This window comes from Melospiza georgiana, chromosome 19 (genome assembly GCF_028018845.1).
Source record: "Melospiza georgiana isolate bMelGeo1 chromosome 19, bMelGeo1.pri, whole genome shotgun sequence".
Lineage (NCBI taxonomy): Eukaryota > Metazoa > Chordata > Aves > Passeriformes > Passerellidae > Melospiza > Melospiza georgiana.
In genome coordinates this window covers 8,759,867-8,897,355 of record NC_080448.1, presented here as the reverse complement: position 1 = coordinate 8,897,355, position 137,489 = coordinate 8,759,867, and the positions used below count along the sequence as shown (strand labels likewise).

The 137,489-nt window shown below is 51.0% G+C and overlaps 8 protein-coding genes and 1 long non-coding RNA gene across 14 annotated transcripts in view; 3 read left to right on the top strand and 6 right to left on the bottom strand.

The window, feature by feature from the left end:
* The window catches only part of DPH1 (diphthamide biosynthesis 1), a 17,748-nt gene extending 16,104 nt beyond the window's left edge, over positions 1 to 1,644 (bottom strand). Inside the window, exons 1-2 of the mRNA XM_058037525.1 lie at positions 1,585 to 1,644; positions 743 to 889 (exon numbers count right to left, since the gene is read on the bottom strand). Coding sequence (XP_057893508.1) covers positions 743 to 889; positions 1,585 to 1,633 — 196 coding nt within the window. The 5' untranslated portion in view covers positions 1,634 to 1,644. The remainder of the gene's footprint in view (positions 1 to 742; positions 890 to 1,584) is intronic.
* A 1,664-nt stretch (positions 1,645 to 3,308) lies between these two features.
* Positions 3,309 to 32,600, top strand: RTN4RL1 (reticulon 4 receptor like 1). The gene is made up of 2 exons (XM_058037772.1): positions 3,309 to 3,387; positions 29,448 to 32,600. Exons 1-2 carry the CDS (start codon positions 3,375 to 3,377, stop codon positions 30,809 to 30,811), a joined length of 1,377 nt encoding a protein of 458 aa, XP_057893755.1. The 5' UTR covers positions 3,309 to 3,374; the 3' UTR covers positions 30,812 to 32,600.
* Positions 32,601 to 59,137: 26,537 nt separating this feature from the next.
* RPA1 (replication protein A1) lies at positions 59,138 to 82,047 on the bottom strand. The gene is made up of 17 exons (XM_058037689.1): positions 81,965 to 82,047; positions 81,605 to 81,652; positions 81,269 to 81,347; positions 80,642 to 80,750; positions 79,727 to 79,815; positions 75,066 to 75,149; positions 73,740 to 73,872; positions 72,668 to 72,770; positions 71,487 to 71,555; positions 71,154 to 71,346; positions 69,931 to 70,070; positions 68,180 to 68,328; positions 66,772 to 66,904; positions 65,324 to 65,500; positions 63,895 to 64,002; positions 60,525 to 60,611; positions 59,138 to 60,152 (listed from the first exon to the last, which is right to left on the bottom strand). Exons 1-17 carry the CDS (start codon positions 81,995 to 81,997, stop codon positions 59,955 to 59,957), a joined length of 1,932 nt encoding a protein of 643 aa, XP_057893672.1. The 5' UTR covers positions 81,998 to 82,047; the 3' UTR covers positions 59,138 to 59,954.
* Positions 82,048 to 82,231: 184 nt separating this feature from the next.
* Positions 82,232 to 89,296, top strand: SMYD4 (SET and MYND domain containing 4). 3 transcript variants are annotated; one of them, XM_058037575.1, is made up of 10 exons: positions 82,232 to 82,380; positions 83,069 to 83,219; positions 84,030 to 84,119; positions 84,408 to 84,627; positions 86,301 to 86,483; positions 86,771 to 86,937; positions 87,246 to 87,381; positions 87,809 to 87,925; positions 88,237 to 88,360; positions 88,976 to 89,296. In XM_058037575.1, the coding sequence occupies exons 1-10, from the start codon at positions 82,250 to 82,252 to the stop codon at positions 89,124 to 89,126; spliced, it is 1,470 nt and encodes a 489-aa protein (XP_057893558.1). In that variant the 5' UTR covers positions 82,232 to 82,249; the 3' UTR covers positions 89,127 to 89,296. The 3 variants fall into 3 exon arrangements, with proteins under 3 accessions (XP_057893558.1, XP_057893555.1, XP_057893556.1); XM_058037572.1 differs by having other exon boundaries at positions 84,408 to 85,548; XM_058037573.1 differs by lacking the exon at positions 84,030 to 84,119 and having other exon boundaries at positions 84,408 to 85,548.
* Positions 89,297 to 89,773: 477 nt separating this feature from the next.
* On the bottom strand, positions 89,774 to 97,526 carry SERPINF1 (serpin family F member 1). Of its 3 annotated transcripts, XM_058037578.1 has the most exons (8): positions 96,470 to 97,526; positions 94,049 to 94,134; positions 93,489 to 93,687; positions 93,255 to 93,410; positions 92,236 to 92,439; positions 91,333 to 91,475; positions 90,522 to 90,732; positions 89,774 to 90,169 (listed from the first exon to the last, which is right to left on the bottom strand). In XM_058037578.1, exons 2-8 carry the CDS (start codon positions 94,124 to 94,126, stop codon positions 89,910 to 89,912), a joined length of 1,251 nt encoding a protein of 416 aa, XP_057893561.1. In that variant the 5' UTR covers positions 94,127 to 94,134; positions 96,470 to 97,526; the 3' UTR covers positions 89,774 to 89,909. The 3 variants fall into 3 exon arrangements, with proteins under 3 accessions (XP_057893561.1, XP_057893559.1, XP_057893560.1); XM_058037576.1 differs by having other exon boundaries at positions 89,774 to 90,732; XM_058037577.1 differs by lacking the exon at positions 96,470 to 97,526 and having other exon boundaries at positions 89,774 to 90,732; positions 94,049 to 96,374.
* Positions 97,527 to 100,156: 2,630 nt separating this feature from the next.
* SERPINF2 (serpin family F member 2) lies at positions 100,157 to 106,797 on the bottom strand. The gene is made up of 8 exons (XM_058037418.1): positions 106,590 to 106,797; positions 105,732 to 105,788; positions 104,459 to 104,861; positions 104,037 to 104,180; positions 103,679 to 103,882; positions 102,684 to 102,826; positions 101,905 to 102,109; positions 100,157 to 101,208 (listed from the first exon to the last, which is right to left on the bottom strand). The coding sequence occupies exons 1-8, from the start codon at positions 106,641 to 106,643 to the stop codon at positions 100,883 to 100,885; spliced, it is 1,536 nt and encodes a 511-aa protein (XP_057893401.1). The 5' UTR covers positions 106,644 to 106,797; the 3' UTR covers positions 100,157 to 100,882.
* Positions 106,798 to 109,468: 2,671 nt separating this feature from the next.
* WDR81 (WD repeat domain 81) lies at positions 109,469 to 121,417 on the bottom strand. 2 transcript variants are annotated; one of them, XM_058037415.1, is made up of 11 exons: positions 121,370 to 121,417; positions 117,067 to 120,618; positions 116,736 to 116,843; positions 115,847 to 116,037; positions 113,908 to 114,098; positions 113,530 to 113,695; positions 113,236 to 113,401; positions 112,236 to 112,934; positions 111,936 to 112,081; positions 111,590 to 111,769; positions 109,469 to 110,367 (listed from the first exon to the last, which is right to left on the bottom strand). In XM_058037415.1, the coding sequence occupies exons 2-11, from the start codon at positions 120,608 to 120,610 to the stop codon at positions 110,041 to 110,043; spliced, it is 5,718 nt and encodes a 1,905-aa protein (XP_057893398.1). In that variant the 5' UTR covers positions 120,611 to 120,618; positions 121,370 to 121,417; the 3' UTR covers positions 109,469 to 110,040. The 2 variants fall into 2 exon arrangements, with proteins under 2 accessions (XP_057893398.1, XP_057893399.1); XM_058037416.1 differs by having other exon boundaries at positions 117,067 to 120,621; positions 121,370 to 121,399.
* A 1,540-nt stretch (positions 121,418 to 122,957) lies between these two features.
* LOC131091382 (uncharacterized) lies at positions 122,958 to 125,071 on the top strand. Its single transcript, XR_009115390.1, has 2 exons — positions 122,958 to 123,022; positions 124,721 to 125,071. It is a non-coding gene; the product is annotated as an uncharacterized LOC131091382 (long non-coding RNA).
* Positions 125,072 to 127,099: 2,028 nt separating this feature from the next.
* LOC131091583 (apoptosis-inducing factor 3-like) lies at positions 127,100 to 133,499 on the bottom strand. Its single transcript, XM_058037733.1, has 18 exons — positions 133,438 to 133,499; positions 133,262 to 133,371; positions 133,062 to 133,171; positions 132,631 to 132,675; positions 132,443 to 132,524; positions 132,214 to 132,326; positions 131,469 to 131,555; positions 131,207 to 131,298; positions 130,909 to 131,039; positions 130,262 to 130,377; positions 129,811 to 129,882; positions 129,400 to 129,463; positions 129,223 to 129,299; positions 129,022 to 129,139; positions 128,209 to 128,307; positions 127,768 to 127,843; positions 127,265 to 127,369; positions 127,100 to 127,142 (listed from the first exon to the last, which is right to left on the bottom strand). Exons 1-18 carry the CDS (start codon positions 133,497 to 133,499, stop codon positions 127,100 to 127,102), a joined length of 1,602 nt encoding a protein of 533 aa, XP_057893716.1.
* Positions 133,500 to 137,489: the final 3,990 nt, after the last annotated feature.

Below are 137,489 nucleotides of genomic sequence, written 5' to 3'. Positions count from 1 at the left end.
CCAGCACGGCCGGGCGGCCCCGCCGCGTCCTGCTGGGACACGCCCAGCCCCGACTGCCACCCCAGAGCCGGGATGGGCAGCGCAGCCCCGCACCCTGCGGCCCTCGGGCACGGCAGCGGCGAGCAGCTCGGCCTCCAGAACATCCTGCCAGCCATGGCAGCAGGCAGAGCCGTTCCCAGGTGGATACAAAGCGTTGCAAACCCGCACGAGCAGCCCCTGCGTGCAGGTGAAGGCAGGGTGGGGACGCTGGTGACACCCGGGGATGGAGGAGGAGGCTCCCAGCCCTGCTCCCCCGAGCTGAGCGCACACCTGAAGGCTCCACAATCATTCCCCTGCTCCTCCGAGGAAGGTTCAGAGCAGGCAGCAGCACGGCCCAGCTCCCTGCCAGCCCCACCCGGTGCCCGGTGTTGTGGGGGCTCCCCCTTGCCAGCGCCAGCAGCGCGTCAGGAAAGCGCAGGGAGAGAGGAGAGAGGCAAGAGGAGCACAGCAGGGACCTGGCCAGCATCCCAGACACATCTCCAGGCTGACAGGTCCACGCAGCTCAACCTGTCCTGTCCAATGTGATTATAATCCAGAGATACAGATCTATTAACCCCCCCGGAGAGGAGCAGAGCTCGCCAACACAGAGCTGAACACACCGAGGGCACAGCAGCAGCTCAGCCCCAGCCTCGCCTGCCCCACAGGAGGGGCTCAGCAGCACAAACCAGCCCCAAACCCGCTCATGCCCCGGGGCAGCGCTCACCCTTCCTGGCACCAGCCTGCCGGATGCGCCAGATGGTCTTGGGGATCTCGAAGTTGTAGTTGGGGGGCAGGGCCAGAGTCGCCTCCCGCAGCTCCGCGTTGCCCAGGATCTCCTCGGGGATCTGCTGGGCCACCAGCCGGGCTCGGGCTGCGGGACAAACGGGGAGAGACCGAAAGGAGCGGTCAGAGGGCACGGCACGGGTCACCGTGCTGTCCTTGGGTCACGGCTCACACCTCTGGGGACAGTGGGGAACAGGGCCGGGGCCTGCCCTGCACGCTGGGGGCAGAGTGCTCTCGCTTTCTGGGGGACAAGGCGGATTTTTTAGCCCAGAAAGCGCCGCAGTAACGATGTGAAACCCGGTGAGTGCAGCTGGCTGAACCCACAGCGAGGGCACAGCACGCACAGCCCCTCAAGGCTCATCACCAGCACCCCGCTGACACCGTAATGCACCCCGGTTTCCCCAGCAAGGGGATCCCGTTATCCCACCGGGAGGGAGCCGCCCGGTGCCGGCTGAGCCATCCCCGGGAGCCTCATCCCGAAGCCGCCCCCCGACAGCAGCCGCCCCCCTACATCTCGGCGATGCCAGAGTGCAGCGGGGGAGTGACAGCAGGGGGATTATTCACTATTTCCAGCCCAACACCGGCGCTCACGAGCCACCGAACCCTCCCCGCACGGCCCACGGCACAACCGACAAAGGGCCAGCTGGGCCGGGCCGGCGGCGGGGGTGGCCGCGACGGTGGGGGAGCCACCTCCCGCCACCGGCCGGGCCTCCCCCGTCGAGGCAAGCAGCACGGCGGCCGGTAGCGGCAGCAGAACCCCGCGCTGGAGCGGTCCCGGCGCACCTTTGGCCGGCACCGGGGCCGCGCTCCCGGCCCGCACGGGGGCCGCCATGGCTGTGCGCACGTGGGGGCGGAAGGCAGCACTAAGCGATCCCCGCGCAAGGCCGGAGCAGCCGCCGGCCGAGAGATCGAGCTCGGGAGCGCACCGGGCGGGCCCCGACGGGACGGGACGGGCGGCGCGGACAGGCGGGGACCGAGCGCTCTCGGCACGGTCCCGGCGGGACGCTGGGAGTGCAGTGGGGTGTGACAAGCGCTGCCATGGCAGGGCTGTCCGCCCTTCACGTCGGGGACGTGGTGCTGCCGCATCCCTCGCGGTGCTGAGTGTTTCAGGGTTAACCTGTCCTAACGTTAACACGGGGACGGCACCGGCACCGTGTGTGACCCCCTCATGCTCCTACGAAGCGTGGGGCAAGAGGGGCCTGAGGGTAATGGGGACCCCCTGGAGATAACGGGGATCCCGACAGTGCCGTGAGGACAGCGGTGCTCCCGGTGGAGTAACGGGACACTCTTGGGTCAGTGGGGATAACGGGAGTCGTGGTGGGACAGAGGGAAGGAGGCAAGAGGGACCCTCGAGAGGCAGCAGGGACAGTCTGGGGTCAGCGGGGACCTCCAGGGGACGACAGAACCCCGAGGAGGCAGCGGGGACCCCCCGATGAAAGCAGCGATCCCGACGGGGCGGGGGGGACAGCTGCGCTCCCGGGGGCATAACGGGGAGGGGGCGGGAGGGACTGTCCGGGGACAGCTCGGGGACACCGGGGTGTCGGGACCGCGGCGGAGAGCGCGGGGACAGCAGGGATCGGGACACAAAGGGGACAGCGGCCACCGGGAAGCAGAGGGGACAGCAGAGCCCCCCGGTGACCCCGGTGGGACGGCGGGGACGAGAAGGGGCGGAGGACACTGTAGGGAGCGGCGGGACCGTGCCGGGGCGGCGAGGACAGCGCGGACAGCGGAGACCCGATCGGACGGCGACATCTCGGCAGGACACGGCGGGCAGAGGGGACGATACGGGGCCGAGGGGACGGACGGTCCCCGGGGAGCGGCAGGGACGGCGCTGGGCAGGCGGGACAGCGGGGACAGCCGTGATCACGGCAGGCTCGGGGCGGCGCGGCGGAGCCTCGCTGCGATAACGGGGCACGGTGCGGAGGGCGACGGCAGAGGGGACAACGGTGTGCCGGGGGTGACAGCCGGTCCCGGGAGCACCGCAGAGCTGGCGGGGGGCGGCGCTGGGCCGTTCCCCCGGCGGGGCGGAGGGAGGGCGGCGGCGCGGGGAACGGGAGCAGCGGCACTTTCACGAACTGTCCACGGGAGGCGGGAGAGGCGGCGGCGGCGGCGGAAGGGGGGGCCCGGGGGGGGCTCGCCCAGCCCAGCCCAGCCCGGCCCAGCCCAGCCCTGCCCGCCCCGTCGCTGCCCCGCCCCGCCCTGCCCAGCCCTGCCCGCCGCTGCAGGCAGCGCGGCACCGGCACCGGGCACCCCTTTATAGGCTCTGCCCGAGGGGGTGGGGGGCGGCGGCGGCCCCAGCCCCGAGGGGGCGGCTCCCCCCTAAAAGCCGGCGGCGGGACGCGCGGCGGGCAGAGGCGCGGCCGGCGCTCCCCGGTGCTCCGGGGCCGCCGCTCCCCGGTGCCGCTGCGGCTCGGCCCGCCATGCCCCCGCGGGGGCCGCTCGCCCGGGCTCCGGCTCCTCGTTCCCGGTACAGCAGCAGCCGCCGCCGCCGCTACCGCTCGCCGCCGCCGCGCCCGAGGCTCTGAGCGCCGCCGCCGCCGCCGCCGGGAGACCGCGCCCGCCCCGGCTCCAAGATGCTCCGCCAAGGTGAGCAGCGCACCGGGAGGGCGGCGGGCGCCGCGGGCACCGGGGGCAGCGGGGCCGGCCCCGAAGTTTGTCTCCCCGCCGAAGTTGGGGCCGCGCCGCCGGGCGCCCCCCGCCGCCACCGCGTTACCGGCGCCGCCACCGAGGCTCGGGCACCCCCCGGGGAGCGGCACCGGCGGGAGCGCGGCGCGGCGGGGAGGCGGGAGACCGGGAGGAGCGACGGGAGGCAGGGCGGGCGCCGGGTCCCGCAGGACCGGGGACGCGGCGGGTCCCGCGGGTGCCGGGCTACGGCGGGTCCCGGAGGCAGCGGGCATGCGGCGGGAGCGGGGGGGGTCGGTGCTCGTTCCTCAAAGCGAGGGAACGGCAAACGGGGCTCGCCGGGGAGCGCGGGGGGCTCGGCGGGGAAGTTGGGGCTCGCCGTCCCGTTCGGCCCCCCCCGAGGAGAATCGCTCCGCTGTGACATCACGCGATTTCCATGGCAACCGCCTGGGACATCATCGGGGAGCGTTGTGACATCACGGCCGGGGCAGCCGCCGGCCCTCCCGGGGGGTCCGGGACGGTGGGGAGGGGGGGGCAGCACCCCCGGTCCCGCTGCACCGGGGCCGGTGCCGGGAGATGCTGGGGACAGCGGTGACATTGGGGGGGACCCGGCTGGACCCCCAGTGCTGTCCCGTGCCCCGGGGAGGGGGCGACAGCACAGCCCCAGGCCCGGCCCTCGCCAGCGGCAGCACATGCCCCTCTCTGCGACGAGGCTCGGGCAGAGGGGAAGGTACCAACACTCTGCGTGCAGCCCCTGGCACTGGGGTGCAGCCCCCCGGGCGGGGCAGAGCCCCCTGTGCCACCCCCGGGTGGCTTTTCCCGCTGGGGGAAATGTCACCTTGCGGCGGCGTGGCCTCGCACTCGGGTGCTCCTTCCTCCGGCTCAGCTTTGTTTGGTGTGTTAACCCAGCCCGGCGGATGAGTTGAGAACAATCCCCAAGCCTTTGGAGCTGTCCTGCTTTCCAGCCTCGATTCCCAGCCCTGCTGGAGGAAAAGCTTCATCCGGGCTGGGAAATGGGGAGCCTGAGGTGGAGGCAGGCGGCGAGGCTGCCGACAGGGCTGCATCCCACCAGGGGTAGCCTGTTAAGGTCAAGATCTACAGCTTTCATTTGTGGAGCTAGAAAAACAAAATGCAAATTGAAGAGCCTGTGGGCTAAAGCAAAACCTATTCTTAAAGTTTTTTGTCTTGTTAAGCAAGGAAATAGAGTGCCAAATAGGCTTTGTTAAGTGGCAGTCTAATTAATAATTTAAAATCTTGTAGCTGTCTTTCATTAGAATTTATCTGTACATCAACCACAAAATCAGTCAAACACACTCATTTATAAGTTAATACCGTTCCTGAATAATTCAACAGGCAGGCAGAGGAGGCCTCCATCCTGCCACAGGTTCTCCCCTCCCTGCCTCACCGTGGCCAGGTGTCCCTGGGCAGGGCATCCCTGTCCCCAGCATTTTCCCCAAGCAGGGTGTGGAGGGGACATCCAACACGTGGAGCAAGGGGACAAGGGGACAGCTGCTGCTGGGCCACTGGGGCTGGGCCAAACCCCTCTGTGGGGCTCTGGGGTGGCTGATTTTGTCAAGGATGGTGGCAGCGCGGGCTGATGGTGGCACTGCCACCACCTTCTATGTCCCACTGCCACGGACCAGGCTTGAGGCTGGGGCCATGGCAGGGCTTGAGGCAGCAGGAGCTGTGCATGGTTGTCACCTCCAAGGGAGGCAGCAGGAGCTGTGCATGGTTGATACCTCCAAGGGGACAGCTTCACAGGCCAGTGCCACACGGTGTGCAGCAGGATGGTGGCAGCGTGGCCGAGCGAGTGCTGCCATTCCTGAGGGCATTTTGGGCCTCTTGCACCCCGTGAGCTTCATCTGCGCAGTCACTGGTGGGGTTCAGGGCGGGTTCTGAGCGGTGGGATGTCACTGGTGTGTGGCAGTGGGTGACAGTGTGGGTGCAGCCCCATCCTGGCTGAGGGTGTCACGGCCTTGGCCGCAGGCAGCCGCAGGCAGGAGCGCAACGCTGGCGATGCAGGAGAAGATTTCCAGGTCAAGGATGACACCAAGGTCATGGGCAGCCACATCCCTGTCCCTTCCATCGCTCGTGCCATCAGTGGAGTGTCCAGCCTCCGTCCCTGCCTGCCAGGGCAGCAGCCAGTGGGCAGGGTGCAGGCGCAGGCTGGACTGCGGTTCTTGCGCCAGGGATCCAAGAGCCCAGAAACCTTTCTGCTTATAAAAGTTTAATTTCATAAAGAGCTGATAGGAAGCCACAAGCTCTCTGTGCCCGCTGAAGCAAGGGAGGGGGTCAGGATGTGGCCCAGGCTGTCCCTGTGGTGGTGCTGGGGGGAGCAAGGAGAGCTCAGCCTGCCTGGACCTGGAGTCAGATTCAGGATGTGGAGGAGCCGTGGCTGCTCAGTGACCTGCACTGGTGGAGCCTGGCAGGGTCAGAGCCATGGCCATGCTTGGCTGGATGTTATTCCCCCTTTTTGCCTAAAATGCCACACCCAGTGCCCTGCAGTCCCATCTGAGTGCTGGAAGCTGTGTGTGACACTCCAGGTGGCCTCGAAGCGCTGCCCTAAAAACATCAGTGAACCTGCTGGGGAGATGTGAAAAGATGCATTTTCCAGCGTGATTTCACACCCATCTTGCCCTGAAGCAGTGCTGGAGCCAGTGGCACAGGCCAGCAGCAGGGGCAGGGGGGCTCCACGGTGTGCAGCATGAGGCCATGAGTGGGATGTCATTGCCTTGGGGCCGGGCAGGAGCTTGGGCTGCTGGAAACTGCTGATGGGATTTGACAGCAAGAGCCAAAATCTTGTTTGAAGGCAAAAGCCAGGCAGGGGAGTGTGGGAGCCTGGAGGGACGTGGTGGTGGTGGCCAGGTGTGACCAGGGCTGTCTCCCACTGGGGTGTCCCCTGCTCCTGGCAAGGGAGTGTAGAGGCAAAGCCCCCCTCGCAGAGAGTGACCCAGGACACGGCCACCTCAGCCCCACGTCACCTGTCCCACACTGGGGCACCCCTGGGTGACACTGCCACTCACCCCCACCCCAGGGAGCCGCTCCAGTCTCCCCCAAACAGCCCAAAAACTCGGGCTTTGTTTGCCAAGTGCAATTCCAGGGTTCAGCCACGATCAATAGAGCCTTGGGTTATTAAGAGCAGATTATGTTTGCAGAGCACTTTGGTGGAGCAGCAGCAGCTCGGGCACCCACACCCCAGCAGTGGTGGATGCTGTTTGGTTCCCAGAAGGTTGGGATGGGTGAGGTGCTGCCCTCATTCAGAGGAGGCTGAAATCTGATTTAGGAGCAGCTGCAACAAGTGGGAGGCTGCAGGGAGAGCCACGGGGCCGGGAGCAAGGGGGATCCTGGTGGGAGCCAGCGAGGAGGAGCAGGGTGCAGGGCACGGCCTCAGCAGCACCGCTGGGATACAGGACCATCCCTGTCCTCCCCTGCGAGGCTGCTCTTCCCCTGCTATTTTGGGTGAGGCTGCTCGAGCCCAAGGTGGAAAGAGCTGGCTCAGCCTCAGGATCCTGTGCCAGCAGCAGGGCCGGCGCTGTCCTCGCTCCCGATGTCAGCACCACGTCCCATCTCCCGAAGGGAGGAAGCGCCGATCCCACCGATCCCCCCGTGCCATCCCTGCGGAGCAGCATCTCCATGGAAACCCACAGCCCGGCAATCGGAGGGGGGACACTTTTAGGAGTATTATTTTTACTGATGACAAATGGTGAAGGCTCGCTGCCGACAGAGGAGATGAGCCCATTCCTGGGCATCGCCTGCTTTCCCCAGGGCCGGTTTTGGTTTTTCTCCTGCTTTCCCTGATGTGCTGATGGGGGTGTTAAGTGCGGGCATGGCGAGCGGCAGATGCAGGACGGGGAGATGCGGGGGGCAATCTTCTTTGCACAGATTAGGATTTGGGGGTTATTAAGCGGAAAAAGCTCCATTTGGTGTAGAAAGCTCCTTTTCCTTTTGAACAGCATATGTGCCCGCTGGCTGCTTGCTTCCCGGCGGTGCTGGCACAGCGGCTCGGAGCCGGCACGGCAGCTTGGAGCCCGCCCAGCTTTGGTGAGCAGCTTTTAGCGATGCTCCTGCCTGGGCCGGCAGAGCCGTGACCGCCCTGCTGGCTCACAGTGCCCAAAAGCGGCCGGGGGGATTCGGCCCCTGGAGAGGTGATGGCACAGCAGGTCCGTGTAGATCCAGCACGTCCCAGCAGATCCTGTGTGTGGAGAGGGAGCGGTGCTGGGATCAGAGGGTGTCAGAGGCGCTCCACGTGCTCCCGAAGTCCCGACATCGCCATCCTCACCCGGGGAGGATGCAGCCGCTGTTTACTGGGAGGGAATTTGGCTGCTGCTGCTCTGGCAGGGCTCCTCTCCTCTTGGAGCAGCCCTGCAAGCGGAGGGGAGGTGCCAGCGGCTCCGCCAGCCCCGTGTGCCGCACTTGGGAACCGCTCTCTATTTTTTTTTTTATTTTTTTTTTCTCCTCCAGCTGCATTTGCACCAGCGTTTGCATCGCTTTGCTCGGGGAAACCCCATCCCGGTGAGCGCGGGGGCCCCCACGGTGCCACCCGAGGGGCGCACAGCCCGTCCTTGGGCACGGGGAATGTCACCCGAGAATGTCACCGGGCTGCTTTCGGCCCGAGGTGACCTGGGCGAGGGTCTTGTCCATGAGACCTTCACCCAGCCGGGCATCCGTGTGCGTTTGGTGCGTGCTGGCACCGGGCACATCTCTCCTGATGCCCGCGGGGGGAAGGCAGAGGGGCACAAACGCTGCCGGATGCATCCGCTCCTGCATCCCTGAGCATCTCTCCCTCCTTCCCCGCTGCCTGCAAATCCGGCATCCCATCGGGTGCTGGAGCCAGGCACCCTGCGGGAGGCACCCCCGAGCCGGCAGAGGGGCTTGGGATGATCCCCCCTCGGCAGGGATGTGCCGGGGTGTTTGTGCTAACAAGCCCCGGCGTATTATAATTTCAATGGAATTTAAAAAACAAAATAGTCCTCAGACAAACGACTCTGCAGTGCCTCTGCCAGGGCCTAAGATCTGCTGCTATCTATTTTTTAATAATTGAGGGTAATAAATATGTATTTCTTTCTCCTTTCTCTCCGTATGCCGCAGCTTGTCAGCTCCCTGCGTGTCTCCTCTGATCAGACCCCATCTTTGCCGAGCAGGAAAGGAAAAGAAAGGGGAAAAAAAAAAAAAAAAAAGAAAGAAAGAGAGGGGAGAGAGGGAAAAAAAAAAAAAAAAAAAAAAAAAAGATTCTTTAAGCAAAAAGGATTAAAGCCTTGAAAGTAGGTCTACCCGAGCTCCTCGGCTCTTCCTGCTCGCTGCCAGCCGCAGACAGGCTCAGGGACAAGAGGAGCATCCCCAGGTGGTGCAATCCGTGCCCGCGGGGTGCTTTTGGGTGCAGGGCAAATCCCCCGGGGCACGGGGCTGTGGCTGGGCAGAGCCGCTGCTCTGGGTAACTTGGCACAGCGCTGCTCAGAGCCGGCAGATATTCCCCGGCTCGTTATTCCCCCTGGTTTTCAGATGGAGATGTTGGCTCCGAGACGCGGAGGGGGTTTGGCAGTGGGGCTGAGCCCCGGCCGGGCTCCGGGACCCCCCCGGCCTGCTCGGGATGCTGGGGCGGAGGAGGCGCTGGTGTGAAGGAGGAGGCGGCTATTTATAGCTTCGCTCGGCTTTTGTTCCTTTTCCAGTAGAGCTCCTCTCGAAATAGAAACAGTGCCGACTGCGCGGCCGCTCCCGGGGCCCAGCCTGGGTGCGGGGGGCTCCTCCCGGCCCGGGCTGGGGGGATACCCCGAGCTAGGAGATGAATTTTTGCCTTGGGTATCCCCCCATCCTGCGTCCCTCGAGATGCTGGTGTGGGATGGGGAGTGGGAGCTGCCCCACTGCTCCTCATGCCGTGTGCTGGTGATGATCCTGACCCTGAAGGGGATGAATGGCTCTGAGGGGAGCATCTCTGCAGGGTGGCAGCGCTGGGCGTCCCTTGGGAGAGCAGGTGAATCCTGAATCCCTTGGGAACGCCCTGGTGCGCTCTGTCCCCGTTTTCCAGCTCAGTCCTTTCCTCTGCTTTTCCCTGCCGGCATCCAACAGCACCCCCTTGCTCCCCCCAGCCCCCCCTCCCCACTCCATCTCTGATCAATATAAGCTGGGAAAAACAAAACAAAACAAAGTAAATATTTAATACGATCCAGGGAGCCACAGCGAGCGCTCCCCCCGTCTGTCTCCTGCAGCAGCCGCTCGCAGCAGCTCCCCGGCCCTAATGAGCCTGAGTGCAACAGGGATCGATGGCAGAGGCAACCTCGGCACAGGGGTCAGCTCTGCCACATCCCCCGTGCTGCTCCGGGGCTCAGGCTTGGCCCCCTGCACCCCCCAGGGCTGCCCATCCTCCCCATCCTCTTCCTCACGCCCCGCTTTTCCTCTCCTGCGTTCCCTTTGTCATTCCCGGTGGTGGGAGGGATGGTTCTGCTGCTCCATCACAGCCACACGGGACGTGAGGTGTGGCAGGCATCAGCTGTGGGCTGGGGGCTTCCTTGGGGTGTGGGATGGGGTCTGTGTAGGGCTGGATCCCACATGGGATGAGTATGTCTCACCCCACACTCGGGGAGCAGATCCCTCAAGGATGGAGGTGGGAGCCTTTGGGAAGGCTTTGCCCATTGCTGACCTTGGAAACACACAGGAGAGGAGGATTTGGGGCTTGAGACAGAGCCCAAGAGGCTTTTACAAGGAGCTGACCTGGGGGCTGCAGCCCCCTCTGCCAAGTACCTTTGGAGCTGGAGCTGGCTTTTTAATCAGTGTTTGTGGTGGGATGAGGTCTTTCCCCCTCCTGCTCATCTTCTCACCCCCTCAGCTGCATCCCCTGCTGCCCTCCAGAGACCCCCATGTGCTGACAGAGTTTGGGAAGTGCAGGTAACTGGCAGGCTGCTCCTGGCAATGCCAGCACGGGACATACTTCATTGCCCTCTAGCTCTGCATGTTTTCTGAGTTTGGATGGTCCCTGGTGGAGCTGCCAGATTCCCTGTCACCCCGACCCAGCTGCCCTGCACTGCATGGCCCCTGTTGTGCCAAGGAGAGGGACCAAGCTCTGCCCCCAGCCAGGCATTGCCAAGCTGGACCCTTGCATCCCCATCCTGCCCTGGTGTCCCAGCAGGATGCAGAGGTGGCACACAGGAGGCAGAACCCAGGAGGAACACCAGGCCCTGCTCCTCTGCCACCACAAGGCTTTGCAAATTGCTTTTCCACAGAAAGCTCAGTCGTCCCTGGTAACACCTGGGATGAACCCAGAGCTGAATTCCATCCCTGGGATGCGATGAGAGGAATGCCCAGGCTGCCTGCTGCCCCTCATCCAGCACTGCAAACCCTCAGCCAGGCCGTGCCTGGGCACGGGAGCTGCATTTACAGCTGGAACACAACCCCCAGCGTGCATCTCCTGGGAATGTGCATCTCCTGCAGCCCAGGTGATGCTGCTGAGCCTCGTCCTGCAGCCCAGGGTGTCCCTGTGAGCAGGCTGCAGAGGTGCCAGGGCAGGGCAGGTGCAGCGGTGGCAGCAGGAGCCGGGACAGCGGCGCAGGTCCTGCGTCACAGATGCAGCTTGTGGCAAAGTGCCGAGGAAGTTTTGCAGCAGCATTAGAAAATGTTGACATGTTTTTTGAAACAATTTCAGATCTGATATCTGCGCCAGATTGAGTTTGTAACCAGCTTTATTGTTTAAGCCTGCTGGGATTTCATCAAAGGCGTCTGCTGTTTACCCAGAACCATTTCATTGGAGAAAACAGCAAACAGACCTGCATTTCTATCTGATTTCACTTTTTCCTTTTCCTCCTGAATTTAAGTGCTTGTGAAAAGCATGGCTGATAAGGCAGAGCGGTGTGGATAAATCCCGAGGACTGGCGGTGGATGCTCCACCAGCTGCTCCAGCTTTATTAATAGACTGAAGGCAGTTGCTGGACCAGCTGCTGGGTGCCAGCCTGGAGCCAGGCACCCGCCTTGGGGGCAGCTGGATGTCCCCAGATGGTTTTGGGATCTCCATCCCGGCAGGCTGAGCCGAGTCATGACTCCTCAGGATGCCCAAGGCTGGGAAGAGGATCCACGCAGAGCTGTTTCAGTGCTTTCAGTGTGAATTCAGATTTAAACTGTGAGGGAGCCAATGGCTGTCCCTCCCCAGGGAGTGACCCCAGCAGGCAATGTGCTCTGTCACTCCCTGACGAGCCGGGCCAAGGCAGTGCAGCCTCGGGAAGCAGAGGAGGATGAAGGAGAAACCAAACGAGAAAGGGGCTTGGTGTAAACTGCATCAATCCTTCCCTCACATCCCTGGGGAATCCTGTGGCTGGCTGTTTTGCCCATTGCTGACCTTGGAAACACACAGGAGAGGAGGATTTGGGGCTTGAGACAGAGCCCAAGAGGCTTTTACAAGGAGCTGACCTGCAGGCTGCAGCCTCCTCTGTCACTGCTTTGCTCCAGGCATCTTCCCATGGCTGCATCCTGGTCACCATCACCAGCATTGCATTCTCCAGGCATCTCCCTCACTTGGGGATGGCCTTGGTGGCTGTTCCCACTTTTCCTGGCTTTTGGGACAGAGGCACAACAGGCTGGGGTTGGTGGAGTACATCCCACTGCCTTTCCTGGAGTCCCTTTGGCATCTCCAGCTGTCCCAGGTGCCAGTGACACTCCCTGTACCAGTGGCACCTTGCTGGCACTCCCAGGGCTTGTCCTGCCCATCCATCACACCTGCACAGTGACAATGTAATTTTTATCTCCACTTGTTTATTTCTCAGACAGAACTACTTGTAAATTCTGAGAAGAATATATATCCCTGCCCATGACAGACCCAGCACATGGCGATTAATCTGCCCTCTTAAGACCTGAATACAAAAGTGTCCCAATGTCACTCCTAGATGGGGTGTCAAGCCCTGGGGCAGCACTTTGGGGATGTGCAGGGACCTGGTGGCAGAACGTGCCCAGGTCCTGGTGACGCTTCCCAAATACTTATTGCACCTTCTACCAGCTCCAGCGGTCCCTGACTGATATTCCAGCTCTCCAGACTCAGGCTCCAGCAGCTCTTCTTTTTTGGAAGGTTTATGCAAATAGACCTCCTTCTTTTTTTTTTTTTTTTCTTTTTCTTTTTTTTTTTTTTTTTTTTTTTTTAATTCCTCGCCGCTGCTGCTCTGCTGTGCCCCAGATAGCAGAAGTGCTGAGGACAGGTGTTTGCGTCAGGTCCTGCGGCACCCGAGTCCCGCCCGGCCGAGGGGAGGAGGCACCGAGGGGATGCCCCGAGGGGGAAAAGGGGCAGGGAGCAGCGGGCAGAGGGCAAGGATGGAGAGGGGAATCTCCTTTAATGCACTGCCTAGTGAGGATGGGCATTGATGGCAGTGTGGGTTTATCCGAGCCAAGGATGGAGAGGGGAATCTCCTTTAATGGCTGCGCTAGTGAGGATGGGCATTGATGCCAGTGCGGGTTTATCCGAGCCCCAAGCGTGGCTCTGTCCCCAGGATAGGCTTTGGGGTGTCAATTTGGGCTCTGCAGCATCCCCCAGCCCCAGTGGCAACACCCTCTGTGTGTGACAAAGCCTCTTATTTACAACGTCCTGCTCGGGAGCATCTGGGAAGCGAAGCGCGTCATTTCCAGGGAGAGCAAAAAATGCTGCATATTTCAGTGTCTTTTGAATTTTTTAGGTTTCCCTGAACTGTGCTAATGGGTTGGTGGTGGCGGGGGGGAGGTGAGGGCCCAGCCCAGCTCCCGGCCTGCCTTGCTGCCGCTCCGCCGTGCGCGGCCATCACTGCATTGCTGCTCTTAAAATATTCAGAGCTGTTGGCCACAATTTCACAGCGGGTCAAAGCACGCCGAGCCAGCAAGAAGGAGGGAAAGTGTGACAACGAGATTAACCCCGGCCCAGCAGGCCCCGGCCGTGCTCGGCAGGCTGAGCACGATGTGCTGCAGCCACCTCGTCCCAGGGGAGCGGCAGAGAGCCCGGAGGGGCCACAACACCCAAAACCCCTCTGGCTGCCCAGTCTTGGTGGCATCACCTCTGCCGAGTGGACATGGAGAGCATCCAGACTCTTGCAGGGAGCACTGAGCTCCTTCTCCCTCCTTCTCCAAGTTTTGGCGATGCAGTGGGATGGAGAGCTGAGGATCCCCCCCAATTCTTGGGGACATTTTTGAGAGCCCTCAGTGCTTTTCACCCCAAGATGTTGTGGTTCCCAGGCCTTGCACAACCATCAGTTGGAGCAGCAGATTTACAATGCATAAGAGCAGCTGCTTGAGCCCTGTTTGCTGACAGGGATTTAGTAATCCTGTCCTCAGCCCGCAGTTTGCTCTCGGAGTCCCTGGCTGTGCCTGCCAGGGAGAAAACTTCTGAGGCTGGGGGAAAGAGGTGGAGCAAGGCACATGGTCTGTGCCCACCGTGCAAGGGGGACAGTGGGTGGTGTCTGTGATTCTGTGTGGAGCCTGGGGTGGATGAGGGATGCTGCCGCAGGGAGAAGGTGTGTGCCAGGCTCAGTCCTGGGAGCCACATGTTGTTCAGAAGCTGGAGACCCCCAGGTACTGCCTCTTGCACACCCTTGGGATGGCATATCCTGCGTGGCCAGGTTGTCTGAGGCTTGCTCTTGTGTCTCCTGCACTTTTGCTTGCGTTCTTGGTGGCGTGCCACCAGCAGCACGGATGGCCGCGCACGCAGGCGTGGTGTCACCTGCAGCAAGTGCTGCAGCTGATGGATGCTCTCCTGGGCTTTTGAGGCCACTGTGGCTGATTTATCAGGGTATTACAGTCATGCCACAGGTCTCCATGGACAAGAGGTGTTGTTGGGTTGGGTGTTGTGGCAAGGATTGGCAGTGCTGTGACCATCCTGCTGTCCCAGGCAGCCACCTCCAACCCAAAGGAAACCAGCCCTGTGTGACACCTCTGTCACTGCCTCATTCCCAAAATCACACTTGCCAAGGGCGCAGGGGTGTGTTGGTGTCTCTGCCAGGCTTGTGGCTGCAGCAGCAGTGCCCTCCCTGAGCCAGCCCCGTGGTCACCCTCCTGCACCCTGTGCTGGTGGCTGGCCAAGCTCTTCTCCCTAATTCTCCTTCATCCCTGTTAATGTACCACCAGATGTTCTCATTATCCAGTTAAACATATAATCCTCCCCCGAATCCCACTAAGCTCCTGGCCTCCCCGATACCTCATGGCAGCGCTGCGTTCCACAGGTTAATTATGCATTTTTAATTAATCACCAAGCAGAGAGTGACCCATGAATAAGGGATATGAAGATCCTTCAACTGGGAATAGTTGGCAGATTGTCCCCAGGCGGGGCCATGCTGGTGTCATGGTCTCCTTGAATAGCAAGAGTAGCTCTAAAAATCCCTGGTTTGTGGATCTGACATGACTGGAGGTTGTGACAGAGCTGTGCCTGTGTGGATGGGACCCTTCCTGTGCTTTGTGTCCCCCTCCAAGTGGGGAGGAACCACATCCCCACCAGAGCTCTCTGTGTCCCACCTGGAAGTGATGGAGCAGGCGCAGGCAGGAGGAGGAGTGAGGCAGGGAGGGGAAAAAAAAAATCACATGTTGTTTTAAAAAGGCATTTTTGAGTGAATGCTGAATAGGGTTTGGGAAAATTGCCTTAAAGGCCTGTTCTCTGCAGGGACGGAGCTTTTCATGGAGCAGGAGTATTCTGAAACTTAATTGCACATTTGCACGGGCTAGTGTTTTTATTTCTCTCAGGTCTCCGAGGTGGTCTTTGAAGATTGCTGTCTCTCTGTAATGGTTTTCTTTATCTCAAACAAATTCCGCACACCTGCGAGGTGGAGCTGCTTGAAAGAAATTATGTCGGAATTGGCTCTCGATTTAATAAATCTGCAAATGGAGCTGGGATGCAGGGAGGCGAGGCGGTCGGCGGGGCTGGCTGCGCCTCCTCCCTGCTCCCCGGCCCTCCTCTCCCTTCCCATCTCCACCAGCCTGCTCTCAGCCTCCCCGTGGGCCAGGAGGAGTGTGGGGCTAAGCAAAGCGAGCCCAGACCCTGCCTCTTCCCCCTGCCAGCAGGAAAAAATGGACCCCTCTAATGCCCACCTGGCTGCATCCCCCAGGAACGTGCAACCCTGGCACGATCCCATCTGTGCTTCCAAAAGCTGCCATTAAGATCCCTAGATGTAAAGGTTGAGATGATGGAGATGATACTACCCAAGGGATATTCCCAAGGAATGTCCTCAGGACCCTCCTTCAAGGAAGTTTGGTGCTGTTATCATTCTGGCCTCAGTCTGGAGCTGTGGTTTGCCCCAGCAGCTCCTCCTGCAGCCGCCCATCGCACGCCGCCACCATTTCTCCTTCTCCAGGAATCAGTTCTGCCTCTCCCCGGTTCACCAGGGGATGCTCAGCCAGCTCTCCATTTTGGAAGCAGCTGAAAGCACTGGGGAGAAGCCTGAGGCAGGGCTGTGTGCTGCAGCAGCCGGGGCAGCCCTGGCTGTCAGGCGGAGAGGGATGGGCGGCCACGGGAGTACACAGACAGGTTAATGGCAGCCGTGCATGCTGCACAATTGGATTTCACCTCCCCGCTTCTCAAGGCATCAGCAGCTCTCCCCTGCTCACAAATCCGCCCGTCCCCCTCCTCGTGGGATGAGCTGTCACCCGTGGGGAGCTCACCAAGGGCCACCCCAAACCCTGCCTGCCCTTGCTGGGCTCCCCAGGCTGCCCGCAGAGGCCGTGCCACCTCCTGTGCTGCTCAGGCTGCAGGTGAACAAGGCGCCGGGAGGTTTTATTGCATTGCTGGGTTTTGTTCCACCCTGTTATTGGCCACGATTGGATTTGCTGCCGCGGAGGCAGAGCCGGCGCAGCCGGAGCTCCCTCGCTGCTCTGCTGGGACCGTGACCTTGTCTGGGTGCCTCCCTGAGGCCTCCTTGGGCTGGGGAATTGGGAGCTGGGCGTTGCTGTGCCTCCCACTGAGCATCCCTGCGTGGTCCCGCTCCCCTGCCTCAGCCAAACCCTCGCTCTGCTCCACTTTTGAGCGCTGACCTTGGAAATGCTTTCAGGGAAAGCATCTGCCTTCCCAGCTCTCTGCTCTCTTTCCTACCTGATTGTGTCCCTCTGTCCTCATCTCCCTGAGCAGCTGCTGAGGTTTCAGTGCCTCACCACAGTGCCTGAAGCCCTGTGCAAAGCATTCCCAAGTTTTAGTCACACTCGCTGGCTCATGGTGTCAGCTGGGAAACAGCATCTCACCTTCCTCCTGCCCTGCTCTTGCACTTACGTAAAAAACACCTCAGTTTTCCTGAAAATGTAGTTTCTTGGCTCGTTTTCTCTTTGCACAGAAAGCTGCGTGGCGGCAGAGCTGGCAACATCCCACATTTCAGTGCAGGTGGCCTTGGATCAGAGCAATGCTGTGTGGTGGCACCAGCACAGGACCAGACCCCAGCCCTTAACAGTGACACAGAGCCACTCCTGGCGCATTGGTAAATGCACCTGTGAGGGGTCAGTGGGCAGAGCCACCCAGGGAAGCTGTGGAAGCCTCATCCTCCCTGTGTTGACAGCGAGATCTCTTCTCCCCCACCAGCCGCACCATTGCTGTGCCCTGTGATTGAATTAGGGGGCTGTGCCCACCCCCCTCCCCTGGCAGCCCCGTCCCCGCCGCGCCGGGCTCAGGCTGAACTCGAGAGCCGTAATTGAATAAGGCTCAGGCAGACAGTGCTCCCATAGCCCTCGGGATCTCCCGCCTCTTCCCTGCCCAGCCGAGCGCTGATTGATGCTCCCAGGTGGTGCCTGGGATTCTGCCTGGGATTTGTGGCCTTTTCCCAGAGCGGGAAGCTTGTGGGGTGAGCTGGGAGCAGGAATGGGGTCAGGCAGGCTGGGGTGAGCGTGGTGCTCATGCTTCACTAGGCTGACCCTGTCTAAAGAGAGATGGGGGACAGAGGCACCCCATTCCTGCCAGCAGCTGCTGCTCTCAGGCTACCTGGGCACAAGGAGTTAAGAGCTGCAATTAGTGAAGTGCTGACGGTGGGAAGGTGGGGTGGAAGCAAGCGGCACTAAATGAATCCTGAAAGGTTATTCCAATAAGCAGCAGCAGAGTTTCCAGCTGCGCTCCCTTCCCTGGGAGCCGGGGGACGAGGGAAGGGATCCAGGATCAGAGACACCAGGTGGGATGGAGGGATGTTGCTGGAGGATGCTCAGGTGCCAGCAATGCCTGCTGGAGTGGAAAATACAGCAGGGGAGTTAAGGCAGGAGGGGGAGAGGCCACCACATCCCAGAGACGCTCACCCAGGGGTGTGGTGGGTGAGTCCTGCCCGTCCTGTGCCCACAGTGGCTTTTCCACCTTGTCCAAACCCTGTCAGAGGGTGCACAGAGAGGTTTGGGAGTGGTGTGAGCCACATTGCTGGGGCAGGGAATCCTTGGGGTGTGCGGAGAGGTCTGTGGGCCTCAGGAGGGGCTGCAGGGAGGAGCAGCCCGGGGAAAGGCGTTGTTGTTCTTCCAGCTGAGCACACAGGAGCCAGCAGTGGCCTCTCCCTGCCAGACGAGGCTGTTCCAGCTCTCTGCTGGTGCAACACCACCAGCTATTATTAGACTCCAATTTTCTGTGGGTAGCTCTGAACTCCCCAGTGCCTCCAGCAGCCCGGCAGATGCCAGGATCTGCTGGCACTGCTGGGGACAATGGTCCCTGGTGAGCTCAGTGGCACTGAGGGGTGGCAGAGCCCCCCAGCACAGCTACATGGAGAGCTGAGCACCACAGCCTGGTCTGGAGCTGCAGAGCAAAAGGCAATGAGCTGTCTAATGAGAGGTTTGGCTGATGAGGAGGGCACAGAACCCCTGGAAACACTCCTTGGGTCAGTGGGAGTTGGCAGAGATGCTGCCCTAACAGAGGTGTGGTGTACAGGGCTCTGCATCTCCAAGCACATCTGGATTTCACAGCATCACTCCAAAATGGAGCCACGGCATCCCCATCACTGCCATCCTTGGCAGGAGGCACATGGGAGCACAAAAGGGTTGCGGCACACCCTTTTGTGTGTGCCACAACCATGCCAGAGGAGGGCTGGGGCTGGGCTGACACGGCATCTCCTTGCTCCCACCCTCTGCCAGCCTGGTTTCCAAGCAGGAGTGTTTAAATGCCTTTTATGTTGTGACTCAAATGATGAAAGGCCCGAAAATGGGACTAACAAAGACGAGTTGTACTTCAGAATAAAAAAACCCATGAAAGCAGCAGATGCTGTCATAGGAATAAATTGTATCAACAGCGATCAGATGGGAAGTGAAAAGTCAGAATGGAGTTGTTCTGTCTTTCACGCTTCCAGGGAAAATTTCTGGGTCCATGAATTTACCCAGAATCAGGTAGGATGAAAGACTTTGTCTTGCAAGGCATTTCAAAGGATCTGGGAACCTCCAGAGATGTGGCCACTTGGACAGGGAAGTGGGGCCCCTCAGTTTTAATGAGCATTTCAGTTGCCTTCCTTTATCCTTCTGCCAAGATCTCATTTTTGTTTTCTTTACTTTTCCCTTAAAACCGCTGATTTCCACTCCTTGCGATTTGTTTTAACTTTGCAAAACGTGCATTCGAGCCACACAACACGAGGAGGAGGAGGGCAGAACATCCCCATCACTCCATCCAGCCCAACCTGTTGCTTCTCACCATACAAAACCAAACATCTGCGGCCAGCCCAGATGTTTCGGCACCACCAACCTTCAGCATCTTCCCGGCCCTGCAATGATTTCCCATCTCCCCTTTCCGCCGTGACAGGATCCTACACAGGCTGTAATTAATAGAAATTAGTCTGCCAGGACCTTGCAGCCCCATCCCATAATTACTTGGCCTTGCTGTGTTGGAGGCACAGGCTCGGCGGCGGGCTCGAGAGCCGCCGCTGATGGGAACACATCCCGTTATCAAGCTATTTTTATTAAGCTTTTAATGCAGGCATTTGCGTGGTGCTGGGGGATGTGCAGCATCTCCACAAAGTCCACTCCCAGAGGGATGTTCAGGGGGATATTTTGGGATGGAATACCGGCACTGGAGCTAGACAAAGCAGGATATTAGCAGAGCGCCGTGTCCTGACCGCGTTCGTCGCTTGCGCATTAATTCCCAGCACCCAACTGCTCCAAACATTCAGTTTGCAGGGGGTGAAAAAGACTTGCTGCTCAGTGCTCAGGTCCCCCACATCCCCACACACCCCAAGAGCTGTGTGGGAGAGCGACAATGCCCAATATCCAACTGGGCACATGGCATTTCCTCGCGGCTCATTAAGCCATCCAGGGCCGGCCGGCACAGCTCAGCTCTTCACACTGCTCTGCTTTTATCGCTGCCTTTTTCATGAGCTGGTAAAAAGTTCAGTGCAAAGCACAGGAGAGGTCTCTGAAAGGCAGCCGTGCTCATGACCCAGCATGCTGGCTCCAGTGGGGATGGGGTTTTGCTGGAATCTGCAGGGATTTTCACTTGGAGGGCTCGTGGCATGGCCCTGAGAGGAGACCAAGGGCACAGGGGAAGGTGCTGCTGCCCTTTTTGGGTGTGGGAGAGAGGCCTGAGGTTGCAGGCTGGGCTTCAAATGACGCCAACACTTCTTTTTTGGTTGGGGGGGAAGAAAATGTGACAGAGCCGGCGGCTTTGATGCCTGCCCGTCCGTCTCCTTCCCCCCTGCTGCAGGCAGAATGATGTGCTGCTGAATGAGGGAGAAGGTACACGACAGGCTCCAATTTGCCCTCTTCCCCACCAAACACAAGGACATCCAGTAAATCTCAAATGCAGAAAGGCTGAAGAGGGATGATGAAAGGGAGCCCGTGTGGCACGGCGCAGAATCGGCCTGTGGATCTCGGTGGCACAGGACACTGCTGGGGTCGGGACCTCAGCAGGATCACAAGTTTATAGGACTAATCTCCTCCCTATTAGCCATGCCTGCATGAAACTATCTTTGCCTCCGTGTTGGGTTGCTGTCCACTCCCAGCTCCAGCCAGGTAAAGATCCACCCAGCACATCCCTGCTTTTCCAGAGCCTCCAGTTTTTCCATCTCCTGTGGATGTGCGCTGGATGGGGCAGCCAAGCGTGCGCTGAGAGCCCAGGCAGCTGTCACTTTGCTCTTCCATCTCATATTTGCTCAGTTTTGGCTGCATTTCTGATCCTAAAGAAACCCTCCTGTAGCTCCTGGCCAGCTGCTGGCAGGGAAAGGGGCTGGTGAATCTGCTTTCCCTGCACATGAGCTTGTTCAGCGTTTGATACCGATCTGGCTGGTGCTCAGCCGGGGTGGGTTTTGTCATTTCATCTGCAATTGTTTTGCTGTGAAGCACCTCGAAGGGCTCACTCCCCGGCTGTTTGTTACAAAGGACACCGTTCTTATTACCGCTGTGAATGAACTGCTTTGCATTTCTGTGAATGGGAAGGAAAACTTGTCACCTCAGGACAAAAAGGGAGTGGAAGTATCTGATGATCCCCTGAGACACCTCAGACAATCCACTAAGCTCAAGTCATCCTCCTGTATTTCTTTCCTCGGGGGCAATTGGAATTATTAGTCCCTTCTCAAGGACCTCGAGATCTCCCTGTCCTTTGCCAAATTCCATCCCGGCCTCACTGCAGGATGCTGGCAAGTCCTGCCAGAGCCCTGTCCTGTGCTGGGGACCAGCCTGGTGCCTGCTGGGAGTCAGGACAGCAGTGCCAGGAGCTGGTGAAATCCTTATCCATGCCTGGAATCCTGCTCAGGGTGTTCCCTGGTCCATGCTGTTCTCTCGTGGAGCATCCTGGTGTGCACTGGCACCTCCGGCCTCAGCAGGACCCAGGGATTTGACTCATCCATGCCCAGGGAGATGTGCCTTTCCCTCCAGCATTTCTGCACTCCTAAAAGGCCCCAGAGGCTTTGGAGATGCTGATTGATTGGGGTGAGACACAGGGGCACACTAAACCCTGCAGCAGACCCAGGGAAAGAGGATGGTCTGTCTCCCCTGATGCCCAGGGACAGGACATGTGGGAATGGTTGCACCAAGGGAGGATTAGACTGGAATTAGGAAGCATTTCTTCACTGAGAGGGTGATCACACACTGGAACAGGTTTCCTGGAGAGGTGGCTGATGCCCCAAGCCTGTCAGTGTTCCAGAGGCATTTGGACAGTGCCCTTAATAACAAGCTTTAGCTTTCTGGCAGATGGAGCAGATGATAATTGTAGCCCCTTCCAAGAGAAATATTCCATCCCATCCCATCCCATCCCATCCCATCCCATCCCATCCCATCCCATCCCATCCCATCCCATCCCATCCCATCCCATCCCAATGATCCCATCCCAAAGATCTGTCTCCAGCTGCAGCAAGCAGCAGCCCAGCCTCTGATTTAAACTCTTTTCTCCCAAATCTGAGCTACTGGGGTTGTTCCCTGTGCCTGCAGCCACAGGACCAGCAGCATCCCACTGCAGTGTTCCACCAAGGGCATCCCTGCCACGGAAGGTGTGCTCAGAGCTGGGGTTAAGCAGAGCAGATTATGCTGGGAAAACACACTCTACACTCCCTCTGCTTCTGCCTGTGTTAGTCCTGAAAGAAGCATTTAAATTAAACAAGTTTCTATAGCCAAGTTTCAATCCCACAGCCACTTCCACCATTGACCTCCTTTTTTCCCCCTTTTTCTTCAGCTTGAGAGCGGGAGGAGGAGATGCAGACAGAGAGGAGTGCTAATTAAACAGGGAGTTCCACATTAGGGTACAAATCCTCTGGACTAGCACAAACCCTGCCAATTTCTGCATTTATTTATTATTTTTTCAGTACAATTGTAATTTCCAATGGTGCCTCCAGCACCAGGAGAGAGTTCAGGGGCTGCTCTTGGAGAGGATTAGCACGCTGGAAGCATTATTACTTTCCTTCACTGTGAATTCAGGAGTGATTCCCTGACGGCTGCACTCTATATAGAAGTGAATCGGTGCTAATTTGTTTTTGAGGATCACACATCCACCAACATGTGAAAGACAATCCTGCTTCTCGATGTATATTTTGAGCCAGTGCTACAGCAAACAACAGAAAATAAGCAAGCAGAGCAAGCCAGACCTCCCTCGCCCGGAAAGCCAGGGCTGGAAAAGAGCGGACTTCCATTAATTTTTGTCTGTCTGAGTTGGTTCTGCATCTTTCCAGAATTATTTTGGGGTTTTGGCCCTGCTGCCCGTGGCAATGGAGAGCAGGGCTTTGGCCAGCTCTCACATGGAAAGCCTCAGGGACGCCGTGTTGGACGGGATGTCAGAGAGACTGAGCCTAAAAGGCTCCTTGCTTTTTCCTGTTCAATCATGCTCGAGTTTAACTGCAAGAGAGGAATAAATGAGCTAATTGAATCTGTAGCTATGGAGGGCACCTGGCAGGGGAGCAGCAGCCCCACCACCCATGGCTCCTCTCTCTCTGTTTGTGTGATTCAGAGGGACGTGGTCTGTGGGGAGATATCAGAGCCGGCTGAAATGGAAGACAAAGCTATTGTTTCAAACAGAGTTATTGATTTTTACATTATTACACTATGAAATTTATGGTCTGGTTTCAAACTGCAATAGGAGTTAATGACCACCATCCAGAAACTTCCAGGTGACCTTGGCCTTGACTTTGGTGGGGGAAGGTGAGCAGCTCCAGTTACCAGGTCAGCAAATGTAAATTGAAGTTGCAGCACCCTAAAGGACTGGATTTTGGGGTGCTGCTGGCTCTGGGTCTCCGCCCTGAGCTTGAGCTCACAGCAAACCCCAATCTGGTTGACAGCCATGATGGAGTGAGGAAATTGGACCTTGGGAATTGGACCTTCTCAGCTCCAAACAAAAGTTGTTCCTGCTGTTAAGCCACGTTTTCCCCCCAGCCAGGAACACCTGGATGTCCCCAGAGCTCCTGAGCACGGTTCTCCACCCGCAGCTGGCCTCCTAGCACAGCCTGGCTGCCCAAGGGTTTGCTCCTTCCAGTCACAGCTGGAGAAATGCAAACCAAGGGGCTCAGGGATGGGTGAGGAGCACCCAGGGAGAGGAGAAACCCTGTGAGAGGGGAGAGCAAAGGGCAGTGCCCAGAGCAAGCAGCTGCCTGCAAAGGCCACTGCCCATTCCTGGTTCTAGCTCTCCCATCTCAGTCACAGGATTTGCCCTCAGAGTGATAAGAGGATGTTTGTGCCAGTTAACACATGAGGTACTGGTGGCACAGAAGGGTTTGCAAAGGCACTCCCCAGTCTACAGCCTTTTCCTGGCTTTTCTGTGAAAGGTACCTCCTGATGCATCTTTTGGCACCAGGCTCTTCCCAAAGCTTTCCTTTAGCACTATTCCTTCCAAATTTCCTTATATGCTTCTTCCTATGGGAACTGTGTTTCCAACTTGCCAGCCAAGGAAGGCAATTTCCAGCTGCTGGAGAAGGTTTTTTTCCCTTGTAGTGCCATCTCCCTGGAACATCCCTGATGCTGCACCCCGAGCTAAAGTCGTGTGAAGCCAGTAGCCTCCAAGCTCATCTTCTGCCTCGGAGGTCATAATTGCCATTAAATCACAGCTTGCCTAACCAAATTATGCAAAACCGAAATTATCTCCAATGATTTTTATGTTGCTGAAATGTTCCAGAACTGCCGGGGTGATGACTGGGGGATTGGGAGCAGCTGTCACTCCATCAGAAACCATAACTCCAAACAGCTGGGATCTGTCAGTTATTTATGACACCGGTCGCAAAAAAAAAAAAAAAAAAAAAAAATAAAATAAAATAAAATAAAATGATGAAGGTGGATGGGTGGCTGCCACTCTCTGGCTGAAAAGCAGCTCGTGCAGAAAAGCAGAGCCTCGTGTGCCGGTGCTGGGAGCTGCAGCTGATGTTTGGGGAGCAATCCCAGTGAGGATGCTCCTGCTGCAGGGCCGTGGGGCAGCACCTGAGGGGCTTTGCACAGAGGCTGAAAGGGAGCTGCTGCTCGCTGGGGAATTTAGGCTTTGTGACAGGCAGCATGGGCATGTTTATTTTATCCTCTGTGTTGCAAAGAAAAAAAAAAAAAAAGAAGAAGAAGAGGAAATAAACCCTGCAGCTGCTAAGCAGGGTCTGACACTGCTTTGTCGAACCGTCCCAGATCCTGAGTTTGGCTCTTGGCTCGTGCCCAGTTGCTTTTGCTACTCTGTCCTTGCCTTTCATCGTCCTTCACTTAGCTGATGAAATTGTGAGCGTTTGAGGCTGCTTTTTCTCCCTAAACAACAGTTTCTCTCTATGTGAACATCCAATTCTGAGGTCGTTCCCAAGTTTCAAAGTGTGCTTTCCCCCCCGGGGGTTGCAGTCATGTCTTTGTGCACCAGCTTGTTAGGGGTGGATTTTGAAAAATCCTTTGATAGATGCAGGGTGGGAACAGGAGAGGAAAATCTCTCTGTAGAGCTCAGTGAGGTGCTGGTGTTAGAGCAGGTGTGAGTTTGGCCTCAAAAGAGGGTGAGTGGTGAGGAAGCTTCTCCCTTTTTGATAATCCCGCCTGTGAGCAGATGCTTTGTCCCCACTTGTAGCGCACTCTGGTTAAGTATTATTATTTATATTATGTAGTAGCTATACATAGTGTTTTATGGCAGCAAAGATACATAAATCAGCCACCAGAAGACGAGGGCTTTGCTCTAAAGAGCTTATAAATCTAACAGCTTGAGCAGCCCTGGTAATGGACACAGTAAGCAGGCAGTCAAGTTGCATGTAGACACGAGCTAAGATGGGTCTCCCAAAGCAGATGGTGGGTTTAGGAGAGATTTGGAAGAGAAGCAACCTGCTCCATCCTCGAGAGCGGATTCTCCTGCTGGAGAATTAGGCAGGCTCTGACCCACATAAGCTTGTCCGGGTGGAGAGGTGAAAATATCCATCAGGGAGAAGCAGCCCACCAAGAGGGAGTGCTGGGGTTTGTGCCAGGGCTGCCTTTTGGGGTCGTCCTGCAGGACAAGATTCCCACCATCCTTGTCCTAAGTGATATCTTGGCCACGAGTCTGAGCCTCCTAATGAAAGTAAGTGGCATCGTGTTCTAAAGAAACCGAGTCCCTGCCTGGCTCAGAGGCACAGCAAAGTGTTCTAAACCTTAAAAAGCAAGAAAACTGCCGGGGCAGGTACACCTGGCTCTCTGGAGCAAGTGGCACTGCAGAGTCAAGAGTCCCTGCCGTGGTGGCAGAGAAGTGCTGCAACCCTTCAAACCATCTGTCTTTGATCCTGGGTATCAAACCAGGGTTTTTTTGTTGGGGTTTTTTTTTTTTTTTTCAAATTTCTTCCTGTGCTGGCACCGGCCTGGGAGGAACCTGGTCTGGGCTGGAGAGAGATGTGCAGTGTCTGGCTCCGGGTGTCTGCATTCTTCTGGCTGCCTTCAGCTCCTGCACAAATTGAGGCTTCACGCTAAATGCATTACACTGTATAACAATTAATCCCGTGCTACATATAGAAAGTCCTTACTCATCAATAATGCATGTGGGAGGAGTGATTTTCACTCTCAGTAATAAGGCTAAGACAATGGAAACAAGCAGGTAATGGAGAACATTTATAAAGATGTTAATCTAATAATGAGTCTAATGCTGTTAAAAGTAAGACTGCAAACTGGACGCATCCAAAGATAAATTATTTCAAGCATTCATTAACTGATGCCTAATTAATGCCCAATTAGAGGGATGTTACATGGGAAATGGTTTGGACAGTCAGACGAATTCATTCCAATCACTGAAACCTCAGTCAGAGGCAGGAGGCAGCAGAAGGACTCGGCGAGCAGAGGCCGGGGTGACACAGCACGTCAGTGGGAGAGAGGCAGGAGATAAACACCCCTTTGCTGGTTTTATCCGTGTCAGCAGGGATTTGGGTTTACTCACTCCACCAGCAGGTTCCTGGAGGATTTTTCTGTGCTGCTTTTGAAGCTCTCCCTCCCCGGCGAGCTCCGACATGGGCTGGTGACCCTCCGTGTGCCTCACAACATTTACAAGATGAAGTTGAAAGGGCTGAGTCAGGAATAACAAGTTAGACAGGGTCAAACTCTCAGGAGAGCTGGGCTGGGGCCTCTCAGGGGGCTCCCATGGTGTTTTCCAGTCTGGGAAGCCCAGTGAGACCCAAGAGCTCCTGGCTGCCATGCCTCAGTGGGGTTTGGCTGCTGGATATCCCAGTGCTGGGGTTACAGCCTCAGGAGCTTCATGGCTTCATAACCTTTTTGCTTTTTGGGGATCTCATTCCCGGATCTGAACTGGGAGCAGTGCCAGAGCAAGCCATGAGCAGCTTTTCACAGCACTAAGCAGGCAGCAGGTTTTACAGGCTTGGAAGGGATGAGACCACAGGCCTTGTGTGCATCCACTGGGGAGTCCAGACCTTCATGGAATTACTTTGGGTTGGAAGGGACCTCAAAGAACGTCTAGGGCAGAGATACCTTCCACTAGGACCAAGCTGCTCCATACAACTGGCCTTGGACACATTCAGGGATGGGGCAGCCACAGTTTTTCTGGGCAGCTTGTGCCAGGGCCTCACCACCCTGGCAAGGAAAATTCCTTCATTATACCTAATGTAAACCTACTCTCTATCCAAATCCTGTTCACCCTTTTTTCCTAAGTATCCATCCTTCTGTTTCCCCATTCTCCTCTCTCCCAAGCTGCAATAGGAGGAAAGACATCCCTGTCTTTTCTTCCCCCCATCCTATTCTCAGGAAGCTGAGAGCCAGTAACAACCCCAGCCTATCCTCACTGCCATCCCTGGCTGCAGGAATCCCATCTCTCTCTCCATAGGAGCTCCAGCCATTAACTCAGAGCCGCCTGTTAATTAAAGAGATGAACTCAGTTCCCTCTGACCTTTACCTCCGGAGTTATCCCCGCAGGCAGCGAGCTGTTAAACGCCGCGTTCCCTTTCTGCAGGAACCTCCACCTTGGCCGTGCTCCAGGGAGGCCTGGGCTGCCTTGGTCCATCACCATGCATTGCTAACAGCCTCCTGTCATCACCATCCCTACACGTGAAATCCTGTGTGCTCCCAGATCCCTGCCCAGCTCCACCTCCCGTCAGTAATCCCGTTAGCCTGGCAACTGTCGTGTCACGGAAGAGCGCATAAAACTGTTGTTTGGAAGCAATATGTAATCTTCCAACCTGCTGCGTGTAGCTGGGAGATGGTTTATTGATTCAGACCCTTGTGATTTGGTATTTGCAATAACAGGCTCTGCATGTGGGAGATCGTCACAGCACTTGTGCCTGGCAGGGTTTTGCTAATAAACATCAGACCTACAGAAGGCGCCGTGCTCTGGTGTCACCGAGGTAAGACGGGGGACATGGAGTTGTCCCACCTTGGTGGAGCACATCCTCGAGTTGAAAAACCCAGCAGAACATATCTGCAAACACTGCTTTATCCCTCCCGTCGGAGGATAATCACAATATCCTCAGGACACCGCTGTTTCCCGGGCTGTGAGTGGCAGCCAGGGCTCCCGTTCTGGCAGGGAGCTCTGGGTAGTCAGCACGACGCTCCCACCAGCGCAGCCCCTCGCTCATCGTGCAGAGGCACGACAGCAAAGCCAAAATGCTACGGCAGTGACTTGGAGAATGTTCCTTTTCCTACACAGCCGTAGGAGTTGTCGCGAATTCAGCGTTCCCGACTCACCAGCCCTTTTTGGCAGTGGCGCAGGGATGAGACATCCCTCCTGGTAGCCCGTGCTTCGTTTCTGAAGGGCAGTGCCTGGAAGTCATCCCCCTCATTCCCATCCCCAGGCAAGGCTCCATCCCATGCTTTGGGCAGCGATGCTATTTTTTCCCCTATTAACCGCCCAGTCAGCGATGACTGGCTCTTACTGGTGATTTATGGAGAGTCTGAATAACTCAGTTTACCTAAAATATGTGGCAACTTTGCCTTGAAAGGATAGGGTTAGATGGAGGGGTCACCTGCTGTTAACTAAACAGCAATAGATCTCCATACCAGGGAAAAGGCAACAGCAACCACACAGTTATATTTCAAATACAATTAATAAGAAAACAGTGAGGTTTTTGTGCCTCCAACTCGTATCAGGCTGTAGGCACTGAAAAGAAGGACTGTAAAAGCCCAAGGGGTCCTGGCTCTTGGACTAGCTGGTGATAACGACGTGGAGTAATTAGAGATGAACTCCACTTCCACTCTCGTTTTTCAGATTAGTACAAGCTGAGCAGGACTCGTGGGCAGGATGGCACCGGCAGCTGTGCGCTGCTCCGCTGTTACTCCTTTTCCCTGCAAAGTCCAGAGGCAGAATTCATTAGACATGAGCAAATTTTGCGTGTAAGAGGAAAAAGCCAAATCTAGGAGGAAAATCTGAATGAGAAATGACAAGTCTGGTGCAACGAGTCTGAAAAGCCGCTCGGCGCAGAAGGAATAGCCTGAAAGCAAGCCTGGTGCGAGGAGTGGGAGCGAGACAAGAGCGAGTGGGGCGGCGGAACCCGAGCTCTGAGGAGCTGAGCAGAGGGAGGGCACGGTTCTGCCTCATTCTCTGCTTCTCTGCTGCTAGAAAAACCCCAGTCACAGGCACATTCTGTAGCATTAGAGGATGCAATATGCTTTGCCACAGGACATCCATTTAAAAATATGTCTGAGCATCCCACTTCCAAACGGAGTTTTCGGCTCAGCCTTTTCCACCAACTGCTGACAACATGTTTCCCTGTAAAGCGCTCGGGTTTCGGGGTGGATGGTGGTGTCTAACAACTGTAGTGAAAGGAGACAGTGGGGATAGGTCTGTGCCTTTGGGGGGAGTGGGATGCACCGCACACGTGTGATTTTAGGTGCTTCGCTGGGAATTGCTGAATCTCTGCAGCTTTTCCTTTCCAATATGTGCAGGCGATTTAACAGATGCATTTCAAGAGGAGTGGGGGCACCTGCGAGGGTTTGAATTGCCCCTGTTTGCTCTCACACCGCGGCATTTCCTTGCCTGCAGGCAAAGGGGCTCTGCTGCCTGAATTCTCACCGAGAAAGTTTCTCCTGCCTGTTCCGGGCTGGGAACACAACCAGGGGCCTGTTGCAGGCAGGGAGAGGAGGCAGGGAGTACTCCATACATCACGTTTCAGCTGCCGTGGGTGATGAGCCTACTCATCACAGCCGCGTGGGTAATTCATGAGCAGAGAGGAGGGCTGAGCTAATTGGGGGCGTTTTTCACCCGGAATAGTCTCCGGAGCAGCGATGGGTGGGCGGGAGGTGCCCGGTTCCCGCTGACGCCGCTCTCCCCTCTCTCCGCACAGGGGGGTTTGCGGAGCTGCTGCTGGTGCTGCTGGGGCTGAAGGTGCCCGGTGCCCTGGGCTGCCCCACCGACTGCGTGTGCTACCCCTCGCCCATGACCGTCAGCTGCCAGGCTCACAACTTCGTCACCATCCCCGAGGGCATCCCTGAGGACAGCGAGAGGATCTTCCTCCAGAACAACCAGATCACCTTGCTGCTGCGGGGCCACTTCAGCCCTTCCATGGTCACCCTCTGGATCTACTCCAACAACATCACCTTCATCGACCCCAACACCTTCGACGGGTTCATCAACCTGGAAGAGCTGGACCTGGGGGACAACCGCTACCTAAGGGCTTTGGCTGCAGACACTTTCCAAGGGCTGGTGAAACTCCACGCCTTGTATCTGTACAAGTGCGGGCTGAGCTCTCTCCCCAGCGGGATTTTCGGTGGCCTCCACAACCTGCAATACCTTTACCTGCAAGACAACCACATTGAGTTCCTTCAGGACGATATTTTTGTTGACTTGGTTAACCTCAGCCATCTTTTTCTCCATGGAAACAAGCTCTGGAGCCTCCATCAGAACACGTTCAGGGGACTAATAAACCTGGATCGGCTGCTCATCCATCAAAATCAGCTGCAGTGGATTCATAGGCGGGCTTTTCATGACCTCCGAAGATTGACCACCCTTTTCCTGTTCAATAACAGCCTCTCGGAGCTGCAAGGGGACTGCCTGGCCCACCTGGGAGCCCTGGAGTTCCTCAGGCTGAATGGGAACCCGTGGAGCTGCGACTGCAAAGCCCGTTCCCTCTGGGAATGGCTGCACAGGTTCAGAGGCTCCAGCTCCAGCGTCATCTGCGAGTCCCCCGAGCAGATGCACGGCAAGGACCTCAAGGTGCTAAGAGCAGAAGACTTTAGGAACTGTTCAGGGTCCGAGTCGCTCCACCAGATGAAAACACACACCTTCTCCACGGCGGACAGAGGAGCCTCCAAATCCCACCACCCCCACCACTCCTCCAAGGAGAAGGGGAAGGAGCGAGGGGCTGAGAACAGTTTGCACAGCAACCAGCCCGCCGGCCCGCCGGGCTCCCGGCCGGGCTACCGCAAACCCGGCAAGAACTGCACCAGCCACAAGAGCCGCAACCGAACCTCCAAACCGGTGTCCTTGGGGCCGCGCAAAAACGGGCAGGAGTTCCCGGACTATGTGCCTGACTATCAGCACAAATACAGCTTCGGGGCCGTGCCCACGCTGTCGCCCAGGCGCAAGGGTAAGTGCACCCGGCGGACGCCCATCCGCCCGCCCAGCGGGGTCCAGCAGGCGGCCGGCTGCCCGGGGCTCAGGGCGTCGCTCCTGCTTTTCCTGGTGGTGTTGGCGGCCGTCATCCGCTGAGCCCCGCCGGCCCCGGCCGCGGACGGAGCGGAGCTTGTACTGCCACCAATCTACAAAGGACCAGAGTTTCTTTTCTTCTTGTTTTTTTGTACGTGGCTCAGCGTTGGCCTGGCGAAGGGAAGAACGTTGTCTCGGCTTCCTGCGAGGGTTGTCTGCGTGCCCGGCCGGACTGTGCCGAGCGCAGCGGGAGCAGATTAAAAGGCATTATCACACCTTGTCACAAACAGCCTAACCGAGCACCTACGACAATAACAACAAAAAAAGCCAACCTTACAAAAAGCAGATAACGGGGGTGGTAACCAATTCGTCGGTGACAGCACCCAGACAAATGGACTGTATCCATGCTCTTGTGAAATCCCGTTCGTTTGAGAGCGCTCCGAACGACCCCTCCAATTACCGAAAGGAACATAATTGCTGTAAAAACCATCACCGATTAAGCCTACACTGTTTCTCTCTGAAAGTGAGTGCAAGGACACTGATGCCGATGTAATAAGGACATTTGGTTCTCCCACGTTTTAGCCCTTTTGGCTCCAAACCCAGAGGCCAAAGTTGGCTGGGAATCTCTTAGAAGACAATCTCAAAACCCCTGAATATCTCAGGCATTACAGCAGAACAGGGCTTGCCTGCTGGGCTTGGAGTAGCCGACAACCAAAGGAAAGACTGATTAGAGGTGGAATTAAACAAAAACAAAAAACAAAAAACCAAACCCCAACAAACCCAACACATAAAGAAATGAGGTACCTGCAGGAGGTGTGTTTTTTGTAACCATGTTCACACATCTGAGAAAAACACCCCAACAATTGCACAGGCTCCCCCTCTTCCCCTCAATTATCCATATGTATGTCTTACAATGTTTATAAACGATATGGAAACTGTATCTTCAGAACTAAGGATTGTATTATTGAATTTATAGCAGACCAGTATATGATTTTTTTTTTTTTCCTTGAGAAAACAAACCGGCAGCAGTGCCTACAGATGCTGAAAGCCATCGGGCGGGCTCAGTACACGCGGGGGAACCACAACGGACCAATGTTCTCAGCAATTCAGAACACTAAACTTTGGGAGGGGTTGGGGGGTGGCGGTGTGCGATGCAGCAAAGTCCATACCCAGAGAGCCAAAATTCACCCTTACATCCTAATTTGCAACTGGCAGGGGGTAGAGAGAGAGAGAGAGAGAGATTAATTAGCCCAAATAAATAGAGCCATAGAGCTCTGTCTCCGGAGAGCACTCGAGGCCCCGGGGAGGACAGGGGCTGGTTTTGGGGCTGGAGGCAGAGAGAGGCTTCCCAGCCGTGGCAGTGGCGTGAGGACCTTTATAGCTGGACTAAGGTTTTCACTGGGGCAGCAAGGAGCAGCTCCCAGGCTGCAGACAGACCTGACAGAGTCAGGAGGGGTTTTGTTTCTTAAAAGGAACAGATTCTGGAAGAGTCAGAGCAGGGGGAAGCGACAGCTTGCAGAGGACCGGCGAGAAGCGCGGTGCCCGAGGTTCCTGGTCCATGGCAGGAGAGGGAAATCCGTGGTCCAAGAGAGCTGTACAAAGGGGGTGGTGGGGAGGTGGAGGAGAGGGAGCAGGGCATCCTGTTCCTTTCTTCTTGGGTTAAACCATGCGCTGGAGGGATGTGTTTGCTGGTCGGGGGCATGGCAGAGCCGGCAGCTCCACCGTGGGCTCGGGGAGGTGCTGCCCAGATTCTGCATTTGGTGTGAATTCCCTGTCAGCGTGGATGTGTGAGACCAAACAGACACTGAAGTTAATGAAACAAGGGAAATAAAAGTGATCTTGGACAAGAAAAGGCTTCTGTTCTTTCCATAACCACATTTCAGCGGTGGTGTTTGTGGCTCAGGTGGGGGGGCTGGAAATGCTGAAAAAAAACCAGCTGCAGTTTTCCATCAAACACACAATTAATTCCAGGAAGGACGGGCCAGCTGGGGAAATGCTCTCCCAACCACTGTGGGGAAGGGGAGAGGGTATTTACACAGTGGCAGATCCCTTGGAGGTATCTGGAAATGGAAAGGGAAACTCCCACTGAAAAGAGAAGCAGAAAATTCCCTGATGCACTTGTGTTTACGAGCAGCTGGATGCTGAGAGTGGGAAGCTGGAGGGGCACGGCCTCCTCTGTCCATCTTGCGAGCAAGGAAAGCCAGAGGCTTGGATGCTTCTCTTTTAAACACCCTTCTTGGGGAATAGCAAGAGTGATTCTGGGAGGAGGAAGGAAGAGGTTACTTCATCAAGCCCTCTGCCTTCCAGCTCCTACCCAAACTTTTCTGTCTACAGGGCTCTAAAGCTCCACTAAAGGGATGTCCAATGCAGCCAGAACAAATAATCCGTGGTCTGAAATAGCTCCCTCATGTCCTACTCTCTATAACCAATAGCAACTGAATGAGCCTGGCACTGTCCCTCAGAAGTGGAGCATGTTGTTATGTTGGTTATTTCGTTTCATACTCTGGAAATCAAAGCTCTCAGTGGGAGAATGAAGAAGAGAAGCACTTTATTAATTTTTTTTTAAGTCTGTGTGTAACTCCTGTAATATAGGAGTGAAATGTCAGCGCAGGAGATGCTAATGTTTTATAAATGATTTGGGTGCAGCAGGCACGGTGGATAGTCTTTGAGATGAATTATATTAGAACAGACTACGCCTGGCTCAAAACCGTAATTGTATTTTTAGTATCTTTTCCTTTAACATGTAGGAAAAATAAAGGCAACTCCACGGTGTATTACAAGCCTTGTCAATCAAGTGCTCTAACTCCTAGTGATAAAGGCAACTGTTTAAAAACCAGAAGGGAGACATGATACACTGCTAAATAGGAGATGTCTCTTGACATGGCGTTGTGGTTTAACCTGGCAGGCAGCTGAGCACCACAGGGCCATGCTGGAATGGGGGAGAGGATTGGGAAAAATACAAGTGACATTCATGGCTTGAGATAAGGCTGGTTTAATAGGACAGAAATGAGAGAAACAATAATAGCAACAATAGAATTGGCATATGCAAACCAAGTGATGCACAACGCTGTTGCTCACCACCTGCTGATGCCCAGCCAGTCCCTCAGCAGAGGCCCTCAGTTTATGTACTGACCATGATTCTATTTGGTTTAGGATTTCCCTTTGGCCAACTGGGATCAGCTGTCCCTTCCCAGTTTATTGTGCCCCACAGCATCCTCAGAGGAGCAGAAAAGTCCTTGACTCACACCAAACACTGCTGAGCAACAACAAAAAATCCATGTGTTATCAACATTATTCTCATCCCAAACCACAGCTCCTAGAAGGAAAATCAACCAACCCAGCCCAAACCAGGACACACAGGTTCCTGCTATTCCTCCTGTCTCCTCCTCAGCTGCCATCCCTCCCCATCCCCATCCTTCTTCCACGACCACAGCTCTTTGAGGATAAACTAAATTTTTGTGGCATGCTCTGACACTCGGGCTCGATAATGAACTTCCCAGCTGCGTGGTTCAGCTCACCACGGCCCTGGGTTCACATTCGTGTGCCTTCTCCCCAGCTCCTTCCCTACAGCATGTCTTCATGCATTTTGAATGCTGCTCTGAGGCCTGGCAGAAATCCCCTCAGCTCTGCTGCAGCTCTCCAGAGGAGCAGGCTCAGGTATAACCCTGCCTGCCAGAGATTGTCTGACTGATAAGCTGGGGAAACTTGGGATCTCCTTGGAGTTGCTCCCAGGTGCCCAAGGGGTCTGGGAGGGGGAAAGAGATGATCCCCAAAGTGGTGGGAAGCCCCTTGGAGGTGATGTTGGCCTGGAAGGATGGGGTGAGGCCAGTGGGATGAGGTTCAACAAGGCCACGAGGCAGGTGCTGCACAACCCCTACAGGCCTGGAGCAGTGTCTAGAAAGGTGCCCAGTGGGAAAGGACCTGGAGGTGCTGAACACAAGCCCAAATGGGCAAGAAGGCCAAGGGCAGCTGGCCTGGGGTCCCCATCCCTGGAGGGATTTAGCAGACCTGTGGATGTGGCACTTGGGGACGTGATTTACTGGTGGCCTTGGCTGTGCTGTGGGTTAAATGTTGGACTTTATCACCACAGAGGTCTTTTCCAACCTAAATGATTCCATGATTCTATAAATTCTGAACCTTTCCGTGCTCCTATCACAAGCTCATCCTTTGGATGTGCCCTGATCCCCTCTCAGGGTGGGGACAGACAGGCCCTGTTGCCTGGGCAGACACTGCCAGTAGCTCCCCACAGCTCAGCTGTGATCTCCACACACCCCCCTGGGAAAAACATCACCTGAGCCTCTATTTGCTCATCAATTTGCCTTTCCTTGAGTGTTCTCCAGCCTGTGCTGCTCTGGAAGATGAGATCAGTGCCTGCTTTCCCCTTCCTCCCATCAGTGAGCTTTAACACTCTGACTTTGGGCTGCTCATGCAAATCCTTTCCATTAAAAAAAATAAACACCAGAGAACCCAGAAGAGACCCCAGACTGTGCCTCTGGGAACTCACTCCCAGCGGCAGAATCCCGTTTCCTGAGCCAGAGCCAATTTTCTCTCCTTTGTAGCACTTTTCCACAGTTTCATCCCATAATTGCTAATATGGAGCTTTTCGTACATGCTTTGAAATCAGAAACCACGCAACACTGCATCTCTTTTATCCTCCCAGGCAGGATGAAAAACCAAACACCTCTTGGATACTGAGAATAAATTTTGAGTTTATCAGCCTAAACCAACACCACGAGACCACAGCTTCTCCTGTGCTCCCCATCCCTTCCCAGACCACGCTCGTGCCCCCCCTGCACCAATCCCAAACTCTTTCCTTTGTCTCAGAAAGTTGCTTTGTGACATACTCCCCTTCAGAGGGACACAGCAGAACAAAAGCACCACTTCACATTCCTCCCAGCTAAATAACACTTTTTTTTTTTTTTGCAGCCCTTCAAGTTTATCCTTCCCTAAATCCCCTGCCTGTGTATTCTTTCCCTGTCTTAGCTTCAACCACTCCCCCAGGAGCACTTCCCAAGAGCCCATTTCCCATTACCAAGATTATTTCCTTTTTTATCATTATCTCCTTGAGGTCCTGCTGGTGGGCACCAGCCCCCTGTGCCCCCAGGCCCCTCTTAGCACATCCAGCATCCCCTGAGCTCATCCCTGCTTTGGAGAAACGTGAGATACTGACACCAGCGCTGGTGGGAACAGCGATTCCAGGGATGCTGTTGTGTTCCTGACTGCGTTGGAGTTTGTGGGTTACAGATGGAAGCAAAAGCCGCTCAGAAAGCAGGACACGGGTGCTCACACCCTGCAATGTGTGTTTTTGGGGAAGGTGTCACGCTGACGAGCCACAAACATCTCTGCCCAGGAGCAGCACCCCTCCAGGGTCCCCATCCATCTCTGTCCTCCCCTTTCCCAGAGAAGCAGCCCTCAGCAGGGAGAGGGATGTGTCAGCTCAGTGGCCACCTCTCTGGTCCCCACTCAAAGGCAGCAAAATTGGCGAACAACACAAGTCCCTCGTTACCCAGCTCCCTGCTGGAAATTGCTGCTCAGTAAATCCAATTTTTCCCCCCACCCTGTGAACACGGGTGAAATTCTCCCCACTCTGCAGATGCAGCTTTATCTCTCTGCAGGCTCATCCCCACCCTCATCTCACAGCCCGAGTCCTTTCTGGAGCTGCCCCTGCATCCTCTTCCTCCTTTGTGAAAACAGAATCAAAATAACTGTTTAACAAATCAGCCATTACCTTCTCTCATGTCACCAATTCCCCGCTATCATTTCGTAATTGGCCAATTTTCTCTTTTACCTTCTCTCTGCTCTGAATACGTCTCGGGGAGCTCTGATTGTGTGTTAAAATATCCTCCCTAATTCACTGCTCAATATCTCTTTCTGCTCTTCTAATTGCCCTTTTAACTTCCTTCTAATTTTTTTATAAATCTCCTAATCCTCCTCCTGCACAGGTTGTTTACATGCACCGGAGAATGTATATGTATTAGCAGATGTTCCTGGGTAAATAATGCACAAAAGAATATTACTGCTTCACGCAAGCTGCAATTACTGCTTCCTTCAGAATAAGCCCTGTTTAACCCTCCTATTTAGGGCACACGCCCCTGCTCTTGCTGCACATCTCCAGGCTATTTCACTCCTGCTGCAGAGCATTAACACCACCAGCTCCACCACGGCTCCCTTGTTATCTTCTGGGGGGAAAAAGAAAATAATCCAGAAAAAAGAAAGAGAGAAAGAATCTAAGGATAAAGGGAATAATGATATAGTTACGCTCCAAAATGTTTTCTTTTTTTGGGTGGGATGCAGCTAAAAGGAACTAAACAAAATAGCCACATGAGTCAAACACAGCAAGTAATACCCCACAAATTGCATAGTCTTGGTGCTTTTGATTTATGGAGAGCTTCCTGCACTCCCTGTCACAGCCCTGGTGCTGCAGACAGGCACGGGGTCAGGCAGGCCTTGTTTGCCATCTGCTTTGTAAAACACTTCCTAACATTACTCAACATTTCCTTCCTCTTCTCCATTTCTCCTCTCCATTTGTTTGTGGTCTCCTCTTTGCCAACACGCTGCAGCACCCGCCAGATGCTCTGGATCCTGTGTTTTCCACCCAAAAGGGGGATGCTTAATCATGGGTTTAAGGTTACGGGTCTTGTTTGGATGAAAAGAGTCAAATTCTCCTCTCTGGGGATGCAGGCAGAAATCAGTGATTTGCAACCCAACCCTTGATCTTGTTGAGGGACAAAAGGCATTGCTGGAAGCTTCAGGAGTTTGGGTTATTTTGTACTTACAGAGTCTCAAAATCCAAGTATCAAATTGTGATTTGCAATAATGTCCTGGCCAACAGAACGTCTCTGGTGTCTTACACCTCCATCCTGCCAAAACTACATCCTGCTACACCCTGCGAGGCTCCAGCACCCACACTGAGCACCTCACCTGCCCAAACCTGCCTGGGGGACAGGAGATTTAAACAAATGGAGCTGGAGGGAACCCAAAATCTGATGGAAACAGTGAAAACTCTGCTGCTTTTCAGGGGCTGCTCTGCCACACACGGTGGAAAGCAAAACACTTCTATTAAAATACAGAATTGTTCATATGACAGGCTGAGGATTGCTGAGGCTGTTATGGAATAATGAAATTCTTGGCTATTTGCTGACTAGCCCAGGAAGATTTCAATTTCTCCCCCACAAACACACACTTTGTTCCCCAGAGAAGCAGATCCTGCTCCCATCAAGGGTTGCCACCATCCCTGGAGATGGATTTTGTTTGCCTCAATCTGAGCTGCACCAGGTGATCCCTGTCCACCTGGGCAGGTACCACAGCACCCCCAGGACAGGACTTGTCTGCACCTTCCCCATCTCTCAGACGAGATTTAACACCTCCACTTTGAGCCTACCAGCATGACTTGGTTTTTTCTTTTTTTTTCCTGCAGACCTCGCGAAACTTCTCTCAGGCCTGATTTCTCGATAGTGCATACAAATTGCTCTCCTTGGAAAAGGTTTTCATCATGATTCCCCCAGTCAATCCTTCCACAGCTAAAATATCCCGTAATCAAAGGTGTTGGCTCCTCACACATCTTCTCTGAGGAAGCTTCTCTGCGTGTTCTGGCTCGTGAAGAGCCTTGCATGCCCTTGTGTCCTCAGAAAAAGCCCTCCTGGAGCCCCTCCTGGGAATCACAGGCTATCTGTGTGATTTTGAACTCATTCCTTCACCTCCCTCTGAAATATAAAAATGTAAAAGATAATAATTTAAGGGGAAAAGCAGCGACCATTTTGGCACCAGAGGTTCCTGGGGAGGACCCAATGTGCAGAATCCGCTGGCGCACGGCGTTGGCTGCATGCAGGGTCCTGTTCCACAGCCCTGTGTGCCCTGCTCCCAGAGAAATCACGCCCATCACCGCTTTTTCAGGGGATCCCTGACTGAAGGAACCCCTGGGACACTTGTTCCTCTCCAGCTCCTCAAGGCACAGCTTGGGGAAGCAGCCCAGCCGAGGAGAGCAGAGCGCAGAGCGGCGAAACCTCACCCTCGCTTCCCCACTCCTCCCTGCATCTACTTAGCACGTAGAAAGCAAAAGGAAACAGGAGAACACACACATATGGGGCCCCTGTTAAACCTGAACTAAATATACCACGGGATGCTAACAGCCTGCCTCAGCTCCCTGGCACTCCAGCTGGCACGGCAGCGCCCCGGCCACCGCCCGCCCGCCCGCCTTGGGGAGCTGGGAGGGTTTTCTCTGGAGCAGAGATGGGAAACCTCCAAAATCCCCCCTCCACATGTGCAGCATGCTGACACAGCACTGCCCTGAAACGCTGGAGCAGAGAGGCTCAGAGCAGCCCTGCCTGGCAGCATCTCCTCCTGGGAGGCTCCATCTCCTCGCGTGGATCCCCTTCCTGCAGGGCTGGGACCAGCCAAGGACATCTGCATGAGGGAGCTGCACGGCACAGCTGATGCCCAAGCCATCAGTGAGGGGATCTCAGGGAAGGAAGATGGGAATTGTCGAGATTGGAGCTCGGGAGAGGCAGGAGCAGCAGGAAGGAGGGCAGACGTGCTGGCTGGCTGGCTGGAGTGGGTGTGTGCAGCCCTGCCAGGGGAAAGGTGGACATATTTGCCTTGAGAGCTGAGAAATTATTAGAGCCAATTATGTGAACAGAGAATGTGAAAAGTAATCCCAGCTGCAGGGAGCTGGGGGCGGGGGGGGAAAGGAAAATCATGATGTGATTCAAGGGGGCCCAGGAGAGAAAGCACAAGAGCAGAGATGACCTGGTTTGCAGATGGATCCATTTCTATTTCTGCTCAGATGCTGAAGCTGAGCCTCACCCAGAGCTCTCAGCTCTCCCATGGCTTGCGTGACTCCTTCCCTGCCTGGTGCAAGTGTCAGGCACATGCATGTACCACAGGGCATCTGGGAATCATATTTGCCTTCAGAGCCTGCACAAATGTAAGGGCAAACAAGAATTCACTGTTAACAGGAGCTCTTCCTCTTCCAGCAGAACAATGTTTTTTAGTCCAATACAATGCTCTGTTCCCAGGTGTCAATATTTAGGACATAGGCTGCTCACTTTATTTCTATTTTCTGTCTTTTTACAGCTTTGGAAATAAAAGCTAATTCATTGTGCAGATTCTGGTAATTCTTAGTTGTGCACTAAATACAGCATTTCTCAAGCAGATTTTTTTTCCCTTTTCCCCCACTTTGTAACTTCCCCCAAGTAACACTGTACACAGAGAAACCAACACCAGGGAAAGAAAACAAAAAGCAGCTCCTACATCAAGGCAGATCCCAGCTCCTCAGGCTTCCAGCACATCTCAACCCAGAACTAGAGCAAAAGGGCAGATTATTTAAAGCCATTGCATGTAGGCCAATTTTCACTGCAGTTCCTTTTGGCTCTGATTTTCAGGCCCCAGTGGAGTGGTGAAGTCATGAATAAATGCAAGTAAACTGAGCTTATCCACTCTTATTTTGAGCAGTGGAGTTTACTCACCTCATGCTGCTTCAGATGGAACACCAAAGGGTAAGTTTAAAGGGAAAAAAAAAAAAAATGCAGGGGGGAGCGGGGGATAATCTACTGCTGCCCTCACCCACTGGCTCAGTGAGTCCAGCACGGAGCAGAGGCAGGGCTGGGGAGCTGCAGAGCCACAGAGATCCCTGCTCTGGATATTGAACACACACAGAATCATCTCCTGGTGCTCTGGAAGGGCTGGAGTTGGTCCCTGCTGTGTGATGGGCAGGGGGAGATCCCCGTGCCCCTCCAAGTGGGAAATCATCCCCGCCTCAGCCACTGCACACAGGAAGCTCCAGGAGGAGGAGGAGACTCCCTCAGCTGATGTTCCCCGTCAGAAAGGCAGTGTCTGGAGGAGGAGGGCTGGATTTTGACTGGAAACGTGACAGCCTTCCAAACTGAAAATAATTAGGGCAAATATTTGGGGGTTGAAGAGAATATCACCAGTCTTGGAGCACATCACCTGCCCAGTGGTGTCCAGCAATCAAATGCTGCTCACCTGGGATGCTCCCCAGGGACAGGGCAAGCTGGAGACACTCTCAGAGCTGGCCAACAGCAGCACTGCAAAGGTTGTGTCATGAATTAAATACATTAAACACCTCATTCTGCTCCTTGGAGCCAGCACCACACTCACCTGGTTTGTACAGACCTTCCCCTGAGCTCTGCCTAGGAGTGGCACAGCCTGACTCTGCCATAGACAGGATCTGAAATCTCCAGAGATAAATCCATTATGGTGATCACATTAAGTTCAAATGAAAAAAAAAAAAAAAAAAAAAAAAGGAAGGAGACCCACCCTGCAATTTTATCTCCCTGCAAGCATCCCTTCCACTCAGCTCTGACCATAGCCCAGAGATGGCCACACTTGTTTCCTTGTGGTCTGAGCAGCAGAGAGAGCCAGCTTCTTCAAAGTTAAAAGAAAATAGTAATAATGGAGTCCCCACATTCCTGCTGTGTTTATAAAGAGATGTTTTCTTCCTGAGCTCTACAGCATGGCGGGCTTAATCTGAAATTTCTTTTTAATCATAGCGGGAGTCCCAATTAACGTGTCGGGTAATCGCTCAAGTAGAACTGGAGGTTCATGGCTGCAGCAAGGCAAGGAGAGGCTCAGCATCAGAGCAGGGGCAGGGACCAGGAGCACAGCCAGGTGCCTCACCCCCTCCCCAAACCAGGGGGAATGAGGGCAGATCCCCCCAAATTTAGTGCACAAATGGGTCCCTGGGCTCCCCGAACACCGGGAATGCAGCAGCTCCATGGAAAACCTTGTCACAGACAGGTTTTATGAAAAATCCTCTCCTGAAAAGCTGAGAGGCCTCAGGAACAAAATGTAAACAATGGTTATCTGCTGCTGTGGAATGCAACAGGTGCATCTGGGATTGGTCTCATGTGGTTGTTTCTAATTAATGGCCAATCACAATCCAGCTGTCTGGGCTGTCTCGGTCAGCCACAAACCTTAGTTATTCATTCTTTTTCTATTCTTAGCTAGCCTTCTGATTAAATCCTTTCTTCTCTTCTTTTAGTATAGTTTTAATATAACATATATCACAAAATAATAAATCAAGCCTTCTGAAACATGGAGTCAACATTCTCATCTCTTCCCTCATCCTCAGACCCGTGCGAACACCATCACACACAAAACCTCACGGTGGGAACAGCAGCGCTGCTCTGCTCTCACAGGCACCTTCCCGAAGGAGAAGCACCCATCACACTCACTCCTGCCTCAATCTGCAGGCGTGTAATCCAACACATGTGCTCCCAGCGCAGGCAAGGGAGGGGGACCTGCCTCTGACCTACTTTCTTTTGTTGCTGGAAGTGCTGATGTCGATGCAGAATTCCGCGGGCAGGCAGGAGCTGTCATTGGGCTCTGCCTTCACCTCTGCCTTGCGCTGCTCCTTACATCACCGCAGCCGCCCGTTCCAGCCCGGCTCATCCCCAGTTTTCACCGGGGCCAGGACGCTCTGACCTCGTCCTGCCTGCGAGCACAGAAAATTCTCTGCGAACACAGAAAATTGCTGCCTGTCACACAGCGGATTTTGGCCAGGCAAGGGTGTTACCTGCAGCCTCGCAGCACATCCAGACCGCAGCAGCACACACAAGGCCTTACTCTGTATTTTGGTTTTTTTATTGTTTTTCATTCACAAGGAAGCTGAGCCTGAGTTAGGCACCGTGCTGACCTGGAAAGCAAAGCTCTTAAAATTCAAATGTGTACACCCAGGGCACAGAAAGTGCTCTGTGAACACAGAAAACGCTCTACGAACACATAAAATTGCCGCCTGTCACACAGCAGATTTTGGCCAGGTTACATCCTGGGATGGACACTGGGCTGACCCAGAGGAGAACACTGCAGGCAGCACACCCAGACCACAGCAGCACACACAACGCCTCACTCTGTATTTTTTTATTATTATTTTTCATTCACAAGGAAAGCTGGGCCTGAGTTAGGCACCGTGCTGACCTGGAAAGAAAAGCTCTTAAAATTCAAATGCGTACACCCAGGGCGGATCTCATCAGGAGGTATTATGGAAAACACACTCTTAAAACAAGCTCTTAAACACACAGGCTTCCATCTCGATGTATAAAAAACCTGGTGTTGAGTGTGACTCTCCTCCAGCTCTCCTCTGGCGCCTCAATATCTCCTTTTAGGATGTTGAGCCACAGCCCTGAGGTTTGGGAGTTCCAGGCTCTCTGCAGTCACTGGGGCTTGTGTAAATTGGTCTTCAGAGAAAACCAGCTCAGCTGCCTTGTGCAAAACCCATCTTTAGTAACCTCCTAAAGAGCTTCCCCAGGATCTGCCTTGCCTGTGCTCCAGGTACCCGGGTGCAACGCAGCAGCGCCTTGATGCTGCAGATCTGGAGATAAAAGGCTGTTGTGTTAAACCCGCATCCTTCAGACCTTGCGAGGCAGTTACTAGAAACGAGCCTTCCCTCCTGCGATGGCTTAAGAACAGACCATTTTAATTGATTAGTTTGCCCATTATGGGTAAGCAGAAGAGCAGCCTTGCAATTGAACCTCAAGTCCTTGAAATGCAGAGAGACATCAGCCTGCAGTGCATTTGCAAACCTCAGAGGCTAATTTCTACCCTTTCTGCTGTTCCACTCCCTCAGTCTGGGATTTACCTAAGCACACAGGATGCATCTCTGCACCAGGCAGGGGGGGAATTGCTTTGCATTGACGTTCAGTCAACAGATTCTAACGATAAAACAATTTCAAATCCGCACTTTGATTAAAATCAGAGCCATGGAAAAATCATGCTAAGGTTCATCTAATGAATTTTTACTTTCCAAGATTTTAGCAGAAGCCTGCCAGGGACTAAATCCAAGGGGGTAAAGCTAAATTTGACAGCCTGATAGTTGTCTTCACCCCAACTCCTCATGCAGATTTAGCAGTATAAATAAATCTGGCGTGGCCACCAAGAAAATAATCCCATCTATTTAGCAGCAACAGTCTACTGGGGAGAGGATAAGAGGCATTTGAAGACAAGAACAACAATCTCAAACTGTATATATATGAAATTAAAGGACGTGGGTAATTAATTCTTTGATAAGATAAAATCTGCGCTAAGTTAGGGCCATGAGTCAGAGAAATGAGAGATAGAAAATATGTTCATCACTCAGTCCACCTCTTTACCAACACATATTTTCTAGCATTTGTCCAGTGTAGGCTTTGTTTTGTTTTTTTCAAGTCAATGAATCAACTTTCTTGATATTCAGCCCAACGCCAAACAGGAGCTAGTGGCATTTGCCGAGGATGAATAAATAACCAGCAGCGGCACAGTCTCGTGAGATGGTCCAGGAAAATCCTGGGCGAGGTTTCCCCAGGACAAGGCTGGCTCCATCACACTCCCCCTGCGCTTTCTAAAAGAGCAGAGGTACCTACATATGCACGGAGCTGTGTTGTTTCACCAACCACCGCCACCTCTCAGCGCTGCGTTTTTGCCTGCTGCTCCCATCTCCCCGAAATACCAAAGCGACTTGTTTGGAGCAAGCTGGTTTCTCCCGGCACCCTTACCTCACTCTTAGCAACCTTCTATTTAAAGTCACAATCTGTTGCAGCAAGCCAGCTTAGGAGTGTATAAACAAGCTGTTATGACCCCGCTGCAGGAAGGGGAGGAAATGGCCTATGCTTTAAAGTCAGCTGCCTTCAATAATTAGAAGCAAGTAGACAAACATGAAAGCAACGACACTTCAGTGTTCTGTTATTTAAAGGGTACAGTCCCTGTTACCACCCAGGTATGCAGTCCTGCTGCAATTAGTCAAGCAAAGAAGAGTGTCACCCGCCACAGGAGGGGGTCACAAACTCCTTCCCCGTCCCTGTTGCTGGGAGAAGTGCGTGGGGCTTTTTATTTTAATCAGCCTTTTTTTTTTTCTCTTAGCATGCAATGGCAGCTGCTTCTCACATCAGAAACCCTGAAAGGTTTTTATTAGTCCTAATGCTCCACAGAAGAATTAAGAGGTAACAGCACATATGTTCTGCCGTGCCCCGAAGAGTGGGAAAGGGAGGAAAATGAGCTCTTGTGCAGCAGCACAGCCCAGGGTGTGGGACTTGCTTATTGCCAGAATCAGCTGCTGATGGAGTGAACACATCCATGCACAAAGAATTCCCTTTGCAAAGGAGCATTCCTGGCCTGGGAGGGGGAAGGCAAAGGTCCCAGGGAGCAGCAGGGAGGTTCCTTGGAGCTGTCAGTAGAGAAGAGAGTCTCCTTGCGAAAGGCGACGCGGGATTTTTGCTTTATTCCATCTCCCAAATGGAAAGTGGGGAAAAAGGCAAAATCAGCACTAAGATCACACCTGGGAAGCTCACAGTGCTGCGTGGTTTAAACCTGAGCGGGGCTCATATCTCCCATTAGGCTGTCTTGACATTACACTCACAAATAACCCTCAAGTGCTTTTAGTGTAAAAGCCTGAAACTTGTTTGCTGAGGGACTCGTTCGCATCAGCATCCTGAGCAGGGAGCCGACTTCTTCAAAGCAGCTTTCTTTAGGGAAACACAATGCCGAGGAGAGCAGGCACTCAGCTCTTCCAGGAGAGATTAAAGAGGAAAATTAGAGAAGCTGCAGCTTATGCCCATACCAATAAGAGCAGGCGTTTACCGCCACTTAAATAATTAAAAAGATTTTTCACCAGTGACCAGGTTGTCACCGACTCGTCTCACTGCCACCCATGGATGTGACAGCAGGGCTCTGCTCTGAGGGATTCTGCCACCCCAGTAATCCCAGCACACTGAACTGCAGGGATGAGAAGAGGAAAGAGAAAGAGAGAGGAGGAAAAACCCTGTTTTCCCCAGGCAGCTCTGCTGTGATTTCTTTTGGGATAGGACCCGAGGTTTGCTTGGAACAATTTTTAGCCAGACCATGTAATACTGACTACATTAAAATGCTGAGACTTTGGGAGCAATTATCCCAAAAAACAGCGTGCCAGGCAGAGCAGTGCAATTAGGCTGCACGTAGAGAGGCAGGATCCAGGCATTAGCACCCAAACCGGCACGCACGGGACACGATCCACATTTAGTGTATTTACAACACACGACCTGATAGTAAAAGCAATAATTAGCTACTATTAATACCAGTGGATGAAAATAGACGGGAAGGGAAGCTGCATAACAGAAATTATTTATACAGAGGTGGCGCCACCAGCCAGGAGTAAAGATGGCAATGGTTTATAGGATGCTCATAGCTCCAAGAAGGGACAGGAAGGCCCAGGGATGAGGGACATCCCTGAGAGCCTTTGGAAGGGCCTTCGGGAAGCTCTGTGGCTGTGCCGTGGGTGCTCCAGCTTGCAGGGAGGCACTCCAGGGTGAAGGAGGTGGATTTGGATGCCATCTCCATCACCTCGCAGGCAGCAGGCACAGAATCTGTCCCAGGATCTGCACATGGCGTTAAATAACACACAACCTGTGGAGGGCGAACCAGAAGGATGACACCCCCTCTCTTTTGACTTATCCAAAACATTCCCAGGCAGTCAGGCAAGGCAACAACTGCAGCGATGCAAAGCAACACCACGACTGTCTCCTAGAGAAGGAAACAGGACTTGGCTCAGAGCTTTTGTCAGGGAGGAGAGGGTCCTTTCATAATACAGCCCTTTGTTCTGCCGGAGGAATTCAAATGCTATAAATTCATCCCCCTGGTAAATGCAGCAGTTATCAGGCATTTTACCACAGGATTCCTGGTCTCCTAGTGAAGTTAAATGCAGCGCCATTACAGCAGCACTTTAAGGTGTAAATATTACATTCCCGGTTCTTTAGGAGATGTTCATTTAGTGAAATAAAATCCTGCTAGTAAAACACCTGATCAAACCCTTCAGCTGAACTGGCCCAGTAATTGCTCTAGGACTGGAGGGAGTCCAATGACTGGTTGCAATTTATGACCACTTTAGGAAAAAAAATCTACCTTGAAGCATCCGCTAAGGACTGACTTGTAGATGAGATCATGGAGTACATTTACATCGCAGCTTTCTGTAACGTTAAGTGGCCACTAATTCGTGCTGAATTCCTTTGTAATTCTGACGGAATCACATCTGACAATCACATAAACAGCAAAAAAATTCCTCAGGAATAATGTTACTACAACAAGGAGTAAAAGGCAAAGGGATGATTCATCTTTCATGGTGAGACATGCCCTTTTCTATCATCTCTACTCACCCAAAATAATTTGCCCAGCCCAAATTTCACAGCCAGGGCTGACAGACACCAAGTTGTAAAGGGGTCACTCTCCTGAGCCACAAAACTCAGCCACAGTTACACAGTTTGAGGGAAATACAGTTAAAATCTGAAGCTGTGAGAATGCTTAAAGACAATTAAACAACAAGATGAGCTGCCTGAGGGAGGCGGCAGGGAAACCTTGATGAAGATTTTGCTGCAGGCAGGGGGCTGCATTAAATGACCATAATTTCCACTGCTATTAAAAATCCAGGGGTCGTGGTAGGAACTGGACAGAGAGAAGAGATGCAAAACCCATATATTTTAACCTTTTCCACTCAGCAGAGAGAATCGGGGTTAGGAAAGGGTGGAACAAAAAAGACCCGAATGCAGGAAAAAGCAGCAGAGTCATAAATGTACTGGAAGACTGAGATCCAGCTGGAGAGCTGTAAAATGGCAGAGCAGAGTCAGAATCCTGTCAAAGACATGGAGGGGAGGGATAATCACAGATTTTAAGGAGTTTGGTGGTTTCTCCTCCCTGCAGCGAGGGTAAATCCTCTCCATATTCTGGAACCGGGGAGGAAAGGAGGGTTTGGGCTCTCTGCATCCCCCAGCTCCAGAAAGGAAACACTGGTTCTGCCCTGGAAGAAAAGTGGTTTTATCACCTTCAGTCCTGCTCCAAAAGGGCTGTCTTAGAAAAGCCACAATCCTTTGGCACTTGAAGAACACTGGAATCAAACCACCAGCTCAGCTCCTGCCTCCTCATCCTCCCTAGGAGAAAAAAACATCTGGGAAAGCCATCAGGACATCTCCTCCTCTTGCTGCATGGACCTGAGAAACCTGGAGATGATCCAAAAAAAAGCTGTATTTTGACTGTCTCAATTAACCAAATAGCTAAAAACTTTGTTATTTGCCTGGCACCAGTAGAAGCAGGGTCCATATGCTGAACTAGAACAAGAACTTGCTCAAGGAATCGCTGCCTGCACCGTGAGATGCCAGAAGCCAGATGGGGGATTTAAAACAGCACAAGGCTGGCTCAATGGGCAGGGGCTGCTCCAGCACAGCGTGTTCCTGGAAGAAAGAAACAACCACCAAAGTTAGAGGAAAGGGTTAAAAATAAAAGTGAGAACTTTCTTATCATGCACTCCTCGCCTTCTGCTGAATTAACATCAGAATCAAAAATCAGATGATGCTCCAGGCTGCCTGAAAATTGTTTTTACACTTTCAGCATGCCCATGGCTAAAACCTAGACAATAAATGTTCGTGTGAGGTGATTATTTAATGAATTTTAAGGGTGCAGATAGATTGGGAGGAGCTGATGCTCCTGAACAAAAACTTTGGGACCAGCTCCACAAACCAGCAGCAGCATCCCTGGAAAGGTGACTGGCTGATGGTTCAGCTCTTTAGGACAGCAAACACATTCCCCATCTCTGGTGGAAGTTACAGGGCCCGGGTGTGATGTGTGGCAGAGGGAGGCACAACATGAAGTTACAGTTTTAGCTTCCCATTGGGTGCAATAATTACAGGTAGGGAGTAACAGCAGCATCCCTCCACAAGGCTGTTAATAAAGTTCACCTTCACTAGCTAAACCCATTCCTCTTTCCCAAAGACTGGGAGAGATTTTATAGCAGATTCATCACCTCCACCCTTTAATTCTATTTTTGGAGTCTATTGAACTTTTGCATATGTTGAAATGAAAAGAGTCTATATTAACACAACCACTTTTTTGTTACTGTAATGAGAGCCTTGAAACCACCACAAAGAGAAACATGCCTTTTAGCAGCTGAAACAAATTATTACTGCAACTGAGTCTTAAAAGGAATTTCAAGTAAAAATATAGTATTGCATGAAGTTGTTATGGCAACTGATGTTGTAGAGTAACTGCACTGGGGCAACTTTTCCTCCTTCATCCTGCTCAGCAAAGTCTGGGAAAAACTTTATGATAAAATTGTGCCTTAATTAGTCAAATAAGTCATAAATATAGCTTATCCCAAAATCCTTAACATTCCAGCCTCATGCAGTCTGTGTGCAGTTACTCTACTAATGAGAAAATATATCTACTAAAGCCCCACTTACCATTAAAAATCCTATCCAATATTTTTCTAATACAATTTATCAATTTAAACACATTGCACAATGTAATATTCTGCAGCATTCCATTAAAATGATAAATAGCTATGGAAAAAACAAGGGATTAAACATACTGTAATGTAATCTAACAGTATTTAAACATAAATAAAAAAAACTTAAATATGGATGGGAAATGTACCGTATTTGCGAGGAAAAAGAGCCCAAATCACTCCCTGGGTTGGAGTATTAATAGGCCATAGGAAGCAGAGCAATGAGAAATGACAGTCAACTTCAGAGGATATAAAATGTCCATTAGGCTTTGTTATAAGATTACATCAAAGCAGTTCATATGTTTTAATCTGGGGAAAGAGAAAGCAGCTACTTGGGGTCTGTGCCTGGGGGCTGCCTCTGTGTACTGAACCAGACAGTTTGCATAATGAACAATTTTTATTCAATCAGGATTTCAGCACAGATAGTTCCCACTCAATGGGCTCTGGCTCAAATGGGGTTGGATATTGATGCTATTCTTCAAGCTCCACCTGCTGGCCCCGGAAGAAGTGCTGGTGGCTTTCTGAAGGGCCACTCTGTGGAGGGACATCGAGTTATAGGGGGAAAAACCCAAGCCCACGCTCTGTGCTTCTTGCCTTTCTCAGCTGCAAAAAAAAAAAAACAAAAAAAAACAGAAAAAAAAAAAAACCCACAAAAAAACAGCAACCAACCAAAAAAAAAAAAAAAAAAAAAAAAAAAAACACCCAAAAAACCCCCCAAAAAACAAACCATAATCCTCACAAAAAATAAACCAAAAAATCCTCCAGATTTTAGAGTCTTCCTTGGGCTGCACCAATGACTTGGCTGATTTGCTCAGGCAGATGTTGAGCTCCTGCAGCAGAGGTGCAGGAGCTGCCAAAAGCTGCCTGGTCGAACCCACCTGATCACCAAGGGAGTTGCCTTGTGCTCAGAGTGCAGCCAAAAGGGCAGAGCAGCCAGGGAAACAATTCCATTTAGCGTGTGCCTCCTGCACAATAATTACTTATTTAAATTTTTCTCTGCTGCTCGAGCCATTAGGAAAAAAATGCACTATAAACAAAGGTGATTTTATGCAGACAATAGCTGAGCCAGTCATTTTTTTAAAGGCAGGCACGCCATGACTTATCTGCCAGGATGAGCAGCTCTTACGAGATAGCTGAAACAAGGTTTATAGCCTAAACCCTATTTCCAAGGGTTATTCCAGTGGCTGCACTGCTGGATCACCTTCAGCTTCAGCAGCAGCATGGAGCTCACTTACCCCACCAAAGCAAGCCAGGGTCACTAAGAGCTTTGTGGAGAGGAAGAGCCCAGGCAGCACTTTGCTGCACAGAAGTGCTTGCTAAACCCTGGGATGATCATCGAAAGGCTTCACACAGACACCTGCTAATTCAGAGTTAATTAGTGTGGGCGCATTAGAGATGCTCCCGCCTGCACCTCTGGATCCTGCCTATTGATCAGGCACTGCAGCTGCTCTCAGCTCGGGGAGGAACTGTTGCAGTGAATTTTGCTTCCTGCCTGGTTCGGGGAGGCTTTGCTTCTGACTGGCACCAAATCCCTTCTTCCCATTTCCAGAAGAAAAATAGCTCCCTTTTAATCTAGACCTTCCAAAGCTCCTGCCATGCCTGTGACGTCCTGAATGCAGAATTATGGCTTTCCCTGGTTTCTGCTCATTTGTCTGGGAAGCCTGTAGGTTGTTGCATCTCACCCCCAGTACTTTTTTGGCTCCGTTCAGAAATACTCTTTTATCAAATTCACCTGACAGCCATCCAGCAGGACGGGTGTGCTGGAAGATGATGCTAATCCAGGGAGACCATTCTTCAGCTGGAGCATTCATGAAGTCTAATGAACTATTGGCAGAGAGGGACTTCTGTGGTGCAATTAAAACTTGCTTCCGCGCGACACGAAATATTGCAACTAAAAGTTAACGGTGCCAAGCAGGGGGAGGCGGATCAGCTCAGGGAACATAAATTGGTGAGAAGAAGCCACTTCCTTCTCCCCCCCATCCCCAAGCCCTTATGCATTAGGCAAAGCTGAAATAATGAATATGTATTGCAAGGTGTTTGCTACAAGCCTACTTATAAAGTGCACAGCCAGGAACTCCTGGAAGGGGGATTTATGGGAGCAGTCACACACAGCTGGCACACCGTGTTCTGCAGGCTTCAATTGGGATGAATGCCCCCCCTGTAAGCACTTAGCACCCACCACAATAAACTAAGGTGTGTAAGCAGAGTCTAAAGTTTATTTTCAGGAGCATCCCTTGAGGGGGAATGCTAAATCAACCACCTCAGGTTTGGTAAATTCAATGAGAAGCCTGAGCTGGGAGAGGGGACGTGGCTCATCTCCTGCTCTGAGATCCCCAATGTCCTCAAAATGCTCAAGGAAGAGGAGCAAAGCATGGGAAGAGGTTGGTGCTTGAGGACTGGACCAGTCATTAACACCAGATGACATCCCATTAATCAGAGGAAATGACACTAACAGGACCATTAGAATGCTGTGATCTTTCACCAGCTTTGTTAACTGAGGAGGGAGAAAAAAACAAACCTACCCATCAGACACTAAGCTTCAATTTCAAAAAGAAATTCACCTTCAAACTGCTTTATCTTTTCGCATTTTTTTCCGAGCAGAGTAATTAAAATTCTAAATCAAAACACGGCTATACTCTTTTCCTTCAATCTCTCTTGGCAATGAGCACGCTCTCCCCAAAATCCTCCACAACACCAGGGTATAAAGAGCAAGTCAAGCACAGCTTTCTACAAGGTGAAGGCAGCTCCTGGAGCTTTAGCATCAGCCAGGAGCTGTGGTGACACAGGCTCTGACTGCAAAGGCTGGCTTAAGGGCTGATGCTAAAGACCATGTCCACTGATAGGTGGGATATTAATGCCACTCCTTTCTTCAAACCCTCTAAGTCTGCACCGCTGCCTGGGAGAGGTTTGAAGACTAAAGATATATTTTTTTTGAATTATTAATCTCTTTGCAGAAGCTGTACACTTGGAGACAGCACAGAAAATAGGTTAAGGCTCACAATAAGCTGAATGAGTTAAATCAGAATCAGGCAAGTGTGCTGACAGCCAGCTCCTGTGACTCTTAAGCTTATGGGCCAAGGTATGAGTATGAAGGGAACAGCAGGATGAAGTCAGATAAAATGAACATGTTGGGTTTGACTAGTCTATAAGGAAGGGTCAAACAGTGGCTTGCTGGTGGGACCTATAGCCAGCATGGACTGACTGACTGAAGCAAAGAAGGACTGACATTACTTCTCCAAATTATAAATTCTGCTTCCCGATCTATCTGAATGGATTAACCTCAAAACACGAGATCCGGAATTTAAAGATTCAGAATTCAGAAGCTATTATGAGTCAAGAGCAGGAATTAGCATTTGAGTTATAAATATGCTCTAACAAACTGACAGGAGTCAGCTTGCTGTTCCTTCCCTTTTTGAAGATGGTGGCATCATACTCGCAATATTTAGAGACATAAACCTAGAAGTGATTTTCACATCCCAGCTGGATGTTAACAACGTGGCTTGTTGGGAGAACGCTGCTCCTCATCTAACCAGTGCAGGAAGCTGTTACAACCAGGCAGGGTCTGGGTTTCCAGCACAGGAGATGGGAGCTGTCCAAGCAAAATGCGCTGTCCCAGGACACAGAGCTGTGCCACAGCACCCTGATCCTCTCCAGGTCCTCCCTTACCTAAAAGGGCTGTCAGGAGAGAGAGGCAGACATGAGCACACTCTGAATAAACAGGAGCCACTAATATCAGAGAAAGTCTCCAGGCAGTAAGTAATGAAGGCACTAAATAACTGTACCCGCTATTCGGATTTTCTGCCAAACATTAGCCAATTTAAAAGGCAGCAAGAGGCCTTTTACACAGGGAGAATTTCTTTGAGCACCGACTTAAAAGCTGAAGTTTGGCAGGCAAGTGTCTGAGAAGGATGGGGGAGAGGTAAAAGCCAATTTCACCTGGTAATCTGCTACACTATTTGTGTCCTACCCAGACCACACTTCATGCATTAAGAACACACTGCAGCTCTCCCCCGCGCTGGGGGAGCGGGGAGCTAATGGTTTCTATTACAGGCGTGTGTGGAGGGTGGCTGTGGCATGCACATCTGTCTGCAAAATAGATGTCAGCCCTGGAAAGTGCCTAAACACCTCCATTCCCCAGCAAAACGGGGCTGGCAGTGGAGATTTTTTCGGGCTCCCACCCCGTGGATTGACAGAGCTCGGAGCCCAAAGCCTGCACGTGCTCCCACTGTAAATAGTAAAGCTTAAAAGCCTCAGCCCGGACTGACTGTTTCACAGGCTTCAACTCAGTTACTCTTAATGAGGATTTCCACACACACACAGAAAAAAAAAAAAAAAAAAAAGGAAAAAAAAAAAAGAAAAAAAAAAGAGTCTACACATTCGCGGTGCAAGGGAAAAAATAAAAACAACCCAAAAAATCAACAAGCAAACAGCAAAATAAACAGCTGGTGAAGTGAAATACGAGGTTAGAGCCCTCTCTGATTCAAGAGAAGATTATTAAAACAGCTATAAAGATGGTGTTGGCATCTCTTGAAATGAGTTTGTTACATTCAGAAGAGGCAGTTACACATGACAAACCATTTTCTGTTTAATTAGAGGGCTCTGTGTGGAACACTTCCAGGCGGAGGAGGGGAGCAGATTGCCACCCAGCATCTCAATTATGGGACAGAGCCTTAACGATTCCACATGCAAATGTTTTTGACTGACCACAGAGGGACAAAAAAAAGGGGAAAAAAAAGAAAAAAAAGAGCTGTTCAGGAGGTTAAGGAACAGGAGCTTTGTCCCACACTTTAGCAACCTGGGCTTTCTTGTCACACACATTAGAGCTTAATGTTTCTTTCTGCCCAAAGAATGGCTTCTACTTGCTGGCTGGAGAAAAAAAAAAATAATACAAAATTTCTATGGGGAAAATCATAGAGATACCCTCTGCCCAACCCTGGTTAAAAGCTTTCTATTCTTCCAACCAGGTAAAATAATTCGTGGTTGAGGAATAGAGCAGGACCTTGGTATTCACACCAAAGCTCTGAAAGTAAGCAAGCACAGAAAGGAAATTCTAGCTAATACAAGTTAAATATAGGTTATGTTAGCTGCATTTTACAAGCACTAAGAATGTTTTTGGAGAAAGCTGTCATTTTTAATGACAGCACAAGCTCCAATTACCACATAGCTGATACACTTGGGATTTGGAAGTTTTTTTTAAAATCACTTGAAATCTAAAAAAACCTTCATTATCAGCTTCTGAGCTGGATGTAAATAACTTCACCTGGTGCTAAGAAGTTTAACATTTCACAGGGGCACACGAACAACTTAAAGCCATTTATAAATGCAGCTTCAGCTTCCTGGCAATCTAAATGCAGTCTCTGGCAACTTGAGCAGCAGCAGCAGCAGCAAAGAACACAAGGCTGGACTGCAAGGGGAAGAGCAGCAGGGCTAAAGGAGATGTGTGAGCATCACCAAACCCTGGAATCAGACAAGAACACACCTCAGGCTGCAGATACCTGTCAGTTCAGGGGAAAGATTAATCTTGCTGCTAGGCTTAGGAAAGGCCACTTGAGCTGAGAGCAAAACCATGTATCACCTTGAGCCTAAAGCAGAGCATTTGCCCCATAAGATGCTTGCAGAACAAAAACGCAGCTCTGCTGAGAAAACCCTCTGATCAATGGATCCCTCCCAGCTCCACCAAGCTGTCTCCCAGGCTTTCACCACTCACCAAAGGTTAACAAACCCAAAAACAAGTTAGAAAACCCCCTCAAACTCGCTCGCAAAAACCAGAAAGCTCCTTGGAAAACCCTGCAATAAATAGCAGAGCACACAGAGCAGCTCCAGCCCCAAAACCCAACAGAGGAGCAGCGAGGCTGGAGGCTGAAAATTCTCCTTCCCCACGGCTAATGTGAAAGCCTTACAGTCAGCAAGAAGAAGGGCAGGCTTCTAGCTTGTGGCAAGCACAAAGTGGGATTGAATCATTACTTGGAGAACGTGTTTCAGTGTCTATAAATAAAAACCTGCGAGGCTCCTTGCCAAAGGAGCCCGAGTCAATATCGCTTTTCTATATGCGCTGTCAAACTTTACTTTTAGACAGTATATTAATTACCCAGTCAATAATTGTGGGTTTCATTAGTGTATTAAATACCTCAATCAATAATATTTATCCTTTTCAGAGCCGGTCTTCACCAAAAACAAAGGCAGGAGTATTTTCTGATCCTGCAGTTCAAGAAGTCAGTGCAGCATAGCAGCAAGGCTTTAATGGAAAACATAAAACACTAGAAACAGACAAAAATCGGATTATTACTCTTATTTTTCAGCCTTTTGTACAATAAGCCATGAGGGAATTCCGAGAGCTAAACTGATGGCAGAAAAAATTAGATTTCTTCCCCTTAATTGCTCAGCGGTGATGTCAGAGTGGACATGACAAATGTTCACATCTTTCATTTCTCCATCAGATAAACCAGCAACCAGCTCTGCTCTGCCAACTTTCCTGAGGATAAACTCTCAGAGCAAAGAGCCCATTTCTGGTGCATCCTCTGCAGTGCAGCCTCCCAAGTGCCTTTATCCCAACCTGGGTTATCCCTGGGAATTACATCCCTATGAGAGGCAACATCCTCAGGTGGGACCTTAAAGAAAATTTCATCAGGCAACAAAAAAGGAGATCAGGATGGTGATTTTTTTTCTTGGTTTTGTTAATTTTTAATTTTGTTGTTGTTGTTGTTTAAAATCTCTTTTTAAAGGGCAAAATGTTTGGGACAAATTAAAAAGAAAAAAAGCCTGTGGAAGTGTCCAGTTTATTTTAAATAACTTACAAGGATGGGAAAAAAGAAAAGCACAACAAACAGCTGAGGAACACTCCCAAAGGCACGCTTTTGGCATGGCACAGAGGCTGAATTTAACAACAAATCAATGCAATATAAACAGGAAAAAAACTAAAAACAAACAACACCCTACCCCCTAAACACAGACACCTAAATATCCAAATAAAATACACAGAAAAATGCATAACAGACCTCATGAAAAATCCATCTGGCGATCCAAACTACTTTTTTTTTTTTTAAATATGCATATGATTGAAATGCAAAAATGTAAACATGAAAAACAGACTTTAAAAACTGCGAGAAGGTCTGTGGGCCTCTTGCATCCTCACAGATAATATATTAAAGAGAATTTCCACTCCCTGTAATAAGATTACTGATATTTACTGCACTACTCCAGTATTTATAATGCCTAATATGCTGCAGACCACTCCTTCCCATGAACACAGGCTTTGGAAGCAGGCAGCCCACTCCATTTCACGTTTTTCCTAAGCCTTTTATATCAAAGTGATGTGAAATTTCCCTTTCTTTGCCATCTGAGCCTCCCCAGCATCCCTGGGGGCTAAGGGAGAAGCCTTATGGGGTGGCCACTCTTCTCCAAAGTGGCCACTTGTTAAAAAGGCTGGAAAACAAGGAGCCCAAAGGAAAGGGGACAAAAAAGGGACCCTGAAGGAAAGTTACTGTTCCCTCCTCGAGATGTTGTGCTGCACCTTGGGCAGCAAATGTAAATATCACCAGGAATTAGGAATGAAAAGATCAGACTCAGCAGCTTCCACTCTCACCCCGGTTGCACTAAAAGGACAATCCCATGGTGCTGGAACACAGAGCCCACACACGCTCACTCATCCCAGCTGCCAGGCAGAGCACAAACACAGCACAGAGCAGCCACTCACTCCTGATCCATCCACCACCACCATTTATTCCTTACAACGCCTCTGAGAATGTATTGCTGCCACAAGCTTGACTTCTGGGACAAAAAAAAACCCCCCAAACAAACAAACAACAAACCACCTGATGCATCTTAAAAACTCAGCCTGGCTCGAACAGAATCTCCCCTCCAGGGACTCGTAAAGGGTCACTAACAACTCATTTAAAATTCACACCTGGTGAAAACACAGCTCAATCCCACCAGAGGGAATTAAGACAAACAGCAAAACTACCTGAACATGGCCTGGCAGAGCACGCTCCAGATCTTCCCCCAGCCATGCACAACTTGATGTTCTCGTGTAATTGCCTTGGCACCTGCCTGTTTCCAAACCAGCAGCCTCTCAGCTTCATCTCTGCTGTGTACATTTAATTTAAAGCAAAACAAGAGTAGCCACAGGAATCCTCACCTCACAGAGATCTAGTTATGAACAATTCCAGAATCATTTCCATTGAGCAAATACATATTCAGGGCCAGGTAATGGCTGAAGCCATGCAGAATAACCTGGGTGGCAGCAGGGGAAATTTATGATGAGGGGAAGGAAGGCACAGGCTAGTTTGCCAATAATCCAAATTAGCATTGTGAGTCCACTTAATTAGCATAGTCAGGAGAGCCCAGAGCCTTTGTGAAGTTTTCCACAGCTCCTGCCAGTGGCTGCAGGGTTTGGATGGATGTGGCCAGCCAGCAGTGAGGTGGAAGGAGAATGGAGACACCTCCACAGCTTCCTTGCCCTCACTTCCCTGGGATTAACAAACAATTTATTAACCAGTTACTTTCAGCAGTCCCAGCCTATGATCAGGAGAAGGAAGGCAAGATAGAGAGAGGCATTTATCTTTTATGTAAGTGGGTAATCATATGCCCCTCTCAGGATTCATTCTGCTATATTAGCTCTTCCAGGCCCCTCCTAAAAAAGATCCTCATTCTCCTACTCAGCAGTGTAGTCCTCCTCTGTACTCGCCCCAGCTGAGTTTCTTTTTTGCCTCTCCACATTGCAGGCCAGAGCTGTACATAGCATTCGAGATGAGATCTCACAGCAGAGGCTTATATAATGCTGTGGCACTTGTATAGCTACACTAGAAATACCTTGCCTCACATAGCTTGATGTTTTTATCATATACTAGCTGATTAAAGCATGATTAAAACCCTCCAACTCTTCAGTCACTAATGAGCATCCACTTTAGAGCAGAAGGTTGTTTTTTATTAGTCCTCAAATAAATGGCTTTTCACACAAACTGTTTTAAGTTGATTTTCTGTTCCAGTTCTCAAGGTCATTCAGCTGATCCTGTAAGATATCTTAATGCTCTCGAGCATTGATACCCTGCATCTCTAGTGCTCTGGCTGATGGCACAGCAAACCCAGCAAGGTGGAAGTGCAGCAATTCCCCCTGGGAGAAGGAGCTGCCCCAGCAGAGGCAGCTGTGCCACACTCAGAGCAGCACACCTGCCAAAAACAACACCCATAAAAACTTCCTGGTGTAAAAGGATGGGCCCAGGAATTGGAAATGAGCCTCAAGGAACATTGTGCACTTCCACCACTTGTTCCCAGTTTCCTAAAATTGGGTAGGAGGGATAGGAAGGGAGCAGTAGTAAAAGACTGGTTAGCAGAGTGGAAAGATGGATAATCACCACTAACCTACCATTTGTCAATCCAGAACTGTGCTGAAGACTGTAATTTTCTAGTCAATGCTTTATAAGCAAGGTCAGAGGAAACAAATACTTCAATAAAAAAAATGCAAGACATCAGCAGAAGAAACCCAGTCATGATCCTCAGAATCCAAAAAAGAAGAGGTTGTGTTTGCAATTAATGGGCCCAGAATAATGTGCTTCATGTCCATCAATGGAAATGACATTTACAGTACTTAAACACCAAGACTTGAGATGACAAACAGGAAATCACAAGGAATAAAGGGCACCAACTGAATACACTAAGAAACTGTGCTCTACAGAGCAAAAAAAATAAATAAATCTCACTTCTGCCACCAGAGCCCCACTGCAGCACTGCCTGGATGCTTGGAGCTGTGCAGCAAATGCCAAGCTGTGAGCTGCAGCCAGGGAACACATAATTAATGTGATTAGGAGCACACAGAGCTAGCATGCTCTGCTGACTGAAAAGCCCAGTAGCATAATTACTGTTTTCTGTACTAGCTCTATGTCTGAACAAATCTCAAAGCCTGGTTAGTTTTAGACTGCTGTGTAAACGTCAATAAAAATCCCAGAAGTGCCAGCTCATCAGCATTCTCAGGCACAGAAATGGTGAAAATATCACTGCATTTCCATGCTGTTAACATCAGGCAAGGAAGTCTCCATTCTTCAGTCTAACCTTAGAGTTTGTAATAAGGTAACATCTCCCCCAAGTGAATGCTTATTATGAAAGCTAATTAATTGCTTTCCAGTAATGAGAAGTCTTTGGTGTTCAAAGAAAGCAAAATTCAGTACACAGGAATTAAACAGTGTTTATTGAAACAATGCACCCCCCACTTAAAGACCTCTTTCTGATTAACATCATTACAAATAAAACCAAAGAAACTCAACATACAAACATACAAAACATGTATAGGCAGGAACTGTGAGCCAAAAAAAAAAAATCAGTCAGAAATCCATAGTATTAATTGAAGAGAAAACTAAAGCAATGCTTTGTAGTTGCCTGGATTTCCCTGGGGGATGGAGAGTCAATGCTTATCTGCCTTCCTCAGAAGAGACAATTTTGATTAATATCAGACCCATCTGACTCAGTCTATTAAACCCTGAAGGAAGGATATTCTTCAGATATAAGAGATATGTCTTTGATTAATAATTCTACCATATTGCCATTCCAAGCATTAACAACTGCATGGCACCTGTGGAAAGTGAAAGCCTTTGAATTCTATGGAAGGGAACTAACTTGTACTAATAGACCTGTTCTCTTTTGTCCAGATCTGAAAGCTCTGTGACACTGCTCCTCCTGCCCTCTGCTGAACAAGTCAAAGTGTCAAGGTTGTCACTACTCCCTTGCAAAGAAGACAAAATGGTTATATAATTCAGCTTTACATATAGGAAAAGAGCAAAGTTACTTCAGACATTCTCGGTGGTTTGTCTAAAGTCCTTGGCAATCTGTCTAGAGATTCCTCTTCAGCTCTGTCAGAGTTTAACAGACCACAACAGGCTACAAAGTGGTGGCCATCACAGTTCACTCTTACCTCCCAGAGCACATCTCCAGAGAATTGCAAAAATCACCTCACTCACTATGCTGGGTGTAACTATTGCCCAATTGTCACACACAAGGTGGGGGAAATGTCAATGTAACGTTATCTATCGAGTTTTTCCTGGGAATTCTAGGCTCAAGCAGCCAGCACTGGCCTCCTCTTCCCAGCTGAGCATTCCTCCTGATGTTGGCAATCAACCTCTTGCTGTATTCTCTGTAGTTCACGGGTTTGACGTCCAGCGCTGTGGCCTTAATACGAGACTCGTCCTGCAAAAGAGAAATTTTAGCATGTAAAAGAACATGAAGCACTCCAGGCATTGATTCCAACATCCTTCTGCCCCAGTAACTTACTGCTCATGCTATCTGGGTTAGCTGGGAGTGCCAACACGACCTCCCAGAGCTGGCATGTTGTTTTCATGTGAAACCAGCCACTCTTGATGAGCCTGAGAGGGAGCAGCAAGGATCCCTCCTTCAGTGCTCAAGATTGAACGTATTTGTGTGATCTCTGGAATCTTCTGTTCTCTGTGAGCAAGGCAAACCTCTCCCCACAAACATAAGAGGAGGAAGTCGCCTCCTATGGAGACAAGCTGAGCTACAAAAGCCACAAGTTACATTATTTGCCTTTTGGGCAACACTTACGTTGTAAGTCTCCAGTTTCACCCGGATCCTGAACTCGTAGGTGTTGAAGTTTGCATTCTGGAACACTTCTTCAAAAGCCTGCTCGTTCTGAGGGAAGGACAAAGACAGGGATCAGCTGCAGACACTCCAGGCTCCCACTAGAGCCATGAACTTTGAGAACAGCTCAGCTTTTGGGGAGGCTGGCAAAAACACTGGAACTACCTGGCCCACACAGACAGAGCTGAGTGTTCCATCATCACATTTTAGATGCCAAACCCATAATTCAAAGGTTTTTAAAATAAAAAAGGTGACAACTTTTTAGCTGCTTAAACAAAGGAACATACAATTGCACTGAATCTTCAACCAGGTGTAAGGAACAAAAATACTACAAATCTTCAGGAGCTGCCAAGCTGGCTAAGGCTAATTCTGGTGTTGTGCTGTGATCACAAACACTGACAGAGTTAACTATTTCCTTATTAATTGCCTTATTAGGCATTCTGGTTTTCTGCTTATCCATCAAAGCTGCATGAATCTTTCCCATCCTGACACAGGCCTGTTTGAGAGAATGTTCTATAAAAAAATCAGATCCATGTTTTGAACGTGTTTTAATAACCATGAGAAGACTGTGTCATATTTATAACATAAGCAGCTTCTAATTACCATATGAACACTAAACATCATCATCATCATTTCTAATAGACAATTTGTCAAAACAGTAGAAAAGGAGCAGGCAAGTCGTGGAGACTGTGGAAAAAAAAAGTTTATTTTTGTAAAAATATGAGTCGTAAAAACCTTTGCTGACATTCAAAAAAGATCCTGCATCTCCCTGATGATACTGACAAGTAATTATTAATGCATTTATCTACCAGATGCACTTGACTTGATCAGTCACTCCAGCAGCAGACAGAGCATCTGATCTGGAATTGAATCCACCCCAGTTCCACTCACATTCCAAGTGTTACATCTGCTGTTTTTCACTGTGTGCAGCACTATTTTACACTACACAGTCATCCTCCTAGGGTTTAGAAAAGCACAACAAATGGAGGTGAACAGGAGCAGCTAGGTTCACAGATTACAGAATTTAAGCATATCCCTCCTGAATATTAAAACCCCTTCCTTTGGCCATCTTATGGATTAGAGGATAAGAAAACTCGCTTAATAAAGCATTTAGCTCCTCTCTGCAGCTCTGTCACAAACTGTGCTAACCATTAGTGAGTTGAAAATGCCCTCAGCATAGCAGCCACTGCTACCCCACATTAGCTCCTTTGGTATCTAACAAGCACAGGCGAGAGGCAGATGAAAAACCTGGCACATGTATCTGTGCTTAGCGTGGTCACAGGCTGTACATGAACTCCATCCATACTGTGAGCACTGAAAAGACTCCCACCAACTTCACAAGACACTGCATCAGCTCTATCAGAGAAAAACCACTAAGAAAAGCTTGCTGCAAATGCATCGAGTACCATTTTTAAAGGCTCATAAAAGTGTCAAATCAAAACCAATTTCTCCTGGAACACAAAGCATTCCTGCTCAAGGGCTCACTCCATATTATGTTCCATTTTCTATCCTCAGCCATTTCCATTAGGCAGCTCTTCAAAAGACATTACATGTTTGTACTGGTACATAGGATCTGCTGTCTCTCCTTCCCCACCCAGGTATCTTCAGCATTAAAAGCGACTTAAGAAATTTTGTTTAAACTCTAGCAGAGATTAAGCACGGCTGAAATAAGAAAATATTGATAGGTTAAGAAAGTCTGAGAATGGAAATGCAAAAGTGCAAGCACATCTAATTAGAATCCCCCCAGCTAGACATCTTCCTACAGAACAGAGGTGGCCAGTCTTTGTAATGCCACAAAAACTCAGCATGCCACACCACAACCTTTGTACCCTTCACCTCCGACAGCCAGAGCGCAGAAAATCTCCAAAAATCATTCCATATTACAGGATAAACAGCCCTGCTTTGTAGAAACAGAGGTCTACAACAGTGTCTCAAGGCACAACAGCCTCAACAACGCCTCCTGCTCCATTTCCCTCCCACAGCCAAGCAAGGGGTTAACCAACAACTGGGATATCTGTGGAGCCCTGGAATCAACCAGCCTTAGCCTGGGAGCACAGCAAGGCTCATATGCAATTCAAGAACTTATCATGCATTCCACATCATCATTTAAAAACAAAACAAAGCCACACAGTTTTTTATACAGTACACAAGTTAAAAAAAAAAAAAAAAAAAAAAAAAACAGGAAAAGATTATTTTGGTTGGAAGAAAGACAAAGGCAGTAGAAAAGCACAGAGTGACAAAAGGGAAGATAATGCTGCCTGTTAGTGTCTAATGACTTAAAACCTTAAAAATTGTTCTAATCTGCACAGAAAGATCAATTCAGCACCTCTGCCAATGACCTGTTTTACAAATTGTGGCTTTTGTGAGACCCACAAAATTCTGATGATATTTGGTGGGGGGGAAAAAAAGAGCCTTCAAAAGTGGGCTCACACACATCAGTTCAAAAAGCTTCCTGCCCACTTAACAAAGATACATACAAAGTGTTCTAGAACTTTTTGATTTTGTAAACAAATTTTTGGAACACATTAGGGGTAATGTTGTCAGTACTCGTTGCTAAACTATTTTTTTTTTTCAGATTCTTCCAGTCTAGGTACAATGATAAAACAGGCTGTGTTTTCAACAGGAGCCAACACTGTGAAAGCTGTCAGTCCCACAAAGGCTGTGGCACAAGCCTGGGGTGAGCAGCTGCCTCTGCAGGTCCAGGTGATGAGGACAGGCTGAGCTGCAGCTTTCAGCAGCCAAAAGAGCTCAGGGGGAGACAGACTGACTGTGGGAGCAAACTATGGGGGAAAGCAGGCAAATCTCTGTTCCTCAGGCAGATGGCCTGTGGAAAATAATCCTGAGGAGAGTAAACAAGTCCCTGCCAAGAACTTCAGGCTAGGGAGAAGCAATGATTTGTGAACTTGTTAAAGATGCTGAAGGCCAACATCTGGAGGACAACCTTGGGCTGAGCTGGCCTATCACCCAGAGAAAGGGCAAATCAAATCCTTGACAAATGAAACAGAACATCCCTTTCTTTCATATGGCATTATTTTTATGTGTTTTCAATGGTGTTAATTCTCACAGCAAGTACATGAACATGCCCCAAAACCCGTGGCCTGTGCCACATTTGCTGTTCATTCATACACAAATATCAGACCATGCTCTGGTGGATCAGCACTGGTGCTCCACACAAACCTTACATCTTTGCCAGAGCTGCCTTCAAAACATTACAAGAATATTTCCTTACCAGAAGGATCAAAGAAAACACCAAAAAATCTGAAGGCAGCCCAACAGAGGATGAATGAAACAGTTCAAGGCAAACAGTAAAAATACAACAAGCTAATTGACTGACCTTTTCCTTCAGTTCTCCCAGAAAAGCTGCATTTTGGCCAAGAATGAATTCTGCTGTGTCTTGAAAACAAGTCACCCACTGATATTCCAGACAGTCTGCAATGGTCACCTAGAATACAACAACAAAACCCAAAAGGTTATTTCTTCCAGTTGCCTTTTCCTCCAGAAAGAAGACAACACAAAAGAAAAAAAATGTATCTCAAAGCTATAAAGAGTTTTAAATTCCCAGTTAACTCTCAGAGCCTGACCTGTGTGTCCCTTCAATCACTGTGGGTGGAAAGAAGTGACTTCCCACCTTTTTTAAGCTCCACAGAATGTCCATAACTTAACACAAGTTAACTCTGGCAGTAGATTGAACCACAGGGCAAGGCCAACAAGATCATGGCAGGAAAACACTGATGGATGCTCAGCTGTGTTCCTGCTGCCACTGAAGAGCAGGAACGGGTATCCCAGAACAACAACCACCAAAGGGAACAGCAGCAGCTCTGCAAACTGAATTTACTTTGCACATACCTGAGTACTTGAGCATAAACTCATGGAACATTACGTTATGTTACAAGGAAACTATCAAAACACTCAAAGATAGTTAAAAGTTAAAAGATCAATGAAAACATTGGTTTAGATTGGTTTAGTTAAAAGATCAATTTCCAGCCTCACATGCATTTCCTGGCTGCTTTGACAATTAGGAATGAGGAAATGGGAGACACTGCTCTGAAGGCCTTGAGTGCACCCTCAGCATCCTCTTTATATTCTACAAGAATGACTCTGCTATGCAAAGCAGTTCATGCATTCCTAGAAGTTATCAGATAAAAATTATTCAGAAGCAGTTTGTGTTTTAAGAAGGCTGCAGGGATAGTTCCCTTCTCTCTGCATGCCCACCTGGCAGAGCATTTCTAAAAAGCAGATACAACTCTAATTTATAATGTAAAACATGAGAAAGTTCAATGCCTATGGTGTAAGTGGGCATCACAATAATAATCCCCAGACAACTTTCTAAAGCAGACTCCATTAAAGCACGAGGCAGAACAATACCTACCAAAAAAAACCTGTACTAAATATAGGTAGCAGCTGTAAAAGTGCAATTACTGCTCTCCAGAAATGCCATTTTACTTCAGTTTATCTTCACTACTGAAGAGGCGGGGGCCATCTGTATTCTGCACTGCATAGTACACTTGGAAACCAGAACCAACTGAGCTAGCAGCAACTTTTTGGCAAAGAGAAAAGCTTTTAATTGGAGCACTAGGAAAACAAACTGCTAATCAGCTCAATGAAACATCCCTCACTCAGGTACAGCACACTAAACAGCTAAACACCCTGTAACTCACAGGGCTGCAGCACAGACAGACAAACAGCATCCTCAAAAGATTTCCTGCTTGGGTTGTGCTGGGAACGTGGCAGGGAACGCCCTGAAATGTGATCCGGGTACTCACCAGGAGCATCAGGCGGTACTTGAAGTTGGGGAATTCGCGGTCGCACTTCTCGCAGCGGTAAAGGCCGTTCTGCTGGTCTATCACCTTCTTGTTGCAATCCTGGGAGGGACACGCCTGGTACATGCAGTTCTCCTTGCGCAGATGTACAATGGTGCCCACACAGCTAAAATAATCTGCCTGCCAGAGCGAGTGTGCAACGTTAGCCTCAAAATACTCAATGTTTCCCCCATTCTGAATTAACTACAAAAGCAAGGCAACCATACTTGGATATTTAGGATTAGAAAGCTTAACAGCTATGGATTACTGGGAAACTGTAAATCAACCCCTCTGTTGCAATAATTTTTAGGCTTCCATTATGTTAATAAAGCCCCTACAGCAAGATTATTTTGTGTTTCCATTGCAGGAAACTCCAATTGCTAGGTCTTCTTTAGATAAAGCATATTTGATTCTCCATTGTGTCTGTTCAAATCTGCACTTTTTCACAGGATTAAGATTCTGCACTTTCCTACGCTTCTTTCAGGAACCAATACAAAAAACAGAAAGCCTATTGTGTAGTGTTACAGATAAGCATTTGATTAAACTATAGCCTACAGAACAAAATACCCACTCACCACACTAAAATAATCATCATAATGGTTTAAGACCACGGTCAAGTCTTTCAGCAGAAAAATAGAGGTTGCTTAAGAAACATGGACAAAAATTGTCACAGAAAATAGCTGAATTTCAGGTAAAGAGAAAGTGTTCAGAGCTAGGCTGGATGGGACTGAGCAACCTTATCTAAGGGGTGGCATCCCTGCCCATGATAAGGGGTTTGGAAAGAAGTATGGTCCCTTCCAACCCAAACCATCCTATGATTTTAAAGGGTTTTTTTTCCAATGATAGAAAGTCTTGTATATCCCAAACAGCATAGCATTTAAGTCCGAGACAAAAAAAAAAAAAAAAACAACCTCAAAAACCCCCCAAAAAAACTCCACAAAACAAAACAACCAAACTAAAACATCAAACAAAATAGAACCCAAAAAAACCCCACAACAAAAAACAAAAAACCAGCATAAGCCTAGAGAGGTTTCTGGAATGAAAAGCCAAGGACCTGGGGTTTATTACCAGCTTTTTTATTGACCAAGTGTGCACCCTTGAAAACCACTTCCTCCTAATGCACCTGTTTCTCCTAGAACACTCAGTGCTGTCTCTTTGAACATCTTTGGGGTAAAAACATCCTCCCTTCATTTACACAGGGCTTAGAATTCTCTTGCAAACAAAATATCATGTTGCAACATCAGCAACAAGCTTGAATTTATTTGAAAAACAATAATATTAATTAATAGCATAAATTCCAAGACAGTAAACACCTACTGCTCAATACTTGAATAAGAAGAATATCTGCACAAAGCCTTGCTTTTTATTTTCTCCCCAATACACAAAGCTTGCACTGAGTGGCCATGCCTTACCTTATCTCCTTGTCCCAAGTTCTCAGATTTGGCTTCAAACAAAGTTTTCCAGTTGGTATTTGCTCCAGCTGCTGGCCCACCCCTCACATCAGAGATGGAGGTACATTCCAGAAGCTGCCCCTCAGAGTCAAACCTGCAACCACAGAGATGTGCACTTCTATTTTTGGAGAGCAGACCACACAGACTTATCAAAAGCTTACGTTTATTTTCATGTGCTCGATACATGAGGGATTTTTTATCAATGATTGCAAAGGAAACAATTACAGTAATATGTGTATATTGCAAACAAAAATAGCATTTCAGAATAAGTTAATAGTCTGACTTAATTAGCACAGTATTTTATAAACCCACAAAAGGAGGACAGCTTTGTTCTATATAACTGCAATTTGTTTGCCAGCTAGTGGTCAAACCACGCACTGCACACTTCTTAGAGGCTGGCAGATAACAAGATTTAAGGGCATCAGATATTTCCATAATTAAAATTAAATTACATGGTACCATTATCTTCGCAGCAGCTTTGAAAGGAAAAGCAAATAACATTGAAAAGATTATGCTTCCTCTGTTAAAATCAGAAAGCAGAGCTCTTCAGCAAAAGGTTGCACTGCATTCCCGTTGTGATGGGCTTTGTGATTTCACAAACACACCAACGAGGCTCCAAGATTGAGCTTAATTAAAGTGTGACAGTAATAGCTCAGACCCACAATCAATTTTATCTCCAACAAGCCTGTGAAGTATGGAGAGCTCAATGACAAATGGAGGATGCCATTTATTTCATCCACATTTGGGTGATGTAACTGGAATCTGAAGACTCAGGATTCACAAGTCTGATGCTGTTGGCACTTAACCCTCTTCACACACACACACACCACATCTCACCACATTCATACTTACAACAGACAATTTAACAGCTCCTTGCAGGAGAAGCAACAATGAAATCGCTTTGTTTTGCTGACAATAAAAGAGTTATTTTGCTATCTGAAAAATATCTGGCAAGAACTAGACACTGAGAGATGTCAAACAGTCCCTCCACACTAACTGTGTATCAGATTCCACACAATGGAAAAGCCTGTGGGAAAAAAATACCATTCTCTCAGATCAAGCCTCAGAAAGTAGAGCTGGTCAAGCCTGATTTCATGCTGCCTTCCAAGGCTTTGGGTCAGCATGCACTAGCCCGATTTCAATTTTTCAAGGTCTGTCATGGAATTAAAAGTTTTTTGAATTGGACAACTTAAGAAGGACAGCCTTCCAGGCTCTAGGGCTTGCAAGCCAGAGAAGCTTCTGCAGCTCTGGAAGCCATAGCCTCTGCCACCTTCCCTCAGTGCTACACACACTGCTCAAGCACAGAGAAACAAAATAAAACAAATACTCTGCAGGAGGCTGAAACAAAGCAAAATAAACACATTCCTACCATCCTCGGAGCTTGAAAGCCTCTGGGCTATCAGGGTTGATGACAACTGTGCTGGAGGACAGGACAGACAGGCTTCTGCCACCAAAGTCAGAGACACGGGCTCCTTTGATGGCAATCACAGGTTGTCTGGAGCCATCAAACTGTTCAGCCTGCATGTGTGAAAAACCAGAGAGCAGCAGCAGCACAGTTACAGGAAAGGCTCTGAACTTGTGGTCATAATTCACAGATCATGACAAGAGACCAGACCTGAATCAAACTGCCCCACTGTATCTAAAAGGTAAGGGTTTGAGTGGTGTCATTAGGAGTTTAAGCAAAGATAGGTGACAATTTTCTGTGCAATCCTAACACCCTGTTTCCTGGGGAACCAGAGAATCCTTAAATCACACCACGGGTTTGTTAGAAAGGACTGGTCCCCTCTGTCAGCAGCTTTACAGCAGGATTTTAGGAAGGGAGATGTGTTATGGGAATGCAAACAAAATTAATTGTTCATATCAGACTCCTCAGGAGATGAAACAACTCACTCAGCTTCACTGAGCCAATCATGTCCATCTTACTACCACTTACACAAAAGTGCAGCCGTGCTGACCAAACATTTTTAGTCAACTTTCCATCTTCTGTTTTTTATGTCATAAAGCTGCTCTAATGTTGTTCAACTGCCATCACCTGAGTAGTCTGACACTAACAAAGAACCTCATGGCATGAGAGAGGGTTTGAAAGGTAAAGATTTTATGGACCCCACACCACTCAGCAAGCAAGGGGAGGATCATGTACTTGAAGATAACAAATGAGCTGGAGTTGCAGTAGCACTTACTGTACCCATGAGATGCAAAAAGAACAGAAAACACATCCCAGCAGTCATGGCAGTGACTGCTGTAAAGGACATCCAGATTCTGACCCCAACTGTGCCAGCTGCAAGCCATACATCACTCCCCCTCAATGCTTATTGATATTTCTATTCTACAAGCAAGCAAACAGATTTAACTTTGCAAAATGCAGACCCTGATCTCTGCTGGAAGAGTTATGCCAGGAATTGTATACCAGTAGTCTCTCCTATTATAACCTAGTTCAATCTTAAGGCTTTGCAATACTGAACTTCAGTTTACTTCATCTGTATCAGCAGATGGTTAATGGTGTTTAGGTACCTACAGTATCAGTGCACTTGATCATTTAGCCATAAAGCATCACTGTCAAGCTGGCAGGATCACTCCCATTTTATAGACTGCCACATAAATCCCTAAGTATCTATAACAACAGTGGAAAACAAAGTAGCCTGTTAAAAAGATAAGGAAACAGTTTACTGCAACTGTTCAAACTTCCACTTCCAAGGCTCTGATGCTTTAAACTCCCAGCCTGAGACAGAGCCTCTCAACCTGCTCATTAGGGGTAATATGTATCCCACCTACAAATAAAATTCATCTTATTTGAGACAGCCATAGCCACCAGGCTTTTCCATCATCAAACTGCAGCTCACACCCTTTCCTAAACCTGGAGCCCGTTACTTTCAGTATTTTGGCTTGAGACATAATGTCTGCAGTTGTTCAGAACACATTAGTCAGATCATGTCAGCAGTTTGTCAGGGAAAGGTTAGGAACATCACACCTGAATGCAAGCAGACAGTCTTTCACCTTCTCTTGGCCCCTGATCCTTGGACACCCAGTGCTGTGGCAGTGCTGTGCCCATCTCAGGTGATAACAGCACTGCCTAGCCTTACACCAAGGAAGCTTTGTAAAAGCAGGTAAGAGAGCACATACCTCATTTCCCCACAGTGTAGCTGTCACCAGTTTCCCTGATGTATCCATCAGATGCACGTTCCTCTTTGAAACCTCCCTATTGTTAGCTTTCACTGTAATTTTAGTGACATCTTCGTAGCTCTTGCAAATTCCAATTACATCTAAGAAACAGTTACAATTTAGAGCTACTCAAAGGGTCACAATTGGAGAACACAAGATCACAAGAGAAGAATTCAAACCTACTGTCAGATTTTTACCTTGTATCCCAGCTCCCTATTGAAATGAAATCTGATATGGAAATTAAGTGTATTATGGTAGGAATGTTCCACTACAGAACTCTTCAGTGCTTTAATTTTGTTGACGCAGTCATTAAGATATTCATGAATGCAAGCCTCACCACATTAGAGAGATCAAGGCATTGTACTATCTTTCCCCATCACATTCTGTCAAAGGACTTCAGTCCTGATCATGTAACACACTTGCTGTTAAAGCACAAGCAAGAGCCTTCAAAGTGACTGTAACACAATGAAACAACTGGCTCGTGCCTCCACCTAACTCTGCAATTACAAGTTGCAACTTTAACAAGTCTGCATGCTCAGGTGGCAAGAGCTAAAGCAATCCCCTGTGCAGTCCCTAAAAATACACCACTTTTGATATTTCCCATCTACCTTTAAAATTCCCAGCTGAATGTCTCTGAATCACAGGCATCTTGTGCCTCTGAAACCTGAGAACCCTCGCCCCCACCCAAGCCTCTGATTTTTTCCGGAGTACTCTGCCCAACGAATTACAGAAAAACAAACCTCCAATACTTCATAAAGCAAGCCAAAACAGTCATGCAACTTGGACTTGGATGCAATGAATTATGCCAAAATCACTACAGAGATAATTAGATAGTGAAAGAAAGCAAGACCACAGAAGGTATGAAATGCACACATGCTGAGCAAGGGCATTTTTTCTTTCAGCCTTTTTCTGTGGAAAACAGCGATCACAGTACAATAAACAACTATCACCTACTGTCTTCAGTTTGAAGCACAAGTTTGAGGAATAATTGTTATATATTGTTAGAAAACAGGCAAAATCATCTTAACAGGAAAACTGCCTGAGGAATTTTTAATGGCAACCATCACTGGATGACTGCAATTAAGAGATCACAACACTCGAAGCTCACTACCTGCCCAGAATTCAGGACACAAAAATCAAACTTCAAAGCTTTAAAATTTGCCATTTTTCTACTTTTGACTGACCAACAATCGAGTCTTTGGGCGTGTTCTCCAAGTCAGAGATGGATACAAAATCAAACTGAACAGATGGAAGATGCTGGGCATCATCACAGGGCACAACTGAAGTCTCATTAGTGAATGTAATCTCGTAGTCATTCTTAACAGCTGTATATTGCTTGTTAGCAGTCTTCAAATTGCCTTTGGTAAAATAATATACCTACAGGAGAAAGCAATGAAACAGGGGGTATTATCAGCAGTGAGGGAAAATAGATTGTGTTCACCTTTAAAAATCCTTGCTAGGCTCAAGTTCCTCTTTTCCAGCTCCTGTCAGTCTAAGAAAGCACAAAGCTACCATACCTTGTTCAATTCAATGAGTGGAAAGAACTTGTCTGCTTGATCGTTGAATGCAGTAGCTCTAATCTCACCCTGCAGGAAAATAGGGGAGCTGGTCAGAAGTGAAATTTGGCACGGAAAAAGATTAAAAAAAAAAAAATAAAATCTTTGCAATCTTAAGTGGTAGCAGTCCTGCAGAGACAGTGGGGTCTGCTAGGGTAGCTCCAGGCGTGTGAGAAACAAACAAACATTCTCTTCACATCTGTAGTTAGAGCTAAAATGACATATTCTACACCTGACAATCAAACCTCATATTCAAGTCTCATTAGTACATCTACAGCTTCAGAATAAAATGCATAAGAACTGCATCCATCATAGAGACACCTCTGAAAATGCCAGAAAAACTGGCAGTGATGGAATAAAATTCAAATACACCCCACAGCTCCACAAGTTAGCACACAGTATATTGTGATGGCTCCCACTCAGATATGTCTATAAGTAAGAATTAATAACAATTATACCCTCACTAGATATAAACATTGTTTAAAAAAAAAAATAAGAATATAGACACTATGCAGAGAAAACAAATGCCTGGTGACAACATGTTACATTATTAACCTCACATTTTACACTCAATATAATCTAGCAGAATCTTGTTTGTTTTCACGACAGAAGGCTGTAATTTGATAAGAGGTCTGACAAACTGCAAGTTCAGTTAGATTAACCAGATACCATTCCCCAAACAAACCACAAAGGAAATTTCTCAGTGTTACAATAATTTGTACTCCAATTTCCTCATGAAAATTGAAAGCTTGTAACTTGGAGGTAATGCTCCTCTCACTCCCTGTTTTGTAAGGTGTAGCTCAGCCAGGAGGAGATGTCACTCTCAATCTACAGGAAACCACCACAACCTTCAGTATTAGGTTGTCAGTTTGCATAAACAACTCTATTTTGAAGCTGCAAAAATCCAGTCACACACTATAGACTTTGATGAAAAATAATCAGCAATGCTGCACATTTAAGACTTCATTCTGGATAAAAACTGGCACGTTGATGTGCAACTTAATGAATGCAGGGATACAAGTTTCAGTTGTAATAAAAAAAATCATTTCCGAAAAATGCACTTTATTTCCTCTATTCTGTCTTTATGAAAGGTTCATCAGCATCTGGCATACATTATCTTTGTCTCCACATATGACACTTACACTTTCATCAACCAGCTCTATGGAAAAGAGCTTTCCTTCCCCACGAGAGTTGCTCCACGTGCGGATCTGACCTTTTTGGGTAACACGAGCACAAATGGTCCACCTGAAATCATTCAAGAAATCACTGCTCTGCATCTCTTTGCATCTGTTTAAAGAAGAGACTGGCTTGGCAAACCTTTGGAACTGGAATGTGACTGTTTAAAAGCCAGAATCTTTCCCACTGCACCTCCGCAACTCTTTGCTTTCTGTTTTAATGGCCTAGACCATTAAAGACACAAAGTTGTAGAGAAGGCAACAAAGCAGCCATAAAACATCCAGTATGATAATAATAGTGAACAATCCTTCTGCACAGAAGCAGGCCCCAAATCTTTTACTCTTCTAGGGTACATTTCTCACACAGCAGTTTGCCTGCTCTGAAAAGCCACGCCAGAACTCAAGAGCTCAATTATAGGATTCGCATTTAACTTGGGTAATCAAATCAGTTTGCATAACTTAAAAATGTCATTCACTAAATAATTACATCCTCATGCTTTTCAACAGCTCAGTAGCTGAAGTGAATAGCTTACTGAGCTGTTTTGTCATTAAGTTACCAAAAAGAAGGTTGCTTTAGGAAAAAAAAAACCCAGACAAGTCAATCGATTTTCAACTAAAATATTAAAAACCTATCAAGCTCAGCAGGGCAGCTGCACCAAGACAATGGCAAAGCAAATCTCAGATTGTTAAGAGTGTTGATGCAATTTAAAAAGATAAAAAAAAAGAAAGAACACCCTTCTCCACAGGAAAAAATATCAGAAAACAAAACCCTAAACAAAAACCCAAAACAACAACAAGAAAACAAAACCCCATAAAAACAAAACAAAACCCACCAGTGTTTCTGTGGAAGGTTTTCTGCTTCTTTCTCTGGGTGGTTTTGTGGTTGCTGTTGGGTTGGTTTGTTTAAACTTCACCAATAAAATCCAAAGAACTCAATGAATTATTTGACAGAGACTCACACACAGAAAATCACAACAAAGCTATTGTTCCTCCATGCCTGTGAGATGAACAAAAGGCCTGGCAAACCACAAGGACTCACTTGGACTGGTATGGATTCAAGCTGGCAATGGGCACCACTTTGATCTGAGACCCCCCAGGTGTCTTCAGGGCACTGGGAGCACTCGCTTTTCCAAACTGGTGGGAGGGAGCGTGGTACTTGGGAGCAGCAGGACCTTCCAAAAACCACAACAGAGCAGAGAGGATTTCAGCCTCACACACAAAAATCAGGTTAAAACCAACTCAGGGTGCAGAACTTTGCCACCATGGCATGGGGAGGGAACACCCTGTGCCACGTGGGCACCACAGAGGGGCTTGGAGCTTCTTGCATCATTTCTGCTCTTGGTCACAAGTGTTTTCTAGGCTGCAAAATGCTGCAGAAGAGACACTCTCAGACCTTTTAGAGTGCTTGCACTTAAGTGGAGATGTGTCCAGAGTCAACCACTTGAACAGAGTTTAAGTGGCAAACAACTGTTTAGCAGTAAATCCTCTAAAATAACAGAATTACAGGGTGGTTTGGGTTAAAAGGGAATCATTCCAACCCCCTGACAAGGACAGGGACACCTTCCACAAACAACTTTATCCAGAACCCCATCCTTGAACACTTCCAGGGATGGGAAGTGTTGGAACAAGACACCACTTGGGGGAACAACTAAGGAAAAACACCCTACAAACAGTTTTTTAACATAAAGTGATACTGGTAATTCTAAACTCAAACTTGTCAATGTATATGCAAAAAAACTCTTGTGATCAACTTTAAGCAAGGAAGGAGAAGCTTGTTTTCTGCTGCAAGTTTCTAAGCAAATGTCAAAATTTTACTATTTAAAAATCCTTCCTAAACACAGGGGTAAAGAATACAGACAAGTTAAAGCAGCACCAAGAATTAGGATTGACAACTTTTTAGCTAAAAAAAAAAGTCTACAGGCTGACATTTAAATTGACTGCATCTTCCAATATCTCACTGAAATCTTGATCAAAAAAACAGATTTCTAGATGTACTATCAAATAATTTCAGTGTATTGCCTAAAAAATGTTTGGCCTCCATCTCAGCACTGGTAACACACAGAGTTGGTGGCCAGCTCCAAACTGCAGCCTAATCTGGGTGTCCACAGAGCACTGTTTCAAGAATGCAGTGTAAACTGAATAAAGTTGGGGTTTTTGGGCTTTTTTCCATTTGGGGAGGAAAAGGGACAAATTTCCCCCCCTTTTATAACCAGTTCTCTAGAGAGAATTCACCTTGTCTAGCTATGAGTTACTCCTCAATGGAGAGTTTCTTGTGCAACATCACTAAAGAAAGGATTTTATTTAAACTGAATCTGTAGTTTCTCACTGATCACATATCAGAATTCCTGCCCAGCATGACTCTTACCTGCTCCAGACAAATTGCCATTTTGCTGCTGTGGTTTGCTGGCTGCTGGGTTTCCTGCTGGAGCTGCAGAACGTTGCCCTTGTCCTGGTAATTAAAATGGAAAGAGACCATAGAGTAGGGAGCACATCAATTAAAAGTACCCTTTTAGGAAATAAGACTTGCATGCAAAAAAAGAAATAATAAAATAATAAACCCACACAGACCATGCCAAACTCCAGGTATTTAAGACACAGGAGCAGCCAGGCATCTGTTGAACACTACCATGAAGGAATTCCAGTCAGATCTCTTTCCTCAAGCAACTGCTTTCTACTTGGAAAGAACTCAGGGCTGATGGTGATTTAAAAGGACAGCCCTGAAGTAATCTTGACAACTTTTCAGTGTTTATCAGCTGCTATTGCTCTGACAGGTAGTTTCTGCTCCTACCTAAGAGCTATGATAAAAAAAACCTGTAGAGAATTCTGTCTCATCACTCAGAAAGGGCCAAAAATCCACTGGGTAAAGTCAAATCTGAAGTTAACCCAGGACAAAGAAAACACCTGCTGCGTTTTATTTCTGAAATATGAAGATGTTTAATGTGGAGGCGATGGAGCCATCACTTCAGAATTCACCAGGGCTCCTCTTGGCACACAGCAGTAAATTGCTTAGGGAGCAAAGTGATGCCATAGTAAGAAGTGTCCATTTTTTAGATTTCAGGACTTTTACTTGCTCTAAATTAATGATAAATTACAAGGCAAAGAGCAGACAGGCATATCTAAAGCAAAAGTCCATTAAAAGACTAATCTACCATTCAAAAATTTGAATTCCTTTACAATGTAATTTGCTTCTAGATGAGAAAATATCCAACATTTTTGTCCTTTTGGACACAACTAATCCTTAAGGTCTTGCTTTGTAGGGAGACCTAGGCCTGAGCAGGCAAAATCCCTGTGATTTGGGATCTGAGGAGGAAGATGCTCAGAGAAAGTGGAAAAGAAGGTCAGACCAAGCATGGAGAGCACCACCAGGAACAAAAGCAGAGAATCCCAGGACAGAGGGATGGCACCAAACTACAGGAAAGGAGCAGAAGCAACACAAGGAGATCCCAGTGAGGTGTTGCCTGATGTGGTGGAGTCTCCAGAGGCAACCCTCTGGTTATTTTTAATCCAAAATCCAGGTCCTTGCACCAACCCCAATCTCCAAGTTGCCGCAGCAGAGTCACATCGGTGAACTGGTGACAGTCTCCCTGGCAACAGCGTGACGTCAAACTGCAAAATGTGCATTTACTGCAGGTTCCACTAGATGGAGGAGCCAGGTCTCCCCCTTGCTCCGTGGCCTCAGGTGCTCAGAGGGTCAGCACTCCACACCCAAACTCATTTTGTGCAAGGGAAGGTGGGAAAAAACCCAACAAGACGCATTAAGAGAAAAATATGTCTGGTCAGGGGAGGAATATTCAGGAGGAACAGAATGTGGGTATGAAGCAGCAAGAGGTTTCCTTATTGCTTTTGTTCCAAATATGTTTCTTTCTGTAGGAATTTGTGATTTAAAAAAAAAAAAAACTCCACTGAAAACCAAACCCAAGACCACCACATCCATTGGAACACGTGTGCGTTATGAAACACAAATTCACATTTTAATGGCTGCCTACCCACAGCCAAGTGTTTCTCAACAGAGTAAGAATAAATTCACACATCTGTGCATGTGTTCAAATACAGAAGTAGCAGAAATATCTCTCCAATTTTCTCGCTTGCAGAGCCTAGGGACTCCTAAACTGTGATTTTTGGTGGCTGGTGGCCTACAGATCACTTAAAGTGCTCAGAAAACCGAGGAGGCTGCCTGGTTTTTGCTGTTCGTTTTTATTAGCAGGAGGTGAAAAAAGCAGCTGAAATACCTGCTCACATTTCTGCTGTGTGTGGTAGATTAGGTAAACCCAAGACCTTTGCCTGCAGCTGCCCCCCCCAGCCCACTCAAAGGCAATAACTGTGTAACAGGAACCCTCAGCTCCCAATAATTTGTCACCAAGAGGTTTTGCCACAGTGCCATGACACAAGACCTGCCCCAGAACTGAGCAGCAGGGAAGGGAGAGAAGGGGAAAAAAAAGCACTTTGAAACAACACACCCCTAAATCACAGCAGTGGGAAGGGCAAGAGGAAGGAGTTCAAGTGAATGTGCAAGTACATAAACATCTCAACATGGAAAGATTAATGACAGGAGTTAAACATAAGTAGCAAGTCATTGTCAAAGTGAAAAGGAAGTCCAGCATCAGAGTAATTTGAATGAGATTAACGACAGTAATAACACAACCATCCAGTCTTCAACAAGAACTCAACTGCTCAGTCTTAATTTTCAATACTATTATGAGAGGCTGCCTGAAAAGTTTTTATGATTTGTAATAAGAAGATTGTGTCTCCAGCTTCCTTGTTAGGCAGATTAACCACCTACTGCTCCCATGTAAAGTGGCCAAAAGCCAGCTTCTCACCCCCCTGGGTCCCACTGTGCTATTACAGCCTGAGAAAGAATATTCCTTAATCCTAGGTCTGGCAGTCTGAGATCTGTGTTTCAGGGAAAACCAAAAGTAGGGCTAAAAGATACATTTTTAAAATACCAGAACCCTTTTTTTTTAAACAGAAACCACCAAGTACATTTAAGATGCTCATTTTGCATTAGCTGAGTGTCCCTCAAAAAATACAATTTCTTAATATATACAGGAATTTAAAGGAATATGCAATTTAAAATACACACCTCTGCCATTTCATCAAGGCCTTCATGACAAATCTTGCAGCTTGCAGAGCAGCAAGGCTGGGTTAAGCTTACCTAATCTAAACTATTACCATCTTCTGTATCAGAAACTTTATTTAGTATCAAATAAAAGGGTATGAAGTCGTCAGAATAAGATCAGTGTTAAAATGAAATACACATCACATCTTTTTTGGCATCTTTTACCTAGTGCAAGCCCACACATATTATGACCACAGACCTGTAACATCTCCAAAAGAGTTTAGATTTGAAACCTTCACTGCAGAGTATTTTTGTAAGTCCAAATGAAGAACACAACTTTGATCAAAGTAATGGTAATTTTACCAGAATTTATAGTTAAAGGTATATTTTCAGCTCAATTCTGTCAGATACCACGTTCTCAGTGGTTTCTAAGCAACAATATAACTGAAAAACACTATAGTTCACAAGCTCTTGTATCACATAAGCAGGGAAATGGGAGAAAGGCACAAAACAGTCTGCTCAGTAGCTATTCTGAAAGTCTTGGTCTCTACAGCAACTGTGGGATTAAACCATAAAATCTGAGATGTCAACACATTTTTTAAACAGCAATTAGCTAAGTAACTATCAAAGGAACAAAGGATTCTTTAGGCTCATTTAACATACGCCCCTCTTAATTCCCTTGGAAAAAGTTAATGAAGAAAGATGTCTTTGCCTTTGCAACAGAATAGATTTTTAACCAGAAGAGCAATGTACCTAACACCACTGTTTGTCCCAACTGTTCTACAGAAAACTCTTGCCACTAATGCGTGGTCCCTTAGTAATAAAAATATATTAGTCCACTTCTCTCAGGATATAAAAAAATATCTTCAGGAAGAGCTGTTTGCTATTAAATTCCAGCCATTATCTGTGTATACATCACTGACAGAGCCGTTCAAATATTTTCTTTAAGTGCTTATTATTCTCCCTCCTTTTTAAAAGATCAGAATTGGAAGAGCAGCACAGACTTTTTAACATTCTCAGAGGGAAAAATGTTTTAATTTAAAAAACCATGTGCATGAGAACTGCAAGCTCAGCACACAAAAGTGAAGAACACAGTTATTTATGCAACATAACAGATCCAAAGGGATTAATGGCAGGTCAGATTAAGGTCCAGCCAGTGCCTCAGTCCTTTTTCAGCTGGGCATGGTAGGAATGGGTGCTTAGGGAATTCTGTGCTCTCCTGTTTTCATACCAGTCTCTCATCTATGTACTTGGAACAATCTAAGTTTTAGTGCTTCCTGCACCTAACATTCATGCAGAGGATGTATTGTTATGTTTAACAGCCTTTAATGGATTTCTCTTTCACATCTAATTGCTTTTTGAACCTGTGCCAATTTTTGGCACCTACCTCCACAAGTTCCATCATTTAAGTGTGCAGTTTAGGGGTGTGGTGCAGCCTTTGTTTTACAACCACTGCCTGACAACACGAGAGCTAAAGAGCATCAAAGGAACATAGAAAAGAGAGAGAGAGATTCATCATTCTTTATTCATCCCCTCTATGCCATCTTAGACTTTTACAGATCATTATTCCATCTTCCTCCTCCTGTTTCTCTCCAGACAGGAGAAATTAGAATCTATTTGATTACTCATTATGAGGAGACATAAAATCACTTCCGTTTACTTACTGGAACTCGAGGTAGAGACCACTCACTACAATAAAAACCTGTCAAGGTTATAAGGGATGGAGGCTCCAAACACCATGGAGAGACTCAAGCTCCAGCCATGGTGCAGAGTTTATTTATTAAAACAGGAAGACACCCCAGTTTGTGTGACATGAACAAAAAGGATTTTCAAGATCTGGACTTCCTCATTCCAGGCATAAAAAAAAAACCTGAACGTGTCTGCCTGCTTTTTTTTTTTTTTTTTCAAGTGAAAGAGAGAAGCTGAAAGGCTCTGAGGTGGCAGAAAAGTATTTACTTACAGCTACTCACCCTCACTGTATGGCTGGGGATTGCCTATGGGCCCACCAACCTGATCAGCAGTGTGCAGGACATTCACATCCATCAGGATCACCACTCTCCTGCAACACAGAACAGACAGCAAACAAAGATTTCACCCCCTCTGCAACTCCCATCTCTGGATATCCTCTGCAGCAGGTGAGGAAGCCAAGCATTAAGAGGCTGATTCTTTGGATGAAGAATCTGGGAGACAAAAGCTTTCCACTGTCAACTAAGCCCTCTCTTGAGGGACAAGTAAGCTTGAAACAATATCAAGGACACTTCATATCACTGCATCAAGGACAGGCCTGAACAGGCACCAAAAATAGCTTGGGAAACCATTGTGTTTTGAAAGTAGCTAAACCATACCAGATTTTTATTTCCTGCTTCAAAAGCTGTTGTCTTCTTCCCAGAATAAAAAGAATAGTTCATACCCTGCTAGACATATACACAGTTTTTCTGTTACAGTTTCACCTGGATCTCTTCTTATTTTGAAGTATCCTATTCCCTCAAATTTTCCTCTCATTTCTTCAAATTTTAACAAAAGACCAGATTCCACAACATCTAAGTAACAAGATACCTTTATTGTTTCTTTCCAACAGCAGATAATTTTAAGGAAGCTTTGTGCAAGTATTTGGAGTATTCCAGCTGGAGTTGGAGTATTGCAACTGGAAACTTTATATTACTAAATCACTGTACCAGATACATCTGATCCCACCAGAGTCACATTCTGCAATTTATTTCTTCTGTCACTGGTGCTGTGGACTTTCCCCCTCACATCCTAAAGCCTGAGTATTGTCACATAATCCCAACCAAAAGCACTTGGCCTCTGCTTAGTCACAAAGCACAGAGTCCCCACTGGTGCAGCTGCCTTTCTGTAGGGCTGAACTTAAAGATTATCACAAATACCTTCCATCTTTCAGGCTGTTGACAATGAATCTGTTAACCTGGCAAACACACCGGGCTGACAAGCGTTCCTCTTCCACCAGGGAGTTCAGCTGTGTTGCCAACATGAAAGCTGCAGGAGCAGAAGGAAAATATTGAGATAATTCACAATGCCAGCTTTAAAAGGGGCTACCACACCTTTTCCAGCCAGTCAAATATTACACTGGGTCTCCAACTTGACAAAGAAAACAGTGCAACTGCTAAGAAGTCACCACAACTGGCCATAAACTATGCTGTATTTATTCCCCACATGTCAGAGTGCAGTGATAGCTAGAATGATTGTATATCAAAAAGCTAAGAAAAAGATTAGGTTAAACTACTTTTAAATCAATATTACATGTATAGGTTTCTGTATTTTCATTATATCCTCTAGCGAGTTGATTGCTTATTTTTCACAAAGTTCCAAAAGTCAAAGATTTCACCTAAATGACAAAAAGCAGTTGCATACTTCAGAGTCTGTGGCCCAGTGAAAAACCACATTCCACCTCAATATTTATTTCAGCACTTTGCATCCATTCACCAGACTAGGAATTTAACAACCCTTAGCATCTCCAAACTTAGAAAAATCTCACTGCAGCGTGCCATACTCACAGGAGAGGGTGTTCACCCCATCACTCATCAGCACTCTGTAACGTGGGGGCCCAGTTCCTGTGGCAATAGCCCGTGTATTCTGCAGGGGAAAAAAACCAACCAGGCTGTCAGTCCACACTTGTTCAGAAACTTCTCAAAAACAGAAACTGACATTAACAACAAGTGACTTATCTACTCGTCTTTTTTTACACTAATATCAACGGCATAGCCCAAGTAATGTAAAACAAAATTAAGAGAACTAAAAATAGAGCAGCCTTGCTCGGCTTCTCTGCAGAGGAAAGTCTGGCTGCACTCAGGACCCCACATGCAGCCACCGAGGGAAGGGACGGTACTCACGATGACTTGCAGCACGGGCTTGGAGACCTCCTCCCCTTGCATTATGGCCTGCAGAAACGAAAGAGACGCTCAGGAAACGTTACCGGAACGCCTCGCCACCCGCAGCGACCGAACCAGAATGAGCTCGGATGTCCGAGACCATCGGCCCAACCTATGAAGGGCTGCAGCCAAAGAGCTGAGGAGGAACACCTGTGGAAGAGCCAGGGACGCGGGTGCAGCCAGGACACCCCCCCGGGACCAGGCCCCGCTCCGGGCCTGCTTCTCCCCTCGGGACCGGGCCGGACCCGGTGCCCAGGCCCGGCTTTCACCTCCCACCCTGACAACGACCAGGTCCATGCCAGCCCACTCCGAGCCGCTCACCGCGATGGCCCCTTCGCTCAGCCGCACGCTCATGGTGCCGCGTCCGCCACTGCCGCCAAATCCTCCCGCCACTGCCGCCAAATCCTCCCGCCGCTGCCGCCAAATCCTCCCGCCGCCGCTGCCGCCACCGCCTCCTTCCGGCGCCGCCTCACGCCACGCCGGGCGTGCCCCGCCAGCTCGGCGCCGCTATTGGCCCCCCGGTGCTGTACGGCGGAAGTGCCGCGGGGTTCCGTGCAGGGACGCTGTGGGCGCCGCCATGGTGATGGCGCTGCCGGTGGCGCGGTGATGGCGCTGCCCGTGGCGGAGTGGCAGGGCCGCACCGCCCGGCTCTGGGCCGCGCTGGAGCCGGCGCTGAGGGAGCGGCTGGCGGCGGCTTCGCTTCAGGACGCGGTGCGGTTGGGTTGCGATGTGCTCCGGTGAGGCGCGGGCGGGGCGGGTGCGGTGCAGGGTAACGAGGGGAGAGGGGAAGTGGAGCATCTCTTAATGGGAATGAATAATAAAGGGCGGTGTCGAAGGATGGATGAGGCTCCGCTCGGTAAAACCGAGCAATAGGACACAGGGTGACGGGCAGAAAGGGATACCATGCCCCACCTTTCTACCGCCCCCTTTTTAGCAGGTTGGAGGTCGGCCTCATGTCCCAGGCAGCTGGTGAGAGGACAAGAAGATATCGGCTTAAACTTCACTTGGGGAGGTTTAGGTTGGACACTAGTAAGAATTCTAGTAAGAATTTCTTGGCAGAGAGGGTAATTAGGTGCTGGAATGGGCTGACAGGGAGGAGGTGAAGTCGCTGTCCCTGGAAGTGTTAAAGAAATATTGGACGTGGCACTCAGTGCTGACAAACCAAGCATCCCTCACAGGTTGGACATCCATCACTCGATGGCCTCAGAGGTCTTTTCCAACCTAACTGACCCTGTGATTCTGAGAATATGGGGAAGAACTTCTTCCCTGTGCAGTGACCACACAGACTGAGAGTGTGGAGTATCCCTCACTGGGGATATCCCAGAGCCCTCTGGACACAGTCCTGTGCCGCAAGGAGCATCCTGCTTGAGCAGGGAGGCTGGACCAGAAATTCCAAACTGATTCTTCTCCCACCATGTCCCACAGGAGCAAGGAGGAGGAGGAGGCAGCCCTGGAGCAGTTGTGCCACCGGGCACCCACGGGCAAGAAGCCGGAGGCCGCGAGCTGGTACCGGGAGCAGGGAAACCGGGAATTCAAGCGGGGCCGGTACCAGGCTGCCCTGAGGCTCTACTCCAGGGTAGGTGTGGTGTGAGGGGGTCCCACAACACCTCACATCCCCTCAGGGGATCCCTCTCGGGACTCTAGCTGCTCAGAGTGACCCTGAGATATGTTAGAAAGTCTCTTCCCAGCCTGGCGCTTGAAGGAGTCAGAGCTCTTCATTTCTCGGTCTCAAGGTTATTTATTGTGTCTTATCTATAAAATTTTTTCTCCTGTCCAGCTGAGATCCACTCAGCAAGACAGTCAGAGGCACTCTGCCCACCCCCAGGGTGGTGTTATCTTTTTATACTAAAACCTACGTGTACAATATTTACAATCACTTTCCAATACCTATCACCTATGTTAGACAGTGAGCTTCTACTCTAAACCAATCCAAAAGTGCCAAGATCACAGCAGAAGATGGAGGCCAAGAAGAAGGAGAAAGGCTGGACACACCCAGATTCCTCCATCTTGCTCCCTGAACCCCCATTCTAAAAACCCCAAAAATCTATTTTTCACCCCGTGATAAATTCACTGTCATTCTACTTAAACTGTCGTGGCTTGCAGGTTGGTAATTTGCTCCATGGGTCATAATCAAAACCACAGGGGTCTTGGGCTCTGTGCCAGGGTCTCTGAACCCCCTGGCAGGGGTCCTGGCAATCCAGGACAGAGGGATGTCCTGAATTGCCACAGATCCCCAAGAGAGGGTCCTGCAGCCCTCATGGTTGAAGGGTGAGGGGAGAGGAGCAGCTCCCATGAGGGGATCCCCAAAGAGGGGATCCTGCGGGCCCTGCTGAGGGGGTGCTGTGAGGGATCCCCCCAGGCAGCAGCAGTTCTCTGGTCTCTGCAGGCAGCATCCCACGAGCTCCCTGGGAGCCCTGAGGTGTCCGTGTGCTTTGCCAACCGCTCGGCCGCCCTCCTGCACCTGGGGCACTTTGAGGTAAGTGCTGCCCCTGGGGCCAGGGCAGCACCCACCCCACAGGGTCCTGGGTGCCCCTGAGGTGTTTGATTGTTAGAACAACAGACAACAGATCAGCTGCTTCCCAAGCTTAAAGCATCCATAGCTCAATTTTCCTACTTCGTTCCCATGTCAGGATACTTTATTTGGGCAGCAGGTTGGTTATGCACATGGAATTTGCTGGTTGCTTCCATGAGACTGTCTTAGATGGAATGAAAGAGCACGAGCTGGTTTTCAAGTTCACTTAAAAGGCCTTTTCTTTGTTCCTAGGTTTGTTTGGAAGATATTGCCAGGGCTGAAAGCCATGGCTATCCAGACAGGCTGCTGCCCAAGGTCCTGCTGCGGAAAGCTGAGTGTCTGCTGTGCCTGGGGAGGTTGCAGGATGCACAGGATGTCCTCAGGGTGCTGGAGAGTAAAATTTCTCTGGATGGGGCCATGACTACACACCTGACACGGCTAAAAAAGCTAAGTCAGCTGAAGGTTAAATTAGGTGAGAAAGAGAGGTGTCCAGAGCCTGCACAAGGAGAACATGGTGGCACTCAAGGGGAGCCAGAGATCTGGGAAGAGAACAGCAGCATTTCAGGTGCATCCTCATCCCTGAGCCTGAGTTTTGATGCAGAGAGAGGACGACACTTGGTGGCCTCCCAGGACATCATGGCAGGACAGAGCCTGGTGAAGGAGGAGGCCTTTGTGAGCGTGCTGTGCCCTGGGGAGAGCCTTGCCCTGCAGGATGGTGACACAGCGTGGGACACTCGAGCCACCAACGCAGACCTTTACTGCCACCGCTGTCTGAGGCAGCTCCTGGCCTCAGTGCCCTGCCAGGGCTGCAGTTATGCCCAGTACTGCAGCCAGGACTGTGCAGACAGGGCCTGGCAGCAGTACCACAGGACAGAGTGTCCCCTGGGAGCACTGCTCCTCACCCTGGGGGTCTTCTGCCACGTGGCCCTGAGGACTGTCCTGCTGGCAGGATATGCAGAGGTCAGCAGGCTGGTGGAAGGGTCCCACTGTGAGGACAAGAACCTTCAGAACCCTGAGGGAAGCTGCAGGCCTCTCAGTGAGGCAGATGCAGGAGCTGGCAGCAGAGGTGTCCCTGGCTGTGACAGCAGTGGTCGGTACCAGAGCTCTTACCAAGCCCTGTTCCACCTTTTGCCCCACACTGAGCTGCACAGCCCCGAGCACAAGTTCCTCTGCACTCTCAGTGTGGCAGCTCTGTGCAAACAGCTGCAAGCAGCTGGCCTGGAGGCTGCTGTGTTGAGTCAGGAATCGCCTCAGCAGTGCTCCAAACCAAAGACATGTGAGAAAACCTCAGAGGAATTGTCCCCAGAGCTGAAGACTGTGGCAGAAGCAATGCTGAGGCACATGTTGCAGCTGCAGTGTAATGCACAAGCAATCACTGTAATGCAGGAGATGGGTAAGATAAAAAAAATTAAGCATTTAAGCCCTACGGTGTTGTCACGGAATGGTTGAGGTTGGAAGGAACCCCAGAAGATGATTCAGTCCAAACCCCCTGCCCAGGCAGGGTCACCTAGAGCAAGGGACACAGGAACGTGTCCAGGTGGGTTTGGAATGTCTCCAGACCTCCCTGGGCAGCCTGTTCCAGTGCTCTGCCACCCTCAGTGGAAAGAAGTTTTTCCTCATGTTGAGGTGGAGCTTCTTGTTTGATTTGTGGCTGTTATTCCTCATCCTGGCACTACAGAAAAGAGTCCATCACCATTCTCTGACACTTGTATTTGTAAATGTATTGATGAGATCCCTTCTCAGTCTTCTCCAGACTAACCAAGCCCAGCTCAGTCTCTCCTCATAAGAGAAATGCTCCAGACCCCTCATCCACTGAACCCTCTCCTGTAGCTCCTCTTTCCTGTCCTGAGGATCCCAGAACTGTCCTCTCCTTGCCCATCTTCTTGTGGGAAGTGAAGACATTAAATTCTCAGCTGTAAAAAGCTCCCATTGCAGATGGAAATTATTTGTTTACAATTTAATGGCCTGTCCCATGCTGGCCTGTTCCTTGGTGCCCATGCAGAGTGTGCTTAGCTGTTATTTATTGCAGCAATATACCAGGAACCTTTCTGCTGCTGCCTGCGATCGGTCACGGGGCTCCTTGCAGGAATTGTGTGGGTTTGTGAGCATTCCATCTCAACCTGCTTGGTTTTCCTCTGTCTTCAGGGCCTGGAGATGGGGCTGTTGTAGATAAGAAGCCTGTGAGGCTGGCAACAGCCTTCTTCCCTGTCCTCAGCCTCCTGAACCACTCGTGCTGCCCCAACACCAGCGTGTCATTCAGCAGGACATCTGTCACTGTCAGGGCAGCACAGCCAATCTCAAGTGGCCAAGAGGTTTTGCATTGCTATGGTAAGCCCCAATTCTGTGTTTGTCTCAAGGCACAGACATCATTCACCTCCCCTTATCATGCTGATAGCTATTTTTATTCTAATTCTCATCTAATTCTGTTCCAATATTGCCATGATCTTTGTTTAGCAGACTTGACCAACATTTCATCCCTTAACCCCTCTTAGATTTTCAGTCTCCAGTTGTGTCTTCCCCAAAATGTACCTAGTCTCAATTGTAACAAAAATCCTTTTGTTCTGATGTTAAGAACTGTGCCTGTGGGAGATCTTTACCCTTGCCATCCTCTGCAGGGCCTCACTGGTGCAGGATGAGGGTTGCTGAGAGACAGCAGCTTCTCAGGCAGTATTTCTTCGAGTGTCGCTGCCCAGCGTGCCTCCAGGAGTTACAGTCTGGTGTCAAGAGTGTGGTGTCCATCAGAAATTCGTTCTGCTGTCCCAAATGCCGGGCCCAAATGCAGGTAATTCTCCATGGTTATGATTGTGCAACTTGCTGGGGTGTGTAAGGTGTAGGTTTGGGAAAGCCAAGAGGTGCGACCTCACTTTGAGCCCTGCTCAGAAGCCAAAAGCCCCCATTGAGTCAAGACAAGTATCTAGCTGTTTCTTATAAAATCAAATAAGCTGATAACAATTTATTTTAAAAATCACTTTGTTTCTCAGTTATATTCATTAAACAATTTAGCATCTCTGGAACCCAGAGCTAATGCAGATGGAGAGTAAACTTTGAGCTGAATGTGAGCAGGAATGATCGCAAAGGTGATTTCCACAGGGGGAAGAAGACACACTTTGCTGTTCAATTGAAGCTTGTGCAACCTCAGCCAGCAGAGATCACCTGTCTGGGCGTTTACAGGACCTTCAGCAAGAAATCAAGAAAGCTTTAGAGCTGCTGGGAGTCGGGAAGGCTGGTAAGGCTCAGCTTTGTGCCCTGAGGTCAGGCCCAGGTTGGGACAGGAACCATGAGATGGCACTGTTGCTCATGCCATTGGGGTGCTCTGACATGTGGCCTGGTGTCCCTGGGGACTTCAGCTTTAGATTTTTTTATACCCCCTAATCTGGGTGTTAATCCAAGTCACATAGTGTTCCATAGTAAAGTAATTAAATAAAAAGAAATCAGGGTAATATTGGAGTTGGGCATTCCCAGGCCTTGTTTTCCTGGAGGGAGTTGGGCCAATGCTGGGGTTGCAATAAGCAGAGGTGCAGATGAAGTCAGTGTTGAATCCTAACAAACCCCAGTCAGCTCTGCAAAGATGGATTGGATTGATTTTATTTCATGGATCATGGAAAACTGGACACTCACCACAGGGTGAACTTTATAACCTTTTTTTTTATTAGATCAGGCTATCAAAAAGCTCCTGAAGTGTCAGATGGATGCTGAAACCTTCTTGTCCCCAGAGCATTTGCTGATGGGAGAGATGGAGGATCATCTGGCACAGGTCTATGCTACTGTTGGTATGGCACTGTCCTCTCACTATCCCATGTCTCCTGAACTTTGAATTTACCATGACTTGCTTTTTCTTGGACTGGCCCTCTCATTTTTTCCTCTGGTTTTGTCTGCAGAGCTCTCAGAAAGACCAAACCTGTGTTCCCAGCAGTCAGTGAACAATAAACTCTGCTCTAATGTTCTTTTAGACTCCCTGTCCTGGTTCTGTGGGCACAGTTCACCATATTTTTATTAATTCTGTCAGATTCTTTGGGTGCCAGTAACTCTAGGAAGTATTTATTCATTTCTCATTGTTCTGTTTTGTTTGTTTTTCCATCAGGGAAGTGGCAGGAAGCAGCCAGACACCTGAGGAAGAGTATTGAGATTGTGGAAATGTACCATGGGCCATCAAGTGTAGAAACAGGCCATGAACTTTTCAAGTTGGCACAAATCCTCTTCAATGGGTGAGTTTGGTTTCATCCTCTGTCCCTGCCCTGTGTGTCTGACACAAGATCAGAGCACCTTGAAGGTGTCTCACAGGACACAGGGCAGTCTAGCACAGGTACCCTCTCAGGAATCTGTTTCTCTATTTTGTGCCTGTCTATCTTTTTATTCTCCCTGGCTCAATTTATTCCCTGTCCAATTGTTTCATTCTGTCAACTCATCACCCTTGGTGTTTATATCTCAGTTGTATAATGTTGCTGACATCTTCTCAAAAGAGGGAATGAAATCCTCTTGCTTTATTGGCAAGGAAATCCCCTGGCTGCTTCTGAAAATCTCCTCACAACAACTCCCTTTAACCAAATTAATTTTAGCAGGAGCTGCAGTGATGAAATAGTAGGTTTTTATATACTCAAAGATAATGTTTTCAGGTTTTGTCCTTACCTTTCCATCCCCCTCATCCTCCCTTTGCAGCTGAAGCAGACACAATTTTCCTGGTGCTGGAAGGTAGGGGAGGGTGGGATCTGTAGCCATGAACAGGTTTAGGTTTTTTGTTAGGGAGGGCTTAAAGGTTGTGTAAGTCAAGAAGCTGAATTAAGTATTTTGCATGCTCTGTTCTTATTATCTTCCTATTTCAGCTTTGCAGTTTCTGAAGCTCTGAGCACGATACAAAGAGCAGAGGGGATTTTGTCAGTGCACTTTGGTCCTCAGAGTGCTCAGATGCAGGAACTACAAGAGATGAAGGCCTGCCTGTCAGAGCTTCCCAGAGACATCCTTCAGAGGACTTAATTTCCCTGTCAAAGGAAGCTGCAATGTGATCTTTCATCAAAGCTAAGTGTCATGTGGTAAGGTAGTCATGTAGTACAAGCTGGAAAATCATGTGTAACAGCAACTTGAATGAAGTCTTGGAATGCTCTTTAGTGAGCCTGTTGTAAATAAAATGACCAATTCTAACGTGAGAGGTGTGTGTGTGGTATGGTGGGAACAGAGGCTGTTGTATAAGTTCTGTGTGTGGGTTGGAAGCAAATGTTTGAGTTGCTTTTGTGTGAGGTGTGACTCTCCCCTGTGTGGTGCCCTGAGCATTATGAACATACAGTCATCCAGAGCACGTTGCCTTCTATTTTTAATACTGTGAGGCACTTTCCTTCTTGCCAGTGTCAAATGGAAACGGTTGGAAGGGGTGAGGCAACAGCCTGGGAAGTGCAAACTTACAGTCTGTAAAAGGGGGCACTGCAGAACCTGGAGGGCTCCAGCACAGCTCTGTCAGTGATGAGGGACTCAGAATCAACAGCTGGTGTCAGGTTGGAAAACAGGATGGGGAACAGTGCAGCATACACCAGATAATGTTTGCTTTCAGAACACAGAACTGCATTCCTCCTCTGGGGAAACTGGGAGTGTAGGCAGATAACCTTTCAAGGGAGAATACTTGGGCTTGCTGAGGTTTAATAGCAAAAGCTCTTTTATTGCAGCATGAAGGCGTAAGATTTGCAAGTTGTGTCTTTGTGCAGCAGAGCAGGGAGCCAGTATCCCTCCCAGTATCACCCTTACCATTGCAGATTATTGTGAAGGGATCTAAACCCCCCTGGGATCCAGGATCTTGCCAATGAAGAGGAGGGTTCCGGTGGTGTCATCCCTCAGTACAAGAAGGAAGGGTCTGTCCACGTGGTATTCTATGGGGAAGGTCAGACGAGCAGCAGTGGCCCCAGGGTTTGGTGTGGATCTTTCCCCATCCTCACTAAGCTCCAGCATTGCCTTGTGTTGCACATGGGATAATCTCAGAGGTTTGGCAGAAATCTTGGAGAAATCAGGTGATGTGAAAAGTGATTGGAGCCCTGGAGAAAAGAGAGAAAGTTCCATTAGCTGGGGGCATGGATTGCAGCAGGGGGAGCAGCACTGCTCCTGTGATCCACAAGGGCAGGGAGCTGCTTGGGCTGAGGTTTTTGGGGTAACAGGGAGGAGCAGCTTCCATCTGCTTGTACTGAGCTTCACCCACAATCTCAGCAGCACTGCATGAGCTTGGTGGAGGGATGTGATAAAAAGCTGAGAAATCCTGGGTGAAGGTGATTTGGTTGCTGGTGAAATCTCCACAACCATAATTTAACAACCCACCAGCTTGATAATCTGAGAGCAGGGAGCACCTTGACCACTGCTTTGAGCCCTGCAGGGGGGGTGTGATGCACATACTTGTCTCCTTTATTGTGCTGCCAAGTGCCTCTTCGTGGTTCAGCTTTAGTTTGGGCAGGCTCAGCACAGCGTGGACTGTCTTCAGCTCCTTGTCCACATCATGGACAAACTCAGAAGTGAGGCTTTCCTCAATCAGAGTCATGTTCTGGGTCACCTTCGTGGGCAGGAAGAACATGGCACTGATTCCCTCTGTCAGGGGCAGCTGGGCAATCTGCAAGGACAGAAATAAGAGAGAGGTAAGAAAGGGTCACATCAATAATAAAGTTTTACCCATCCTGTACCAAGCAGTGGCCTGATTCTCAGGCTGGAATCTCAACCTTTCCAGTGACCATTTGATCTTTTTCCCTGTTTGCTTTTATCTGACATGATGCTTCCTGACACTTCTGTTTTTTTCCCCAGGCTTTTATCCATCCTTGCTGCACTCTTCCTGCTATGGAAGTGCTCTCTCACCTGCAGCATTGCTTTGGGGAATTCTCACTTGAACACCTTTGAACTCATGCTCCAAGGAAAGATTAGTTGAAGGAGGTAGAGATGGAAAAGTTTTGAGAGGTGTGCCCTGCTCTTCTTGCCCAACTTTAAGTCAAGCAATACAGGCTGGTAGGACCTGGGCATAATTTATATTTTGGATTGCTTGTGACATAGTTTGGGTAGAAGCAGGATATCCTAAGAGTCAACACACTGCCTTTCAAAAGAGGGATTGCAAAAGTAGCAATGATGGGAGGAGCAAGGCTGGGATGGGTTAACAGGCAGGTGTAGCTGAACCTGCTCCTCAGTGGGTTTAGGAGATCTTAGGCAATATTTGCTGTCTGACCTTGCAGTTGAGTTCTGAGTCAAAACCATATCTCAGGATGGCTTTGGGGTCTGACATCATGGACACCTTCACAGTCCTGTCCTCATCCAGGTGGAAGTCCTTCAGGGCAGTCTTCTTGGTGTCAAACTTGGTTTTCCATGTCCCTGTTTTATAAGAGAGAAAATGGAGGATTTTTCTGGAATAACAGCATATGAAACCAGGCTTATGCCTGTGGCTGAAAAATCTTGTGCTTTAATATACAGCATTTGTGCTTCAAGGAGTTGAGGCAGAACAGGGATAGAAATAGACTGATTGGAGCTACTGATTTACTGCCATCCTTGGCCCCTCCTTTTCATCTGAGAATTGGCTAAATGGCAAATAAATAATCAAGCCAGTGTATGGGTGGAGTAGCCAGTGGGAAGTTGATGTCTACTTATGTAATTACAAAACTATTTTAAAGGGTAACAGTTGTGTCAATGGATATAAAGTGCTTCTCTCCCCACCCTTTATTTTGCTCCTTGTCTCTAAGCAATAATTCTCCAGGACAGTGGCTTACAGCATGTTTAAGAACAGCTCTCTAGTATCAAATTGTTCCTTCTACAGTGGTAAGAAGGCTCAGAACACTCTAAGCTGTTCTTTCCCTAAATGGCAATATCCCATCTCTGAATGGAGTTCTGTGACCTTAAACTTCCCCCTCTGATTCTTACTGCAAACAGGTCAAGATTCAGCTTCCCAAGAGTAATAATTCCTCCCTCAGGACTATTTTTGTTCAGGTAGTCCTTCTTTACTAAACATTCTCAAACACTTTCTTCTCACACTCTCTGTTTGACAGCCTGTTTGCTTTATTGGAGGTGAGAGCATTCCTTCACATCTCCTCTAACACCTAATGCACTTTTTCTGTGTCCCAGCACCCAACATTCTTACCCTTGAAGAAAGCAGCCCCAGCAAGGAGAATGCTGACATCTGTGGGCATGTCCTTCATGAACCTCATGATCCTTCCCTTTGTCTGCTGCCTGGCCCAGGTGTTGATTTCTTGCAGGTCCAGCTGGGAGTTGCCACTCAGTGCCCTCGGCCTCATCTTGTAGGATTTCTCGAGCTGGCTGTGAAATCCAGGCCTTGCCCTGAGTCCTGGGGAATAAAAACATGGATGGCTGCAGCTAGCTCCCTTATCCAAACAATCTCCAGGCTGCAGGTGGCAATCCAAAGCCCAGCAGCAGGTCTCTCATAAAATATCTGGCCCTGTTTGTCTCCAGAAACTCGAATTCCTTTGAAGAGGAATATCTGAAAGCACATTAAGGAAAGTGATCCAAATCCTACAGCCACCCATGCTGGAGCATGGGATAACTTTCTTCTGAAAACTGAAAAAAGGAGATAAGAACTGAAGGCTTGGACACAGCCATTCCCACATCAGCCTTTCTTCTTTCCCCAGCCTCCTTTCTGAGTACAGCTTACTCAACCTACTGGATTCTTGGAACCAGCAGGTTCCAAAAGATAGCTCTTAGCATTCTCAGCAGATGTTTATGGCATGCCAGAAGCAGACATTTCAAATAGCTCTGCAAGGAATTAAACAAAGGAATATGGCTGAGTGTTATCACAAATAGAAAACGTGATCTGTGGGTTCCTGGAAGCCAGCAACACCTGCCAGACAGCCTGGAGTGAAGGCAAAATTATCAGCAAGTTTCTTTTAGGTCTTCTGTGAGTTAACTGTTCTGTCACCAATGTCTTTGTGTGCATGTCTGGTCTTTTATTTAAGTGCACACAAACTTTCCAGGCTTTTCCTGGAGCAGCAGGAGCATTCCATGCCCTGTCTGCAGCCTGGCTCAGCAGGATGCCAGAGCCAGAGCCGTTAGTGCCGTGTGTTTTTATATATACACTCACACCAAAATAACTGCTGCTGACAGCTTTTTAGGTAAAATTTTATAGAGGGCAAGGAGGACTTTTACTTTTCTCCAGGATGATGCGGGAGGCACTTTTCATGCTCTTCTCAGGCCCAGTCACACTGCCCAGGAGCTCCTTGTAGGTGTCGTGGACCTCAGCCTTGTTGAGCAGATCGTAGAAGAGCGCGCGGGAAATCACATCCTCAGTTCGTTCTCCAGCCCCTGAAACGAGCAGGAAAACGTGAGGGAAGGGCTGCCAAACCTGAGGGGGGGTGCGTGGAAATGGGGCAAGGCACTCACCAAGGGAGAGGGCAGAAAGTGCAGTGGCCAGGCTGAAGGGGGACAGCAGCACGTTGGCCGTGGCCGTGCGCCCGGACTGCTGGCGGTACAGGTCGTAGCCAAAGTTGGAGACTGCAGCTGCCAGCTTGTTCACAGGGCTCTTGTAGAATGGATCTTCCTCCTCCTCACCAGCGTTGGCTCCATCAGCTGTGGCAGAGTTCTGGCAGGCCCAAGGAGTGCTTTGGTTAGGCTTGCAGGTGTGGTAAATGCTTCATAGGCAAACAACTACAGATATTCTTGAATGACTCACAGAAATATTGACTTAATATTACAGAGGGTGTAGGAATAGTTACTTTAATGCCAAAGGCAGCACTGAGTTTGAAATTCTGCCTCCTGGTCATCCCCTGATGTAACTACTGTGGTTTTATCCAGGTAAAGCAGGAGTTAGTCTCATTATGTTGCTAAATAAAATCCCAGTAATTTAGGAGGGTGGTGCTTAATCCTTCGGTAAGAATCTCTAAAATTAAAATACCTGCTCCACACCTCTCCCCCTTGCTCTCTGCACATTGTCTCCCACTCACCTGCTCAGTAGCTGAGTTCTGGGTCCTGCTTGGGACAGTTAGGAGACCCAGGAAAAGGAGAACCACTGGAACCTGCATGCCTGGACCTACAGAGTAAGAATATGACAGAGAGAGTTTGAGCGATCAGGTAAATCCATCTCTACCACAGCTATTCACTGTACCTGGCTGTGACAGGAGCTGCAGGGACAGATGCTGCTGCTTGTCCTTCCAGTTGTGAAACACACACCTGATCTGAGCCAGGTTTCCTTCTCTAGTTGCAATTATCCAGCCAGACTGGCCCCAGTGACTTTAAAATTGGGCAAGCACAGGGTGTGGGTGTGCCTGAGCACAAAAGCAGATGTGTGTGGCCCAAACCACACTGATGCTGGCAGTTACTGAGTGCCAAGGTCCAGAAAAGCACCAAATCATTGCTTCTGAGTCTTGGGCTTCAGAAAAATTAAAGATTTCATTTATACAAGGTACCAAATCCATGTTGTTGAATGGGGTGAAGGCAACACTGACTGGTACTGCTTTGATATACAAATTACCTGCCTCAGGCAGCAGTTTGTTTTTTCTTGTGTCTACATGTACCTGTGTCCATTCTTTGCTTCTTATTTGCAATCTGATGAAGTAAAAGAGCTTTCTTAAAAGACAATAAGGAAACCTGGAGAAGTGAAAGGCAGAGCTTGGCTCATTGAACATTTTAAATGGAGGTGGGAGAAAAGCACCAAACTCCCCAGAGCTGTTGCTTGTGTGGAATCCACTTCTCACCACTGCAGTTCTGGGATGAGTGGCCCTTCCAGACAGATCTGTCTGGTCCAGAAGGGCACTGAGCAACCCAGGGCTTTGCTGTGGGTAAAACCAGAGCTATGAAGGGTCCTGCCCCCGAGAACAGACGCCACCGAGGCTGGTCTGAGGCAATGTTTAGATAGATTCCCAGAAATTAAAGGAAGAGGGTTGTATTTAACTAACCCCTGTCATCCAGGCAACTGGAGAAATCAGAGGAAGAACATGTGTTTCAGATTAAACCCAGCTACAAAGAAAAACACGCCTGCTGCTAGAAATACACGTGGCCACAACAGCCCCAGCTCAAGACCCCGTTCAGGCAGAGTGAGAGGCAGTTTGCTGTTTTTGCTGCTTCCCTTGCCTGCCTTTTCTTCTCCAGGCAGCTCTCCCTTGGAGAAAAAAGCATCACAGGGGAGGTTTTAAGCTCCCATCTGTGTTCAGCCAGTGTAACACAGACGTGGTACCCTCTTTCCCCACCCTGCGCTTGCATCCTGCAACCTGCTGCCATCCCAGCTGCAGAGTGGGTGAGGTTTGTGGTGCAGAAGACGTGGATCAAGAGGATTTACTGATGGTGTGATAGTGGATGTGGTGCTGGGATTGCTCCTGTCGTTCGCAGAGATTTACAGCTGGAAGAGAGATGCCACAAGTCCTGCATGAGTCTCAGTCTGACAGGTTAAGCAAGGGCTCTGTGAGGCTGCTGTGCCAAGCTGCACTCCTGCATGCTGAGAGGAAGAGCTTTGGCCCAGTCTAGCTCGGAGATGAAGCTTTTCCATGGAGCATAACCTTTTCCCTGAAGAAAAAGAAAATAATCTCAACACAACCTCTGCTTCCCGCTACACTGAGCTCCTGGGAGCATGAGAGCAGAGATTGGTTTTGCAGATTCGTATTGTTTTTGCCAGTACTGTCACCAGCTTCATATTTCTCAGACTTCGCCAAAAAGCAATTTCCATTTAAAAAAGACAAAGCCTTTTGAGTTTGAATTGGCCTGAACATCTGGATTCTATTTGTATTTCTCTTAGCACACGGCCAGAAACGCAGAGAAAAGAATTTGGTTGGATTGGAGGTGGGATGGTTTCAGGCATGATATTAAAATCTGTGGCTGCCTTGAAGGAGAAGAGAAGGAGCATCAAAAAGCACAGGAAGAAAACCTTGAGAAATACGCTGAGAAGGAACTTTGTGTCTGGGAGTTGTCAACTTGGGAAGGCCTGCAGGTGCAAAGGAAATATTTTACTTTCCACCTACAGTGGTACAGGTCTCTCACATCATTTATAAACACTTCAGGCTTTAGAGGTGCTGTGAAACAGGACCCAGAGCTCAGGCTGCTCCCTCTGCTTGCTCCACAGCTCCTGGAGCATCCTGCAGCCAGAGGATTTGACTGTCACACCACCACAGACAAAGAACACATTCCCAGCTGCTTGAAAGGCACAAACCCCACCCCAGTTCCCCAGCACGGCTCAGCCACCCATGCTGGTGGCTCCCCATCCTTGCTGAGGTCTCTTGGTGGCAATCCCACCTGCAGGAGAACCATTCTTCCCATTCCCCGGGTGCTCTGAGAGCTGCCCAGCCTCAGCCGCTGCCCTGGCCCAGGTGAGCTGTCCCTGGCTGTCCCTGGCTGTCCCCGGGCTGTCCCTGGGCTGTCCCCGGGCTCTCCCTTACCTGGGGCTCCTCTCGGCCGCTGCTCTCAGGGCTCCCAGCGGCTGCGAGGCGAGGACAGTGCGGGTTTGGTGCAGCCACTTCTGCTTTTTGCTGCTTTCCCCCAGCCCAGCCTTCGGCAGGCTTCAGGTTACAGGCTTCCCAGGGCTCTCTTAAAGTGCTCTGCTCCCATTTTCTGCCCCTGCCACCCCTCGCCCTGAATTGCACCAAAATTTTCATCCCTTTTTTCACCCCAAAACAAATACCTGTGCCAAGGGCAGCCTGGTGGGTGTAAAGCACAGGTAGGAAAGGCAAACACTCCCTGCTCTGCTTGAGCAGGTCTTTTATCCCTGCAGTTCTGCCATAGGTCACATCAGGGAATTCCTTCTGTCTCAGAGGTATGGTTAATGCAGCAGTGTTTAATGGATTTATAGATTTATGTCCAAGGTTTAATGGAGAGACTGTGGAAACAGGATTCTGTTGTTTGAGGCAGTTAAGATGCTGGGAACTGCTTGTATCCAGTGATAGTTATAGTTAACAAGAAATCATTAACTGGCTTAAAGTTTTTGGCTGAAAAGAAAGAGGCTGGAAAGCCAAGGACTTGTTAAAAAAAGAAGATGAATTAAGAGAATCTTGTAGAAGCTTTCAGAATGATAAATGATATGGAGAAAGGAGAGGGACAGAGGAGTTCCATTATTACTTTCCACAGGAGGCTCAAGGGGAGCACCCACCCATGCACATTTAAATCAAGGGAGTGTATTTTTAAACAAGTATTAAATTGTAAAACTCATTATAGCTAGATATTGCAGGAGATGAAAGATAAAAATAGATTTGAGGTTAAAAGCCCAACCCAAACCAAATTAGTGGAAGAAAGGTCCCCTGAAGGCCAGCTGGGCAATACAGCCAGGGAACAGAGGGTTTTGCTTGACCCTTGCCGTTCCTTTTTTATCTCAGCCATGGTTACTGGAAGGAGCAGGACACTGTACATGATGCAGCTGACCAGATCCAGATGTTTGTCTGTTTGGAAATGCTGCAAAGGCCCCCAGGCTGGGACATCTCTCTGGGCTCGTTGCCAGCAGGTGCCGAGGAGCTCCTCCCCGTGAGCACTGAGCTCACCCAGTCCCTCAGCAAAGGGGAAGGATGGGCTCAGAGCTGCATTACCTGCTGGCTTTGCAAGCCAGGAGAGCAGATCAGGTGTGCCCTGAGATTAGTCAGTGCTTCAAAGGCCACCCCTCCTAACCAGAGGGGTTTCTGCTTTCAGCTGCTTCTCAGCTTGCTCTGTGCAAAATCATCTGCAGGGAGAAAATTGTACTTGTTATTCTTCCATTCTCAGCCCAGGAATGGGGGTGTTGGCTGTGGAGATGTTTTCTGGTGGTTTTCATCTCTTTGTGATACCTTGTTTGTGGTGTTAAAATGCCCTTTGTGGAAGGAGCACTAGAGAAGTTTTTATGCCTTGTCTCTATCTTCAAATGAAAACCCATCTGTTTAAATACAGGTTTGGTTTTAAAACCATTTAAATCAGAGTGGTAGTTTCATAGAATGTTATTACAGACGAAATCCAGCTTTATTCCTGTAGGTGAAGGGTGTTCCTGAAATGGTGCATTAAACTCATCTAACAAAATCAGTTTTATTAAATCAATACAAACATTTTGCTGTTGTTCTGGTTTGGTCTCTGTGTGCTCTCTGACAGGGTTCACCTCTGCTGTGGAAGTAGTGCTGATATGAATTTGCTCTAGGTAAGTAAAAAAACACATCTAATATGAAAGAAACTGGGACTTATTTGATATTCTGAGCCAGTGGTGCAGATGGATAGAGCAGACACCCTGTGCTAGTCATGTCTTTTCAGAATACAGCTCCGTCAAAATGAAAGCTTTAGCAATGCAAAGTGGAAACTCCTGAGCAGAAACATTAATATTACTTTGCATTTTACAAACTGCCTCTTCTGGAAAGTCAGTGGAGTGAAAAAGAGTCTTATGGTTGGTGTAACTGATAATTTGTTGAGCGAAGCACAGTCATGGAGGGCTGCTGTACTGTCAAATAAGATGAAATTAATAGTTTGACAAGAATAGCTTGGAGGAGGAGTGATGGCAGCAAGACAGAAAATAGGAAATAAGAACCAAGCTGTTCAGGAAACTGAGAACAAGGGGAAAAACTTTATAAAAGCAGGAGCTGGAGGGCAGAGGCGTGAAGAGGAAAACTTGAGCTTCAAATTTTGCAGCGGTTGCAGTGCAACAGGGTGGCATTCAGGGAGGCTACAGTAGCCAAAGAAGACTTACCTAAGGCATGGAATGGTATTTCTGAATGCTAGGAATGAATCTGTATAAATAAATAAGCTAAAATGTTCCCTGTGGGCCAGAGCTGTGCCCTCTCGTAAGAAAGGCTGAATTCTTGTGGGTTTACTTGTTAAAATTGCAGGGCTCTGTAATTACAGCCTCTTTCTGCAGGGTTTGTGTCATGACATTGGTTAGAGGGGTAGGCATTATCTTCGGCCGTTCTTCCCCTTTTAGACTGGAAGAAATGCATAATTGGAGGCTGGAGCCAGGACTTTTTTATTGCCCAAAGTTGCCTGCATCCCCTAAATTCATGGTTAGTGAGTCAGTCCTGCTCTTATGCCAGCAGATGGTGCAGACTATTCAGGGACGGAGGCTCCCAGAAGCATTCTGCTCCTTCCTTTGAGGGAAGGCAGCCTTCCCAAGAGAGGAGAACACTGCCAGAAGGATGGCCCTTGGGCTCCTTAACTGCTGCTCTGCAAGAGCACAGCACCATCCTTTCCACCCAGCAGCTGAGAGAGTTTGGAAGCAGAAATTACTATGCACAGGAGTTGTTTTGTACAGAAGTATTCATGAAATTTAAGTGGTAGGATGGCTTGGTTGGGTGGAGAGACCCCAAAATTCCTTGATAGAATCATAAAATGGGTTAGTTTGGAAGGAACCTTTAAGATCATCTTGTTTCAGCCCCCCTGCCATGGACAGGAACACCTCCCATTATCCTAGGTTGCTCCAAGCTGTCCTTGGACATTTCCAGGGATGGGGCAGCTTCCCTGGACAATCTGTGCCAGGGCCTCGTGGGCTTTTTTAGGGCACTGCTGCACTGGAACAAGGACCCATCTCAGACCAAAGGGAAGCTGTAACTGGACATTGTCTTTTGCCAAAACGAAAGCAGTGACATTCAGCTGCAGGTGTCAAAATCTTTCCTTCTCTCCCTGGAAGCTGTCCCAGCCATCCAAATCACAGGTAACAGATGCCAGATCAGCACCTTTGACCCCCTGAGCAGATCCCAGCATTTGTCAGGTTTTACCCAAGAGAAAGGTTAAGGGCTGTTCCATCCCTGCTTATCCCTGCATTGCTGCTCACAGGCCAAACACCCTCCTGACCCTGTGCCACTGAGCTCATGCCCTAATTCAGGGAATTCTGCCATCTCACAAAGCCAGCTCTGACCCAGAGAGCATCCATCCCCTGCACACTTGCCAGGGGAGATGCCCAAAATTTGTTGGACTTGGCCCTTGGAGAGTCTTTACAGACTTGCCATTTCACCTCACAGCCCCTGCTGTTCCCTGTGACAAGGTGTAGCAAAAACCAGATCCTTTGCCACAACCCCTCTTTTCTTTTCTTCTGTCATGCCCAGATTTTTTTCCTCCCAATCTTTACAATTAATAAATTTCTGTGCCTTTTCTCTGTTGGGTCTTTCAATGCAACACCTTCAGCAAACACATTCTGCTTTATTCTTTATTATTCTGCCAACAAAAAAAATTACTAAAAAACACTTTATAAAACATGCCTTGAAAAATCTAACATCACCCAGCCTCTAGAAGAAGGGCTGGAGAGGGAAAATTACCCAGCCTCTAGAAGAAAGGCTGGAAAGAAGGATCCAAAGGGAGGGTTTTTCCTACAGCAGAGCCTCCTACATCAGATCCAAACAGCCAAGGAGTGGGAAAAGGGAATCTTTGAAAAGAGCCCATGCCTGGAAGAGGTTGTGACTCATCCTAGGGAAGACAACTGGTTTCTGGTCCAGTTGCTCTGGAGGTCGCTGTCTAGGTGGGCACAGATGGTTTCAGAGGAACACGGAGGGATTCGTGTTCCAGAACTGCGGAAGGAAGAGCCACACTCAGACAGCCCTGGCTGATGTCCAAGCTGCCAGATGCTAATGATGATTCCAGGCTACAGGGGACTCTAATAAGATCTTAATGAAGACTCTAATAACAGTCTGGGGACAAGAAAGTCTCCCTTCCATGACTGAGAGCCCTGGAAGGGAAATCCAGGCAGAACAAGGTTTTCAGGTTCAACAGAGGGGAGCCTCAGCCTGGAGAAACTCAAAAATCCCAGGACTGGTCTCTAGGGATCTGGAAAGGAAAACAGCAAGGAATTGCCCCCCTGTGGCCTCTCCCAGCTGGTCCAGAGGGTCAGGCAGGAGTCCCAGAACACTCAGCTGTGCCCTCTGTTATTTGGGCACGCGGTTCTTGTTGGCATCTGTGGCTTCACCCGAGTCCTGTGACTCTCGGATCTGGGGAGCAGCATCTGGGTTGGGGTTCTGGACACTGCCAATGAAAAGTGGGATCCCTGTTTCATCCTCAAAGATGATGAAGACAAAGGGCCTGTCGAGGCTGAAGGCAGAGACCGAGCGTGACAGCACCACACTGGTGGCAGCAGAGGCCTCCACCCCATCTTCTCTGAGCTCCAGGGTGGCCTGGTGCTGGACACTGGACACAAAGAGAGGCTCCTCTGTGATCTTCTGGAGATTTGGGCTCGTGAACAGCTCCTGGAGGCCTGCAGAGAAATGAGACCAAGTCGGTGCTGTGAGTTCTGAGTTTTCTCAAATCTGTCTGAAGAAAGCAATTCCCTGATCTGTTGCTCCATGTGCTGCCCACCATGGAGGACTGGAAAAACAAGAGAAACAAAAATTCCACCTGTTTAAGAATAGTAGTGTAAGAACTTGAAGTCATCCTTAAAAAGCAGCACCAAGTCTGAAGACTCCTTCTAGCTAGGCTGGAAACACTTCTATAGAGATTATTTTTTCTATAGAGATTATTTTTTCTACAGAGATTTTTTTTAAGCAATTCTTTGCAAAACAAAGTGAACTCTTAAATTATTGTCATCCAGAAAGGCAGGAATTTCAGCTCCAGGTTTTGGGATCTGTATTTTCTCTGTTGACAATTTCCATGTCCACTGAATGAAATGACAAAGAGACTGAGATTGATGCACGGGGGAAGCTGGTCTTGGCTACAACAGGAAGAACTCGTAGAGGCTGTGAGAAGCTGTGAATTCTCTGTAGTATCATCTTGTTGGAGCAAAACATTTGATGCCAGGCAAGCAAGGAGTAAGGAGGAGGAGAGGAAGGAGAGCTGGGAGGGTTTGGAGCTCTGGAGCAAGCTGTGAGGCACAGCTTTAGAAACAAGGATGGCAGCTTTGGGTGTCAGTGAACAGATTGATCTTGTTCTGTGCAAACCCTGCCAGGGGCCTTACCCATTTGGCTGAGAACCTGGTTGAGTTCCAGCTTGAGGTCCAACTTCATTTTGGGGATCTTCACCATGGTGGGCACCTCTCTGGGGAAGAGCCTGCACAGTTGTTTGTAAGGGAAGTTCTCCAGCACGTGAGAGGTGTCCCTGGTGTTGTGGTTTGGTACAATGACCACAAAACTCGCATTGCTCTTGAAGGGAAACTTGGCCACCTGGCAATGAAACCAACCAGAGAAGGATTCAGGGAAAAGGAAGGAAAATCCACAAAGTTATGCTTTTAATTTAGTCATTTTCTAATTGGTCTACAGGGCCACTCTTGCTGGCAGATGAAAACAGCCTGGTGAGAAGGAGGGATCTGATTTCTCCAGAGGAGAATTTGTTGGGATAACAGCTTTAGGTTTTAGTATTGGCCACTGGCTGATAAAGGTTGAGCACATGGCAGAGTGAAAGCCCACAGCTTGCCCCACTCTGGATTCTGAAAAATTCCAACAGCACATTGTCTGAGGGGATTCCTTTCCATATTTCCTCATTTATCTTTAATTCAGGGCTTTAAAATTCTATTATTTCCCAGTTAGTCTGAATATCTCTTTGTGGTTTTTCCTAGAGATTAAAAGTGAAGTTTCAACATTCTTGCTGGAAGCAAGGACAAAGAATGATTATTAAATTTTTGTGTGCTATGCCTGTTAAAAAAAAATGGTTTTTTGGAGGGAATGCTTTCAGTTAGTATAATACCACAGCAAGAGGAAATTCCAGTGAAAATTTGCTGTACTCCTGAGAGATCTCTACCTGAATATCCTGGGACTCCAGGGTAAACCAGCTCAGGGGGTACTGGTGGGCTTTCATCATCTCAACTGGGACCACAAACTCATTGTCAAGGTGGAACACATCTGGCCCAGTGAAGCTTGCATTAAACTTATTCCTCCAAAACCCTGTAAAAAAAATAAAAGTTTTGAGAGCGATGAAGTTCAATTTGAGTAGAAAACCAGAAACTGCTGAGCTGACACTCCTCCTATCTTGAGTTCTCTAACAAGGCCAGGAGTGACCAGGGAAATGAAAATACAGCAAAGAGAAGTCAGTACCAAGGCTGGAAGAGTCCTAACAGCAGGAAACTCTTATCATCCAGAGAGAAACTATGGAATAACAAAAAGAACACGGATTAATCCTCATGCCTCAGCGTGGGAGACTACTGAAGGCTATGGAGATAAAAGAAACTATGTTTGTGCTTTGAAAAATGGGGAGTATTGCCTCTGTGCTGCAGAGGGGGAAACACTGCTCCAAGACCAAGGTAAAACCTTTGTAGATTTGCACTGGAAGTGTTTGGTCTGTGCACAGCTCTCGGGGAATTAAGAAAGGAAGATGTGGCCGACCACTGTGCTGCAGTCAGAGAGGAATCCACAGAAGCTGCCTCTGAGCTCTGTGGTGGGTGTGCAGAGCTGCAAACGACCTGGTTCATCATTTGGGTTGGAAAAGACCTTTAAGATCACCGAGGAGATGAGCAGGGATGTGCCACTGCCTGGGATCCTGAACCAGGAGGCAAAGATGCCGCAGGTCCCACCTGCTGTGTCCTGGCTCTGCTGTCAAGGAACATTTTTAGCACATGTGAAGCAGTTGGGAATTATTACTGCAAAGAAATCTAAGCAAGAGGAGCAGCAGATGCACAAGAACAAGCAGATTGCCTAGCAGGAAGCGAGGAGAGGCTGTTCAGCTACAGGGCTTGCAGAAAACTGGAGTTCTGACTATTTCCTCTTGAAAAAATAATGAGGAAGGGCTGTGGAGCTCACCGTGGAAATAGATGGCATTGAGCAGGAGCATCACTGTGTTCTGAGGGAGCTGCTGGAGGAAGGAGGGAATTTTTCCATGAGTGACATCCTTTACCCAGTTGTTTATGGCCACGAGGTCGTCCTGATTGATCCCAGAAAGGGTCTTGGGCTTTGCTCCATAGAATTTCTCTGAATCCTCCAGGAACTTCTCTTTCACCTCAAACCCTGGCAGAGGGGAGGAATGATGGGAAAGCTTTGCTCAGTGTGCTATGACACTCCCCAAGGGGAGGAAATGGGGGAAATTGATGTCTGCAGGGTGCTTCCATCACTCTGTGTGACTGGGAGGTTTGTCCTACACCAGTCCAGCCCTTCCTCTCACCTTTCTGCAGGTACAGACGTGACCCCAGGCTCAGGGTGGACTCCGAGAGCCTCCTGCCAAGGGTGCCCAGCATCTGGTGGAGGCAGGGCACTGACTCCAGGTGCATCACCTCCAGCAAACGCTTCTCTGTCTGATTTGCTGCCCCTAAAAATCAAATTCCTGTTAGGTCTCATGCTCACAGAGTGGAAAACAGGGATGTTACTCTGGCTGCCTCTTGTTAGAGACACGCTGTGCCTCACAAAAGAGGCTGCAGAAATCTGAGAGCCGGAGCCTCAGAGGGCAGCTTCAATTGTAATCATGGCTAATTAAAGCTGCAGGAGCAAGGATAAGTGGAAGGGACTGTGTTTCATTTGCATCTGGTTGCTCATGGCTCTGGGAGAGGAGCTGGGGCAGGGAATGGTGGCTTTGCCACTGAGAATTACCCAGAGCCAGGTGGGACAGGGCGAGGGCGATGCTCAGGGGGGACAGGATCACGTTGCTTCTGTTGGACTCCAGCTCCACCTCTCTCAGGAGATCAATGCTGAATCTCATCAAGCCATCTGCCAGCTTCTGGCTCGTCTTCCAAGTCATCTCACAGCTTTTATCTCCCTCCTCTTCAGCAGAGGCATTTTCCCCAGGTGATTTCTCCCCACGACAGCCCCCAGCCCCGGCTTCATCTTCTGAGTTCCAGGCATGCCTCGAGTCTGGCAGGGTGCTGGGGAATGCTGACATGGCTCCATCCTTCTCCTGGAAGCTGTCATAACTAAATTCTACCATCTTTCCCTCTGGCAGGGCTGGGATGGCTCCCAGCATATCTGACTGTGCAATTCCAGCACTTTTCACATCCTGGGGAGAAACAAGGAGAGAGCACAGTGACACCCTCATGGGCTGTCACTGCACACCCAAATGGGCTGAGGAAACTGGACTGCTCTGCTCTGGTGGTGGTTTTGCTTCAGTTTCCCTTTAACCCTGAGGATAATGGTTTGGAAAAGAGGTCTTGGATCCAGTGAGTGAAAATGGACCCAGTGAGGGCCTGGCAGTGGTTCCTCCTCCACTTGCTCTCAGGAAAGCTCGAGGGCAAGACCCACCACCAGCTCAGCACATGTCCTGTGCCTTCAGCATTTACAGAGCCATCATGCTCAGCCTTGATTTCATCTCCTCCCCTCACACGTTTTAGCAGTGCCCACCTGCCTCACACTGCTCACCCCTTCTGCTGCTGTCACAGCCCTGATCCAGTTTGGCTCAATTCCTCCTCCAGGCATCTCTGTTTTCTTGACCTGTGTGGTCTGTTCCATCCTCCTTCTCTCTAAATTCCCTCATTTTCCACTCTTCTAAGCTTTAGCCTTTAGCACTGCCACTGCTCTCCTCACATTTGCATGATCTGAAACATCCCAGGCTCAATGGGCTGGACCAGCTACAGGCCTTCCTCCCTGTCATCCTCACAGCTGGTGGTTTCCCTCACCTTTCCTTATCAATCAGAAATTAAATCGTCCACCTGCCAGCCCCTGTACACGCCGTGCTGATGTTAACTCCATACTCTGCTGTTATTTGGGGTGGAGCTTCCAACGCAGCATTGGCAGCAGCTGGGAGTAAATCCTGCAGAAAAATGGACTTTCCCATGGCACTGGCACTGCCTGGGCTTATCCCTTCTCAGCAAAAAACTGCAAATCCACAACAAAACTTCATCCTCCTTGGGTGGAACCCATCAGTGCTTACCCTCAGCTTCCCATCCTTGTCCAGGAACAGACGGTGCTGCTCGATGCCATGTGCCAGCTGTGGGGGGAAAAAATCAACAAAAAAAAACCCCCAAATCAGGTCCCTCTGAATTTCCAGAGTTTGTTTTCCCTGCTCCCACTGCAGTCCCCACATGGGCAGGATTTTGGGATTCAAACCCATGGGGAGGTGGAAGTGAGGAGCAGCTGGAGACACTGCAAACACTGGATTTGTTTAGAAATGGATCAGGCCAGTCTGGCACAAAATAATGGATCCTTTTGAGAGTGAGCAGTGGGGTTTTGCAATCTCAGTTCTGACAGGGATCCAGATTTAAAAGTGGGGGTGGGGGGAGGAGGAAAAACCTGCTTTTCAAAAAGTTCCCGTTAACTCCTGCAGGTCACAGTCACCAAATACAGTTTGAGGTCAAGTTCCAAAAGAAAACATTCTACAGAAATATGAATAATATTGAAAATATTATATAGAAGACTGAAATATTATATATAATATTGAAATATATATATATACATATTTTATATAATTATTCTATTATATAATTATTATATTCTAATATATAATTATTATATTATTTAATAATACTATATATTCAATATTTATAATATTATATATAAATATTCAAAATATTATATTATATGTAATGTTATAAATATTGAATACATATATGTAATATTATAAATATTGAATGAAAATAAGAACATCCACCACTATTTGAGCTGGGTAAAAGATTAGAAACCTTGCTGGTGAACCTCCTCCACCAATCTGCCTTCCAGGGCTTTTCTGGGTGGTATTTACCCCATGGGAGCCACCAGACCTCCCTTGCTCTTTGCTGGAGTAGGAACTTACCCTTGGGAGGCTGTGCAGAGCAGCCAGGCAGAGCAGCCCCCAGAGGAACCCCATTTTCCTGGAACACAAGGACCAGCCGGGAGAGGAGTGAGTTATTTCCAGCTGCAAGCTCTGCCTGTTCAGCTCTGCAGGGAGAGAATTATCAACCTGGCCAAACAGGTTGGCACGGGAGCTCGTGGAAAGCAACGGGGAGATGAACAAAGCTGCAAAGGAACAACACAGGACTCTGGTGCCAAGGCAGGGAAATCAGAGAGGAGCAGGGGCCCGCAGCCAGGCTGGGCTGGGATCCTGCCTGTCTGACCCTGCTGCCCTGGTTTCTCTGCATTGCAAATGGTGTTTCCCTAATCAGTGCTGCACACACTGTGCCGCTGGAAGGAGACAAGAGCCTCTCTGCTCCTTCCCCATGGAAACAACCGGGATACAGGCACAGCATCCTCAGCCGTGCCCCAGGGAGAAGGGCTACTGACCTGCGGGTGCCCAGCAAGTGCTGTCTGGGAGGGAGTTTGCAGCTATGAAGTGCAATATCAGAGCAATTTCCCAGCATTGTGTCCTGCAAGGGGGAGTCCTCCCCTTCCCAGCACTCATTTTTTTTCCCTTTTGCTGGCAAACCCCGCCTCTCCCCGATCCCTGCTCCATTTCCAGACCGGGACAGGGCTGCCAGGGTCACAGCAAAACCCCACCCAACGCTTCACCCGGCCACTTTTCCCCTTTCTGACAGAAATAAAATACCTTCTCCTTCTCATAAAAACCTCCACGCCAAAGCCCTGCCCCCTGCATGGTGCCCACATTTAATTCCTGGGGCTGCTTTCCACTCTCCAAGCAGTCCTGACTTCACCCAGAACTGCTGGGCTGAGATCCCACTTGAGGCCATTTCACTCTTCCCCTTCCTTCACCCCAAATCCTGTAGCCCCAAATACCCCAAATAAACACCCCAAATAAAAACCCCAAATCCCCCTTTTCCTCCCTGGTGCTGCCCCATCCTTTAACCCTCTGCCAAATTCACCCCTCTCTCCCAGAGGGCCATTGCAGGAGCCCTCATTTCTGTCAAATCCTTTGGTTTCTCCCTTACCTGAGGCTGTTGATGTCCACGTTGGAGCTGGCAGCTGCTTTAGCCTGTCCAGCAGCTCTGCATGGGGCACACAGAGCTCTGGTCCAGCCCCCCCTTCCCAGCAGTGACCTTCAGCACCACCCCCTGTTTGAGAATTTGGCAGGCAAATATTGACCCACAGCATCCGGGTAAACATTTCTCTGGGGGAGAAGAGTGAACCTCTGGTGCTTTTGGAGATGGGGACACGCTTTTGGGGCTGCTGGGGCTTCAAGACATCCTTAAAGATCCAAAACTCCCACCAGCAGAAGTAATTTGCAAGTGGCTGCACTTTGCATTCACTCCCCATGCTAGAATATTCTCTTTTATTCATAAACTTCAGTGAAAATGCGGGGCTGGGTGTTTATTGCCACAGGGCTGTCTGCTTTGGGGATTTTCTCTGCTGAAAGCCCCAGCTCTGCAGTGCGAGGCACTGGTTTAACAGAGGTGCCCAGGGGGCTGTGGCTGCACACAGCAGCTCGGAGGGCCAGGCTGGGCTGAGCCAGGAGCAGCTGCTCCCTGCCCTGGGGCACAGCACGCTCCAGAGCTCGCCAGGGCAGCAGGTCCCGGTGCCCAGGGCATGCACACACTGCTGGGACACAGAGGAACAGCCCTGGGGACGGGCAGAACTCCAGCAGAGCTGCCCTGAATGCAGGAGCGCAGGTGCTGATCCTTCTGCCCCTGCCCGTGTCCTCAGGGGGAGAGAAGGCACTGAGGGCCAGCAGGGAGCACCAGCAGCATCTTCCACTCATCCATTCCTTGTAGAACTCCTGGCTCCCAAGCTCACCCACAGATCTGAGCTCTCCAACCACTTTTGGGGGCTCCTTCCCCTTGGAAAGCAAATGCTGTGCAGCAGAGCCCTGTCCTGCACCCAGGGCTGCACAAGAGGAGCCTCAAGGATGAGGTGCCACCTGGGCTGAGCAGCAGGAGAGCTGCAGGCAGCACACCCAGCCCCTCCAGCAGCACAGAGCTCACACACACACACACACAGAGCTCTGCAGTTCTTTCAAAGAGTATATTAGAAGTAAATATTTACATCTATTGCAAATGCTTAATAGGCAACACGGGACTGAGAGCTCCCCTTGGGTAGGGAAGGACAGCACTGGTCAACCACTCCAGCCACACCTCCCCAGCTCCCTGCAGCTGGATGGAAGCCCTCTCCCCTTTCCCCTCCCAGGACAACCCTCAGCAGGCTCCTCCTCTGCCCAAGAGCTTCCCACTCCCCTGGTACTGGCTCTGAAGGATGGAAGGGAAAGGGGCTGACACAGAAGGGAGGAAACTGCTCCTTACTGGTGGGGCAAAGAGCACCCTCTGTGCCTTTGGGGTGGGAACAGACAGGGCTGTCCCAAAGGAAAGGTCAAACAGAGACCAGGCTGGATTCCTGCCTCCTGTCTCTCACCCTTCAAGGGCAGGAGGGCACAAAACTGAGCACCTTTTGCTGTCCTGTCTTCCCCAGGAGCCTGACCAGCACAGAAGATTAGGATTTACTGAGGATCAATGCCAGTGCACAGCACACATGGCATTCCTCACCCTTTACATCATCATGGGATGCTGGGGTAGGAACCAACAGCCCTATCCCACTGCTCCAGAAGCCAAAATCCCCATGGAAGGATCTAGTTATCTAGTCCTGACCTCCTTAGAGAGTCACATTCCCACCCCAATGTGCCCACTCTGACAGGATCTGGCAGGGCAGATGGGGTTTGTGCCTTGGCTGCCTTCCATCCCAGCCCTTGCCCTGCAGCCAGCTCGGCAGCAGAAGGGCCCTGCTGAGCCTCTCCTCCTCCTCCTCCTCCTCCTCCTCCTCCTCCTCCCATGCAGGCTCTAACTCAGCTGGCAGAACCTGGGGTTCACAGAGCATCTCCTCTGGGCTTTGAGGAGGAGGAGATGCAGCTCCAAAGGCAGCAGCTCCCAAACCCAGCTTCTGCCATCAGTGGGGCTGTTCAGGGGTTCAGGAGAGGAAGGGGAGGGAAGTGCAGGTGGCAGTAGCTAAACTGTTGTGTTTTGTCAAGGGGCACCTCCTACCCCTTAACTGAAGGGGGGAGGGTACCTGTGGTCCCTGTGAGTGTGGAGGGCAGCTCACAGTCCCCTGGGGATCAGGCACACACGGTAAGGAAAGCTCCAGGCCTCTCTGCAGGGCTGGCAGTGACCTACAACACCCAGCATCTCTCCCAGCAGCAGCAGCAGCAGCGGAGGTTTCTCAGTTTCTCAGTTATGGCTTTTTTTTTTTCTTTCCTTTTCAAGACACAGAAAGAGCTCAGAGACCCAACAAATAAACCTCCCTCTGCATCCTCTGCTCACAAACACCTGACTGTGCCTCCTCCCAAAGCCACGCTGCTGGCTTCCAGCTCCAGGACAGCCAGCGGGTCCCTAGGCCAGGAGCCGGATGACGCCGTTGTCCGAGCCCAGCAGGAGGTGGCACTTTGTGGGCAGCACTGCCAGGCTGGTCAGGGTGCCCCGAAAGTTCTCTGAGCTCAGCTTGGTGGTGCTGCTGGGCAGGGCTGAGGACTCCAGCATGGAGTAGACCCCGATCTTGTTGGCCACGGTGCCAGTGACCACCTCGTTACCGTAGAGGTCGAAGGCGTGGATGGGCTCGGAGGCGGATTTGTAGTGGTGCAAAGGTTTCTGCTCCAGCTCCTTCCACACAGTCAGGGAGTGGTCTGAGGAGGAGCTGATCAGCACGTTGCCCTCCGCAGCCTGCAGGAGAGGAAAGGCCAGTGAACAGATATTTCTGTAAAAACTCACAATCTGGTGCTGCACGTGAGAGCAGCAGGTGGCTGCCAATGATCCAATGGTCACTGTGAAATCCCTCAGGACATTCAGAGCCATTTCCAGGCAGCTGATGGTACTGAGCAAGGCCTTGGGTGGACACTGCAATTTCCTGGCAATCTCCTCCAAGAGATGGGCTGGGCCTCTTCTCAACAACACCCTGACACCCAACACAACTCATTCATCATCTCTTACTACTGCAGTGGGTAGTACCAGGGACTACCATGCAGTCTTCCTCTCCACTAAATCACCTGCCAAACTATTTTCCTTCTCAGGAGAAAGAACTGGGAGGCTCTCTCACAGTTGAAAATACTGCTGAGGGTAGGAGAAGCCTGGAGCTGCTTATTAGCAGAGCCAGTGAGAGGGTAAACAAGGCACACTGCTGAACTTTGTTTAACCCACGTTTGGGTCGAGGACACTGGAGAGCCAGCACTGCTCCCTGGGGTGGGTAAATATGGACAAGAGTTACTCATTAGAGCAACACTCTCCCAGGGAAGCCCAGAGCCCCGTGGAGAAAGGAACACATTTGCCCCTTCACAGGAGCCATGGCTCCTCCCTGTTTGTAGTGTCTACACTGGGAAAAACTTGGTTTGACACTGAATGTGTCACTTCATAGGACATCTTCCCCCATACCCCATTTCTGATCAGACCCTATCCAGGAAAAGACTTTGTAACCTGGTTTTGACACCCAGTCCCTTGCCTATATGCTCTAACTTTTTTCCTCCTCTGGCTTTATAAAGTACAGCTCACTTGTGTTCTCCTTTTTGAAGTAGGTGTGATTATTTCACATCTACTTCCCCTTCCACCCATACTATACCATTAAAGACACTCTAGTATTCATACTAATACTTTCCCTACTCCATTTTAGGCTGTGGAATCTGGTAGCAATGAAGAATGTTGAGCCATAGACTCCATCAGCAATGTGTACATGGCAACTGAGAGATGCAATTATGATGTGACTTATTCAGGTTGTGAATATGGCATTGAAAGCCAGGAAGGCTGAACTCTGGCAGCACGAGCAGCACTAACCATGGGGCAGGAGAGCCTGGGACACTGCGAGGGATGGAGCACACAACCTTGAGGGAAGGATGCTCCGCACAGCCTCAGAGCATCACTGATGCCCCACCCTGATCCCAGCTGAGCCTCTCACCTTGATCTGCAGGATGTCTCCCTCGTGGGCAGGCCAGCCCCGCATGATGAGCCCTGTCCTGGTGTCCAGCAGCACGATGAAGCCCGAGGAGAAGCCGGCCATGACGCTGCGGCCGCCGGGGCTCACGGCCAGGCAGCGGATGAGCCCCGCGCTGACGCCGCTGGCCAGGCGGAACTCGTGCTGCAACACACACAGCCCAGCAAGCTCAGGGCAGCTGCCTCTCAAGGGACAAACTGCTTTCCATGCAGCCATCACAGCTGGCTTGGGATCTGGGCTTTGGGCCAGCTGTGATCCCATCATTTAGCACAGGGATGGAGGAAGGGGACTCACGGCACCATGTCCTTACCTGTAGTCCTGGTTTCCTGTGGTCGATGAACCTCAGCACAGAGTCTGCACTGGCCACAGAGATGCTGTGATAGGGAGGTGGCATGGTGGTCACAGCTGTGATGGGCACTTTGCTGTCTAACTCATCAAAGGTCCGCAGCAGCTTGCCTGTGAAAAGATGACAGACATTACAGCAGGGCAAGTCACACAGCAAACCTCCAGCTCTGTGCTGGTTTTTAACAGGAGCCACCCAAACTCAGCACAGCCCTGCCTGTAAGGGCTGGACCAGTTCACTCCAGCTGCTCACCCTTTCCCTCCTTACCCGTGAACTGGTCCCAGATGTGCACGGTGCCATCACAGCTCACCACGTGCTGCGGTGCCTCCAGCTGGCTCACGTAGAACACTGACTTCTTGTGCTCGGCGTAGGTGAAGCGCGGGGGCACCTCGCTGGTGCCATCCCCGTAGTTGTACAGCGGCCAAAGCCTCACGGTCTTGTCCTTGCTGCCACTCAGGAAGAAATCCTCGCTGCCCAGCGGCGCCACGCACTTGATGGCCCCGGAGTGCCCTGAGAAACTCTGCAGCTTGATCTGGTGGAAGTGGAAGCGGGGGTCGTGCTGGCTCACCCCGATCTCGTACTGCCAGTAGGCCAGCCAGTTCCCACAGAGCATGTGGGTGCTGCGGGGCAGGTCCTGCTTCAGGGCACTCTCCTCGCTGGAGGAGCTGGGAGTGAATCCATCAGTGCCAGCACTGAGGTGCAGCAAGCCCAGACCCTCCCGCTGCGTGTCCACGGGCACCTGGATGCGGTTCCCCACCAGGACACTGCCAAAAGTGCCAGAGTGAGAGTCCTCCTGGGGGCTGGAGAAGGGCTCGGCCCCTCGAGGGTCCTGCTCTGAGCCCACCACACTCGGTGCTTGCTCCAGGCCAACAGCCTGCAGGTTCTGGGGGTTCACGTTCTCCAGGTGCAGGCTGGCCAGCTTCTCAACCAGAGAGTGGTTGGGCACAACCGTGCGGATAACGTCACCTGAGGAGACAGGGACAGAGTGGCTGCAAGGCAAGCAATGTCTCCATCATCATCATCATCGTCCCCTCCATACACTGGGATGTGGACACAGCATCCCCCAAATCAGCTACATCTGCTCCCAGCCAAGGCAGCCTGAAGTTCAGAGAGCTCCCAACCCAAGAACCAGCCCAAGCCATGCAGAAGCTGTGGGCTTCCCCCAGCAGCCCTGGGAGCTGTGATTGCTCTGGAGTTCAGACCCAGCACACATGCCCAGAGCACAGAGCTCCCTCACAGATCCCTGGAGCTGGTGGCCAAGGCATACCCAGCAAGCAGGAGAAGGGGATGTAGGTGATGTAGGCCATTTCAGGGTTGAACACCTTCTGTAACTCCACCAGCACGGATGGATCCAGAACCAGCAGCTTCCCATCTGAAAGGGGCACCTCCATCACTGGCACCTCATTGCTGCTCAGTGACTCTGCTGTCAACCCCTGGACAAGAAAAACACGGTCAGATAAAACCCAAGATGAGATGCTCTTACCACACAAACACAGCCAGGTATGCCCATCACATTCCCACACCTGGGGAAGTGCAGGAGAACTTCTCCCACACCACTGACCTGGTCCTGCAGCTCCTGCAGCAGCGAGAATGCCCCAAAGAAGTTCCTCACTGTGTCACTCAGGTGCTGCTGCACCATCTCCTGCCCAATCCTCAGGCAGATCAAGGCAATGAGGCTGATTGTCTTCACACACAGCACAACACGGGCCTGGGCTCCACTGGGGAAACTGAAGACGACATCCATGACCCCATGCCCTCCACATTTCCCTTTTTTCCATCCTCTGCCTCATGCCTCCTGCCTTTTCTATGTTACCAGAATGCTTCCAGCAGTGCAAGGAGATGCACACCAGAGCAGAAACACCCCCAGCCCTGGCAGCATTGATGCCCCCACAGAACCATTCCCAAATCCCTGATTTTGCGCCAGTCCTGCAGCGCTTACCCAACAGCTGGCGAAGTGAGGAAGCCCAGCACTGGGAGCAGCACCTCCTGGCTGATCTTGGGCAGGATGTCCATCAGTGTGGTGTCAGAGAGACACACCACAATCTTCTGTGTCAGTGTCACAGCAGCCAGGAGCCCGGCCTCCTTCCGACTGTTGAGCCGCACGCCGCCGGAGCCGCCGCCGGGTGCAACCTGTGACAGGGACACCCTCGGTGCCAGGGCCACCACCTCCCCAGCAGGACACAGAAAAGGGACCCCAGGGCCACCTGAGCTCAGCCTCAAACCCAGCACAGCACTCCTGGAGGAGGAACCTGAGCATTGAACCTCAACAGCAAAATGTGTCCAAAGGGATGAGTAAAAACTGACACCCATCAGCACAAGAGATGAGCCTGCAGAAAATGGGGAATGACACCCCTAAGCTCACAGATTTCCTCTGCAGACTACAACATCCCCACAAATGGGAAGCTCAGTAGCAAGACCAACAACCCCACACTGGCCCAAACCACCCTGGACTCCCCAGAACATCATTTGCCAGCACAGAGAAAGGGGAAACCCTCACATTTTAAAAGCAAAAATCAGTGCCTTCACCCCACAGTATGCAGAGGAACAGTCCTTGCATGAAATAACCAAACACAAATGATGAGCAAACCTGCTGCTGACTTCTAGAAACCCAGCTGCTAATAATTTCATGAGGCAGAGCTGCACATCCTTTTTCTGCTGACAATGTACTGCTGCTGTTATGGCAGTGCCAAAGAGTTAATAACATCAGCAGCAACACGAAAATATTTCTTTCTAGATTGTCCTATTTCCTAACTCCTAGACAAATCAAACACCCAAGAAAAGAGAGCCAGTAACAAAACCCACAGACAATTCCCAGTTCCTGCTATATTTCTTGTACACCTGCCATCTTCCAGCTCATCACAGAGGCTCTTCCTCTCACAAAATAGCCACCCTGCCAAATCCTGCAAGAAGGATTGACTTTATCCTATTTGTGACCTGCCAGTTCCATGGCTCCAGTATCAGGTTGCCAAATGCTGTTTCACAGGGGTATTTAATCCCCTCTGTGCCCCCAAGCAATGAGCTTAGGAAAGCAAAGCAGAACAGCTGGAGCTATGATTGCAACTGGGTGGAGAATGATTTTTGCTGAAAAATGGGATTTTTTCCCCTGAAAAATCTCCCCTTCAACACTGGAAAAACTGACAATGCCTTTTTGTTTTCTTTAAATGAACAGCTGTGGCCTCTTTTCCTCTATGTTTAAATTATCAGAAAGCTACTGAAGTTTTCCATTTAAACGAGAATCCATAACCAAAGTGTTTACAACCACTAAAGAGGGAACAATATGAAAAATAAGCCTGTTTAAAACATTCAAACCCTTTTTCTTTTTAATGAAAAATTAAGTTTCTCAAACAGCTGCATTATACATTTCCTTCTTGCCATGAACTTCAAGCTGAAAAGTTGGTGAGCCTTGCCAGGGCTTTTTATTCAGTTGAAAACCCGTTGGTCTCCCCCCAGTTCAGCCCTATCTACCCACACAGACCTCTGGGAACACTCACTCCAGCAATCTCACAGCAGCACAAGCTGCTCCTCCTGCCTGTTATCACAATCCCACCCTTGTGCCAGCTCTGTCTGGGCACAGAAAAGCAGAATAAATGCTTTTTCTCTGCTTCCACAAGGTCTGACAGTGAAAGAAGGGTATGAACACAGCTGTGTGCTTTGCTGGGAGCAGGCTGGAGCTTGTGGCAGGAGGTGACAGTGCCTCTCCTGCCCTTCTCAGCCAGCACAGCCAGAGCTGCTCAGCCCATACTGGCCCAGACAGAGTCCAGCCAAGATCAGTTTATACACAAGAAGCTCCTGGTGAGGCTGGACTATTATTTACATCTTCCCTTTGTGCCTGCACACAGCTCTTGCCCCAACAGAGAGGAGAAAAAGGCAATACTGACCAGGTAGCTGATGTAGGGCAGGTACTGGTAGGTGAGGACAGGCTCTCCATACAGATATGCCACGTGCACGAGGCAGGCCAGCACTGGCTTGGACACCTGATCTCCCAGCACAGGCCGCTTCTGGTAGATGTTCCCTGTGCTCAGGGGACTGTTCTCATCACTGCTCGGTACAAACTGCTGCCTGGTGGGGCCTGACCAGAGAAAAACACATCAGGAGCTGAACCAGCAGAGAGACTGAGGGGACAGCCCACCCTGTGTCACCATCACATTCTCTGAAAAGACCCTTCGCCAGGATTTTTTCCCCTGAGAAGCTGAGAGAAAAATGTAAATCATAATTATCTGATTCTCTTCTCCTGTGTTTTGCTGTTTTGGAATGTGGTTTGGACATTGTTTACCAACAGGTGCATGTTTGATTGGCTCCATGTGAATTGTGTTAACTTAATCACCAATCACTGCCAGCTGTGTCGAGGCTCTGAGGAGCCACAGATTTTTATTATTCATTCTTGTTAAGCCTTCTGATGTGTCCTTTCTCTATTTCTTTAGTATAGTTTATTTCTGATGTGTCCCTTCTCTATTTCTTTAGTATAGTTTCCTTCTGATGTATCTTTCCTCTATTTCTTTAGTATAGTTTATTTCTGATGTGTCCTTCCTCTATTTCTTTAGTATAATTTCCTTCTGATGTATCCTTCCTCTTTCTTTAGTATAGTTTCCTTCTGATGTATCCTTCCTTTATTTCTTTAGTATAGTTTTAGTATAGCATTCTATAATACAATATCATATCATAAAATAATTAATCAGCCTTCTGGGAACATGGAATCAGATTCTCATCTCTTCCCTGGTGCTGGGGACCCTCACAAAGCCCACGCCCTGTGCCCTGGGGAGGCATTACCGACGTAGCAGGAGGTGAGCAGGCGCAGCAGGTTCCTGGCGATGAAGCGGGACGTGACGGTCGGGCCCAGCTTGGCCGAGAGCCACCTCACCATCTTACAGGCTGTGTCTGCAAAACAGCAGCAGCCCCAAGGACACGGCACAGATTAGCTATCTAGCACTCTAGCAGTCCCTGCTGCCCCAACCCTGACTCTCAGAGCCACCCACATGCAGTCCTGGCCTCTCACCCTGGTTTCATCACTGTCCCCAAGCTGGGACTACAAACACCCCCAGATCTGGATCTGCTTCTCCCCAGGCTCTGCCCAACAGCCAGGACGCTGGCAGGGTCTTACCCAGCAGTATGGTCTGCTCTTTGTCATCAGAGTGATCTGGCAGCTCCTCTCCCTCCCCATCCTCTGGCTCGCTGCTGTCATCGGCCAGGGTGACATCCACAGAGGCCCCAGCAGCGTCCACGACCACCGTCAGCTCCGCATCGACCACCGCGTCCTCCTGCTCCTCTTCCTCGTGCTCCTCTTCCTCCTCCTCTGACTCCTCGCTCTGCTTCAGGTCCTGGCTGCTGTCCATGGACTTCAAGCTGCTCTTGTCCTTCTGGGAGTCCCCATCTGCAGGTCTGTCCTCGCCCAGGGACACCTCGCTGGCGCTGCTCTTGTCACTCATGCGGCCGAGGCTGAGCGATTCCTGCTCCTGGGGCTGCAGGGATTCCCCCACGTAGAGGCCGCTCTGGAAGTCCTCACCCTCAGGCAGGTAGGCCTGATCGTGGAAGCTGACCCCAGAGGTGTAGTCCAGGAGATCAAGTGCAGCAGAGCTGTGCTCCACGTCCATCTTGATCTCCTCCCCAAACACACACGACACCGGGCTCTCCCCTCCGCTCTCGTCGTCCTCAGCGGTGCCCAGGAAGGATTTGCTCTCCTCCCGCGAGCTCTCGATGCCCACGAGGATCTGCAGGATGTGGGGCAGCAGGTTCAGGAGGAAGGGCTGCAGCCCCAGGCGCACGATCAGCTGGGCCACAAAGCAGTCTGTGTACAGGTAGAACCGGCCGTGGCGGGAGCAGGGCGTCTCGTAGGCTCCGATCAGGGGCTTCAGCAGGTATTTGTTGGCATTCTTGGGCCCCAGGGATTTAGCTATGGGTTCAAAGAGGTACCACGCCGCGTAGACAGCGGTGTTCTCCTCGGACATCAGAGATAATATGAAAGGCAGAAGAATCTCCAGGCCCTCAGGAGTGATTTCAGCAAGGATCCCCTCCAGCTGCTGCCACAGCTGGAAAACGAGCTCCCGGCCCTGCCCTTCATCCTCGATCTTCTTTGCCTGATAGGTGAAAATGAACTTGTGCAGAGCTGGGAAGTAGGTGGGGAAGGGGACAATGGAGCTGAAGGGGCTGAGGAGCTGCGTGGGACAGGGTGGGGGGAGGCCCTGGGAGATGGGTTTGTACTCGAACAGCTGCACTGTGCCCTTGCCCAGCCTGCTCTTCAGCAGCTTCTCCACAGGCACGCTGAGCTGCAGCAGGACGTGCAGCACGTGCTGCAGTGGGGCCGGGATCTCCTTGGGATGGTAACGGCAGAGGTTCCTCACCATCAGGAACCGCTCCAGCAGCGACGCGTCGGGCTTGGAGGGACGAAGCCTCGGAGCAAATATAATCTCAGCTACCAGGATGCCCAGAGCTTGCATGTCCCTCTGGAAGAGGTCTGAGAGACCCAAGGGTGGCTCTTCCCACGGCTGCTCCATCGGCTGCATCTCGCTGCTTAAGCCTTTAACCAAGAAATTGTCCAGTTTCTCCAGTTCCTCCAGAGCCTGGAGCGGGTTGAAGCCTTCAGGAAGAGTGATCTTCATGTCCAGCTGATCCCCAACCCCTGCCTTACTCCGACGGAGCGGTCGGACCCCTGAGGATTTGCCATCGGTGACATAAGCAGGGAGGGTGGAGGGCTGCGCTGGAGGCACAGCGGCACAAGGCTGGTCAGGGGCTCTCCCAGGAGCAGGAATGGAATCCAGGGCTTCCGTGCCTTGCTCCAAATCATCCTCACCAGCCATGGGTTTGTCCCCAGACCAGGTGGTTTCACTGGGAGTAGCCTCCAGGACCAGCCCGTTGACTGCATCTGTGACCTGGCCTTGGATGTCCTCCAAAACCACGGTCTCACGGATGTTCTGCAGCAGAGGCCTGGCAATGGCTGGAGCTTCAGCAGGAGTGTAGGCAGGTCCCACCATGCGCCTGGGATGGGGCTGGTCAAAGAGCTGCACCACCCCGTAGGTCGTCAGGTGCGTGTGGTTGTCCACCAAGTGGAGGCAGACGTTCTTCTCCTTGACTGCATCCTTCCCCAGCAGCTTGTAGCCAAAGGTGAGGTCAATCCAGTGGTGCAGGTCCTGGGAGACCTCCCGGCTCTCCAGCAGCATGCGGTGAACTTGGATGAACTCCTCGTAGGAGCTGCACCACGAGGGCACATCCAGGTCGGGCATGTCGGGGTGGATGGAGCGGAAGATGGAGGGGTCAGTGTAGAACTCCGGGATGCACTCGTCGGGGGTCCAGCTCTGCATGCGCTCCATGCTGGCTGGGTACTCGTTGGGCTCCCACTGGGACCTGACGTGGCAGCACAGCACTGCCTTGGGCGTCCTGCGGGCCGTGTACACGTAGTAGGTGATGTCTGAGAGGACGTCTGAGATGTGGTGGGGGACGTGGAGCTGCTCCCCACTCGAGCCCCCCGCGACAAATGCCTGCTTGGTCATCTCGTAGGTGAAGTCCAGCTGCTTGTCGCCCTTGTTGAGGCGGAACTTGGATTTCCTCAGGTCCCTGAACTTGCCGTTTTTGGTGGTGAAGTCCACCACCCACGGGAGAACCGGGTGGTAATTGGGGTCTCCCATTCTCCTCCCAGCCAGGCTGTTCAGGCGCATTAAGTAGTCAAAGTTGCTGACCTGTCCGTGCACCCACTGCAACACCAGGTCTCGGAGGTCCTTCTGGCAGGCACTGCATGTCACCTCCCGCCTTTGCACGCAGCTTTGCTTGCTTTCTTGTTCCAGACCACCCTCCAGATTCTCCTCCTCCTCCTCCCCTGGTCCCTCGTACCCTCTGAAGTTCACACGCAGCCGGCTGCACAGCTTCTCATCCACAGCCACATCCCGAAGGGAGAAATCCCCACAAGCCAGACCCGCCTGGTGACAAGCCCTCATGGCCTGCAGCACGTGGAAGAGGAGGAAGAGGATCTTGGCGTGGCTGTTGGTGAGCTTGGCGGGGCTGAAGGTCACGATATCATGCAGGCAGTACTGCACATAGGGGTAGATGACATACAACATATCAGCCGACTCCAGCAGCGCCTCAGCCTGCAGCACATTGGGACACAAGGACGCTGCTTTGGCCACGCTCTCCTTGGCAGGGGATGTGCCAGGCACGTTCCTGCCCAGCTGGAGGATGGGACAGCCATAAACTCTGTGCAGGGCAGCCCTGAGTGCCTCCAGCGCCGGCACCGTGGGCGGCGGGTCCGGGCGCCGGTAAGGCCGGGCGTACAGCCCGTGAGCCCGGCCCCACAGGTTGTGGTAATTCTGGGTGGCCACGCTCTGCATGAAGCCGTGCAGGGTGTCCATGCTGCCACCACGCTGCTCAGGGGGCTGTGCCACCCGCAGCGGGTACCGCAGCCGGGCCTTGCGCAGCCCGTGGATCTCCACCCGCGCCCAGCCCACCGGGAGCTTCTGCACCGAGGGCTGCAGGAACGTCCTGAGCTCCACCTCGCTGAGCCCCTCGGGCCGCGGGCAGGCGGGAGGCAGCACCCGGCGCTCCTTGAGGCTCTGCAGCCATTTGGCCGGCACCAAGGCGGTGACGTGGGTCCTCTCGGGGGCCAGCTGCCGGCGGTCGATGTTCAGGTCCTTCTCCACGCTCTGCAGGAAGCTTTCCATGCTGGACTCTGCTGGGAGAAAGGTGGTTCAGGCAGGCTGTGAGAGAGCGGAGCACAGAAACGCCCTGCCCGCCCCAGTGAGCAGCAAGTATCACTTCCCCATCGGCACTCGGGTTAAAAAAAAAAGGGTTTGAGGAGCTTGGTGGCTGTGCCTGTGTGTGGGGGTGGAGGTGGGATCAGCCCTGGCTGTGAGGGACAAGGTGGGACCTCAGCAGGGTGACACAGTGGGCCTCCCACAGCCCCTGGCAGGGGGACATGATGGGGACTCGATGGGGACTGGCACTGGCGCTGTGGGAAGGGACATTACAGGACCTCTGCAGACTGGAGGGACACACAATGGAACATCCACAGCCAGGGAGTGGGACGGGATGGCACCTGTTCAGCTTGAGGGACACAATGGGACATTCACAGCAGCAGGAAGTGAAAGGGACCACGGTGGGACACGGAGGGGGACATCTGCACCCCGGGGCTGGCAGTGGGGACACAACAGCACCTCCGCAGCTGGAGGGGGGATACGAGAGTATCTCCAGCATAAACTCCGTACCGGGGACACAACGGGCCCGGAGAGGGGCCACGGGGGCCACCCAGACGATGCTCCCAGCACCGAGCACGGCCACGGCCGGTCCGGCGGCCCCAGCCCCTCGGGGCCCTCGCTACCGGCGGGGGGACCGCAGAGCCGGGCTGAGCGCCGCGGACCGCTCCGGGGAGCCCTCATCCCCCCGCCGTGGGGTCCCTCACCGCCCCGGCGGCCCCGCGTTACCTGGCGGCGGCAGCGGCGGCGGCTCAGCCGCGGCGGGCAGCGGCGGCGGGGGCGGCCCCGGCCATGTTGGTCAGGTGACGGCGGTCACATGCGGCCGCCGCGCCGCCATGTGCGCGGGGGGGCCGGGCCCGGGCTCCCTCGCGCGGCCGCGGGCCGGGGGGGCCGGGGCGGGCATGGGCGGCAGCGGCGGGGCGTGACGTCACCGTGACGTCAGAGGCGCCCCGGGCTGTCAGCTGGAGCCGGGCGAGCCGCGCTGACGAGGCAGCCGGTCTTAAAGGGGTCCTCACCCGCCTCGGGCGGACCCCACCGGCGGCAGGTGAGTGCCCGGGGCAGCCGGTGTGGGGCAGCGGGGTCGGTCCAGCCCCGCCGCCGCCCCGGGACCTTGCCGCTCTCTGCCCCGCGAGGCACCGCACGCCAGGGGAGGTGCCCGGCTTCGGTGCCCGTGAGCCGAGCCGAGCCGAGCTCTCCCGCCGCCGCCAGGGCGCTGCCGCGCCTACGGTAGCGGCGGGTGCGGCGGTACCCACGGGGCACACGGTCACGATAGCCACGGGCCGGCGCGGTCCCTTTAAGGGCGCCGGGGGCTCCCGCCGGGCAGCGCCGCATGGCGCGGCGGCGCGTGGGAGTCACGTGGGTGGAACGTGGCGGCCGTTGATTGGCCGCCCGGCCCTGGCCCGCTGCAATCAGCTGTTACTGGGACGAAGGGCAGGAAACGGCCTTAAAGGGGCACCACAACTCCGACCCCCGTCCCGCGGGGCGGCAGCGGCAGCGCCGGGAGTGCCGACGGGGCTGCGGGTGAGCGCTTCTGGTCGGGCCGGGCCGGGGCGCCGCTGAGCTGCGCTGTCCCCCGCCGGCACCCGCAGCGGGCGCAGCCCCTTTAAAGAAGTTGTCCAGTCATCGCGCGGTGCTGCCAAGTCATCGGGGTCAGCCGAGTTCTCGCGGCCACGCCCCCCGCGCCCGCCCATTGGTGCTCGCGGAGAGCGCTCACTTCTGATTGGTCGAGGACTTAGAGCAACTTCTCGGAATCGGGACTGTGTCACCAGCCCCGGCACAGGGAGGCACCGCCCGAGGGCGGGCGGGGGCGGCCAAGCCGTGTCCGCGGCAGCGCCACGCCCCGCCCGGGGCCCGCGGAAGGGTCGAGCCCCTTCGGAGCCGCCCTGCCCCCGCCATCCCTTCACCCGCTTGAAAATGCCAACTCACAGCACGCGGGGCACGCCGGGAGCGCCGCTCCGCACTACAACTCCCGGCGTGCCCCGCGGCGGGGTGGCCCCGTCCGTTCCCACGGCAACCGCCGCCCGGCCGGGAGGGAGCCGAGCTCTCCCCCAGGGGGTGGGCGGGGCAGAGCGCCGGCCTCGCCTTCCCATTGGCTGAGCCGCTGGTCTCGTCGGGTCGCCATTGGCGGGAGCGTGTGGCAATCGCGGCGCGGGGGCGGGCGCGGCGCGCGACGGCGGTACCGGCCGGCGATTGGCCCGGGGGCGTGGCCGAAGGGCGTGGCCGGGGGGCGGCTGCGTCATGACTCCGCCAGCTGATCCGGGACGGAGCCGGCGCGCGGCGGGGGGAGGCGGCGGCACCGGCACCGGGCACGGCCCGGGCGGCACCGGCGGGGCGGCGGCGCTGGTGGCGCTGGGCCAAGTCGGGCCCGGCCGAGCCGCGCAGGTGGGTCCGCCGGTACCGCGTTGGGTTGGGCGGTTCGGGTGGCGGAGCCCCGCACGGCGCCCTCGGTGCTCCGGGGTTTGAGGGGCCCCGCCGTGCCCCGTTAGGGAAGGTCACCTTTCCCCGGGGCAGCGCGGCCGGGCGGGGTGCGGCGCGGGGCCTCCTTCGCCGGGCCCCGCGGCGCCGCCTGGGCCGGGCGGCCTCGCCCCCGGTGTCGGTGGGGCGGGCAGGGGGGGCTGGGGCCGGGCCCGTGCGCGGCTCCCGCGCCGGAGGGTCCCGGTGGGGCGGGCGGGGCTGCGGCCGGGACCTCCCCGCCACGGGCGGTGGCCGCCCCGGGGGTGACCTTCACTCCAGGACCGGACTGGGCAGACTTTGACCCGCGGCCGCTCCCCGCCGGGGGCACGGAGCGGAGCATCCCGGGCGGCGGAGGGCCGGCAGGGTGTCCCGGAGGGAGCGGCTTTGCCGTGGAGCGGCGTGGGGGAGCTGCCTCCGTTAGGGGGGAGGGGGGAGTTGGTTTTACCGGGAGGAGAGGCACCGGGGGAGGGGGGGTGACCCGGTTATACCGGGAGAGGGGCACTGGCTGGGGGCACAGCGTTCTTTACTAGTGGGGCGAGCTCCCACCGGGGCCCTTCCCGGAGCCGCTGGGGTTTGTCCGTGCTGAGAAGGGCTGGGTGGGAGCCCCGTTACCGACAGGGCCCCCCCTCGTCGGCCCCCGGTGCCGGCGGGGCCCCCGGTGCCGGCGGGGCCGGTGGCTTCAGCGGCGGGTGCTGATTCACGGGCCGGCGGGGGTGGAGCAGGGCCGGGACCAGCTCGCTGGAATCCGGACCAGATGTACCCGGCACGCCAGGAATGCTCGGCATCCCCGCCGGGCCCCGCCGCCGCCGCCGCTGCGCCCCGGCCACCGGCCCCGCACCGAGCGCCCCGCGGCACCCACCGGGCTCCGGCCGCCCCCGGGGCCCGCCCCGGCCCGGGCCCCGCCGCGCTCCGCAGTGCCCTCGGGGTGCCGCCGGCGGGAGATGCTGTGGGGGCCCCCCCGGGGCTTTCCCGGTACCATCTGTCCCCCACCGTGCCCGGTGGTTTCCCGGGAGGTTCCCAAAACTCCATCCCTGGAGCCAAAGCTCCGGGTGTTGCAAAAAAGGGATTTTTCCGGGGTCAGGGGAAAGCAGTAAGATCCAACACCAGCCCTGGGGTTGGCGTCTTTGCCTTCCAACGAAACGGCTCAGAAAGGGGCTGAGCTGCCCGAAATTGCCCCATCTGCCCGAAATTGCCCCATTCCCGCGCCGTAGCTCGGCAGCAGCCGCCTGCCCGAGTGTGTTCCCCGTCGGGAAGCAGCTGGCTCCCGTCCAGGTGGGACCCTGCCAGCAGTGATGGATGCCCGAGGTGAGCCCTGGGAACGCTGTCACCCCCACCTGCAGTGGCCTCCCCGCCCGAGGAGCTGCCCTTATCTCTGTTATTTTCCAGCAGAAGTGGCCTTGGCTTTCCCTGCCTGCTCCTCGTGGTTTGGGGCTGGCTGCAGGTGCTGGAGCTCAGGCTTTGGGAGAGGGGAGGGATGGGGAGAGCTGAGCTCGGAGCTGCCTCTGGATGGGGGGGGAGGACAGAGGAGTGGATCAGCGTTGTGGGGAGGGGTGGGAGCTGCTGTGGGTGACAGCTCAGCTGGGCACAGCTCAATCCTGGCTCTGAGATTGTGTGTTCCCTCCCCAGGTGCTGCCGTGCCACCCTGCCCCTGGCTAACCAGCACCAGTTCTTCAGTGGCAAGCTTTATGTCCTTCTCCAGTAGCTAAAGCTGCCAGTTGAAGAACTGTTGAATGTAGCCACTCTCTTCTCGTCACTGGGACCTTGGATGCCAGCCAGAGCCGTGCCCTGAGCCACCAGGATGAGCCACTCTGCGTTGGAGGCCTGAGGATGAGCGTGACCGGGATGAAGAAAGACTCCAGACAGAGCCTTGGCTGGAGGATTGTAGGCAGCTGTGCCAAAATGTGTCGTCCCCTCCCTCAGTGGGGTGGCACTGAGCTGGGAGGAGACTGAGAGAAGCATTAAACATTATTTTGCTCAGCTGTTGAGTTTTAGGAAGTTTGTTGCCTGGATCAGGTGGTGGGCACAGCACCAGATCTGTGTCCCCAGTGATGCCACCCTGGGGTTTCTGATGGAGGGGTCGATCCTTTGGGCTTGTCCTGTGCCAGAGGCTGAGCCCAGGAGAGGAATGAGCCCTGCAGCATGGCAGGCAGGGGGATGGAGCCCAGGAGAGGGCTGGCTGAGCGGGTCAGGGCGCGGCCACCGGGCCAGGGTGACTCAGGGCGAGTCACACAGAGTCACACACAGCTCTGGACGCTGCTCCCAGAGCCTCCAGCCTGGGGGGACACCCAGCAGTGCCAGGGCTCTGGGTATTCTGGAGCTAGCAGCACTCCAGAACACTTTATTGGGCTCCTCTGTGCTCCAGGCTCTGATTTGTTGGTGAACACAAGCTCCAGACTGGCCTGGAGGGAATGTTGAAGCTGCTCTCCCAAGCTGGAGGAGTTTGCCTTGCACTGAGCCAGAGGGGAGCTCCATGAGGGCTCCAGGATTTCCCCCAGCACTGGCAGGAGCAGCAGCTCCCTGGGTGACTGGGAGCAGGGGAGTGTCCAGGCCCTGCTGCTGCTCAGAGCCTGCCAGAGGAGCACAGCTCATCCCCGCTCCGAGGGCGGGCACGGAGGAACAGCCCTGTGCTGAAATGTCTGCACAATCTCAACTCCATCTGCCTGCCCAAGGCAGGGCTGCTCTGGCACCCAGCAAAGCACACAAAGTGGCCTGGTGTCCATTAAGTGGTACGAGTAGAATAAATCTGTTGTCCTGGGGTCTGTGAAGCCGCTGTGCTTGGTGTGTTCTTGCTGTTGGCTACGAGGAGCTGGGTTTCTTTGGGGTGGTTCTCACCCACAGCTGCCCTGCTGCAAGTCCATGCAGGGCAGCTGGCACCTGCTCAGTGCCCAGCACATCCTGGAGTGCATGGAGGGGCAGAAAGTGATGGTGGAGGGTGCCTGAGGGCAGGGAGGAGCAGCTCCTGGGCCGTGCTCCCCCTCCTCTGATGTGTATGAGCTGTGTGCTCTGTGTGCCTCACAAATCTATAAACGTCCCCTGGCGTGAAGGAACACCCTGTGCTGCTGAAACCTGGCTCTTTCCTGGGTAAAATGTGGATCTTTCAGAGCAGAGAGCTGCCCTGAGCACAAGCACCATACCAGGAAATGTAAAACATTGCATTTAAGTTAAAATTCTCCTGTGAGGTGCCAGAGGACAGGTTTGGGTGTCCAACACAAAACCAGCACTGCAGGATCTCACCTGCTGAGCAGAGGGCCCGGGCTCTGGCTGTCCTGCACTCAAACCAGAGCGGGTTTGGGCTGTCACTGAGTGTCCCTGTGGGAACTTGCCCAGCTCCTGGGACTTACCCTTCCTCCTGCACAGCCCCATGTGACTGGTGAGTAAGTGCAAGGCTTCCTGTAGAAAGCACAGCCCTGGCTGTGCAAAACCCTGGTGACTCTTTCCTCTAGCGTCTGGCCACCTCCTCCAGGCATCCAGCATGCAGGCACACAGCAGGGAGGGCTGGATCTGGGATTTCTCTGCCGGAATGTCACATTCCAGGCAGCAGTGACCCTGCCAGCAGGTGCTGCTGGCCCTGAGCTCGGGCGGCATCCCTGTGTCCTCAGGGGCAGGGCATTCTGTGCGGGTTCCTGCACAGAGCCCACCTCGATCCCTGCTCGGAGAGGAGCAGCTCGTCTCGGTCACAGCTCCCCTCGCTGGGAAAATGTGTTTTTGCAGAGGAGAAGGTCAGCGTGACCGGTGTGCTAAATGAGAGCTCCCTGCCGGCAGGGAGGGAAGGAGCTGCTGTGTCTCTGGCTGGTGAATCTGTGCATGAGGGGTGGCTGCTGAGCCCCAGGCCATGGGCCCCCTCCTCTTACCCAGCACAGAGCTCTGCTGAGCTTTGCCCAGCACAAGGGCTGTCTGCAAGCACAGAATGCAGGGGCTGGGCTCAGCTTTGCTGATGGTTTTATTGCTCCAGGGTGGGAGGGTGTGGAGCTGTTGGCGCTTGGTTGCGAGTGCCACACGCCAAACTCAGCTCTGTGCCAGCGAGGTGATGCTGCCAATGTCACAGGCCCTGCAAACGAGAGGTGGGATGGAGGTTTGCAGTGATTCCTTTAGGGTTTGTGTCTCTCAGTGGGCTCTGCTGGTGTGGGACAGCACAGAGCCGCCCAGCAGCTGGGTCAGGGTGCCACTCACTCTGCTTCTTCTTTGGAGATTTGTTTCCCCACGTACAACACTTCTGCAATCAGGGACACCATGGGGTCGCAGTCGAGGCTGGCAGCTGCAGTCACATGGCCATCCCTGGCATGGAAAGAGGAAGAGTGTGGGTCTCCTCAGGGCACACAGCTCAGCAGCCCCGTGGCACAGGGAGCAGCTTTGCCCCACAGGGCCCAGGGCAGGCTGGCTGCTGCTGCAGGATGCACAGGCACTGGTGGCACACAGCCTGGCACTGCTGGGAGCTGGGCACTGAGCCTGGCAGCACTGGGGCACAGGCAGAGATGTGTCCCAGGCTCTCTGCCCAGCTGGTGCCATCGTTTGAGTTCATTCTCTTCTCCTTCCCTGCCCTGCTTTGGTTTTTCTCTGGTTCAGCACCCAGCAGCTGCACAGGGGGGATGCGGAGCCTCTGTGGGATCCCTGCAGCTGTGAGAGAAAGGGCTGTGCCTGTTTCCAGGACGTGGGCTGGCCGTGGGTTCACTCACCTGATGTAAAAGAGGAGGAATTTCTGTTGCTCCAGGCTGCCCTTCACCACAGTGTCCGTGTATCCCTTCCCACAGCCTGGGGGAGAGAGCCTGCTCAGGAGCCCTGGCACAGCAGATTGCACCCAAACCCCCTCAGAAACAGCGTGGTGGGGACAGAGGGGACAGTACTGGGGCTGGGACAGGGCTGGAGCAGACATGAGGGCCCTGGACAGGCAGAACTGACTTGGAGCCTCTCCTTGGTTTGGAGAGAGATGTTCTTCCTCTGTGACCTCCAAACCCGCCGTAGATCAGCAAAGAACAAGAGCTGTGGGTGAACTCCGGGGCTCAAACTCACCATGGCAGCCACTCCAGAGCCTGAGCTGCTCCAGGTGACCTCTGCACCCACCCCCAGACCCACCTGGTGGAAGGGATTCCTCTGTTCCCCTCTGTGCCCCTCCCTACCTGCATAGCGGATGCTCTTCCCAAGCAAGGTGCTCCAGAAGTAAGGAACAGTGTGCAGCTCCTCCCCTCTGCCCAGCATGTTCAGGGCAGCACAGTGACCTGGGAGCAACCAACACACTCAACACTGCTCTTAAAATAAAATAAAATAAAATAAAAAACTGCTCCCTGTGTGCCCTGCTGTCCCCTCCTCTGTGCCATTCCCATCTCTGAGGGAGCTGGAAGGTGACATGTCCTGTGGGGGGACAGAGTGTAAGAGAATAGTCTCAACCCTGAGGAGTTGCAGCTGTACAAATCATCAAAAATAAGAAACAGGCCTGCCCTTAACAGGCCACAGCTGTGTCCAGTGAGGATGAGTGCTAAAAAAGAGTGGGTTAGCTGGGTGAGGAGAGAGATGGAGTTTAAGGAGAAGAAGGAGGAGGAAGGGAAGGAGAAGAAGAAGAAGAGGAGGAGGAGAAGAAGATGACAACAATGGAGGAAGAGGAGGAGAAGAAGAAGAGGAGGAGGAGGAGGAGGAGAAGAAGACAACGGAGGAAGAGGAGGAGAAGAAGAAGAGGAGGAGGAGGAGGAGGAGAAGAAGACAACGGAGGAAGAGGAGGAGGAGAAGAAGAAGGAGGAAGAGGAGGAGAAGAAGAAGAAGGAGGAAGAGGAGGAGAAGAAGAAGATGATGACAACAATGGAGGAAGAGGAGGAGGAGGAGAAGAAGAAGGAGGAGGAGGAATAGGAGGAATCAGTGCTGTGAGGAGGTGACCGTGAGAAATCACCAAGAAGGTATGGAAATTTTGCAATAAGATGACAGCAGTGTCCCTCACTCACCATGGGCCTCAGCCACCTGCTGGTGGTGGATGCTGGACCTGTCCCCACCCAGCAGTGCCACTGGGAAGGTCACCACGTCCCCTGCAGCGAAGACCTTGGGGATGTTGGTTTGCATGTGCTAATTGGGCAGAAGGCAATTAATTAGTGCACTGATGGGAGGGGAGGGGTGGGGAGTGAGCGGGGTGCTCAGCTGGCACTCACCAGATCCACCAGGATGGCACCTTTGGCATCTCTGGCAATGGAGGTGCCCTTCAGGAAGGCTGAGTTGGGGATTGAGCCTGCGGGGAGAGGAGCAGGGGTGAGATTCAGAGAAATTCTGCAGGGTCAGGGAGGAAATTTGGGAATGGGGAGAGCATCCAGCGAGCCCAGGGCTCTCACCTATCCCCACCACCACCACATCTGCAGGGAGCTTCTCTCCGTTGGCAAGGACAGCCTCTGTGACCTGGGGAAGAGGGAAAGGTCATTAATAAAGAGTTAAAACCTCTGTCCTAATTCCCACAGCCTCCCTGCTGCTTGGCTCTTTGCTGTCTTTTTTTCTTTCCCCCAGGTTGGGATCACCTTGTCCAGCTGATGTGTGTTGCTGGGAATGTAAAAGAAAATCACGCTGTTGTCCCTGGGATAGGAACATTTCACTGGTGCCCTTTGAGCCCAGAGCTGTGCTCAGTGAAAAGGAAGGGAGGGTCTAGACATGGGAGAGGAAAGCCTGATGTAGGCACTGGGTTATATCTCAACTTGGGCTTTTTTTCCCCCTAAAATTAGCAGTTCAGGGATCACAAAGGCAGGACTGACCTTTCCATCCTTTCCTTTCAGCTCACACAGCTCTGTTTTCATGTGGAACTTCACCCCTTTATTTTGCAGCATCTGAAAAGGACTGGTTTGAGTATTCATTAGGAAATTCCAGGCTATAAAAACAGCTGTAGCCAGCCAAAAGCCAGGCAGGCAGCTCTGCTGCTGCTGCTGCTCCAGCCTGCAGGGAGACTCCATTTGTGTCCCTGCCTGCTGCAGGCACACACAGCCTGGCTTTTCTCTGTCAGAGGTGGGTTTGGGGTGAGGAATCGATGAGGGGAAGCTTGGGAGCAGCCCTGTGTGGGTGAGCACAGAGGCTGGGCACGCAGGGTTGTGACTCAGCACAGGGGCGAGGTTTCCTGGGCTGATGTGGATCCTGGGGCTGCTTGGCTCTCTCTCTCTCCCTCCCCCTGTGTGTTCTCCATGCCAGAAATCAGCCCCAGGTTCTGCTCACCTTCATGGCAACGCCTCCAACCTGGGGACCCAGGGCGTGCTGGAAGGGGAACGGCTCTCTCTCCACCACGGAGATGGTTCCAGCCCTGCCTGAGAGGAAGGCAGCCACCTCCATCCCTGCAGGGAAGAGGCATGCCCGAGGTAAGCCTGCTGCAAGCACCAACCTGCACCCCTGGCACCCTTCTCCCCTTGCAGACAGCAAATCTGACGTGTTGCCAGTGCTGAGCTGCTTTGCTGTGCATTTCTGAGGTGTTCAGCTCCCCCCTTTCTTTGTTCTCCTTTGGATTTTGGGAGATGCAAAGAACAGCTCCTGGTTTTGTCCATAAAACTCCCTTTCTGTGCCTTAGCCCCTTGCTTTCCCAGTGCTTCTGGGGAATCCAGCTCCTCTGGAGGACAGTGACCTTTCCACAAGGCACATTTCCCTCCGTCCATGTGTAGCAATTGTTTATAGCTCTCCAAGTTTCTGGCTATCAGAGGAAAAGATGAGTGTGTGCTGTGTAACTCACACCCCCAGCAGCTCCAGGGAGGATCCCAGCTGGGTGGAAAAGGAACATCCCTCCCCTGAGGGCCTCCAGTTAATGTGCACATGAACCAGAAGGGGGTTTGGGGGCTCTCACTGAGGGTCTGACACCCACTCCGGCCTGGTACCTATGAATGAGGCTCCCACAATCACCAGATTCTTCCCAGTTGCCAGCTCCAGGATCTTGCTGGACTCCTCTGGGGTTTGGAGCGTGCAGATGTTCTGCAGGTCCGCACCTGGCACTTTGAGGAAACCAGAGCTGGAAGAGAGAGAGAACCCAGATGCATTCCATGGTGTGAATTAAACAAAGAACGAGAAGGGAGCACAAACCCACGGCTGTGTCACTCCATTCTGCCCTCCCACCTCACCTCCTACCTCCACCTCTACATCCCTCCCTGCCCAAAATCCAGCACTTTGTGCACTCACTGGCTGCCTGTTGCAATGAGCAGCTGGTGGTACTTCTGAGAGGAGCCGTCCATGAAGCGAACCTTCTGCTTCTGGAAATCCACAGACACTGCCTGCAGGAGAGAGGGGGCACGGATCTCACAGGTTCCCCTGTCCTGCCTGTGTTTTTGGGCGCTCAGGGGAGATATGAGGGGTGCTGGCGTTCTCTCTCCCATTTCCCACACAGCTCCATCCATGGATGTTTCACCCTCCCCATGAGGATTGAGCCCAGCTGCTCTGGTACCTCTTTCTCTGTCCAGAACTCAATGCCCCGAGCCTGGAGGAATTCAGGTTTCCTCAGGTAGATATCCTCAGCTTTCAAGTCCATTTCCTGGAAACACAACAAAAGTATGAAATGAAGCATTTCTTGGAGGCTGCAATTCTCCTGAAGTGTTCCTTGTGGAGTCAGTTTGGAAAAGAGGTGAATTTTACATCAGTGAATCACAGCTCCCCACACTGCCCCATCCCCATCACCTTGTGACCTCAGAAAAACCACCAAACTTTAAGGGAAGAGCTCAACAAAAGGAGATAAAAACATCAGCTCCCGTTGACTCTGCTCAGAGATTTTCTGAGAGGAAAAAGAAGTTTTCCTGGAAATAACACCCCTATTTGTGGGGGGATAGAATATAAGAAAATAAAGACTGTGTAGAAAGTAATCTCACCCCTAAGGAGCTGCAGCTGGGCCAATTATCAAAGATTAGGAACAGGCCTGACTTGAAGAGGTCACAGGTGTAAGCAATGAGAAGAAGATGCTATAAAAGAGTGGGGTGGGTGGCTGGGAAGGGAACTGGAGTCAGTTGGGTGCTTTGGGAAGAAGAAAGAGTCAGTGCTTGGAGGAGAACCACCAAGAAAGTGTGAAGCTTTTGTGATAAGGAGACAACAGCGTGGACCCCCTGCAATAAGATGGCAACACCTATTCCTTCTGGATGCCTCAGCACTACTGATTAGCACCCTGAGCGTGCCCTTGTCACATTGCTGAGCATTGTCACCTTGCTCAGCTTGGATTTGTCATAGGGAACGTGCTTCTCCTTGGTGGCCATGATGATCCTGCCAGTGAACCCCTCCTGGCGAAGAGTCTCTGCACACACCAGGGCAGCCACACCTGCAGGAGAGGCTCATCTCAGCCCTCTGGCTGAGGAGGAAGAGGAGGAGGAGGAGGTTGGTGCTCCCAGCGTGTGTGGAGGGGGCAGAGCTCAGATCTCAGATGCCTCCACTGACCTCCCCCCAGCAGCAGCATCGTGTTCTTGTTGAGGAGGCACCTCCTGCTTGTGTCCTTCACCCTCTGGCTGCTTTCCAGGTCCTGCAAAAAATAAAAAAAAAAAAAAAAAAGAAAAAAAGAAAAATGCTCAAGTCACACGCAGCCCAAGGCACTGCCTGTGCTCAGTGACTGCAGGTAAGGTCAGTACCTTCTTTTTTGCTGTAATGAACACCTTTCCATCTTCCACTGTCACCTAAAGGAGAGGTTTGTTAAGTGCTGCATCCATGAGGTGGTGGCAGGAGCTCTCCTGGGAGATGCTGGTCCAGTGTGCCATCTGCCTCTGCTCTGATCTTGGGTGTCACATGAGGAGCTGAGGAGCTCATGAGCTTTTCTCCTCATCCTAAGAGCACTGAGGAAGAGCTGTAAATCCTCTTTTTCTTTCCAAAAGCACTTGTGCTGGCTCTGAGGACTACTGGGATCTGTGGCATCACCTTGGACTGAAAGGAGCTTTAGGGCAGGGAGTTGCCTAATCCCACAATCATCCTTGTGTGGAAGCTCTCAGTGACAGAGCTGTGCTCAGGGGGGGCTTGGGAAAGAGAACGAATGTGAGCCCACCCAGCTGGGAGGCCAAGAATTCACCTTGAAGCAGGGGATGCAGTCCAGAGCAGGGTATTCCTCAATGTCTCCAGTCCTGATGTTAAAGCAGGCCCCATGCCAGGGGCAGCGCAGCCTCTCCCCTCTCAAAACCCCTGCAAGAGACCCCCCCCAACCCAAGCTGGGCAATGAGAACCAACCTCCCCAAGGTGGTTTTATCCCCCCCTGCCCCAAGCTGGGGTTACCTTTGCTCAGAGGGGCGCCGTAGTGGGGACATTTGCTGCCCAGAGCTCGGAATTCCCTCCTGTTCCTCACCAGCAGCACGGGGTACCCGGCCACTGTCACCTCCAGGAGCCTGGGGGAGAGGAGCAGAGGTGGGCACAGAACCCCCCAGGTGCCCAGCGCCCCCCCAGGCACTCACTGTCCGTCCCCAACGTCGTCCTCCCTGCAGACCTCCTCAGTGATGGTGTCGCTGCTCTCCATGCTGGGCTCAGGCAGGCGCTCAGAGGGTCCCAAATTTCTGATGGAGCACCAAAATTACCTCCAAACGCCCCTTTTGTAACTCTCTGTCCAAAGCCAACACCCTTTTCTCCTCTGAATTAACCCATTTCTCATTTCCAGCCCCACTGAACTCAGCTGCAGCACAGGGTGAGTGAGCAGATGTGGCAATGGCTCTTGTAAACAAATATAATTATTTATGGGGAGCTGCTGCTGCTGCCACAGCCCGTGTCTCCCTCAAATTTGGTCTAAAGAGATGCTTCAGCCTCTCCAAAGCCTCTCCAACATTTGTGCAGAGATGTTACTCATGGGAATTGCCCTGAAAGCACTAATCCCATCCCAAAACGCTTCCTGGGCTAGAAAACAGCCAACCCCCTTGGTCCTTAGTGCTCTCCCTGCCTTAGCAGTCATTGAGAGGCTGATTAGGAATCTCCCTTTTTGTTTTACAGAGAAAAAAAGGCAAGAAATGGAGCAGGGGAAGGTCATTTAAGGCAGATTTTGATGCAGGATGGTGATTTGCTCCTGCAAACCCCACTACATCATCCCAGGTTTTTTGGGAGAAGCATCTCTGGGTACTCACCTGCTCCTGCCAGGGGGGGTTCAGGCACCTGTCCCCGAGGTCAGAGAGCCACCACTGCTGCTGCCTGCGACTTTCTCCTGCGAGGTGCCACCCTGGTGTCTCACAGAGCTGCCAGCCCACGGCTGGTGATGCTCTCCCCTCCTTGCACAACGCTCCCACCCATCAGGAGATGCAGCTCCTGGCAGAGGCTGCCTGCCAGGCAGCGTTATCTGATTTCTGCAACTGGCCCGGGCCTCATTAAAGGTATTTTGCTGGGGTTTAGAGTTGCAAAAGAATCGAGGGCGCACAGGAATTATGGCACAGGTGTGGTGTGAAGGTGGGGTGCGTCATGGGCAGCGTGGCCAGAATCTCAAGGGGGTTCAGTGATATCCCAGGGTTCCTTCCCACTGCCCCTTTTCCTGGTGGAAAGCGCTCCAGCTCAACACAAGGTATTTTTGCAGCACTTTGGAATGATGTTGCTACATTTTATATATTTTAGCAACACTTAAAATTATTTAATTTTATTTTTTTTTGGTAGGGTTTTTCTCTGTTGATTTTAAGGAACATGAAGTTTCCAGCAGCTCTGCATGTGCCTTGCATCCCAGCTCTGCTCCTGGTTCAGCCACTGGTGTCCAGGCACACAATTCCATCATCCCCTGGCCCGTGAAGGATGCCTTGGAGCAGGGTGCTGCTTGCTGGGCTATTTTTACAACAAAGTGGGAGTTGCAAAAAACTGGGAGTAACACCTACACTGTTTGTGTCTCCTCTTGTGTTCTTATCTCTATTTCACAGTCAGTATGTTTCACAACTTAAAATATGCCTCAAAAAATTAAAGGGGGGGGGGAGAAAAGTTACCAACAGCGCGCTTCCATCATCTCCCTTGCAGAACAGGAGATCTGCAGCAGGGGGGATAAAAATCCTCTGGTGGGTATCACCTGCAGAAGAAGGCATGTGCAGGATGCTGGGTAAGTGCAGGATGGATTATTTGGGAAGCAGTAAAATTCATGGGACCCTCCAAGCCATGAGCAGGGTACCAGGACCCCGCTGTGCCCGGCCCACGGGGCTCTGCACACCCACGGATGGCCACAGGAATGAGGGATTTTCTCACAGCAGCAATGAGCAGCTTCTGGGCTCTGCCCTCCTGGCCAGGAGCCGGAATGTGAAGCAATTTGGCTGCCAAATGTCCGTATTTAAACTCTGTGTAATTATTCCCCAGGAGCGCGTTCCCACGTGGAGGAGCAGCAGCCCTCGCCGGGCGTTCTCTGACTCAGCAGAAACGGCTGGAAAAGCGTTTGCTCACGGATGGAAATGTGCAGAGAGCAGGCAAAGAGGTGTGCAGCCTTGGGATGAGGCAGGTGGAGCTTGATCCTGTGCAGGGGTGTTTGCACTGCAGGGCTGAGCAGCAGATTTGGCAGATGGACGCAGCCGAGCGCCCAGGAAAGGATTTTGGAAAGGGCAAAGGAAAGGGCAAACCAAAACGCTTTGACAGAGGCAAAGATGATAGAATGGATATTAGAAAGGTGATAGACAGAGGATACAAAGTGGAAAAGGGCTTTGGATGTCAGGGGGAAGCTGGGGGCTGGCTGTGGGGATGTGTGTGTGTGTCAGGAATACACAACGTGCCCTCGAGGGACTGGGGTGGGATTGAAGGCAGATTTTCAGGAAGATGCTCTGTAAACACCTTTTGGCCTTTTTTAGGTAAACCAGAGGTGGTTACTCAGAGGGTTTTAGACCTTTTCTTGCAGCACAAGTCAGGATTAAACATAGGAAGGAAGAGAGGAAAGGGAAGTGGTGCCCTCAACCACAAAGAGAGCCCAGGTGGGCACCAGACATCTCTGAGCAGATCTGCCACCCACATTGTGCTGACTCACACGAGCTGCTGAGCTGACCTTGGGTTTTATTAGACACCTTCCCTTCTGCTGTGCCTCCCCGGTGCTGAAAACCCAAGTTTAGAGGCAAAGATTTAAGGGGTGTAACTTTCCTGCCTTCAAGTTCCCACCACCATCAGCTGGAGTAGCACATATTTTCATGCCATGGCTGTGTGGATTCATCTTTTTCCCACCTTTTCCCCGGCTCAGGGCCCTTCCCTGCTCTGCCACTGATTTTAACAAGCAGCACCCACGGAGTGAAGCTGCTCAGCTGCAGGAAGAGGAAGCGAGGTGAAACCTGCAGCAGAGCTGGAGTGATTAATGGGGCACTGCTCTCAGAACAGCTTGGTTTGTGATATTAATAACGAGAGAATTCAGGAGGGAACCCAACCTGTTCCAAGCTGTGGAGCCAGCAGCAGCAGGAGATGCAGGGGGGAAGCTCCTGTGCTGGTGTTGGTAAAGCAGGAGGAATTGAGTGGGCTCAGAGGGTGTGTGGGGGTTTGGGATGTGCTTCCACCTTGGAGGATTCATTCTTAACCTGCCTGAAATGCAAAAAAAAAAAAAAAAAAAACCCCACGTAGTGGTAAATGCATCATGATGTAATCATGAAGCACATACATATTCATCAAAAATTACTTAAGCTTGAGACTGGTGAATTAAACAGGGGAAAAAATGTTTATCCCACAAGGGAAGAAGACGGGGAAAAGGAAAATTTAGTGAGAACGAATTTGCTTACAGGGTAAGAATAATTATATGTGATGTTTCACATTTTCTTCCTGAGCATTCATGTCTGGTGATGGTGGGAGATGGGACACAGGCCTGGCAGACACCTGGTACTGCTTCACAGTGAGCACTGGGGAAGGAAAGAAGGAACCTGAAACCTTACCAATAACAGCACATTGACAGTTCAGAAAGTCAAAACATTTGGAGCACAACAGCTGCAGAAAGCAGAGGGGAGCTGCCCTTGCTGCTGAGCTTGAAGGGGATTTGCCACCAATGGAATTCTGTCCATCCCATGGCATATCTGTGCAGCTGGAGCGAGGAAGGAGCACATCCTCTGTGCCACTGGTCCAGCACAGCCCTGGAGGAGCAGCTGAGCCTGCAGCATCCTTGGGGACACTGCTGTCAACACAGGTTTCTCCAACGAATCCCTTGTGCCAAGTCCTGAGGGGAAAAAAATCCTTTCAGTGCAGGGAAAAAGGAAGGGCAGAAGAAGAGCATCCAGATCAAGCTTCCCTGGGGTCATTTATCAAAGCAGGCTGTGCCTGGGTGGTTTGGGAGCATTCCCACATGCCAGGCTGCAGCTGGCATCTGGCACCAGAACCTGCTGGTTCTGGGAAGCTCCCAGGGGACATTCCAGGTATTCCAGGAATGGTCTCAGGAAGGTGGAGCAGCCTGGGCAGCAGAACACCTGCAGTGCTGGTCAAACCCTCCGGGGGGAAGGAAAATGCTTCCCTCAGGAGTGAGAGCTTGCAGACCTGGGCACGGTCACTGTGGTGCAAGCACAGGTGGTTTCCTCTGCCAGGTGAGCTCAGGTCCTGAGGTCAG

What these genes read in the sequence shown, in the direction of transcription:
- SERPINF1 (XM_058037576.1), bottom strand. Translation starts at nt 94,126, where the DNA reads ATGCAGGTTCCAGTGGTTCTCCTTTTCCTGGGTCTCCTAACTGTCCCA. An exon ending in AGAACTCAGCTACTGAGCAG is followed by an intron (nt 93,688 to 94,048) that starts GTGAGTGGGAGA and finishes TGGGCCTGCCAG; the next exon opens with AACTCTGCCACAGCTGATGG. An exon ending in ACTTTCTGCCCTCTCCCTTG is followed by an intron (nt 93,411 to 93,488) that starts GTGAGTGCCTTG and finishes TGCTCGTTTCAG; the next exon opens with GGGCTGGAGAACGAACTGAG.
- WDR81 (XM_058037415.1), bottom strand. Translation starts at nt 120,610, where the DNA reads ATGGAAAGCTTCCTGCAGAGCGTGGAGAAGGACCTGAACATCGACCGC. An exon ending in TGCCCTACATCAGCTACCTG is followed by an intron (nt 114,099 to 115,846) that starts GTCAGTATTGCC and finishes TCCCTGTCACAG; the next exon opens with GTTGCACCCGGCGGCGGCTC. An exon ending in ACAGGAAACCAGGACTACAG is followed by an intron (nt 111,770 to 111,935) that starts GTAAGGACATGG and finishes TGTGTGTTGCAG; the next exon opens with CACGAGTTCCGCCTGGCCAG.
- SMYD4 (XM_058037572.1), top strand. Translation starts at nt 82,250, where the DNA reads ATGGCGCTGCCCGTGGCGGAGTGGCAGGGCCGCACCGCCCGGCTCTGG. An exon ending in TGCACCTGGGGCACTTTGAG is followed by an intron (nt 84,120 to 84,407) that starts GTAAGTGCTGCC and finishes CTTTGTTCCTAG; the next exon opens with GTTTGTTTGGAAGATATTGC. An exon ending in CACTGTAATGCAGGAGATGG is followed by an intron (nt 85,549 to 86,300) that starts GTAAGATAAAAA and finishes CTCTGTCTTCAG; the next exon opens with GGCCTGGAGATGGGGCTGTT.
- RPA1 (XM_058037689.1), bottom strand. Translation starts at nt 81,997, where the DNA reads ATGAGCGTGCGGCTGAGCGAAGGGGCCATCGCG. An exon ending in GCCCAAAGACTCGATTGTTG is followed by an intron (nt 70,071 to 71,153) that starts GTCAGTCAAAAG and finishes ACTGTTTCTTAG; the next exon opens with ATGTAATTGGAATTTGCAAG. An exon ending in ACTTGGGACAAGGAGATAAG is followed by an intron (nt 65,501 to 66,771) that starts GTAAGGCATGGC and finishes TCGCTCTGGCAG; the next exon opens with GCAGATTATTTTAGCTGTGT.
- SERPINF2 (XM_058037418.1), bottom strand. Translation starts at nt 106,643, where the DNA reads ATGGGGTTCCTCTGGGGGCTGCTCTGCCTGGCTGCTCTGCACAGCCTC. An exon ending in CAATGCCATCTATTTCCACG is followed by an intron (nt 102,827 to 103,678) that starts GTGAGCTCCACA and finishes TTTTTTTTACAG; the next exon opens with GGTTTTGGAGGAATAAGTTT. An exon ending in CCAGGTTCTCAGCCAAATGG is followed by an intron (nt 101,209 to 101,904) that starts GTAAGGCCCCTG and finishes ATTTCTCTGCAG; the next exon opens with GCCTCCAGGAGCTGTTCACG.
- LOC131091583 (XM_058037733.1), bottom strand. Translation starts at nt 133,499, where the DNA reads ATGGAGAGCAGCGACACCATCACTGAGGAGGTCTGCAGGGAGGACGAC. An exon ending in GACGACGTTGGGGACGGACA is followed by an intron (nt 133,372 to 133,437) that starts GTGAGTGCCTGG and finishes CCTCTCCCCCAG; the next exon opens with GCTCCTGGAGGTGACAGTGG. An exon ending in GCAGGTGGCTGAGGCCCATG is followed by an intron (nt 128,308 to 129,021) that starts GTGAGTGAGGGA and finishes GGTTGCTCCCAG; the next exon opens with GTCACTGTGCTGCCCTGAAC.